The sequence below is a fragment of the Microtus oregoni genome, unplaced genomic scaffold (assembly GCF_018167655.1).
Source record: "Microtus oregoni isolate MIOR12 unplaced genomic scaffold, Mior012 000000F_ref0000247, whole genome shotgun sequence".
NCBI lineage: Eukaryota > Metazoa > Chordata > Mammalia > Rodentia > Cricetidae > Microtus > Microtus oregoni.
The window spans coordinates 83,125,823-83,258,945 of record NW_024543059.1 but is presented as its reverse complement, the minus strand read 5'-3'; the positions used below and the strand labels follow the sequence as shown (position 1 = coordinate 83,258,945).

The following is a 133,123-nucleotide window of genomic DNA, read 5'->3' as shown; positions in this document are numbered from 1 at the left end:
GTGTGTGTGTGTGTGTGTGTGTGTGTGTGCACCCAGAAGGAGATGTTGGTTCCCCTGGAGTGGAGCTGGAGTTGCAGTCTTTGTGAGCCATGCGTGGATGCTGGAAATCAAACTCTAATCCTCTGCAAGAAGAGTGAGCTTTCTTAACAACCCAGCAACCTTTTTAGCCCCACATCTCTCTTACCCAGTCTTTTGAGGTTAGTTAGTGTTGCTTGCGCATAGGCATGTGATTATTTACTGAAGTATGGTCAACTAGCTAATGACTACACTACAGAAGTGAATAACCCCCTTCTGAGGTAGCCATTAAGCACCAGTGGCTACTTTGCTACTGGCGGGGGGGGGGGGGGGGGGGGGGTGCCCCTCCCCCGTCTGTGTTGGAATGCTAATTGGCTTAATCTTGTAGAGGGCCATGAGTGCCATGGCACATCCAGAAGACAGCATTTTACAACAGTCCTCTTTACTCTCCAGCTGGTACGCTCTTTCTGCCCCCTCTTCCGTGATGCTTTCTGAGCCTTGGTTTTGTTTTGTTTTGTTTTGTTTTTTTGACATTTGGTTACATTTTCCAATTTATAAAATTCTTATCAGAAATCTAGAGCTTGTGTCTACAAAAATAACCTGTGGAATATGCTAGGCCTGTAGGCCAAAGATGAATGCCCCAGTGTTACAGAAGAACTTTGGGTTACTGTCCAGGCAGTAAGATGTCCTTGTTATTAGGAAACATATCACCCTTCTGGGGTCTTTGATGGAGCTGAAACTACTTACAGTTCTCCTGAGTTATAATAGAAGATAAATTAGCTACAAAACTTTGGACTCACAAAGATAAGATAGATGATAGTGTATTTTCTTTAATTTTCCCAAATACATATAAACCAGATACTGTAATTGTAATTCTTCCTTGATAGCTGTTTTGTTATACATAGTTTTACTATGTTAAGATTAAAAACAAGAGTAGAAATACACATACAGTAAAACAAAATTAACTTTAAATTTGTATCAATAAACCAAAATCCATAGCAATGTAAAATGTTTAAGATTTATAGTTGTGTTCTGGATTAAGGAAGATTCAATGATCTACCCTTTTATCCTATCATTTCTATATCCCTCCTTATTAAAATGAGATCCCTGAATTTAAAAAAAAATAACCTGTGAAAATGAACTATATCCAATGATTTTTAGAAAGAAGGACAATTCTGAAGCTTGGTGAAGTTGGTCTTTTCCTGCTCCAGTAGGGCAAGGAGTTGCTAATGTCAGCTTGCAAACTCTTCCAGCTCCCAGCAGAGGAGGCAGGGAGCCCACACGGCCTCCCTGTCGAGGGTCTTGCTCTGCCGCCAGGTTTCACTATCAAACTGTCTGGTTCTAAAGCAGGTTCTTAAAAATCACATCCATAGCTACAAACACTTCCTATTCAACAGCTGAAATAAGACCAAAAACAATGCAAATGACATACCTCCCATGGACACGCAAGGAACGTGAACTTAAACATGACTATAGGACTAAAGATTGATTCCAGATCTATCAATTACTGTAGATTTTGATAGAAAAAAAGGAAAGGTCTCCTTAAGGATTTAGGTAGCATGGCAGTCTCATGATAAAAGAGAAAGAGAGTCACAACATTGGATGCTCAAAGTAGGCAAAGTCTAGCCAAAGACCATTTGTGTGTGCATGTGTGTGCTTGCATGTGTGCATGTGTTCGAGTGTGTGTGTATGTGCTGTGCACACGCACACACGTATGTGTGTTTTTAAACTGATAAATAACTAACTGCAACATGGAAAACAAAGACTGACCTATCTGGAAATTTCTCAGTTTTTAGAAACACAGAGAGCTTTACAGACAATAGTTTTCTTCAAGCTAATAATCCGTGCTGAAGGGTCAAGACTTCGGCTCATCTGTCTCATCCAGGCTAGATCCTGGTATGAACATTTCAATCCACTGACTCTGCCTTCGGTTATGAAATGCTGTAAGTAACTTGTCCCCTGCTCTTAATGCCAGGCTATGGCGACACACAGTTTTCGGTAAACACTGGACCAAAATCCAGATGAAGCCACTGTGATGACAGGAATCTTACTCACAGTTCAGCATGTGCTCCTCAGTAAAAATGGAAAAGGGACTTAGAGCCAGGCCACCAGAAATTGCTTCTAAACTGAGCTCAGTACAATCTTGGGCACACTCTCTAACCTGGGTGTAACTGTGAACTGCGCTGCACTTATGAGCATCGTCCGTAATACGAGTTGCGGCAGAAATAAACCCGAGAAACTGGATCTAATACCTGCAAGATCAGGAACAATCGACAGTCGCGTCCACTGTTGTTTCCTCCAAGCAGCAGGCCCTACGTCAAGGTCAAACAGAGACCTTCAGGGACCCACGTTGGCTTTTTGACCTAATCAGTAAACATGGGGGGAAGCAAAAATTGCATTCAACTTGAAAGGAGAGACTGCTTGCCTTTTCCCCTGGCTTTGATGAATGGTATGGATAGTTTCCTTAATCAAGTCCCCGGGTAGAGAAAAGCAACCTAAAGCAAACAACATCTAAAGAGAGGCTAACAGATTAATGGGACGGTTAAGGAGTTGAGAAGGGGGTAGCATGAGATGAACTGAGTAAAGAACTAAAATCCAAGTGTCGCGTTCTCTTTACGCGCCTCCTGGACTGGGTGAAGGCTCTCAGCGGACGGGACAGCCGAACGAGGCAAACACACGGCCATCAAAGTACACCTGGTGCATGGGAACGGCTGAATTCGGAGAATTTTTAATGTTCTCACAATGCCTTTGAAACCACGGCCCTCAAACCACATGTGTTCTACCCAAATAATTTGAATACATAATGTCAGCTGTATTTTCAGGCCCCTTCATTGCACTGAAGTATCTCAGCAGTGTCTATGTGGGGCATTTCACCTTCAAAGCACAACAGAGTCCAAGTTTGGCCTCTCTTGCTGCTTTCTTAAACATGTTGGGTTTTTTTTTTTTTAAAAGATTTAAATTTTTTAAGGAAATATTAATTTTAGAGAGAGGGGGAGGGAGAGAGAGACAGAGAGAGAGGGAGGGAGAGAGACAGAGACAGAGAGAGAGAGACAGAGAGAGACAGAGAGACAGAGAGACAGAGAATCACAGGTGCGGGTGCTCACAGAAGCCAGAAGAGAGCATCAGATTCGCTGGAATTGCAGTTAGAACTGGTGTGAGCCACTCTTCGCAGACAATCCCCAGTCTTCTGTGCATGAGCAGCAAGTGCTCTTAACTGCTGAGCCATCTTTTCAGCACTTATTTTTTTTTAGTTTACTTTACATATCTGGCATGTATGCATGCAAGTGTACGTGTGTGTGTGATTGTGTGTGTGTGATTGTGTGTGTGATTGTGTGTGTGGTTGTGTGTGTGGTTGTGTGTGTGTGATTGTGTGTGTGTGATTGTGTGTGTGATTGTGTGTGTGATTGTGTGTGTGAGATTGTGTGTGTGTGTCGAGGAGCAGGTGAAATGTCAGAGGACAACTTGTGAGTTGCAAGGGTCTAACTCAGGTCCTCAGCTATCAGAAGTTCCTTCACCTTGCCAATCTATACCACTCTTACCTAAATTTTTGAGAAAAAAAAAATGTCAAAAGAACAAGTGAGGAACTGGTAGGGTAAAAAGGACAGCCAAAGAAACTAACCAATCCCTGAGCACGAAATCTAGCACCCTGACCCTGAGCCAAGGCCAGTGAAAGAAACACACCCTGGATCTGAGACCTGAGTCAGGGAGAGAAACACTTTATTCCTAAACCCAGAACCAAAGAAACATGCCCTGACTCTGAAACCAGTGCAGAGGAAACACACTTTGTCCCTAGAATCAGAACCAGTGAAAGAAACATGCCCTGGCCCTAAGATTAGAGCCAAAAGGCTAAAAAGGACTAGTAGGGGAAAAAAAAAAACCAGTTTGGCCCTGAAATCAGAGCCATCTCTACTCCTGACCAACTAAAGTAACCAATCTCTGATCAGGAAAACTAACCAATCCCTGAGCAGAAATTCCTCCCCAGGAAAACTCAACCCCTAAGAAGCCCTATATAAGCCCCTTTGCCTGTTCAGTTGGGGTCTGTCCTTCACCACCATGGCAGAGGCAGTCACTCTCCTTGACTCCTCCTTCCCAAAGAAATCTCTTTCTTAAACCAGTCTTGGGTGAAGATCTTCATTCACCAGTTTAGAATAGAAGAACCCTGCTGAGGCATCCCTTATGGGACTGAGCAGAAAAACCATGCTGAGATATTCCCTTAGAAGGGCGGAGCAAGGCTGAGCAGAAAAAGTAACAACTTTTCAGCAGAGGCAGGGGAGATTGCTACACTTCTGCAGGGGCTTTTCCTTTAGCAGAGCATCTCAGAAGAAGTAGCATCTCGGACTGCCGAAGAAGCAGATAGTTCTGCTAGGACATTCCTTTAGGGGAACAGAGCAGAGCTCACTCAGCTGCAGAGGCTTTCTCAAGAAGAAGAGCAGGATCGCTATGTCCTGCGGGGAGACCAACCCCCACCACACTCCAGCTTCAGGTATCCCGGCTTCCCAACAAGTCAGAACACCCCTCCCTCCCAGGCTGAGCTGTCCTACTGCAGCTCCAGCTTCTCTCTATCCTCCAGAGCTGTCCTACTGTGGCTCTAGATATAGCCTTGTTTCCCGATAAGTCAAGCTGTCTTTGCAGCTCCAGACTTGTAACACTCACACTCGCTCACAGAACTAATGTTGCAATGCTTCATTTACAAATGTGTTTATTTTGCGGGTTTGCACAGTCTGAAGATGGAGTTCACATCTTAACTCTTCTTTCTGTCTCCAGTTCATGGTACTCAGCAACGCATTATAAAATTCAACAAATATTAGATTATCCTGCTTTATAACGTGAAGTGTGAGGGGGGGAAATAGCAAGGTAGAATGATCTTGTCATTCAGATTCTGACTCCAACTCTCTGTCAGACAAATCTTGTTCTAGGTTTTTGGAGGACCTGTGACTCAAGAGTTCTGTATGGAGAGAAGAATCTCTTTTGCTTGGATGAGGTTATCTAACTGCAACATGGTTCAGTACATACCTATTTTCAGGTTTCTTCTTCACGCCAAACAACGTAGGCTTAGTACGTTGCAGAGAAGGGCTTCCTCGTTCCCCATGGTTCTGTGTGAGAAAAGATAACTCCCTGGGTCATTCATCCTCCTTGCAACAGCCAACAGCAATACATTTCTTCCATTGATGTCCACGGCTTGTGGTAATGGTTAGACCGGTGTTCAACACACAGCCAGTTCTGCCGGGCGGTGGTGGCGCACGCCTTTAATACCAGCACTTGGGAGGCAGAGGCAGGCGGATCTCTGGGAGTTCGAGGACAGCCTGGTCTACAAGAGCTAGTTCCAGGACAGGAACCAAAAGGCTACAGAGAAACCTTGTCTTGAAAAAAAACAAAAACAAAACAAAAAACCACACAGCCACTTCTGTCCTCTAAGGGAGCTTCTGGTCCTAAGTCTATGCATCCATAAAGAACTTACAAAAGGTTTCTGCTGCTTAAAAAATGGTGACTCCTTGCTAGTTGGGACTTGCTCTACTAGGGTCTGACAAAACATTTGTTTGGTTTGTGCCTACAGATGACACTGTGAAACAAGAGAAAGTAGAATGCCATCTTCACTTGGTCGGGCTGCAAGCAGCTCAAAGAAAACACCCAAAACAAGCATGTCTTCTCTTACAGTCCTATCCCATCCCTGTCCTCCCGTCACAGGGGGCAGCAGTCTACCTAGGAAGGCACTCAAAAGAAACCCGAGGTGGGAGGAGAGCTCAGTGGTAGGGTCAAAGCTTTGGCATGATGCTTACAACATGTGAGGTAAGTCTTGGCATCGATACCGGAGGTTGTCTGTCTGGAGTGGCAGAAACTAGGTCAAGAAGAGGGGGTGCTAATTGTAAAGAAAAAAAGGAAAGAAAGAAGTAAAACTTAAAAGTGTGTGTGTGTGTGTGTGTGTGTGTGTGTGTGTGTGTACCAGCCCCCGATTTAGTAAGGAAAGAGTTCTCTAGATGAGGAGACAAGCATGCTTCCTGACACACACACTCTCCAGGCTTACAGTACCTGGGGTGAGAGAGGACTCTCCTTGCAGCTGTCAGAACCTCTTGTGTCAGAGTAACAAGCAGGGACATCCTTTTGTTAAAGAAACGGCTAAAGCCGGTAACAGCAGGCGCTGGGTAGTGTTGGTTCAAGCCTGGCCCCCAGAAAGTAACTCTTTTTAATGACAAATCCTTGTTAAGGGGCAGGCTGCCATTTCCAGCCGCCCTCAGATAAACACCCACTCCCCACCAGCCATGTGCTAGCACAGCTTTTCAAAGTTTATTCCCCCCTGAGAAAAATCTCTTTGATCAAAAAAAAAAAACTGGTTTTGTTTCAGCTCATGGAGACATCACAGTGAGACATCTGAGTCAATAGGAAATGTTAATAGATTTACACTTGCTGGGGAGGCCGGTGCCAGTGTGAGCATCGGCTTCTGCCTGCTTAATTAACATTTGTTGGCATTATATCTGCTACTGTTAGCAAAATGTAAATATTTAAATGGCATGTATTTTTCATGGAGCAAGGGAAGTCTGTGAGCGCAGAACCTCAGGCAAAGATCTGGCTTCATCTTAATCTCAGCTTTTGCAAAATACCTCCTTAGCTCTTTGGAAATCTCTTAACTTCCTGACTTTCCTACCTCAGCTTCTGCATTTCTAGGAGACAGATGATGAAGTTCCAGAGAGGGCTGCAAAGAAGGAATCGCCAGATGTCTGGATTGGGTGTCGAACAAAGGCCAGGGTGTCAAAGGCTCAGTCTGTCCTGCTTTTGAGGGAGGTTGTGGACCTTTAAAAGGTGGGACCTAAAGGAAGGAAATTTTTAAAGCTGGGGGTGTGGCTTTTCAAGAGATATTGAAAGCCTGGCCCATCGCTCATCTGTCTCAGGTTCTCCCTAGTTATCCATCCATCACTCTCTCTGTTGCTGTTTCTCTTCCCCCTCCCTCTGCCTTGTTCCCTTTCCAGGTATCAGGTACTTCCTGCTCTCCACCATGATGCTCTGCCCTACCCCAGGCTCCCAAACAATACAGTCAGCCTGACAGGGACAGGCACCCCTGAAACCCTGAGCCAAAACAAGCCTTGCTTCCTTAACTGTCCTCCTTGATTCCCTCTGAAAAAGCCCAAGTACACTATCAAAGTGACAGAAAGCCGACTAACAGACCAACCGTTGGTAAAAAGAAAAACAAAACAAAGCAGCAACAACCAAAAATTTTTTCTGCGGATGAAAATGGTCAAAGATGATAGAAAATGTGTGCTGTGGGACTCAGCAGATTGGGAACAAGAAAAGGTGTGGAGCTGCATGGGAAACCTTTCTGTATACTTTGCATCCGTTCTGTTTCACTGAGGAGGTGCTGCCTATGACATATACACACGCAAGAGACTGTGGCAAGCAGCACGGTGTTTATGGGAACAAACTGGAATACTCTAACGATTCCAAGCAGCTGCTTTGTCTCTCTTGAGCTGCAGCTGATTCCCAGAAGAAACTCTTTCCCATCTCCAGTCTGGATCTTCCTCGGCATTAACTTAGAGCAGCCATTGCGTTCAAGTCAGGATGTTAGGGTTTGTTGGTATTGTCTGCTGTATGTGTGTGTGTGTAGTGGCCGGGGGTGTATGCGTGTTCATGTGGGTTGTGCAAGTGTATCTGTAGTTAGGTATGCATGCATGTGGAGGTCAGAGGTTGGTTTTGTGTATTTTCCTAGATTCCATCTCAATTTTTCAGACCTGGCCTTCCATTGTTCCTGGAGTTCATGTATTTGTTGGATGGCCAAGAAGCTCCAGAAACCTCACTGCCTTTGTTTCTCATGCCAGACCCTCCAGTGCTGGGGTTACAGAAGTACGCTGTCAAACCTGGCTGTCTTGCAGCAGCTGCAGATCTGAACTCAGTTCCTCACGCATGCATAGCAGGCACTCTGAGCCCCCTCCCCACCCACCCATCCGTTATCATGGAATAAACAGTCTGAGGGAGGGAACATGGCTGTTCATGTTGAGTATATAATAAGACTTCATGAAGAATGCTTTTCTCAAGAGAATTTCAGTTTGTATGTTAGCCTACGACCAAGTACTCATTACTTAGCTTATGGGGGGATGAAAGGGGTAGATCAATCCTGAGGCCTGAATATTCCTTATTGAGATTAACACTAAGTGACTGTTATCCTCCCCTAGCCAGTAGAGGAAGACCAGGAATCCCATGAGATTTTGTGATAGTGAAATGCTAATGTATAGAAATCTTCTAGAACTGATAGGGACCCATGGATAGGGTGTGGTAAAGGTAAGTTACTGTCATTGTCATTGTGGGTTGCTTAGAATACATTAGAGAACTTAATGTCAATAGTCAATGAACGTAGAGACATGGAAGCAAATGTTGGGTAAGTGTAGCATGGAGGATAAGTATGTTAAATAAGTTTGCTTCTAAGAGTCTGAGCTATGCCAGGTAAGGTAAAAACTAGCACACTCCTTCCAGATGCAGACAGCACATTCTATGCAGTGCATGAGAGAACTGGACTTGGTCAGCAGATCAGAGCAAGGAATCAGGAGAGCACCAAGCCACTTACATCTCCAGTGCTGTCTGCTAGGGAAATCCTTTCACAAGGAAGGATTTCTGTGCCTCAGCTTCCTCCCAGTAAAAGTTTCAAGAGTACCCTGGCTTCTCCAGCTCCCTTAGTTGGTGCTCAGAATGTTCTGTTTCCTGCACACTGGTGTGTGTGTGTGTGTGTGTGTGTGTGTGTCTGTCTGTCTGTCTGTGTGTGTGCGTGTATATGTGCATTGTCTGATCCACAAAGCCCATTGAATATGCAGAAAAAAAGACAATTGGGTGCGGTGAGCCAAGAGAACTTCGGGACAAAGCTGTTGTCCCAGGGCAGACATCTGGGAGGTTTAACAGGCACCCGGAAATTATCAACAGATGACACAGGGCAATGGAGATTGAAGCAGGAAGGACAAGGAGAGAGAAAAGTGGCGGCTGCCTATTTTATTAGTGCACAGGTAATAAATTTCAGTCTCAGGTGAGAAAGAAAAGGGACTCCATTTTTCTCAGACTGAACTAATTACAGATCCCTAATTTCTAAAGTGGTGGAGTACCCCTCAGGCTGTTCTGAGACCACTCTTTGAAGATCTCACACACCCTGCAGGACACTCAAATGTCTCTCAATCAATAAAGCTTTCCTAATCGCATTCTTTAAGCATACCCCTCCATTCTAATCTACTTCTTCCTTGTTTAGCTTGCTTGTTTTTCTCCATAGCATCTGTTGCCATGTGAAATGATGGATGACAGGTGGTTAAACATGATAGAGAGATAGATGGATAGATAGATAGATAGATAGATAGATAGATAGATAGATAGAAGATAGATAGGATGAATGACAGGTGGTTAAAGATGATAGAGAGATAGATGGATGGATGAATAGATAGATGATAGATAGATAGATACATACATACATACATACATACATACATGGATAGATACATAGAAGATAGTAGATAGATAGGATGGATGACAGGTGGTTAAAGATGATAGAGAGATGGATGGATAGATGATAGATAGATAGATACATACATACATACATACATAGAAGATAGTAGATAGATAGGGTGGATGACAGGTGGTTAAAGATGATAGAGAGATGGATGGATAGATGATAGATAGATAGATAGATACATACATACATACATACAGAAGATAGTAGATAGGGTGGATGACAGGTGGTTAAAGATGATAAGAGATAGAGAGAGATGGATAGATGGATGAATAGATAGATGATAGATAGATAGATAGATAGATAGATGATAGTAGATAGGATGGATGGATGAATGGATGGATAGATGGACGGATTGATTGATGATAGATGGTAGTTAAGGTTTCTATTGCTGTGAGAGACACCATGATCATGGCAACTCTTAGAAAGAAAACATTTAATTGAGGTGGCGGCTTAGAGTTTCAGAGGTTTAGTCCATTACCATCATGGTTGAACATGGAGGTATGCAAGCATACATGGTGCTGTAGATGAGAGTCTTGATTGGCAGGCAACAGGAAATGAACTGAAACACTGGGTGTAACCTGATCATATATGAGACCTCAAAGCCCACCTCCGCAGTGACAAACTTCTTCCAAAAAGTCATACCTGCTCCAACAAAGCCATATCTCCTAATAATGCCACTGTTATGAGCTTATGGGGGCAATTACATTCAAACTACCATAGATGGATAGATAGATAGATAGATAGATAGATAGATAGATAGATGATACATAGATAGATGATACCTGTCTGGTATCTACTATCTGTCATATTTTGGTGCTGTGGCCATTGGATCATAGAATACTGACCATGTTGATCATGCCTTTTTTGTTATCTGTGCTGGCTTCTCCAGTAGCTGTTGGCTTTCTTGCTCATACTTGCACACTTACCATTCTGCTGACTCCATGTCCACAGCACTACTGAAAACTCCCCAGACAGTCTTAGTGTCTCTATCTTGTCATGTTGAGTGCATTGGAATCTTTGGCCTTCATGTGCTATGCTTATTTCAAGTGTAATAGCCATTTCTCCTACTCCCACACAATGATAAGCTTAGGGTACTAGAATTTGCCAGCATCTTGGGCTAAGGCTTAACAGTTTTTTCTGTATGGGCTTCTGAAGGTCACAAGGTGCTTGTCCCAACTGCATGAACTCTTGCCATTGTGACCTAACAGTGGGCATGGATTTCAGAGAGTAGGTGTCTAGGCTATGGACCAGCCAAGGTTTGTATCCTCCCTTGGTTTTTCCCTGGTAATAAAATACAGAATTCTCTATTCTTGGCTCCACAAATTTATCGAAGATCAATTCTCAAGACATAGCCCAATATGGGCACAGAATATATAACCTCTCCTCAATCATTCCAACATTCTAATCTTTACTTTTTCTGCAATCATTTATTTCTTTCTAGATAAAATCTTGGGTCCAAGAAATTCTGACTTTGACTAATGACTTTAGGACATGCACCAAAACAGAATCTGTCTTCTACTAAAGGGCAATTAACTTTCTGCTCTTACAAGACATAACACATAGAGATAGACAGATAGAAAGATAGAAAGAACGATAGATGATAGATAGATAGATAGATAGATAGATAGATAGATAGATAGATAGACAGAGTCCTAAGAACCTATAGAATTCTGGGTAAAGGTTATGTCTAATCAAAGTCACTCTAACAGCCACCTGTGGGTGAATTCCGTGAGTTTTCTGAATCCCTTGCAGCTCTGTGAAAGAGGAAGGACAAACTGTGAAGCCAGTCCCTTAGTTTATAAGGGGTTTAACTAGAGCGATGAGACGCAAACATGGCTGGGAATAGCTGCAGTAGGCCAAGACATTTCAAGGGAGGTGAGCACATGGCCTTAAAAAAAAAAAATCAACCTCCAGATCGTCAGCTTCCACAGCATTTTTAAAACTCCATTCATGACAACCTGCCTGGGATCACAGTAGCCTTCTTCCCTTTTATCAGTTAAGGCATACTACCTGTTCCACAAATCCTTATTTGAAAGGTTCCCAGGGAGACACAACCAAAACGAAAACTGGCGAGAGAAAGTGAAGTGCAGATGTGGAAGATGCATCCGTTTTCTTCCTTCTACTATCATACCATTATATTATCCTCAACTCTGAACCAAGAACGGAGACAAGGCCAACGGATGGCACGTTCCTCCTGCAGTTTCCCGATATGATTATGGCTCCTCAGCAGACTGCAAACATCAGTCCCACAGAGACCTGAAAGGATTGCCACAATAAGGGAGTTAGTACTAAGTCAGAGCTAGTCTAGGGATCCAGTTCTTATAATCTAGATCCATGTTTGTTCCAGCTACCATGACTGTTTTGCTCCCTGTACTAAATTTGTTTAATGATTTGTCTTCCTAGAGATCAAGTCTCCAATCACTTTGCAGTGGGGAGTATCCTTCCTCAGTACTTTCAAAATGGCACCATGACTTATGAAAATGGATAGGTGGAAATGTATTTTTTCTAGATGGAAAGATACTTCAGTTTCTCTGAAATTGCAATCATTAATCAAATTAAATCTATTTATGAGAAAAAGTATCTACTAAATGGATAAATGATTTATTTAAGGTCAGATTTAAATTAATCAGAGCCAAGACTGGATCACAATCTAAGAGTTTTTAATGTGTTCTTTTATATATTGTTTTAATTGTAAAAAAAATTTATGCTAGAATACAAATTTTCCAGATTAAAAGATATAATTGAACTAAATATATGTATAATCTGATGTTATCAGGTTCTAGGTTGTACAAGTGGGCTTCACCACATTACAAACAAGTATTTTATTTTTATTTTAATACTTAAAACTTCAACTAAGTATTTTGAACTCTCTCTTGTTTGGGGAACAAAAAGAAATATTTAATAAAATTAGCTGGGAAATAAATGTACTACAAATATGTTAACTTTTTAAAATTGTTGCTAATTTGTATATGTTTTATGTGTACACAAAAGCATACACATCATAAGTATGGATGTATGAGGACAACTTCCAGGATACAGTTCTCTCCTTCCACCATATGGACTCCATAGATCAAACTCAGATGTCAGCTTGGTAGCAAGTATCCTTACCTGAGGAGCCATCTCAATGGTCCAGAAATCTTTTGTTATTTGCATACATTAATGTTATAAAATAATAGGTTTCATTTTGACATGTCTTGGTCACTATTCTATTACTGTGAAGAGACACCATGACCACAGAAACTCTTTTAAAATTTAATTGGGGGCTTTTTTTTTTTTTACAGTTTCAGAGGCTTAGTTCATGATCACAATGGCAGACAGCATGGCAACAGGAATAGCAAGTATGGTGGTGATAAAATAGTTGATAGTTATATCCAGATCTGCAGGCTAAGAGGGAGATTGGGCCTGACATGCACTTTTGAAACCCCAACAAGACCATACCTCCTTATAATACCTAATCCTTATAATCTTTTCAAATAGTGACATTATCTGATTCAAATACATGAGGCTATAGGGGCCATTCTTTGCAATCAAAGATGACATTAAAACCAAGAGATTATATATTTTATTTTCACACAAATATATCATACACTTTGATCATATGCACCACTACCATTATTCTATCTTGTCACCCTTTCCCCTTATATTGATCCCTCCCTCTTTTTATCTTAAATAATGTTTTATGCTCTACATGCACACACGCGCACACACACACACACATTATGAGAGAGAGAGAGGGAGAGAGAGAGAGAGAGAGAGAGAGAGAGAGAATTCTGTACGAAAGGATGCGTGCATGCAGTATTTGTCTTCCTGAGTCTTACTTGCCTAACATGATGATCTCCAGATCCTTTCATTTTCTTGAAAATGATCTAATTGCATTCTATTAAATGATTCAATAAAATTTCATTATATGCCTCTGAGCACATGTGTGCAAGCATATTTTACATATTCACTTGTTAGACATCTAGACTCATTTCATAACTTTGTTCTTGTGACTAGTGCAGCAATAAATACAGATATCCAGATATCTCTGTTGCATGTGTTGATTCTTTGGGTTTTCAGCCAGAAGCATTATCCCTAGATTATAGAGTTCTATTCTTGGGTTTTGAGAAAATTACACATTGATTATTTTTTAGAGGCTACACTGACATTCGCACAAGCATTACTTGCCTATGCTGCTCCTTTGTCTTTTGTATACTAACCACCTGTTGTTTGCTTTCTGGAGGATGGCCATTCTGGTTGAGGTGAGATGGAATCTCGAGGTAGTTTTGATTTGCATTTCCTTCGTTAAGGATAGTGAACATTTCCCTGTATATTTATTGGCCATTTCTACTTCTCACTTAGGGAACTGACAGTTCAATTCATTTCCTCATCTACTGATCAGGAGCTTTTTGTAAATTCTGGATATTAATACCATCAGATGAATAGTTTTGCAAAAACTTTTCTTCCATTCTGTGAGCTGTCTCTTCACTCTATTGCTACCTTTGCTATGCAGAAGCTTTTCCATTTCCTGCGGTGTCATTTTTAATTACATTATTATTATTATTATTTATTACTTGTCCTAGACTGGAGTCCTGAAGCCCCTATCCATACTTTTATCTTCTTATAGGCTTTTCCCTGTATTTTCTTGTAGTGGTTTCTAGTTCAGATCTTACACTAAGGTCTTTGCTAGGCTCCTTCTAGCTTGTCAGTCATCCACTAACCTCATAAATAGTATGGTTCTTGTAAATTCTAGCAGTATATGGCTTCTAACAAGTGGCCTATTTACCCCTCACAAATTCCTGACTATCCAAACATAAAAAGAATTGAATTGGCCTATATTTCATAAAAAAGGGCATAGAACTTATGAAACACATAGATATCCCAGCTGCCCAAATTAGTTAACATTTAGATAAACACACAAAGAGAAATGATATTTTATTTGTAGATCATAGTTTTATGATCTTTGAAACATTGCCTTACTTGCATTAATAATAAGCACTGTAAAGTAATAAATACTGGCCCATCATTTATATAACTGTTGCTTTTAATTCGTTTTAATAAAATTTGAGAATTTGCGTCCTGTTAGAACATGATTCAAGAATGGCATGTGAGGAGATTTCTGAGTGCTTATGGGTGACTAATGACTTCAGTTTCTTCAAAAACAGGGAATTATTTTTGGATTATGCTTCTGTGCCCCTCCAAACTAAAGCAGATAAGCAGATAGAGTTTACTTTAGATTATTCATTAAAATTGGCTGCTGTTATTCATTTATGTGCCTCTATGGAAAAACATGCTTTTGCCGTGTGTGGTTTGTCCACTATGTGGGCTTGCCCCTCTGACTGTGCACTGTACTCATTTGCCTCCTCTTACCCATGCGAGTACAAATTGTCTAATCTCTGAATAAAGTTGACTATTGTTTAAGACTTCAGTCTACCTACCTCATTTATGAGTTCCATTCTGCCACCCAGGTCCCACCACCTCTAGAGCAGTAAACAATATCCTGGCTGGTTTTTTGTCAACTTGAGATAAACTAGAATTGTGTAGGGAGAAGAACCTCAATAGAGAAAATGCTTCTACCAGATTGCCCTGTGGGCAAGTTTGTAGGGCATTTTCTTGAATAATGAATTATTAAAATGGAAGGGTCCATCTTACTGTGGGTGGTGCTACTCCTGTGAAGGAAGTCCTGGGTGATTTAAGAAAGCAGACTGAGCAAGATATGGAGAGGAAGTCCATAAAAGCACCCCTCCATAGGTTCTGTATCAGCTTCTGCCTCCAGGTTCCTGCCCTGACTTCTCTTCATGATAGAGTATATGCTGTAGGACTGAATAAACTAACCATTTCCTCTACTAGTTGCATTCTGTCATGATGTTTATCACACCAATAGAAAACCACAAGAAGAGCATGAGTGAGCAGCGTATGTATGCACGTATGTATGCACGCATGTATGCACGTATGCATGCACGTATGCATGCACGTATATATGCACATATGTATGCCATTGATACCTCTGGAACTGGAGCTGCAGGTGGGTGTCAACTGCCCTGTAATTGTGTTGGGAGCTGAAACTATGTCCTCTGCAAGAACACATGTCCTTAGCCCGGGAACCATCTCTTTAGCTCCAAGATTTACGTTTTTCATAGGAGAATATTTTTGGAAAAAACAGTGCTAGTATATTAAGTATTTGGGTACTGGTGAACAAATAAAAGAGGTATGAACTTGCTTTTATGATAGTAAATGATTTGTCCTCATTTTCAGGGATATAATAAATGTAGATGTGCCTTAGGTTTATTTTGACTTTTATGATCATCACAACCATCAAAACAACTTCACAACAATCTTCATTCCAAACTGTCAGACATTCTTATAGTCTAGTCTCTCTCTCTCTCTCTCTCTCTCTCTCTCTCTCTCTCTCTCACTCACTCCAGTTGCCACCCATGTACTGCAGTTGTTTGTCTTTGAGATAGGGTCTTTATGTATGCCAGGCTGGACTCAAACCTGCCATTCATCTTGCCTCGGGCTCCTAAGCCCTGGGATTATAAGGCATGTGAACTACTCACCACAACTTTTTAAAAGCTATATTATTTATTTATTTATTTATTTATTTGGATGTGTATCTGTGGAGGTCATTGAGCTAACACTAAGGTCACCAGGTTAGTGGCAAATGCCTTTATCTGCTTAGCCATATTGCCAGCCCAAGTAATGGTGTGCACTCTGTCTTTTATTTCTTTTAACTAGAACACAGAGAATTTGTCATAATCATAGAATTTAAAATGAACATGTATTTCACTCAGTCCAGCTCTCACAATACCACCAAAGTCAATGACATGAAGACTTTGGCAAACTTCCCAACATACCTATAGTTAAATGAAGGGCGATGCACCCATGATAAAGTAGCAATACACAGAGTACTTACCATCAGAGAATGCTAAATTGAAATTTATATTAAAAATAAATATGATAGGCAATAAAATACCTGTGATTGACTGATAGGCATTTCTCAGGAGTTCTACAAATAAATTTGAACTCCAGAGTCAAAGCAGTATTTTAGCTCTGGCTGATTTTCTGTGATGAGATAGCTTTCTTAAGATTTAACTTGAGAATAAATGAAAACTCCTGGCAGCTTCATTACAGAACTAAGGCAACTCTAAGACACTGCTGCATAAAATCATAATCAAGTTTGTGACTTTTCAGCGAGGCTCAAGTTCAAATGTCTCAAGGTCATGATTATACTTTTTTTTCTCTTTTAGAGTAATTTTGAGGAACAAGTGAAAATCCAAAAGTTCATTCATAACCTGAATGTTCTTTCGCTTTAAAAGTAGACAAGTCTGGAAAAAAAACAGTGCTGAGGAGGACCAGTGTAGGGTTCTTACATATTTATAAATCATATCATTAATATGACCAGGCGGGCACTAAGGGTGTGCAGTCAATAGCTAGAAGGGACAGTTTCTGACCTTGACCACTGGCTGGAAATGCAGGGAGAACTAACACTGCAAAAGGCTTATTGCAGACTTGATAGTTACACAGTTATATATTAAGAGCTGACACTAGAATGAGAAACTGAACCACAGAAAAGAGATTTTGAAGCAATTACTAATCAGGAAAAGATTCTAATAAATCAATCAGCATTAAGGTTGTTCTTCATCAGCTGGATTCATGGTATTGCAAGCTATTTACATTTTTAAATGGCTCACCTGGCTTAGCAATGATATTCAAATAATTTCCATAATGTCGCTTGACAAGGACATCTCGGGAAATTGCTTATTTAACTCGGGTCTTAATGGAACAAGGAGAGTGTGAGTGTGGAGAGAGAAAAAGAGAATGAGAGCAAGGGAGAACACTCATCTAACCAAAATAGAGGAAAATATAAAGAAAAAAGCAAAAAATTTAATGTGTCTATAAATTTAGATTCAGCCTATTTGCTAATAGTATCTCCACAATTTTTGTCACAGAATAAACAGTAACGGCCGATATATATTTTCATATATGTGATAAAAGGCACTCAGTACTCAAACTGATTTGTATGTTGTAGTTTTCCAGATTAGCATCAAACTTAAACTTCAAAGTTAAACTACAAGTTAAGATATAATGTCAACATCATTTTGCCAAACAACAGCAACAAAAACTTTTCCATGTTCTTGAAAAGTTGTCGACAGTTACGTAGTGAGTCTATAGAGTACCCAAGTCCTTTCCTAGGGTGGTTATTTCTTTACACTGTACACTTCACCAGAAACTACTTTCTAAATTACCCTGTGTTGAATTGAGCAGGGTGCAGAAGCAAAGAACAAGACAACACAAAAGAGCATATTGCTTAACCAGATACCTTTCATTGGGAAGTATCATTCTGTGATGTTCAATTTTTAGTGGGATAGGCTGTATGGTTGAGCTCATCTGCCCTCGGTGAACTCAATCTAATTTCAGCAGAAAGCATTGATAATAAAGTAATCAGATAAATATGCCACCATCTATTCCTTTCTATAGCAGTCTTCTCCATTCTATTAAAGTGATTATTCCTATGGTGGAGTCCAAAGACCCTGCAGGTATTGGACTCTGCTCCTGCCTCCTTTCTGTGATTCATGTATACTTTTCTAAAGGAGATGTTCTAACAAAAGTCCTCAAACTAACATGTAGTCATCCTCTCCTCTTTTGTACCATACAGCAAGAACTACTTTTCCTAACACAGATAGCAGCTTAACCCTCTGGCCAACTCTTTCCTCTTCACATCTTCTCAGTCCATCCCCAGCTCATCTGTGATATTTTCCTCAAAACGACATTGCTGTAGCTTATAGCATCATCTTTGCTTTGCAATGGTCCATAAACTTCTCCATTTTTCAGTCAATTAAGTCACTGAAATCCATCCTCATCTCCATCAGTCATCTTTCTTATAACTTTTGGAAATGTGACCATACAGAACCCCTGTCTAAATATCTGCTATTCCTATCTATAGGGAAGGCAAACTCTTCCGTCTGCATATAGATGAGATGACCCACTTTTGCAGTCTTTCCTCTGCCATGTTTCACCTGTTAGATTCAACTGCTTACTTCAAGAATCTTTCACTGTACCCAAGATGGCATTCTCCTGGCTGTCTTCACCTCCTGGTAAATGTCTTGTGACTCTTCAAAAGTTAATATCACTTCCTCTTATGAGTTATCTTCTTGTCTGTTCTAATAACTCATACACACGCATATAGTGCATGCATCAATGTGTGTATGTGTTGTGACCATGTGCAATATGGATTTTTTTTAACTTTGTTCAACTTTGCTATGGAATACTTTTATTTAATTCATTATTATTATTATCTTTACAATTTCTGTTTATTGATGCATGCCATGATACAATTCTGCTGCGGAATATTAGTTTTAAATATGTTGTATTTATTTATGCTGTAGAATTTTGCTTAATGATGCAAAGATGTGCTACATTCTCTTATGTTGCATTTGTTTAACTCTGTAAAGCTGTGTTACTTTGTCTGCCTAAAACACCTATAAAGAGCAGAAAGGCCAATAGCTAGGCAGGAGAGAGGAACAGGCGAGGCTGCTGGGTAGAGTGAATAAATAGGAAAGGAAATCTAGGCTTGAAGAAGAGTGAAGAGCAAGGGGGAAGAAAAGGAGAAGAGGATGCCAGGGGCCAACTGCCCAACCACATAACCAGCCACAGAGCAAGAAGGGAAGAAAGACATATAAAGAAAGGTTAAAAAGCCCAGAGGCAAAAAAGAAAAATGGGTTAATTTAAGTTAGAAAAACTAGCTAGAAACCAACCAAGTTAAGGCCGGGCATTCGTAAGTAAGAATAAGTCTCTGTATGTCTCCATGTATCTATTGGATAGCAGGGTGGTGGGCCACCAAGGATGGGGAAAAAGAAAAAAAAGGAAACAACTTCACAATTCAATTCTGGAGAAAAGTGCAAATGAGACAGCTGGAAACAAGGGAGCATTCCAGGCAGAATGACAGGCGCTCGCTTCTGTGATGTCAAAGCATCTACTAGAGGTAAAGTTGGAAATATGCTACATAGGGCAACAGAAGTGAAGATTTTATTGAGTGTGGGTTAAGTGGCTTTTTTGGCTCCAGATTACGTAGGGCCAGGAAAATAAACTATTTTCAAAAGGCAGATCTACTAGAATTGAGATACTGTATGTTTCAATTCATGGATGCAGTACGTAGAAAACAACTTCCATGGGTCAAATAACCTTTACGTTCTGGAGATTCAGTGGAGAGGGGAAAATGACAAGATGAAATTCATGTTTCTAGAAGTAAAGCAGTTTTGGAAATACATGATCTTACTTACACTATCATGAGAAGAGAGGAAAACTGTAGTGGGGATCTGAATCCTCTGAGTTAAGGAGAACAAGAAACTCCAAGGCTAAAATCGATTGTTTACAAATCAAAAAGATGAAAGAAGTTAATGGGATGGCAAGAGTTGGCTAGGAAAAAAAAAACGGTGCAAATGGCTTCAGTGCATACAAAGGAATTAACAAGGTTGATGAAATGATAATGGTAGAAAAGGGGGCATGGTTAGGATGTGGCCAGATTTAGTAAATACTTCACTGTAGCCATTGTTTTGGTTTTGTTGTTCTGTTTTTCCAAAAGTAGACTTTTATGGAATCCATGAAGAGAAAAGGGGGCTCACCTTTAGAATGCATGTGAAATGAGAACTCCTGGGTGGTAGTATTACTGGGGTGGGAAAGCCAGTAGAGCACACTACGGTCATTCAGGGATCTGTTTATGGAGCAAGGGAGCTACAGAACCATGGAGAAAATGGCAGTAGAGAGTTGGCTCACAGAAGCACAATGGCATACAGCAATAAGAGTAAAGTGATGTTAAGGCCGTGAGCTAGCCCTGTGAACAGCAGTCTAAGAATGAGCTAGCTGACTTGCAAGTTTTAAGGGTCACAATACTGCAAATGAGGGCAGGTTCTTCTGAAGGTAAAACTGCAGCTTTACCTAGACTTGGGAAACACTACAAGTATTCTGTGTCCAGTTAGTACACAGGAATTCCTAAATAATATCTAGTATTAATAAGCTGAGGTTCAAGGGTAAACAGAAGTCTGATGCATACTCATGGAAGTTAGTACTAAGAATAGATTCCCCCCAAAACAGAGACCTACAGCCAGATATTACACATTGGAACACACAACTCTAAATGAGATCTCAGGGAAACCCTCAGAAGAGGAAATGGAGAGCATGGGAGCCAGAGGGCATGGAGGACACCAGAAAAAGGGCCTCTAAATCAACTAAGCAAAGCTCATATGAACTCACAGAGACTGAAATAGCAAGCACAGGGCTTACACAGGTCGGCAACAGGTTTCCTGCATATATACGATAGCTTTCAGCTTAGTATTTTTTTAAAGACTTAATTATTATATATACAGTGTTCTGCCTGCATGTATACCTGCAGGCCAGAAGAGGGAACCAGATCTCATTACAGATGGGTGTGAGACACTGTGTGGTTGCTGGGAATTGAACTCAGGATCTCTAGAAGAGCAGTCAGTGCTCTTAATCACTGAGCCACCTCTCCAGCTCCAGCTTAGTACTTTTTTTTTTTTTCCAGCTTAGTACTTTTATGGGACTCTTGAGTGTGTGAACAAGTGGGTCTCTAATTCTTGCCTCCTCTTAAGATTTTTTTCCTCCTGTTGGTTTCCCTTGTCCAACTTTGGTGTGATGTGATAGTTTATATTTTATACCATATTTTGTTAAAAAAGTTAAAAAGAATGTATGAATTATAGAATGTGGAATTAAAAATATCATTGAGGTAATTGTGAGAAAAATTTCCGTCAACACAGGGGTGAGTAGGTGACAGAACTTTTGGAAGTCAAAGAATTGGTTTGGGAAGCAGTCGGGATGGAATTAGTCCATCTGTGCTGTTTAGCTGACACGAGTGGTTATTTTCTTACTCTGAACAGCAAGACTTAATGGAATTTCCTCAATTTTTACCAGAATATGTAAAGGAAAATTAAAGACAAAAAATAAAAGCCATGACTCTGTAGCAAGGTTTTCAATACTCTTTCCTCATAGTTACTACATTTGTACAAATTTGCTGTCATCTCAGAATTCTAATAAAACATTACTTTATATAGTTTTTTTAAGGGTAGGTTCCTATGAAAATGGCAACTAGGGCATTAAGAAACTCGGAATGAATGGAGGCCTCCCCTGAAGTCCTTAAAAATCAGAACACAGCAAGTGAGCAGGTCTGGCAGGCTGCATAGCTATGGATGCTGGGGTAATGGCCTGGTGTTTAGGCCAATGTAACTTGAACATTAGTTTTCATCAGACATCTAGAGAGCTTGGTAAGAAAAACAAAACAAAAAACAGATCCTGAATCCTTTGGGATTCTTAGTCAGTGAACAGACGGTAGAGCTAATGCTGTCCTAGAGAGGCTACAATGAAGAGTACCACAAGGATACATCTGAATGCAGATGCATTCCTGGCAATTAGACATGTGCAATAAAAGGTCTATTTTGAATGAAGGAGACGATCAAATAAATATTATGAAGAGAAAAGTGTGTGGTTAGACATCAGAGATGATTTTGGAAAGGCTACAGTTGGTAAGCTAGAGAAAGCAAGCTTTGGAGAGAAAAAAATGGAACTCAAAAGAAAAAAAAATGCACACAGAGATAGCAACTAGTCTGAAGTGGACCGTGATTAGTTTGTGCACACAGCACATCCCTACTAGACAGCAAGGTTGCACTTTTGATGTATTTACCCAACTTGTAGGTTCAACAGTAATTGAAACTCAGATCCACTAGGAAGCAAGCCTGGCACAGTTATTTGTCCTATTGCCTGACTCTGAACACCAGAGCATCAGGTAAACCCTGAAATAAAACTAGGTTTTCAAAAAGGTGTCAAAAGGTATTTCTATAAACATGACAAAGTATTACCATTAAAGGTCTGGGTTAGGGTGATGGGAGAAATCTTGTTAAAAACATAGCCAGGCTTTGCCATTTGCTGTTTACTGAGCCTCATTCTGCCCCAAGATGTCCCTCACACTTGTCACAGGTTTCAAGTGAGCTAATGCAGATAGAGGGCAGCCTATGATAATAAAAGTACGTTATCTATTTCTCCCATTAAACATGTCACAGAACAGATAGATCAATCCATACCTACTGGACATCAAGTATTTTTCCTGTTGTCACTGCTTCAACATGTTATTTCCTGTAGCTTTATTAAAAAGGGAATATTGATATTTTTCCTGTTTGATTCTGTAACACAGATAGGAGACAGCTGAGAAAAAGTCTGACTTTTACTCAAAAATATTCAGTTATATACTGGTTGTATAATCCATATGTATACTGTATACCTACCCATGAATAAAATGTACAGGATTTATATACAAAGGACAGAAGAAATGTCAGTATTGAGGGGAGGAGGGAGATAGTTAATTCCTAAATAGGTAGAGGTCTAGGAAGAGGGGTCCTACCTAAGTCCAATCAGATTGACCTCTGAGCATTTTACTCCTGGGCTCTTGTCCAACCAAACCTTCCAGATTACCGAGCCTTTTCCCCCTGTGGTAGCTCGCTGGACTCTTCTCAGCCAGTGAGCCAACTTCCTTCCCTACACCTCTGAGGGCCACAGATGACCCACAGGGTAAACTAATTAGGCTCCCTTCCAGCTGTCCTGTGGGCCGGTGATATGGACAACAGTTATGCTCCATGGGCTTGCTTCCCTCAGTTTCAAAGGTCCCTAGTTGACTGTGCATCATACAGTCATATCAGTTTCAGGATAGCCAGGGCTGTTACACACAGAAACCCTATCTTGAAAAATCAAAGAAGTATATAAGGCCAGGTGGTGGTGTTGCATTCCTTAATACCAGCACGCCAGAGGTAGAGTTAGGTGGATGGATCTCTGTGAATTCAAGGCCAGCCTGGTCGACAAAGCCAAGTTCCAGGACAGTCAGAGGTAGAGAGACACCCTGCCTCAAAATAACAACAAAAAAAGCATATAAATCCAGACAGTGCTCTATCTGGGCCCCTCCCCACATTATGCAGGGGGCTCTGGCTTTGTACTTATGTGTAATACTGACTACAATTGATCTTAGACATGGTGAACTGCAGACTTCTTGTTCTGGAATTCTTTCCTTCAAGGAGAGCTAGCAGACAACAGTATTAAATAATGGCAGAGATGACACAGTAGAGAACCAAGGCTAAGATCGAGGGAGTTCATCTTTTACTCAAGGAACCAATCAAATGCTTTACTTTCAGTACTGGGTTGAATATACAACCTAAAGGGGTTTGTTCTTTTGTAGTGAAAATCTATCAAAGCATAGATCCCTGGACAGACACCAAATTGATTTTGTGTCTTCATCATAGCAAGTAAAAGTTTAGTATCTAATACAGATACTGTAATTTCTACAAGTTGTCAACAGCTGCTATAAGCTCCTGAAAAAAAAAAGTTTTATTCTTTGGGGACAGATAAGGAGTCACTGTAACTCTAGACCCTAATGCACGAGGAGTTGATTGTTGGATAGAGTAGGCCCACAAGAAAAAGGCTCATCTGGTACCTTTCAGAAATATCAACACATTATGTGATACTCTCTAGTGTCTTGTTTTTCATTTGTCTCAAATAATTAAATAATAAATAATTCATGCATCTACTCCCCCCAAGACAACATCAATTTTTTTTTTTTTAAAGTTGAGGTCAGGTTTGGTGGCTCTTATCTTGTGCTGGCTACATATATATATATATATATATATATATATATATATATATATATATGTCAACCTGGTACAGGCTAGTCACTAGAAAGGAAAGAATCTCAACTGAGAAAACACCTTTGTAAGATTGGCTGGTAGGCAAATCTGTGGCGCATTTTCTTGATTGATGTTTGATGTGGTACTGAGAAGCCTCTAAGTATTTCTCCATGGTTTCTGCTTCTGTTTCTTCCTCCAGGTCTTGAGTTCCTTCTCTTCATGATGGGCCAGACTGGGACATGTGGACCGAAATAACCACTTTCCTCCCACTTTTGGTGATGGGGTTTTATCTCAGCAATAGAAATCCTAAGGCATATCTCTAATTGTGCCACTCAAGTGACAGAGGCAGAACACTACTGAGTTTGAGCCAATTATCAAGACTCTTTGTCTATGAACAAAGCAAACACTCCCTGGCTTGTACATAGGTCATCCTCAGCTACATAATCAGGGTTAAGTTCAAGACCAGTTTGGGCTACACACACTCTGCTTCAAAAAATTAAAATAAAATATAAAAGACGAAAGCCAAGTCAAAAACTTGAACTAGATGAACAGCACACGTGCTCAGAGGCAAATGTTAAAATCTCTAGTATGACCACTGGTCTTAGAACAGCAAGCATTTCAGTAGTGCCCATAACCTGACCATTTCGTCTCTCTTCATTTTGTCTCATGTAAAACTATTTCTGTTCACTTTTTTGGTCTTTATCATAGTAAGAACATGGAAGCAGCCCAAACTTCCATCAGTCTACGATAGAAAAGGAAATGTGGCACAGATACACAATGGCACTTTGCTGTAAAGACAATAAAACTATGTGAACCAGGAATGGTTCAGTGGCAAATTACATGCACAGTTCTTGTGTAGTTTGGTTTCAGTTTCAACTAATTAACTTCAGGTCCAAGGAGCCCATACGGTTTTCTGCTCTCAGGAGGAACCTGCAATCTTTCACACACCCCCACTCCCACCACATATTACATCTTTTATAAAAATGGAAATTAGGAAATTATGAATGGATCTGGAAAGCGTTATTGAGCAGGTGATCCAAACCGAGCAAAACCCATTCTTGAATATGCAGATTCAAGTCTGCAATTTATGCATATAATGTACTATATGCAGGTGCTGAGTGTGGAAAAGTCTAAAAAACTACAAGAGACCACGAGAGAAGAGACTAACTGAGAAACTATAGAGGGAGGGTGAGGGTAGTGGGGCGAAATGACTTCCGGGATATAAAGACAGACTGGCTGGGGATTCTAGTCGGCAGAACCACTGGGTAAAACACCGCTGGGAAATGCCACAATTCGAATACTTTGAATGTTAGTTTAAATAATTATCCAATTTTGTTGGGATAAATGTTTAGTTTCTAAAAGATGTCACTATCTTGTTTTATTTTTTTCCTTAATTAGTCTATCTACATTTGTGCCCATTTCCAAAACCTGGATAATTCACTCCAAGAATCCTAATTTCTGAAAGCTGAGCATATGCCAGCAAAGTCTAGTTCTTTCTCCACAAATTGTTACTAAGCTATACTACTTTACACTGGGCTGAAGGCCCCATTATAGGACAACAATGTATCTGTGTATCCACCACCAGTTGTCTATGCAGACATGTTACTAGGTAGTAATGTTGAAGGGATAATCATCAAGTGGCTAAAACATGTTAGCAAAGGATTTCTACTATTTTTAAAATGATGACATGGGAGACAGGAAGAGTACCCGTACAGAAGTCAGGTATTCGTGGCAATTATGCCTGTGATCTCAGCAGAAGGTATGCAGAGATGGAATTTCCAGAGCAAGCTAGATAAGCAAACTAGTGTATAGGGCAATAGCCTCAGGTCCACACGAAGTCAAACATGAACACCTGTTTGGGCATGTGCATGCACGTGTGTACCCGCTCTCTCACCGAAACAAAACACTATGACGTTTGTGGTGGCAGAAATTCTGATTTTTAAAAGGGGCTATTTGACTTGAAAACATATCACCGGATTACATGACATACAATCCTTAAGGCTAAATTTTGCCTCTTCTGCTCTTGTAATTAAGTTATTCATCTACAATATAGAAAGAAAATAGCAGGTGTTTTGATGAAAATCTGCTCACTTAGAAAATTGTAATATCATCTAAAAGTTAGTGCAAAAAACATTACTAAACTTTTATTTCCACAGCACTTGATAATTTATAATGGATTTACTAAGGCTTCCCTTTAAAAACTTCACCTAGTAAAGACAGATTAGCATCAGCTTCATCTCATTGATGAGGAAGGGGCTTGGGTGGCTGACCTGTTTGGTTTGAGCTACACTGGAAACATTCAATCTTGTTTTCCAACATCCAACTTAACAGCTTTTTGCTATATGCCACAACACCTTGAATGGTCACTTTTAAAACAAAACAAAACAAAACAGTATCCCTGCTTCTTATCACAACAGGCAAAAATACAACATAAGGAAAAATGGTAAGGTTGCAATAAAACACTCAAAATCTTCAATGACACAAAGACTTAAACACCAGCATAATTTTCCATGTTAAGTGGCCTAACAAAAGTTTACTGCTATTGACACTCTATTCTGAAAAGGCCTAGGGATGTATTTGATGGAGAGGGCACAGGAGGGCTGTAGCCTGATGTGAAGTGTTGGAAGGAGGATTGCCTGAAATAAGAAGTTAGCACCAAAGACGAGTGCATCTTAACCCAGGCAGAATTCAGAAGCTGCCCACACATGATAAAGTATACATGGCATCTTTATATTCCTACCCAGCTTAGTTCAATTGGGTGGCTTCCTGTGTCCATTCATAGCATCTCAAGACTCACATATAAGCAAACATGAAATTCACATCTATTTAAGCTGTTCCCAGATAGGTCAAACATTTTTATTTTCAAGATGTCCTAAGAAACTCATTATACTGGGACTTTTTTTTGTCTTTGTATTCCCGACAATTGAGAACATACATCAAGTATCTCTTGAAGATTTAAGATAAGCCAAAAATCAGTGGAGGTGGAGCAGGGCCTCCTTCCTAAATGGAATGTCAAAAGTCCATAACATGGGAAAAATAAAACTGACAATGAAATGTAACTATTTTACATAACCTTCACAGGCAACCAGTGGTTATCTCTATGTTGCAGATTAAGAAAACACAAGCTCATGAAGGTCCTGCAGTGGCAGTAACATTTAGTGTCATCAGTGCTTATACTTTAGAAGATGCCACTATAATTAAGTATACTTTCACATTAGAACATTCCAGATTTAGAAAGGGGCTAAAACCACATCAGTATTATGTATTCTCCCTGAGGCAACTTCTACTGATGTTACAAACTTGAGGCTTCATAGAACTGTGACTTCTTTAGCCAACTTGACCAACTTCTCTCCATGAAGACTGAATACATTAGGGACAAAACACCTTGAAATTTAAAGTTTCAGGAGGCGTGAACCATCGCCATCTTGTGTGTGTGTGTCTGTACACAAGAAAACTATTGAGTCAAACAAGACCAAGTAAAACACCTTATTACAAATATACAATGTATTGTCACTTGTTAGAAACTTTTTATAATCTAATTGATTACAGTTTTAAATTATAAACCAGAGAAGCAAGAAAAAAGTTCACTTCAAAGAGGATGGTGACACAAATGGAAAAATAAGAGGGCAGGGATGGGCGGCTGAAGCAGTACCAGGCTGACACAGCAATGAGGAAGGTTAACAGGCAATGGCAAAGCAGGACAGAACAGACACCTGCTGTACTGTAGGTGTGGGGGAGCGGCCCCTGCTGGCACAGTACTCACCAGCTAAGGCCTTAGCTATCTGTGCTTCCAAGGAAAGTGAAAGGGGCATTTAAAAGGTGCAAAGTGAAAAGAAAATGATTAATTATTAAAAAGACCCAAGGCTGCCTTCCCTCTTAATACACTGACCAAGCTAGGGCTAGAGTTAATTTACACTAATATTTAAGTCAGTTCTAGTGGAAATTTCCCTCCCTTCTATGCTAACACTTAAGTATTAAATACAGATTTAAATAAGTATTAAATACACAACGATTTCAATCATACTGACCTATCAACTCAAATATTGTTTATTAATACTAACAGCAACTCTGCATTTCCTTTAATCGGTACAATGCAAGTCAAATGTGGACTAAAAGCCCAGAACCTGAATTTTCATTACAATTAAGTCATTACTAACATATGTGGCTTGCTATTTATTCTTCTCGTCTCACCAGAATTGTCTATTCTAACTTAAAATTCCTATGAAATGTAAAATATCCTGAGGGAAGAAAACCAGAAACAAAACCAGATCCACTCCTGTTTTACAGTGTGCCTTATGTTTTTATGTCCAGAAATCCTGCCCACATGCTGTCTCTCAGCTGGTGAGAGGTTCCTTATAACAGGTACTAACTGTCTGTCCTTGGTTTTATGTTAGGTAGCAAGGGAGAAATGCAAGGCTGCCAAGTTAAATGAGTTTAGATATAAAAGGAGAGACATCTGAAACAAGGAAGAAAATACTGTGAAGTACAGTCTTGAAAAAGGTTCTTGGGCTATGCATTAAAATGGAGGAAGGCTGGGGGAAGTAAAACCAAGGTTATATAAGGCTGTTGTATTTCTTTCAATTTCTTTTAATAAAAAATTCTAATTTTCTTGATTTAAGAACACAAATGCTATACAACACTAATACCAGATAACGGGGACAAGCTGAAACAGAAAAGGAGAAAGAGAAAAAGCAGTGTCCTAAAGGAATGAGGTTGCAAGACACCTTTGTGCAGCTGATTGCTAAGTTTATATGCAGACTTTAAATATAGCAGTTCTTCATTAGTCATGACCACTTATTTATTTTCAGATATATACATGTATCTTCAGAAACACTTGAGAGTCAAGAAAACTATTATTCACTGAAAAGAATAAAACTTCCTTAGAAAAGTATCAGTGTCTTAATATTGCAATCATCACAATTATGAACTTACTGTAAAGCACAAAGAGATTACACCGAATAGCTTGGCTGTTACAGTACTTTTGTTTACTAAGAAGGAAAGGCTCATACACAATGACAGAATATGGAACAAACTCCTTGAAAAAGAACTATTAAATAAAATATTAAATTCATGGGAATGATTGTCTTCAGTGGCAAAATGAGGTAGGTACTAAGAAAAGAGGTACATAAAAGAGCAGGCAAGTCAGTCTGCAAGGTTCAACAGAGCTGAGTGGACAGGTTTCTATCCATTGTTTTTTCTCTTCATCTTTACAGACTTGTTTTCACTCTGAGTAATTGATAATCTATAAAATATATATTACTTATAAAACCAAACTAAGAAGATAATTTAAGGGAAATAAAATCAGATTAAGTGTTAACTATTCAAGATTCTGAAATGATTATGTAATGAAGACTGACAATAAATATTCTAATACCAGTTTAATAATTTTTCTCATTTCTTTTCAGACTTTCTAGAAACGAGTGTTCAGTTAAAATAGAATCCTACATGTGCTCAATTTCATCAAACAATTCTATATTCTCATCTTCTAAATGAAGACTGATGCTCCCGTTAAATCTCCTGGGTTACTCACAAAAATACGCTGTTTCTTCCATCTTACACTGAAAAACCTTTATTAAGTAATGTTAGCATTACCTTCAAGTTTCATGGCAAATTTTAAAGGATTATAAACAATCTCCTTTTTTTGGGTAGTCTTGTAATGAGAAATAGCTATATTTTATTACTCAACTATCAAATAGTAGAAATGGAAATCTGAAGCTATATCCAAAGAGTCCTTTTCTTGGGCAGTGAAATGTATTCTGTGAATGCATGCTATACCCTTTCCTTACACAAGTAACACTTAAACGATTAAAACATTAACAAACATTTCTTTACAATAGTAAGAAAGACACTGGGATGATGTGGATTGATGGTAACCAGGTTTACTTCAGGCAAACCTGGCAGGCTGGGAATTTTAATATTTTTGTTTGTTTTAGAGACAGTGTCTCACTTATCCCAGGCTAGCAATCCTTTGTTTCAGCCTCCTGAGTGCTAGGATGTAACCTTATAAAATAAACTTAAGAATTGACCAAAAGCATAGCATGTCGGCACATATCCTACCTGAACTTCACAAAAACCGTTGGAAGGAAGCAACAAATGTACAGACTCAATTTTACTTACAGGCTTAGGAAAATTACTCCTTTCTTGAAAACTATATACCTGGTGGTCCAAATAGATCTACATGAACTAATTAAGTTAATTAATACTTTTCTACTCTAACCTTAAATCTTCAATACCGTTAGTATTAGTATAACTTTTAATAATTTACAGATGTTTTTTACAATCTTCCTGGCAAAAGTCTTTAGCTATTTTCACACACAAAACTAGGTTTCCAACACTTAATGTAAGCAATATGAACCCCCTACTTGAGGAGGTGATTTGAAACACATTTTCAAATGAAATCTCATCTAATATGAAAAGAAACAGTTTTTCTCAACTACATATTTAAAAAGTCAAGTTATTTGTTTCTAAATTCCCAAGGTAAATCTTCTAACAGAACAGTTATCCCTAACATTATTTTAACGTTAGCTACTGGAAAAGGGAAGGTTGAGGCAGTGATAATATAAAATTGATAGTACTTTTATTTAAAATTTTCTTGACAAAGTGGGCTATTTTAATCTAATGCACTGAACTTAAAGAATTCTAGAGTATCAAAATTCCCACTTCAGTGTCTTGATACTTTAAAAATAAGACTGTGTTAGCAGAACTATTAAAAAAGGGTAAAAACTAGTCATCATATCCTTGAGTGGGAAAACTTGGTCTCGGGTTATCCTCTTTAAGAGATCAGCAAATTCTTCAAGGTCATCAACTGGAATGGAGGTAAAAACCCCTTTCGAGTCCTGGAACCATCATGCAATACTGAGGAAAACACTGGTTGTAAAATAACAGAATTAAGGCACGGGTGATCTCCCATACCATGTCACTGTATTGCCACACCACTTCAGGAAAAAACATGAATGATCACTCACAGCTTCCAAGCAACACTCAAATTCTTAACTCTAAAACAGAATCATTTTTTACTTACTGTTATTTATTTCTTGGGGCTGAGTGAACTCTTGCATTAGAACAGTACTTTTAAACATGCTCTTCATTTTAAAAAATCATCTTAATGTCTACATTGTGTGACTTTGAGGTATACATGTGTAACTCCCAAGTGAGTCAATCCCAATATTTGTATATAAAAGGTAACCAAAGAAATAATTTAACTAGCACCCGACAGCATCAGTAGGAAGAGTGAACACTGCTATGCCAGCACTTAAATACCGTCTGCCCAAATAATGTAAATGTATGTATCCCCCACCCAACTAAAGGCAGGTGACACACTCCTTTCTTTCCAGTCACACCAGAGCCCTTTGTTGTAGCTCAGAAGGTAGTCTAAAATTAGTAGGAAATCTTGAGCAGACACAAAGATGAAAGATGAAACTGCAGCAAGAGAGCATGACAAATCCAGAAGATCTATTAGTGCATAAATCTACAGGAAAACAACAACAACAACAAAAGAGATAGAGAGAATTAACGAGCTACAATAGAAGTTATGTCTTTAAAGCAGATTATAAACAGGGTGGGAAATGTTTAATATGTGTCCTCCTGAAAAAGCAGTTACCGTCTTTTGCATTAAAAAAAGGAACAGCTGGTGCATTTTCACAGCATCTAGATTTATTTATGGTATAAAGCCATAGGATTGTAATATTATTACTCCTTTCCCACCCTGGCAGAGAGTAAACATGAATTCAGAAGCACAGTGGAGTGAAAACAAAGAAGAGAGAGAAAAGGCAGCAGAGAAAGACAGAAAGGTGAATACAGAGCTACAGAAGTGTTTATTGAGCATGCTACAGAGGTAAGCAGAGTACACACAAAATGAAATTAAACAACCATCAAACCTCCCAACTTTGTTAGAAAATTAATTTTTAATTGTGCCGCTTTCAAACTATACTGAATTTTACATTTCTAAGGATGTAAAAACTCAACTAATAGAAAATATACATGACCATTCTGTCTACATAGATAACAGAATCTATGAATCTTGAAACTAAGTACATCAATTTCAAAAAGTATTGGTCATTTAACAGAATCAACAATTCAGATTGACAAACTGTTCAAATAAATTTGACCTGTAGATTCTGAGCCATGTTTTTATTAAAGTCAGATCTATTCCTAAATACAAAATATTTTGAAGATTTATTAAAACTGAATATTACAATGCAAGGTAAATTAAGACTAAAGGCACATAAACTTTGGTCCCACCTGGTTGTCAGTTTTAGAAAACTGCCACAAAATTAATCTTCCTGCAAGTTTTCGCAGTACACTTTCTTTGTCTTTGAAAAATACATGCACCAGTTCCTGAACTAGCTAGACCAGTCTGCACATGCTCAGAAATCCACAACCATTTTCCAAATCTTAATTACAAACTAAGGATGGCAATATATATTTAAATGCACATAAGTCATGTCAACTTCAAAAACATCTACGAAAAATATTCAGCCACAAACAAGACATTACTTAGTGCTGACATTTATATGATACGTCCCACAAGAGTGTGTACAAAAAGGTTAAGGTTCCACAACGTTTTCCACATAGGGCTCAAACTTACAGAAATCACTTGCTGTCTTAAGAAATTAATACTCTGCATCTTGTTAATTTTAACTAATGCCTACATTCATAACTGAATCTAGACCAGATTTGTGAGATACAAAAGGCCAATGTTTTCAAAAGCAATAAAGCCTAAGATAGTAGAAACTAAAAATGCTGCTTTATTTTTTCAGTATCAAGTATCTTATTAGAGTAAATAGAAAGAAATGTGATAAGCCAATAATTCAAAATAAGTTCCAAGCAGGAGAAACAAAAACTTAACCTTTTGACACACCCCTGCCTAAACATATTTTAATTCCCATATAACGATGTGCCCTAAACAACCAATTCTTCTTTCCTAGTAAATGCACAACAGCAACACTAGTTTTCCTTTGTAAGGCACGTATGTCAACTAAGTAGAAAAAAGAAAAAAAAAGCAAACTTAAACTAAAAATTTAAACAGACAAGAAAAATGGCTTCCCTATAGAACAGATGAAACACAGCAGTTAGTAACTCTGCCTTTACATACGCCATTTCATTTTATAACCAAGGAATGGTAACAGCATGAAAAAAAAACAAACTCTGGTCCCCACTTTTCTGAACAGTCAATAGGTGATGACACCAAACAATGTGATTTGCCCACAATCTTCAGCTTCCCTTCCTTAAATTGTTGACTTGGAGAAAGACACTCTCAGATGATGGTTTTCACCAAGGTTATAATTATGAAGGTCGATCAAAGCCTGAATAGCTTCCTCCACTGTTGCCATCTGAAGAAGAGCCATTTTGTGATCTCTTCTGAAACAAAATTATGAAATTAGATACTTCATAAGAGTTTAAACATTTGATTTTTACTCATCTGAGGTTAAACAAAGACTACAAAAATGTTTGAAGAAAATCTTAATTTCTATCAAGTCATGAATTTAAAGACAAAGAAGCATGCTTACTGAAAAAACTTAAATGCTTTCACAGTGCCCCCGGTGTTAGCAAACAGAGTCCGCAGATCCTCTTCTGCTACAGAAGGACTAAAAAAGATAGGCAGAAAGAGCAAAAATTAATAGACTCTAATAATAAGAATCATGCTTTGCTAAACAAGATGAATATCCTCAGTAAGCAGTTGAAATACTCACGGGATATTAGACAGGTGGAGGGTGGCAGAAGGAGGAAAAATGTTTTGAAAGTTTTTGGATCCAGGTTTTTTAAAACGGTGCAGTGGGGAATTACCAAAATCTTTTGTTAGCCCTTGATCATCAAGTCCCTCTCGAGGTAGCTGCACAGTCTGATGTTTAGAGAGAGTAACACGAATAATTTTTCCATACATTTTCTGCCCATTAAGATGATTCATGGCTAGAAAATAAAGACTATCTATTAAAATATGAAAGTAATATTTCTAATTTGAAAAATTTGAATTTCCTTACAATTTAAAAATAAATCATGAATTTTACATAAGAACTGGTAGTTAAAACTTAAATTTCATTTTCAATTTCTACTAGACAAGGTACTGTAGCAAAGAGCTTCTTTCACAAAAAAGAAATTCTACAAACCGGTCTTCTGCGATAACACTAATGAAAACTGGGCTAGGTCACTGCTAATGCTCCCACCCTTCTGCTGCTCACTTCCTACTGTGCTCTATCTCCTGGTCAGCAGGGTTTTACAATGATTCCTCTCAGTTCCCTATCAAATTTATGTTCCCTCTATTTCTCATTGGCCACTAGCATTTTTTTTTTTAAAGATCTGGATAACTCAATTCTTTATCTGCCTTTCTGTTGAATCTTCTTCTATCCACCCCACCCACCCATTGTATACACAGAGCAGGAAAAGACTTTCACAGGTTATGAACCTGATCTTGTTAATACTTAGTACAAATACCTAGGAACAATATCTAAACTTACTTTTTAACATAGTTATACTTCTAGTCTGAGCCTTATTTACTTTCTGGCTTCTTTGCAGATATTTATTGATGGTATGTAATACCAACTACTGTATCAGTGCTGGGAAGCAGTGAAGTAGTTAAGACACGATCCAAGCCACTATGGAGTGGCATCTCGGACTGTATTTCTTATATTATGTAGGGCCATATTATACAGGCCCATATTTCTACATGGTATGGCAGCCAAAATTTCAGGCCACAGTTTGAGACTGTCACACTGGAGGTGGTCACCTAGTGTTTCTAGACAAACTGATGTCATTCTAAACAAAGGGCCAGGATGGGCTAATGTTGCTCTGCTCCTTCTTTGAAATTTGGGAGGTCCATATGGGAAAGAGGCATTAATTCAGTCCATGACAGAGCAGGCATGGGTAGGAAGACATGACAAAAATGGGCATAGATAGGTGTGGACATGGCCACAGTCAATCTCCTGGCTACCTAGGAAACAGAATGCTAATGAATTTCGCCCTCAGTTTGCATTTGGGTATAAAAGCTGTCTGGAGAATAAACAACTGGTGAAATTTTCAGGATGCGAACTCAGGATTTCTTGAGGGATTCCCTAAAAACCCCCTCCTGATAAAGTCATGTGAGTTGTGTACTTCTTCCCACGCCTCCACTTTGGTCAGAGAAATAATTTATGGTACGAGCTGGTCCTGAACTACGATAATATTACATGCTCTCTACTTAGAAAGCATTGAGATTTTTATCATATCATTTTTTAAAAGTCCCTTCTACAAAAAGGCTTTTTAAATCGTATGTTGTAAAAGTTCAGATCTCACGAAATATCCTTTATGGATATCCTATACCTTTAAATTCACCAAAATTTATTAAAATCATTATTTTCTCCCTTCAATTTGTGATACACATAAAGACAAAACAATTGTGCCTACACAGTAGTGTAAAAATAGGACATCACAGGGCTTCTTGATGTACCTGTCAGGTTGTCATTCAAAGAAGAGAGCTTGCCTAATATTAGAAGTGGGGTTGTTTTTAGTAGGTTTCTTCACTTTGTAAACAACACAATAGTTAATACTAATAGTAAATATGACAGGAGCTATAATATCTAGGGGACAAGCTTCTGAAGGATTATCTAGATCAGGGGTTCTCAACCTGTAGGTTGTGACCCTTTTTAGGAGTCAAATGACCACTTCACAGGGGCCACATAACAGACAACATACATATCAACTATTTACTTTATGACTCATAAAGGTAGCAAATTAAGTTATAAAGTAGTAACAAAAAGAATTTTATGGTGGGAGTCCCCAAGACATGAAGTGTATTAAAGGGTCATAACATTGATCAAGATGAACTCAGATGGGAAGACCCACAGTAACTATGGACAGCAACATGGGCTTGCATCCTGGACTAGACAAGGTTATATAAAGCAAGCTGAACTCCATTCTGAATTCATCATTCTCTGCTTTCTGGCTAAGAATTCAATGTTGTCAGCTGCCTCAAGCTCTTACTGATTTAAGTACCTCACCATGATAAATAAGTACCTTTAAACTGTAAACCAAAATAAACCCTATCTCCCCTTAAGTTTCTCTGGTCAGATATTCTGTTGACACAAAGAAAGAAGTGGATATATTCAATATGCTCATAATGGGTAAAAACATTAATACTACAAGTAAGGGTGGCTCTATCCAAACTCAACAAGACAGCCTTCCATGTATGTTAGCACCTTGGTCTAGAACTCAATCATTCATACTTTGAGCACTGTGTTATGGCAACCAAGCACAATAAAAACTAAATATCACTTGTTTAAAGTAAGTCTTAGTAGTTACTGTAGCTGGGCAGTGCTGGCATATGCCTTTAATCCCAGTACTTGGAAGGCAAAGGAAGGTGGATCTCTCAGTTTGAGGTCAGACTGGTCTACAGAATGAGTTCCAGGACAGCCAGGACTGTTTCACAGAGAAACCCTGTTCTGAACCCGTCCCCCCAAAAGCTACTGTACAAAAACAACAGTGAGACGGGTCTATAGCTCAGAGGACCTGCCTAGTATATGCAAGATCTCTGGATTTCTTGATTTCCAGAACCAAAAAACACAAAAACTACTCAGTGATAACAAAATAATGTCAATGAGTCACCTCAAAAAGAGACACGCACACAAACCAAGGAGAAAGCAGTAGCCCAAACACCTATGCTAAAAGATAGCACATTTAACATGGGTATTGTCATTTTAAATCAGAAACTCAGTTTTCTATTTTAACTGAGCTAAGTTAACAGTTTCAGATAGTTATAACATCAAAACACATTAATTCCATTAAAAAAGTAAATTTCAAAGTTTAAAAAAATGTGAATACAAGCAGAATAAGGTAGCATCACTTAAATCTTAATGAATTAAATTGTTAATTAATTTAATTAGCTTGGTGATGCAATACAGATTACAGACTATTATGTGCTAAGTATACAGGTGTATTCTAGATTGAAGCATGTAGAAAACAATATATATGTAACTTGACTGATTACATTTTACCATTAACCACTGGCAAAGGTTTTTCATTTTGTAAAACTTAGCATCTCTAAGGAATTTTCCTTTTCATTGCTAAGTTGAATCGATATTTATAAATGATCTTGGAATACAAGGACATTAACCAGGGTTTTATGACCTATCTGAACAAGGAATAGAAATCTTAAAATGAATTCAGAATATTCCTCTTACCAAGCTGTGACTGGTTCCCATCAGCCATCTGTATCAGAGCACTGTCTTTCTTATTGTACAAAATCTTCACGCGCTGCACATCTCCATAAACACCTTTTTGTGGAGCCACAAAGAGGTAATCCAGAAATGGAATTAATTTTATATGCAAGCCAGCTAAAGATTATCTGACACATCAATGAAACACTCAGACATCAACATGATCACTCACTCAATCTCACCATTTGCACAAATGAATAAAGAAGGACAAGATTTTGAACAGTGAATTTTGAAAAGAATAATTTTGATAAACCCTCAAAGCTATGTGAATGATATTAAATTAAAAACCATGCAAAATAAATCAGCATGCATTAAAACAAACTTTGTGTCTATGGAGAGTTTTAAATAGCAAAGAAAAATAGCAAAAGATTTACTATTCAACTTTAAGCCAAAGTGCTAGCTACAAATAAGAATTAAGGTGAAACAAAAAAATCAAATCAATAATAAAAGTATAGTGCTAACAATAACATACCGAAGAGGGTAAACAGACTTTGGGGCGTAACCATCTTTAGAAGGAGAGAAGAGCAAGCAGCGTAAGACAAGAAGAGAGAAGAGTCGAGGAAGAGCGGAGATGAACAGATCATCCATAACGAAGGGTGGTTCCCGCAGAATGGTGAGGTGGTCATGGATCATGGTTCAAGGCGGTTAATTGGGGCAAGTTGGTCCGAGGAACATTTGTTCAAGCACAGAAGCATGAACATAGGGAATGGAGACAGGGAATGAAGACAAGGACAAGGAAAATAAAGGATAAGACAGGGAAGGGAATGGGCATTTGGGGAAAGACAAGGAAAGGGGAGGTGAACACACAGGGAAAAGGATGAAATGGGGAAGGGAAACAGCAATGCAGAAGAAAAAAATAAGGAATCGGGGAACAAAAAAAAAATAAAATATAGGTCAGTACATAGGAAATGCAGGAATTTGGTCAGAAAATGGTTGGTTTATGTACTGTACAAGAAAAACTGAGCAAAATGTAGTCATCCAAGACAAATATGGGTAAAGTACATCTATATCAAAGAGTAAATTACAGCATTTCATCTCAACATAGGGAAGGAATGCATGCACAGGAATTTTAAACTTTGAACTTTAACTGCATAAGCATGGCTGGTTATGAAATGCAGGCAAAAGTCTTAAAACAAAGTCACTCTGATTCAAACACTTTAGCATGCAGAACTGTGAATAGTAACAGTATTAAATGATAAAATTAGTTATATCCATTATTAACAGAGGCCAATCATAAATGAGACAAATACTCAAATTAGACACCATAAACTGATACATTTGAGGGTCCCACATTTCATACCAGCTTTCATAGCAATCAAAATAAAATATACCAGACATAAAATGTACAACTGAAGAAAATAACAGCAACTTTATTTAACAAGAAGGGAGCAGGGTAAAGTTGAAATATATTGTAGAAGACAATGACTAAAAACTGCAAAGAAAAAATTACTAAGAAAGACTGGAAGAGTGCCTCGTCAAGATCTTTGGAAGAACCTTCAAAGAAAAATGTATTAGAGTAGTTCACACAAAATAAGATTAAAAAAAATGCAATGACACATAAGCATGAAATGAACAAGCAAATCATTAGAAAAGGCAAAGGGCAAAATTGTTTTTGAGTTACATTTGCAAAATTAGATCACATCTGCCTTTGAGAACAACAGAAAAATAAAAAGCCAAACTACGGTACTTCACCATATTTTTCTTAGGAAAAATAGGTAGCTATATTAAAATATATAAACATATATAAAGATATATGACTGTCTAAAAAAACAGTACTACCTAAACAAGTATGTAAATTTTATTCAGAAGCAGAAATACAAAAGATATTTTGGCTAATGAATATACATAAAAGGAAAGGCAAGTGCAAAATGAAATAAATATGAAAACTTTCACAAATGAAATGGAGATGAAAAGGCATTAAAAATTATTTCACTAACCTCTTCATTTAAATTGCTAACCAACAGGACTGTATTGCCACCAGCTGAGACTCCAGGCATACCCACTCGGCCAGCGGCAGCTGCAGCAGCTGCTGCAGCAGCATTTGGAATAGCCAAAGGACTGAGAGCTCCTGGAACAGCTGCAACAGGAAGCCCTAATTTTAAAATAAAGCATATTTTACGAAACACACACAAGTCGTTTACAAAACCAATTTAAGCACGATGGCTGCATGGCTTATGGTTGGCCGGTCCAAATGGTTCCTGTAAGTTAATTTTTAAGATGTTTAGAAAAATGTTTTGTTGGTGTGGAGCAGTTATAGAAAAATAACTGATTTCAACAGTCATTTATTATTTGAACTAAGGTACATACCTGTAAAATGTTAGCATATTACAGACATGATAGTTCTGTATCTTCCCTATGGAAAAACTAACAAAGTATGAAGAGTCAATTTTCACTTCCATGATTTCCATTGAGAGGTAAATATAAGAAAACCTTCAAGACAAGGGTACTCATCATCCCATTTCTACAAGTGTTGTCTCTTTTAGAACCTAATTTTAAAACCATTCTGCACTTAACAAATATGTACTTCAGTTCCTATAAATAATTGTTTTCCTATAAAATTCAGCTACTGCAGACAAATCCTCTTAAACAATTCACACAGAAATCCTAAAGAAAATCATGGGACAATTTGCCTTAATTTCTACTCAAGTAAACACACAATGAAGCCCATCCACTTCAACTCTTAAATTCTTATTCACCTATTTCTCGTTAAGTACAATGCTAACAACACAGAATTCACACTTTCCCATGAAAATGGCACAGATCTCATAACATACTTGCTTAGAAAGAGCCCTTTGCTGTGGCTGTGCAAATTCTTTCTCTCTTTGCAGCGTTCTTATGTGCTCCTGTGAGGCTGCAGCTACCTTCAGGGCCAGAGACTTATACTTTCTTAGCAAGGTTGAGGGTGGGCTTTACATAGACTGCTCTGACCTTCCACTGAAAGTCTCTAGAGTTAAGGACAAAATTCCCAAGTTTCTGGCATGGTCACCTCCTCCAATTCATTCAGCTTTTCCTCGTTTCCTGTGAGTACTCGATCACTAGAATAAAGATTCTCATTTATGAAGTTGTTCTGGGTGGGGGTATTTTGCAGCTTTTTGCCCACTTTCCTTGGTTGTTACGTTTTATTTCAGAATGTTCCAGCTTAAAGAAAAATAAGAATAAAGTAACAAACCACCAAGTACCATCCTATGTGTCCAGTAATCCCGGCCCAACATTTTACTGGCTACTAAGCCATTTTATTCATTCTTGTATGTGGTATGTGGACTTGATAATGGAAGTGTGTGGCCCCAATGTTTTGTGTTGCTCTTAGGCTTCATGTTTTAAGCTAGTTTCTCTCGGAACCTGAGGCTCACTACCTCAGCTAGCTAAGCTGGCTGGCAGATAAGCTTCCACAGCCCCTGACCCCTAGCACTAGGGTTACAGGAGTACTGCCACTCCAGGCTTTTTCTGAGGGTTCTGTTCTTTGGGCTTGGCATGGCAGGAACTTTACCCACTAAGCCATCTCCTTGTCCCTGACTTATTAAATATACTTCTCATGACATCTCACAGGTTATGTCCATTTAACAAAATATAATTGTATTTTTTGTCAAGGTATGTATATACACTTATTAACTATAGATACTGTACTCAGTAATTTTTTTCTTACATTCTTGTGCTAAGTGACCTTTGCATGATTAGGGAAAAAAGTAACAACGTTAGGAAAACACCCAGTATTTTCAGGCAGTTTGGCTGAATGTACAAAGCATTCAACTTAGGTTGACAATACAATTATTTAATAATAGTGGAAATACCAGATGTAGTAATTATATTGTCAAATCATTTCTTTGTTTTAGTGGCTTTAATTGACTACCTCTTGGAAGAAAAGCTAATTTAAAATGCTGTTAAATTCCATGGTCTTTATGAGACTCAGAATTAGTCGTGGCAAAATTAAACAAACAAAAACAAAGCCACCAACTGCAATATACTGAATGCAATAGAAAAACAAGTGCTCCATGTTAAGCATCACATTTTAATACAAGGATTTCAAAATTCAAAAACAATTGTTTGATAAGTTCTTTTCCACAATAATACATACAGTCAACTTCATTTATAGGCTACTTTCAATTCTAACAAGCAAGGAAAAGCTCTCAAAGCCATTAACCCAGAAAAATTTTCCCTGAAACACCAACTATAACACAAAAATAAAATAACATCAAGAATCCCCAACGCCCTAGTATTTTCTCTGTACATCTGGCCTCTTAACTAAGCATCTTCTGTTTACATACTAGAGTTTTCCTGAGCTTTATACCTAAGTTAAAGAAATTTTGAAACCTTTTGGTTTCATGTCCCCCTTTACACTTAAAAATTACTGAGAAAAGCAAGCTTTTGTTTACCTAAAGTATTTACCTGAATTATATCTACTGACATTTACTACAATAAAATTAAAAATAACATACAATTATGCACTCTATTAGACTTAAGGGTGATATAAAAAACAAAACCCCTAAATACACCAGTAAGAAAATCAAAGTCAAAAAGGCAAAACTTATTTTAGTATTAATGTCAGAAATTTTGACTTTGTGGACCCCAACAAACATTAGGAAACTGCCCACAATCTTCAGTAACACTTTGTAAACATTATGCTTTATATAAAATATACAAAGGAATTTAAAAGACAAATAACTCATTGCAAAGATAAGAAAACGCTGTAGTGACATCTGCAAAAGAATACCAGGGTATATGGTTAAAATTACTACTAAGACAGTTCTAAATCATTTCTTACTATTTACCTGTTGAGTTCTCAAAAATATTATTCTTAAAATATAAACAAAATCTATTTAAATTTTCTGAATAGATTTCCTACTTTACTTTTGGCAGAAAGAAAAAAACTTCTTTTAAGATACATTTCTACCATGACAGAGATTCAATAATCTAACAAAATTATCAAAAATTTAAAACTAATTAAAATTTATTCAAACCTCTAACTACTTAAGCATAATAGTTTTAAAAAATACTTCAGGCTTTTAAATTTGCATTTTTGGGTTTTATAAGGAAGCAAACTTAATGGTAAAATATTTAGATAAAGCTTTAGAACAAGAAATGCCATAAAACTAAAAAAATTACCTAAATGAACCTAAAATAATTGAGAATTACAAGGCAAATGTTAATTGTTATAGACTCAAGAGACAGTTTAAACAGTCTCAGCTGATTTCAATACATATGCTTTAATAAAAAGAAAGCTTACATGAAAGAAAAGTTTGAGTTCAAAACAGAAGCACCTTACCTCCCTCTTAGTAAGAAAGGAGGTAATAAAAATATTACCAAAATGTAAAATTTAAGTTTTGAAGACCCCAACACTATTTTTATCTATTTAAATGATAATTCACTATCTATTTATTATCACTACACCTTGGTTATCAAGCTACAAAGTAGGTTAATCAAATTATGTCAAAGGACGTGGACAGTTACGTCATACGCAACCTGCTGTATGGACCCAGTGGTTTAAGACCTGTGGCAACCACTACCTTTTCTTAATAACATGTTACGCTTTTCTCTTCTATAGTTTCTTCCCCTAGGTTGGCAACAGGAAAACTACCTCCACTTCCAAACCATAGGCATAGCTTAAGCACTTATCAAACATTAAAGCCTCTGTGGACAAACTTCAGCTTTTCTTCCCAAATAATTTTCTCTGGGAAATTATCTTTGATCAACACAGACATTTTTTAGATTTTACCTAAGTACTTGTGGCTATAAGAAAACTTAAAAAATGTTTCACGGTGCATTATTTTTACCAATAAAATTGCAACTTCTATATAAATGCCAACTGAATTATTTTACAAGATAACTGCTCCTTTGTAAAACTTAAACACGTCATATACACTATAATTTTAATGATTTAGAAACTCTTTAAGCTAAATACATTAACATATCTTCCATTACTCTAACAAGCTACTTGAAACCAGGTACTGTGAAAAGAAGTTTATTTGGCTTTTAGGCAGTCACATATGGTATGAGCGCCTTTAGGTACTGGTGTTAGGAAAGAAGTATCTGTGAAAAGAGATGGCAAGGGGAGGTATAACAGAGGGGCCTGTCCCATTGTTTTTCAGAAACCTTATCTCAAGAGAACCACTAAAACAATTCTTTTACAGGACATCCCCCAAGAATCTCCTACCATATTCCACTTAAAAGTGTCATCACCTCTTAATACTGCCACAAAGGCTTTGATCAAGTCTCTAAACCACAAACCTTTGTAGAAACAATATCTAAACTATCATTAGCTATTGTTTTGGCCCTAACTTTCAGTACGAACATGATAAAAATTCCTTCTCGGTCTCATAATGGTCCTATCTAAAAGGTGTATTTTCTAAGCCTTAATATCTTATTTCTTGATCCAATATACAACCAATTCTGTTAATTTTAGCCTGAAAAAACAAGTACCTGCCATTTTAACCTGGAAATCAAATACCTGCCAACATGTAACAGACATCTGCTACATGCTAAACACTGAGTAAAACCCTTCATATGCATCACTGTATTTAATTATGGATTATCGCCATTATGTCCATTGCAAATGTGTAAGCCAGACAGTAAAGCTAAGTCAGATTTTCAATGTAGGAATGCTGGAGTTCAACTCCCAAGTGAATTCTGCCACACTGCAAATATTCTCCCTTGGGTAATGCTTTACTTTATTAGGCCATTTCTCCTTGCTTTGACACACATCTTCTGGGTATTAATTTATTGTTGTCTTTTAACACCATCTACTTCTTCCTAATACACATTTAATTTTTTGTGAATACTCTTATGGCACATACTGCATTGAAGAGCTACTTTTAATTTTAACCCTAACTATTACAGCCTCAATTTCATTTTGAGTACTGGAAATTGAAACCACGGCCTTGAACTTGGTAAGGAAGAAATTTTACCACTATTTTCCCAGCCTCAATCTTATTTTGATACACAATATGATGTATATTTCCAAAATTTGATTTCAACATTTATCTTGTTCTCCTATATTTGGAAAATTGTAAATGGAGTTTTTGTATTAATCTCTGGCTTCTAAACTCACAAACCTTGCCAAAATTTACACTAAAACTCAAAATTCTACATTAAACTAGGCATGGTGGTACATGCTTTTAATCCCAGCACTAGAGGACAGAGGTAGATGGATTTTTGTACATTGGAAGCCAGCCTGGTCTATATAGTAAGTTCTAAATCAGCCAGGGTAACACAGTGAGACCCTGCTTCAAAACAAAATTCTACACTAAATATCCTATTGTCTGATAAAGATCTTCATATTTCATTCTTGTAAGTAATCATCATTAAGATATAATACGTTAGCACTTATTTTCCCACATTTCTTCATCTCATGCTACTATTTTACTCTATTAAAAGACTTTAATACTCTTGTTTTTAGCTCCTAAATATACCCAGCAACCAGTTTAAACCTAAATAATCATCCTTATTCAATCGCTCTGACTACTAACAGATCCTTCCTTCACAGAAAGGTTCTTAACCAATTATTTTGATTAACTGTATCTTATCTTAATGAGATAGTTACAGAATACTTGTAAACTTATCTCTTTTGATGCTAAGAGGCTAATAATTCCAATATAAAATAACAACAGATAACATCATTCCTAAGATCTTGCTCTGTAAAAATTTCTGTGGCACCATTTCATTCATATTTTCCCAGTTATTACATATGCCATTCAAAATATTTGCCTCTCATAAAATACAACAGAAGCTTTATAGTGTATTTGTTTATCTCCCAAAGGAAGATCACTCATTTCACTGTACTCAAAACCACAATATGTGTATTTGTTTACCTTCAATTACAACCAGTCTTGTTAACCTCTTTCCACTTGAATACAAAAGCTGTGAGATCAGAAACCTTCACAATAACATTAAGAAAAAAAATATGCTTAAAATCAAGAATCTAATTGGAATGTTCTGTTGCATCTTCTGATTTCTAGTTTGTGAAACTCTCCTGCATAATCTTCACCTCAAGCCACAAACAGACTTTATACCATGTCATCTTCAACTGTATAGAGAGCATGCACATCTTTAGAAACATTTCTCTATTTACTCATTATTATCAGTAGCTGTCCATTTTTAAAAATACAAATTTCTGTTTTATTATTCTGGGGAGATAAGGTCTCACTAGGTGGTCCCGATAGTTCTTCAAGACCCCAACACTCTTGCTTCAGCCTCCAGGTAAAAGACTGCATGTGTTTATGACTATGGTGGGTTTCATCTTAACAAATCTGTTCTAACCTTAGAGTGCACTATCATGGAATTCAGGCTACTACTCAGTCTTTAAAATACTAACTCTTTTGAGTACTGGGATTATAGACTTGAGTCACCAGTTGTTCCCCAACTTAAAACTCAACTACAGTAAAATAGAAGACTGGTTAATAAATCAACACTCTACATCACTGTCTAATATCATCTTTGTTCAAATATCACACTCACAAACAGGAGATGCATTAAGATTGCTGCTGAAATAACATGGCATATTAACTTATAATAAGTTTTAGAAGTAATTGGTGTTCCTAAAATAATGTTTAAAAGGTATGGTAACTATATAAGCCAGCAAGTCACTGAAGAACATTATCAAGTATTGCGCACTGTACATTTACTATATGCACTGCACATTATACATTGGGCAGCACAACTGTTTTATAACGCACTGCGATGTAATATTACTAGACAGTAGAATTTCTTAGCTACATAATAATCTTACAGGAACATGCTCATGAGATGATCCCATTGCTGAAGGAAACACTCAGTGGTTCTATTTCATGTTTCTGTCACAACACATAACATGAAGAAATTTAAATAGAGGTGGAATCTTAAATCATTATTTTTAAATTGGTATTTTTCTAGTCATTCTGCAGGTAAAAACTATTCCCAAAAGGATCTGTCTAGGTATTTAACAGTAGGGCCAAAACTTTAAATAGCAATGAGATGAGAGATGAGAGGAGAGAGATGAGAGGAGAGAGGGAGAGAGAGAGTTTTTACCTGCAGAATGACTAGAAAAATACCAGTTTAAAAATAATGATTTAAGATTCCACCTCTATTTAAATTTCTTCATGTTATGTGTTGTGACAGAAACATGAAATAGAATCACTGAGTGTTTCCTTCAGCAATGGGCTCATCTCATGAGCATGTTCCTGTAAGAGAGGGAGAGAGAGAGGGAGAGGGAGAGGGAGAGGGAAGGAGAGGGAGAGGGAGGGAGGGAGGGAGGGAGGGAGGGAGGGAGAGAGAGAGAGAGAGAGAGAGAGCGCTAATCCTTGTATCTAAGATTCATGTGCCTACAACTGTTTTCATTGGCACTTCTTTTTAGAAAGGTACTTAATTCCACCATTGTTTTAATTAATTGATAGGAAGGAGCCTTGCTTACTCACAAAACTAACAAGCAGCATTTGTGTATTTCTAAGCAACAGTTCTACTAATGGTTCAGTAAGACACTTTAGAAGTAGCAATCACTTTGGAGTGATTTCACTTCTGAAACCCTGAACAAATTAGAAAAAAATTAATATCTAAAAATAACAATCTTTGTTTTTCTAACACACATAGTGGAAAGCACAGGTACTAGTACAAATACTTGAAACAATGAGACCAGTGCTATTCCTCACTGCTCCAGTGCCCATTTGCTACTGTCTGCATTTGCAGTTTTTCTCCTGTGACTGTTAAAATAAATATAACACATATAATGTCTCATAAAAGTTGTTTAAGCTTTTCTGTGTATGTCATAGAAAAACAAAAAAGCAGGCCAGTAGGCGAATGTAATTTCAGGAAATGCTTTGTAAAAAAGAGAAAACTGACAGTAAGGCACTAACACATCCAAAGTAATCCTGAAAATGAAAATGACAAAATGATGGAAACCTTTTTATATTAATACTTAATATGGAGCTAAAACAGCCAAAGCAATCTGGTACTGACAAAAACATGGAAGCATAAATTGATCATACACACATACACAAACATACAACCAAAACTAAATCCAAACCATATTTCTAATTATTATTTGAAAAAGTAAAAATGTAATTCAACAAACATTTAGTCTTGGTTGGTCTAGGAGAATCTCCTAGTTTAAAAACAACACAAAAAACAACAAACTGTCCCAAGCCTCATTCCTCATACAAAAATAATTCAAAATGGATAATGAAATTAAACTATGTAACTGAAGAAACACCTTCACAATCTAGCACAAGTCAATGAGACAAAAGCCAGTAAATTAAGACTTCATCAAAACGATTAACATGCTCTATGAAAGATTCTGTGGAAAATGAAAAGGCCCAACCCAAATGTTCTGTCATATATGGATTTAGACTCTAAAAAGATACATGAAAGTAGGGATGGGGAAGTGAAAGAGGAATGGGGAAGGAGGGGCAAACAAGGAAAATAGAGGGTCAAATCAACTATAATTAAATGACATTACAAACTTTTTATCATTTTACTAGCTCACAGTCACATCTGTGTCTTTTGTTCCCACAATTCATGGTAAAAGAGATGTGATATAAATTCCTCTGCTATTTATTAAAAACCAATACATAAACTTGGCAAGAAATAATACGTGTACCCATCCATTCATAAATTATTGTAAAAATACAATTATTTACAGCAAATGCTATGTCCAGCAACTATTTTCTTTAGCAAAGAGAGTGAGGAATTTATTGCTCTATAGACATCTAGGGATACAGCTGAGAGATGCAGCAATCTCTAAAAAGAACTGAGGGGGCTGGAGAGATGGCTCAGTGGTTAAGAGCATTGCCTGCTCTTCCAAAGGTCATGAGTTCAATTCCCAGCAACCACATGGTGGCTCACAACCATCTGTAAGGAGGTCTGGTGCCCTCTTTTGGTCTGCAGACACACACACAGACAGAATATTGTATACTGTACACATAATAAATAAATATTAAAAAATAAATAAAAAAATAAAAATGACTAAGGTCTTCGGTTTAATTTCCAGTACCACCTTCAGCCTTGAAAGTCAGTGAAAGGAAAACCAGAAATGTTCTGCACACACTTTATTATATAAAATATAGGTCTAGTTTATTAAGGAAAAAAAATCTAGATTTTACTAACTAAAGGAAAAAAAGTATGTGAAGGGAGGCAATCTTTATAACTGCTTGCTCACTCTTATGAAAGACACTAAGGCAGGACTCCTTACTAAAACCATTAGCTGAAGAAGAGAATGAAGGCTTCATGTTAACACATGGAGCCACAATCAATCTCCAGCATAACTAAGTTAGTAAACATGGAAAAACCAGATGTTATAGGTCTTTTTCCAAGATAAGCCCAATGCAGAGAACAGAGGAACAAATTATGATACACAAGGAAATAATCAGAGCAACATAAAACTAGCAACATCTTAAAGTTTAAGGCTTATCAAGCCAAAGAAAGTGATGTTGGGGCAAAGGGAAGAAGGGACTGTCACATGATGAAAAGGAATTAGGGAGATAGAAACAACCAACACCAAGATCTTTTTTTAGGATCCTGCTCTACACAAAGCTACCTTTAAAAAAAAAAAACATTTTTTTTAATGCAGGGACTGGCAGAGCAATTCAGCCTGAGCTACATAAAACTCTGCCTAAAATATCAAACATAAATACTTTAAAAAAAAATAAAATTTAATGCAGGCTAGACATTTGGTCATATTACAAAACTGCTGCCTGGCATATGTGAACAGAGACCTACAGTCAGACAATATGCAGAGTGAGAGACCTTGGAACATTCCATCATAAAAGGTGTGTTCCAATCAAATCCCATCCCACTCAGGGGTCAGGAAACTCAGCAGAAGACAGGTACAAAGAATTTAAGAGCTGGAGGGGAAAGGTGGTACCAAGGAAACAAGGCCTTCTAAATAAAGAGGATCAGCACACATAGTAAAAGGCAGCAAGCACAGTGTCACCATGTGTCTGCACCAGATGGGGTCCTAGAACTAAAAGTCAAAGTGGACACATGCCCTGTACATGTCCCTATTCCTAACCCAGAAGCAATCTTCAATAGATACCTTCTTGCAAATGAAAATTAAATTTTCTCCTAGGGAGCCTTACTGGGGAAACAAACTGCTCATAAGGGTAGGCCTCGTGCTCAGCAGTAGATGGCCAAAATGAACTCCACAGTATCTCTATAGGTTCTTTGTTTTATAATATCACTTCAAGGCCTTTTGTTTTCCTCTTCTTTATTTTTGTCTTTTATAACACTACATGTTCTGTTGCGGCTTCCAGTTTTGTGTTTTCATGGGATTTCTGAATGTGTGAACAAGTGAGTTTCTGTGCTTCTGTTATTTATGGCCTTTTTTTTTGGGGGGGGGGTTCTTTGTTTGCTTTGTCGTCTACTTTATTTTATTATTACTCTTTAAACCTGTGTACATTCTACGAGAGACAGAAAGGGAATGGATCCAGATTGGGGGAGAGGAACTGAAATAAGTAGAAGGAGGGGAAACCATAATCAAGATATATTATGTAATAAAAACAAATCGATTTTCAATAAATGAAAAAATAATTTAAAAAAGAACAAAAATCCACTGCCTGTCTGGGTTATGTAAGCATGCAGGAGGCTGACAAACAAAACATTTTAAGACTGAGGGCAGTCTGTACTACTAAGATTTAAAAGGCCAAACTGTAGACACGGTGAGACCCCTGTTTCTATTAAACTAACCAGATGTTTCTTGATGTGGTAGAGATATATTAGGTTTTGGAAAGAAAATCTGGGAATATTGTGGTGATAGTTGAGATGTAACACGTGGGATCAATGCTTTGATTCAAAACCCCAAGTAAACCCATGGCTATCATTACTAATGTGGTTACAAAAATGCAGGATTCATTCTAAGACAGACAGTGATTGAAACATAAATGCAAACTGTAAAGCATTAAAATGTGAATGACCCAATAAAAAGCAACAGATAAAAACTTTAGAGTTTTGAAATAAGCTTACTTGAGAATTTTAAGGTTAGGCATATAAAAGAAGAAACACAGTAAGTCAATTTTAACAATAAAGTAATATCAGAATTGTGCCAAGGTAAATTATGACAAATAAAAAATATTAAAATACTGTGCAATGGTTATGAAGCATGCCATGAGAATATCATTCATAAATACTAAAATCCCAAAATTTAGTGTATAAAAATTCCAATAGCAGTTAATTTTCAACTCTTGCTTTATTAAAATATTTTGGGATATTAAAAACTCTATGAATGCCTTGAACCCACTTCCACTGATTTTCAGTGGGGATTTGAATAGCTAACAAGTTTGGAAAGCGTCAGCACACAAGAAATACAAATTAACTCTATAAAAATGTTTAATCTCTTCATAAAAATCAACTGTTTATTCCGCCTCTGATAACTGTTATTCTAAGAATGGATGTTATTTTATTCATCTTGAAATATATCAAAAAGTTCTATTCTTTTAATGAATTAGTTGCTCTAATATTTTTAAGTGGCAACATGATCATGAAAAATTAACTCTAGCAATTTTCTAAAGCTGTCCACCTCTTAATACACTAACATTTACCTTGACAAAAATGATTATGTCTTAATTTATAATCAGTAATTTTTTACCACCTCCTCCTCAGAAAGAGTATGTGAGTAAATAAATGGAGTGGCAAGCTAATAAGAATGCATTCAGATGTTACATTTTCAACTACAAAGCACTGTGTCTCCCTTCTCTGAATAAACTAATTTCCAAAACAGTCTGATTCCTAGAAAAAGATGCAGGGAGACCAGGTATAAGCAATAGTTTAGAAGTAATTACTGCTTAAAATGAAACTTCTAATACAGATTTTAAAAAGCAATGACATTCATTGAAGCAACTAAACGTAAAAATGAAAGTGAAAAGCAAACACCCCAAAATATTTGATGGAATAGTTCGAAGTACTGTAGCAATTGTTTTGGAAGTGCTCAGAAAGACTAAGAAAGGAATCTTGTCACTATTACTTTGGTTATATTCTGAAGTCACCTGATTAAATACTTTAATGTCCACTTTCAAAGATTTAATGTACTGCAGCAGTAAAAAAAAAAAGTAATGACGATATATATCCAGTATAATAAACTACCAAAATTATCATTTTTATTTAAAAGTTCTTAGTTAAATGGCAACTACAGTAAAATTCAAAATCTAAAAATGGTTTTAATTTCGTACCAAAATGTACTAATAGAAGAGAGATAGAACAAAAACATACGAATGTTATCTCTTATGAATAACACAACTTACAGAATTAGTGGAGTTTTGAAAGTTAAACTCACCTACTTTTAAAACCGTTTGAGGATGGTTAAAGTAAAAGCCCACTTACAGATGTAGAACAATTAAAACAAATAAAAGATGACAGAATTTAGGAAAGCAAGTGCAAGTCCCCACATTTAACCTGGAGCTCACTAATAATGCCTACTAATAAGCATCAGGAATCTCCATCTCCTCCTGCCCTTACCCTACACCTAGTTAAAAATGGCCATCATTGTGCTTCTTATAAGGCTATTTGGGATTCAAACGTAGGAACTCACACCAACAGAGAAAGCACTTTACCAACTGAGTCATCTCCTAGATTCAATTTATGAAAGATTTGTGTGTGTAAAAAATGTTTTTCACCAAAGCCTTGAAATCACCACAAAAATATATACAAGCTACACATTCCCCAGCAAAGTCCAAATGACTTCAAAATAGGCCTCTACTCAGGATCTAAGCACACACATAGCTACTTAGAATCCTATGTTATATATAAACAATGTTTTAATGGATTTTTTTGTATTTTACCCTCAATTTTTTTTTAAAGAAATGGTACAAGATTGTAATATCTTCATGCCACTGCCTACTTTATTTGGCTATTTCAGTTTCACCAATATACCTATCAAGTATTTAGAGAATGCCTAAGACCCACAAGCTACTCAATTACAAATCTTTATTCTTCTTTTGTACAAGTTCTGACAAAAATTAAAAGCAAAAGCTATCACTTGTTATGGCCTCAATCTTGACTGTGTCATTAAACTATGAATTCATAAGGCTTCAACAAGACCCATAGCAAATAAGATTCTGTCAAGAACACTCCTAGTAACCTAAAACATGTACTATTTCAGTCACAATAAGATGTAGTAGTGGTTGTACTAGAGATAGCAAATACTACTATAAGGGGTCAGTTTTTGTGTTCATTAGAACAGACTTCAAATAACAACAAACATTAAACTCATTATCACATACATATACCAACCATTTTACCTATTTGCAAGTAGATGTGATAGTTATATATTTACCGTATTTTCAACATCTGTCTGGTTTTTAAAATGATGGGCATAAACTTAAACTAAAATTTTAAGAGCTACTTTCTTCTTTCTCAACCATAAATCTTGAATTCTGTTTAGATAATAATCTGAAATTAAAAGTAGCATTAGTTGGGGATGGAGACTGTCCAGTGGTTAAGAGCACCTGTTGCTCTTGCAGAGGTCCTGGGTTTAGAATCTGGAGTTCACATGGCAGCTAATAACTGCCTGTAAACTCCAGTTCCGCAGGATTTGATGCCCTTTATATAGGCATTGCACACACATGGTATACAGACATATACACAGAGAAAACACACATAAATAAAAATGAAAATACTACAAATACCAAAATAAAAATTCCCAGAACACATTAAATTCATGAAAACTATTAATTCTGACACTATAAATCAGGTTGCTTATTCTAACAAATTTTTCTCCAATCTTCAGTCCATCAACAATCAGTTGCTTATTTTACACTGTATTTTACATAATTAGCACAAATGCACTGCAGGGCAAGGTAAGAGTCCAAAGGAAGAGCAATACACATTTTATGAAAAAATCTTCAATGATAAATTTTCAAGATTTATGGTACATTATACTTTTAAATACTCCATGTACCCACACTCCTACTTTTAACTGTGTTAATACTTTTGTTATTTCTGCACACTGCTAAAGCAATCAGATTAATCCTAAGAAGTAGGCATAAAGGCCTTAGGCTTAAATATCAAATCTGAAGCATACATATTTGGATAAACTTAACATTCTTTTTCATTCCAATTTTTATAAGGACAAAATGAGGTGACAAAAAGGGGATAAATTAATATACTTTTAGTTATACTTAGCAAGCTAAAGCTTTCCTTATAATGGAATTCATATACTCTTCTGAACAGACAAAACAAAAACTCATAAAATATGAACATAATTTTTTAAGGTTTAATATGTAAAATTAATCATACTTACAGGAGTTTAACAGGTACTTTTCCACCGAACAATGGAAGAAAGGTGGTATAGACAGTAAAAATCATACCTAAAAGGGATGTCTCCTTGGCAAATGCTGCAGCAATAGCTGGGTCTAATGCAGGCTGGCCATCTCCAGATGGAAGATCGGGTCGTGTATAATCCCTACTTTTATCATTGTTGTATTTTACATTCAAATTCACAAGTTTGGAAAAATCAATCCTTAGGGTACAGCAAGCATTATAAATATTTTGACCATCTAGGGCCTGTGAAAGTGAATAAAATGAATCAGCCATTTTAAATTTGAAAATCAGCAAAAACAGGAAAGGGATTACAATTTCATACATCAAGCCAGGCTACTTCCATTCTAAGTGTGTTAGTTTTTACCATTTACTGCCTTCATTAAATAGGAAATGCTATGTAATTCTAAAATACAACATTTCATCATCGATGCTAACAGTGCTAAGAGCTTAAAAAAAAAAACACGTAATAGTTACACATACAGTCAGCCCTAATAACATTTATTCATTTGAACAATATATTTACACACGTTTTATTAAGGGTAACACTAAAATGAGTTGATATGACTACTACCGGATGCCACACCGTATAAAGTTGTCTCATACCAAATAAATGCAGCCCCAAGATTTGTAACGAATCTCATGAAATGAAATAAAAACAAACATTTAAGATGAATTGTTTGACCTGAATCAGAATATCCTGATGAAATTAGAAAGATCAATGTCATTCCAGGAAATTCTGGAATAAAAGAGCGTCAAGTCTAGAGTTAAAAACCTAGACTTAAACCACTATTTAACCCTGAGTACCAATATAGTAATACAGAAAATAAAAATGGTAAGGGCCACTAAGTTTCCTTACAGGGCTATTGTTAAGAATAAATTAAGGATGCCACATATGAAAGTTTATCATGAATTATTTACTATGTTACTATTATCATGACTTGCTGCTGTTGTATATCAATCATTTCTAGTCTACCAAGATATACTATAGAAACAAACTATAAATGGGAATAATGAGTTAATTTTAATGAGAAGAGAGAAAATGTCTATTAATAAAAAGGTAAACTTCTATAGTTGGTTAGGTGTTTAAAGTACATAAAGTTTGGAATTCATTCAAAACATTAAAATATTCGTACTCTCTGGAACAATAATCCTTTCCCCTCGATCTACAAAAATGTTAGGACTATTTACTAAAGAGCAGGAAAAAAATTCATAATCAGAAGATGACAGGGATGGTGAAAACTAAAGGCATTTTATACACATTATGACAAATGACATTTGGATCAAGCAAATCATCACATAAAATAATCTATCATGTAACAGTAGTCACCAAATGTATCAACTTCATCAACAATTTAAGGTAAGATAATCCAACATCCTCCTATGGAGGCAAATAACGCACCAAAAATAGGTGTCTCTTTACAAAAAGTAAAGGCATTCCTGTAGGGAGAAGGCGAGCCAGGAGACAGAATCTGCAATTTCTATGCAGTCTGAATGGCACTGTTAGTATCAGTGTTGCAAATGTCTACCAGTGGGTGAGTAGACAAATTTTTACTCCTAGGTAAACATTTAAATATTATCTGGGAGCATACTAATTATTTGATTATTATTAAAGAGAAAATAACATCTGAGAAGAACTGGCTTGGATCACCATCCCTAGGTTAATGCTAATAGTACTGACAGATATTACCCAACCTACAACAGATTTCTGAAAGCATTATTTTAAATTAAAGCAATAGAAAGGTAGAGTTCCAAATTATCCACAGTCAATGTAGCAATTGTTACAACCCCCTTTGATATTTTCAATTTTAACTTTTAGAAAATATCTGCATGCAGATGAAAGATACACAGTTACACACAGACTGGTACGAGCTGGAGAAACACCGAGACGAAATTGAAATTATAATCAGGTGGAACAAAGGAGAGCAAAGCAGAAATCCAGACATTTTTCAAAAGGATTCTGAAGAAAGGGAGAAGGAAAATTAATGCCTAAAAAAATTTATGCAAGCTTCATTTCAAGCTGTGCTTGTAACTCTAAAGAGGAAGTGATACACAAACCCGTCCTGTGGTGGAACCATTAGCAATGCAATGATCTGACTTGAACAAAGATTTCTGGCAATTAAAGCTCAAGATAATGTGTAGCAAGCAGACTTCTCAAATGTTCCTACTTTCAATAAAAGTTTAGACACTAAGCAAAAATAACTGGGAAAAATTAGCCACAAAAAATTAATGTTTATATACCAAAATAGTTAAAATGTTAAAATAGAGTATACAATAAGTGTACAGTGAAATCTGCAGATACTCCCATGTGCACTAATTGTATGTGATTGTTATATTGAGAGACTGTTGGACATAAGACTTAGCTGATGTTTTAGGGAGCTCTAAGTTAAGTCCAAGTTCTCTGAAAATCTTACTATCCTGTTCAGTACTTAGCCAAGTGAGAAAAAAAAATACTCATCAAAAATATAAAATAGGGCTTTTAACAGTAATAAAGTAGTTCAAGTCAACTAACTGCAACAAAACTCTACACTTGATTATGTACAATTCTTTAAAACTGAACCATTATAAATTCTTATGACGGTGGAAAGTTAAAAACTAAAAGGTAGTATTAAGCAAGTTTAAGTAAACTATCTACAAAGCATGATCTCATGTCTCTCAAAAACATCTGCATAAAATTGTGAGTTCTTTGTAAGAAGGACTGAGGGACATGATCTTAGTGCTACAACCATCTCAGTTTTACTGTTGCTGTCTTAATAAAAGCTGAAGAGTAACCCACAAGTATGCAAAAGACTCTAGAAGATGCAGCATCAACATCTAGTATCTATAAGGAAGACATTCATGAGAAACTGTGGAAAAATATTGGGAATGCCAAGATCTTGAACTGGCAGATTTCAAAAGAATACCACAGATGCTAAAGCAGAGATTTGCAAAAGGATGATGTCTTGATGACTTAGACCAATGCTACTCACACTTTTGGTAAGGGACCAGCAGCTCAGGTCATTCTGCATAAAATGACTTTATATCAAAAATTTTGATATTCTCTAACTGCCTTTTAGGTATTTTTTTTAATGACCATATAAGTATTATTGTTACCTATGGCTTAGAGAAGCTTATTTTGGCAGTAAGTAGCAGTTACTGCACACACAAGTGCTCAGCACTAAATAACAAAACTGTATCATTCCCTCGAAGGCACAGAATATAAGAGCTAGTTGAAGGGGTGGAGTTTTATGAAAACTGTCTTCTGGGCATGACATGGACTTGCAATATTGAGCCCTCAGCATCTGCCATTATTTGTACAAGATGTGTGTAAGACTGCACCTTCCAGTATCCTATCAAAGAGAAATTAAGGCGGTGAGAATCTGCAGGCATTTATGATTACTAGGAACAGGCATTTTCTTCAGTAGTGTAGGCAATGGTAAGTTGTTCCTGGTGGTGATTTGAGTGAGAATGGCCCTCATAGGCTCATGTTTGAATACTTGGTTCCTAGTTGATGGAAAGTGTAAAAAAGGATTAGGGGGTGTGTCACTGGGAGTAGGGTTTCTTTCAAAAGCATAAGTCATTCCCAGTTAACTGTCTCTGCTTTGTGTTTATGAATCAAACGGAAACTTCAGCTACTGCCCCAGGACCATGCCTGCCTTCTTTGTTGCATGCTCCCTGCCATGATGATAGTCATGGACTCTATTCCAATCCTCTGGAATTCTAAGTCTTCAATAAAGTCTTCTCTAAGTTGCCCTGGTCACGGTGTCTGTTCACAACAGAAACGCAACTAAGACCCCTGTTCCTGTAAATAATCCTTGACACACACACTCCTGTAAGTGATCCTAATGATACTCATACATGGTGCGTAAGTGTACACACAGACATGCACACAAGCAGTTGACATGAAATAGAAAGGGAACTAGTATGGAAGAGGAAAGAGATCAATAGGAATGGTAGGAGAACAAAAAAGGTAATAATAGGTGAGTTTGATTAAAATATATTCTATATAGGTATGCATGTTATAAAGGTTATATGCATTATTAAAACAAGACAAAATATACAGCATTACTTGTTTTTAAACACTCAAAAAAAGTTCTATCAGCATAAGCACTAAGTAAACTACAGCTACAAATATGTGATTTTGCACACTGGCATAAGTTTAAAATTAAAAAAAAAGAAGAAAGCATTTTGAGCAACACCTGTTCAAACTAGGATGAAAACAGTGTTGAGGAACACACAAAAAGGAATTCAGGAATCAGAATGAGTATCTTGAAATAGGATGGCAAGAAGGAATAATAGCTCCATGTTTTCTGGCTTGTTAATGAGAACAATCTTGTGCTGAGATAGGGAAAAACGAGAAACCAGAAGTTGCAGTGAACATTCTATGTTTGAAAGTGTACAATGATTGCCTAGAATCCTAGTCTGGGTCTTTTAGTAAAGTTCTGAGCGAGACAAGTTAGCATAAGCACTATTCTAACTAAGCTGTATGAATAGAAGTCTACCCAACAGAAGCAAGCTGTGGAAGGGGAAAAGAACCACTGCAGAGGAAGGAGAAGTCTAGGTAAAAAGTGTGAGAGACCAGAAGGGAAAATACAAGGCAAAAACAAAAAACAAAACAAAAAGGTGGGATTCTCAAACTGGGCAGTGGTGGCACACGCCTTTAATCCCAGCACTCAGGAGGCAGAAGCTGGTAGATCTCTCTGTGAGTTTGAGGTCAGCCTGGTTTACAAGAGCTAGTTCCAGGACAGACTCTAAAACTACAGCGAAACCCTGTCTTGAAAGATCAATCAATCAATAGATGTGGGATTCTCAGTGTCAAATATTATCTACAGATTAAGCAAGATAAAGACTGAAAACTACTAATTAAACTGAACTACTCTAATGACCACGGCTAACTGTTAGTTGAAGGGGAGTTTTGGTAGACAGAGAAATGAGGAGGATATAAAAGATGAGCAGCAAACAGCTTTCTTAAGAAGTCTGATTATAAATAAAAACGAAGAAAGGATGGGGGATTGAGAAACATGTAGGGCAGTAGAATCAGCAAGATCTGCAGTAAATTCACCAGAGCTGAGCATATTTGAGATCCTGGAGATAAGCAGTTGAAAGTGGAAGATAAAAATCGAAGTAGACGAGATAATTATTACTAACAGAGCCCAAGGCAGAAAAGAATGAGGTCTGAGTCTGTTCTTTATGATTTTAAACAGGTGATGAAATATGCCTTTTATTAGAAAGTCAGGTATAAGTATCAGATTTTGTTAGAAACTACTAGAATTCTCATCGGATATTTTAAAAATCAGACAAATTAAAAGTGAGGAGAGACACAGCAAAGTGTAATCTGGCACTGTGTATAATAGTGCTACCGACTAAAAGATTGTGCAAAGATTGCCCCAAGAACGAATACTTTCTTACCACACTAACAAAACAGAAAGCATTTTAAGTACCAGATAATATTATTGTATGTAATAATCATCAAAGGGTTTCCCATATCATTTATATGGCAAAAAAAAAAACAGGGCAAGTTAAGTGTGGAAAGTAAACACCCCTTTGCTTCTATAATAGGCTGAGCTGCCAGAATGTGTACTTAAGAAAGTGTATTACTGAGCTGTGTGGTGGTGGTGCACATCTTTCATCTCAGCACTTGGGAGGCAGAGGCAGGTGGATATCTGTGAGTTCAAGGTGAGTCTGCTCTACGGAGTGAGTTCCACAGTATCTAGGGCTACACAGAGACACCTTGTCTCCGCAAAAGTGTTATTACTCTTAAAATTATCACTTTTCTAGACTTCTATCATAAAGAATGTTAGTGAGTATATATAAATAATCATAAATGTGTATGGTTGGATGATTATCTGTACAAAAGAATATATATAACAATTCTGGTTCTTTACCAACGTTAACTATAGATTATTTCAGACAAGATACACAGAACAGCTATTTTCTCTGCAACAAATGTAGCATAAATTCTAATCACTCTGGTTTACTGATCCTCTGTCAGTATTTTCCTCTGAATTAGGCAGATAAGAGATACACAGACACAAACAAACAAATATATAATACATATCAAGAAAATGTATACGATTTACAAATATGTCTGACATTGTGGAAAATGCTATAAACTCACAGTGTCTAGTCATTTCCAATAGTATAATTTCATACCACATTAATTTTGGCAACTCGATAAATATAAAAACTGTCCATAGTTGGGAGGCAAGGCATGTGAAGAATAATTATTTTGGGCAAGAAAGAATTTTAATAGTTAACCGGTATCTGAAAAGAAAAGCATAGTGAAATAAGATTATATAACCTGAGAATAAGCAGTTTAAGACTGAAATCCCTGAAAAGTTTAAAAATAATAAAGCTCTTTAAATCTTAATACTGTTTTATATTAAGAAAGTGAAAAGTGCTATATTACAATTATGCCATTGTTACTATAGCCTTTTGCCATCTGAAGCATTTTTTACTAGCCAAATATGACACTGTAAGTGAAAGCAAATGAAAACAAGAAAAAATTGGTCCAACTTTCACATGGATAATTTTGATCTGAAGAAATCAATGAAGTAGTAAAGAACATGATTAGTACAAAAATAAAATAAAAAGTAAAAAAAATTAGGTTGAGACTAGATAAAGAGCTGACTTAATAGTTTCAAAACATTTACGTTAATATGAATTTTTAAGGGTTTAATAATTAAATGAGATGGTATGACAAAAGAAGTTAAACAGTAAAAACATCATTGAATAAATTACACAGAAAGATTTAGGCATTCAGAAAGAATCTGAGTTTCCAATGGCATCATGACAAGTGGTAATTTTATTTCTCTACAGTCTAACCTTCCATATCTAAAAATAAAAAAATGATATGACTATAACACAGACTAAGAATCTAAAAATAAACTCTTAAGAACTCTTTAAAAACCGCTTAAGGAACAATGTAACTACAGCTGATCAGAATATCTGCACTATATATTGAAGTATCTGAACCAAATTACCTTGAAAAGTTACTCTCAAACACCTATCAAAAACTACATAAAACTGTTTGCACATACAATGCAATCCCACCATCTTACCAAGATCAGAAAGTTTTGTACCAAATGAACAAATTTATAACACAAGCCTATGTTACAAATGACCATAACAGCTACAGTTATTTCTAAAAATAAACTCTATATTAAATTAATACCAGAAGTCAATGAAAAACACATTACTATCCCAAGAGGCTCAAACTTACTAGTTTTGCTTGTTGAGCATTTACTGGATCACCATACTGGAGCAAAGCCTGAAACTGGTTATTTTTTGTAAATGTGATTATCTTCAATACAGCACCAAACTTAGAAAATATCTGTGAAAACATTTAAATCAAGGCATTATTACCTACTATATTATTTCTTCAAGTTATAAACAAGTATGCAAATTACATTACACTTACTTGGTGAAGGACATCAAGTGTTACAGGGTAGTACATATTGTCAATAATTATTCTAAGTACTGGACTCTGGGCTGGAGTCACTGCACTCTCACTGACTGTGGTGCCACTAAGAGGTGTATTTGCTGTCTGGACAGCTGTCACAGCTTGAAGAACTGCTTGAGCACGCTGAAATTTGACAAGACAAGAAGCTTAGTAGTTCAGCCATTATTTACACTTATATTTTGTTGCATATTATACTACTGTCTCTTTATAGTTCAAATATTCTACTATATTTGTTTCAAAACAGTTACCTAAGTACTATGGTACCGATGCTGACACAGATAGGCAATGCCTTTTATTTAAAAACAAACAAACAAAAAATGTACCTGGGCAGATATTTACACCCAGAAACCATTCAAAGAGAAACTCACTGAATTACAAAACCTTAACTTCATATTATTCACTTGATGAAACAGGTATACTGCAGGAAGGGACTATAAGTGTGGTCTTTCACTAAAATTACCATTAACATTATTTCTAATGCAATCTTAGCAACTGGACACTGGACTAAAAACAAGTATATAATATGCAAAATTATTTCAATGAGGACCTAGTCACCCTGATACCCAAACCACAAAAAGACTTAACAAAGAAAGAGAATTACAGACCAATTTCACTCGGGAACATTAAATACAGAAATACTCAATAAAACACCTTTAGTCAAATAGCTGGATAAAAGATTAACTCTAACCAAGCAAGTGAAAGAATTTATGACGTGAATTTCAATATTTTGGAGAAAAAAATTAAAGGAAGTATCAGAAGATGGAAAGATCTCCCATGCTCCTGGATCATAGGATTAACATAGTAAAAATGGCTACTTACCAAAAGCAATCAACAAATTCAATCCAATCATCAATATCTCAACACAATTCTCACAGACCTTAGAAGAACAACACTCAATTTCATAGAAAAAAATAAAAGTCCAGGATAGATAAAATAATCCTGTGCAATAGAAGAACTTCAGGAGGTATTGCCATCCATAGTTATTATAGTATTAATAGTAATAAAAACCACATGGTATTGGCATAAAAAGACAGGCAAATCAATGGAACTGAATCAAAGACCCTGACATAAATCCACACACCTAATGGACACCTGATTTTACAAGGAAGCCAAAATTGTACAATAGAAAAAAAGAAAACATCTTAAACAGATGGTGCTGATCTAACTGGATATCAGCATGCTGAAGCATTCAAATCGAACCATGTTCATCATCCCATACAAAACTAAGTGGATCAAAGACCTCAACATAAATCCAGTTACACTGAAACCAATACAAAAGTGGGAAATAATCCCCAACATATTGGCACAGGAGACAGCTTTCTGAACAGAACACCAAGAGCAAAGGCACTAAGATTGATAATTAATAAATGGGACCTCATGAAATTGGAGTTTCTGTAAGGCAAAAGATACTGTCAATAAGACAAAAATGACAGGCTACAGAATGGGAAAAGATCTTCACCAATCTCACATCTGACAGAAGACTGATTTCCAAAATAGATAATAAACTCAAGAAACTAGGTATCAATAAACCAAATAATCTGACTATAAAATAGGATATTAATCTAAACAGAATTCTCAACTGAAGAATCTCAAATGGTCAAGAAACACTTGAGAAGTACAACATCCTTAGCCATCAAAAAAGTGCAAATCAACATGAATCTGAGAAACCACCTTACACTGTCAGAATGGCTAAGATCAAAAACACAAGCAACAGCTCATGCTAGAGAGGATGTGGAGTAAGGGAACACCCCTCCATTGCTGGTTGAAGTGCAAACTGGTACAGTCACTTTGGAAGTCAGTGTTGTGGTTTCTCAGAAAACTGGGAATCAACCTACCTCAAGACCTGGCTCCATCACTCTTGGGCATAAACCCAAAAGATGCCCATTCATACCACAAGGACAACTGCTCAAGTATGTTCATAGCAGCTTTATTTGTAATAGCCAGAACCTGAAAATAATCTAGATTTTCCTCAATCTAGGAATGGTTTTAAAGACACCAGGAAAACAGCAAATGGACAGAACTAGAAAAAATTATCCTGAGAGAGGTAACCCAGACCGATAGAGACAAACATGGTACGTAATCACTCATCAAGTGGATATTAGCTGTAAAATAAAGGCTAACTATACTACAGTTCACAGAGCCAGAGAGACTAGGAAAGGAGGACGACCCAGATCTCCCTAGGAAGGGAAATAGAAGAGATTTCATGAGTGGACTGAGGGTAAGTGGGGATGAGAACATGAGTGATCAGGATGGAGGGAATGAGCGGAGAGGGAGAGTGCTGGGGGGGGGGGACTGTTGGGGGCATTTCGGAGTCAGGTAGAAGTCTGGCACAGGAATATCCCAGGAGACTTAAGTGGAGAACTCCAGCTTAGATACCTTGCAATAGCAGTAGCCTGAATTGGCCATCTCCTGTGACCAGAATGGAGCCTAGCCCAACTGTCATCAAAAAGGCACCATCTAGCAACTGATGGAGGTAGATGCACAGAACCACAGCCAAACAGGCAGCAGAGTGCAGAATCCAGAGGAGGAGAATGGAGTGTAGCAACCAGAGGAGACAAGGGACAAGAACACCACACGAAGGGTCACATAATCAACCAACCTGAGCTTATAGAGACTTGAACGGACAACTAGGAGGCCTGGGACTAACCTACACTCTGCATATATGTTACAGTTGTGTAGCTTGGTCTTCTTGTGGGACTCCTAACAGCTACAACAGGGGCTGCCCCCAACTCTTTTATTGGCTTTGGGATCCTATTATCCAGCCTTAATAAATGGGGAGGTGCTTAGCAACTTGATAAGCCATGTTTTATTGATACTCATGGGAGAACAGCCCTTTCCTGGATGCAGACTGAAGAGGAGGGGACTAGGGAATGGGGGAGAGAAGGGGAGGTGGTGGAAAAAGACTGGGGGGATGGGGAGAGGCTAAAGCTCAGATATAAAAAAAATAGATGAATTTAAAAATTAAAAGTAAAAATAAATTAAGGTGGTTTCTAGTATAACTGTTGAAAAAATTTCCAGATATATTCTGAAGGATATTTTTAGAGTATTTTATGGTAACACATATTTACTTGCCTCTCTTCTATTATGAAATATCAAAATGCCTATAAGTGAATACAATGCATCAAATACTAACAACAGGCTGAGAATGATTTTTATCAACTTTCCAGAACAAAGAAAATGAATGGAAACAGACTAAGAAAACAGTGAACACACAGCAAGCTGGGAACTGAACTGGCAACAACAACAAAAGAAAGGTATCAGAGCAACAACTGGCAGGATGACAAGATAGGGAGCAAAAACACAGATTAATAGAAAGTCTAGAAGATGAATAAGCAACACAATTCTTGCTTCTGACTCATCACCTCAACACTAAAAACAAAATATCCCTCAAAAGAATCAAAGGTCCTAAAAGGCATGTTTGCTAGTTCAAAATAAATGGCTCTGTGACAGTGATGGTGGGGCAGAACGGTCTACCATGACATCCAATTCCTCATTACTTTAGTCTGGAGAAAATCATATAGTCTCAGAAAATTCTAATTTTGCATTCTAACTTGAATAAAAATGAAGAGCAAGAAAGGAAAATAAGAACAAGATAAACTAAAAGGTAAAACTGAAGGAGATACCACTCAAACTCTGGAAAACTATTTTAAAAATAAACTGTACTTAGACTCTTCAAAGAACTGAAATGTATTCTCTGTGCTCAACCACAATGTAAAAACACACAAAACAAACAAAAACACTAAAGGGCTTTTGAAAATTAAAAACTTGACTTAATTTGAACATTCCTTCCGTATGTAATCAAATAGACTAGATAAGTGATTTATTCCCTAATCACTTTGAACTTCATTATGCTAAAGTCCCCTCTATTTGGAGCTTTAAGTAGCCATTACTATTTAAAATTATCTATCTAGGGATTCCCTATTATTGTTCCCTTTCTTGTATATTTCTTTCTTTTCAATCTTCTCAACTGATGATGGAAGGCACAGCCCAGTGAGAGTATTCAACTACCAGGTTCAAGACATTGGATTTAATTTATCCATAATAATACACAGAATGATGTGTTCAAAATATCAAAAATTAAAACAATAAATAAAACTGGGATAAGTTTCTTTTTAAGGAGACAGTTTACTAAGTGTAATAAAAAGCATATAGAGGTCATGCTGTACATGACCTCACATCAAGAACCTCACATAATCAAGCTCATAAAAGTAGCAAGAAGACTGGCTTCAAGGGCAAAAAGGACCCTTGAAGGATGATCTTTGATCAGGATAGGTCTAAGTGGTCTATGACAAATCATGAAAATTACAGCTACTTCTAAATTTCAAAATATTTTAAACATTCTCACCATTGAGAAATTAGGTATTTCAGGTAGTAGAGAAGCTAATATCTGATTACCCACAAAGGACAAATATAAAAATATCACCACTGTACTCCTTAAATACGTGCATTCACGATTTGCCAATAGATATTAAATAAATGCAAAAAAAAACATGAATAAGAGGTACAGAACAGATAACTTCTTTTGGCATACTTTCTGACTTCTTTGATTCAAAGTGAATGAAATTCTTATTACAAATTAAAACAATAAAAGCACATGGCATGTTAACCCTATCCCTTAAGAAAGTTTTACAGCTTATTTTTTCGTATGTTAGTAAAAATAATTTCAAGTCACTTTCACAAAGTGAGGAAAATCTACAAGAAATGAAGTTTTTGATATAACAAATAGCCAGATACATCTCTATCTTACAGAAGCAAATACATATAGTAAGCATTAAAAGCACTAAATTAAAGAAAATGAAAGTTCTTAGACCATTATGGCAATTCAACATGTTTGGGTCTAAAATTATCCTTATCTATTTTAACATTAATTTAAAATATCTTTTGTACTATATTTTCAAAAGACAAATTCATACAATCTTGATTAGTTTTTTTCCTAGAAAATATATCTTCAGGGTAAAAAATAAAAGCAAAAAACTTTGATAATGAAAAGAATACTAAGAATCAATCGCAGACACTGCATTTCCTAACTTACGTTTAAGCAACAGAATAGTACAATTTATAGTAACAAGTTCAATCTCTCAACGGTCTCTCCAGCCTCTCCGGCTTCCCCTCCTACATCTAACTCTAGCTCCAGCTGTGACTACAGATACTTGTCAGTGTTTGTTCGTTTTGCTGTTTGGTACTAGGAACTAAATAAACCCAGGACCTCAAACATGTTCAACCAACTCTCAGTTCTAGTTTCCATATTAAAAACTTTAAAATGTAACAAGAAATAGAAATTTCTGACAAAGTACTTAAATAGTAAAACTAATCTAATATTAATTTAGACCATGAAAATGAGTATCAGAAAGTCCCATATTTTTATAAATACTCAATATGTACATATATAAACTAAAATATTCTAAAGATAACAAGAAAATGCATATAGAAGCAATTTATTTTCTATTCATATATACTATTTATGAGATTCGTAAGATGCTATCAGCTCTATTATTTAGGTACCTATGTACACTCACTTGGTTTAGTGTATTATCTGTCTTTAGTTCTTTGTGATTGGAGTACTGGATGTAAATTGGTTGGTTACGAAGATGAGGTGTCACAGCAGAATAGTAATTAACCATAGTAATAGCTGCTTCCTCTGTTGCCAGTTCCAAAAATGCCTGAAAATGAGTTTTTAAAAAAAGCACAAAAACCAAAAAACTATGAATTAAATCTTTAAATAAGAATTACAAATTTTAACCCAAACTCAAGTATCTGTGTAATCTAGTTTGCTAATTAAACATTGCCTAGACTACAACCCTCAATTTACAACAACATTTTAATGAAGAGAATTTAGCATCTTATTGAAGGACTGGAAGAGGTGGGTTTTAAGAGCTTGTTGCTTTGGACTCAAGTTTACATCCCAACATCCATGTATACAGTGCCTCACAAGTGCCTTAAACTACAATTCTCTTTGGCTTCTTTAGGTACTTCCACTCACATGCATATACCCACACACATAAATAGTTTGAAAATAATACATCTCAGAAATATTTTAATTTTAAATATACAATTAGAGCTAATTCAAGCAATACCCTTGGAGAACAAACTACATCTGTGTTCCATCTATGACTTACATGACATTCTCTACCCCATAAATCCGTTTCTTTCTAACAAAAACTAGAAAAAAAATGAAACATTTTCTAGTACCAGAATTTTACTATTGCTACCCTAGAGGTCTAATTTAAAAAATATAAAGGGAAAAATTTTAAATGGTCGCCATAATTTTAACATTAGCTATATTTTAGAGAATGTTAAGTTTCATAAATTCTTCTAAATAGAATCATTAAATATTTTTAAACAAAATTTCATGTTTAATATATCTGGACCTTACTGCTACTGTTACATTTACTGAACGAGTATCTAAAATTTAAGACTGATTTCTACTAATGCTACCAATAAGCAAGAGGTGCTACTAGTGTCCCTCGTTTCTGCTATTTAAAAAACAAAAAGAAGACTTCTTTTTAATGAGGTAACAGACAATTCTCATTCTGGTGAGGTTTAGCATGTTAGCAATGTTTGAAGAACTGTACCTGGTTTTTTCCTTTCAGCATAAGGATGTTAGTCACCTTACCAAAAGGTAAACCTAAAGCAATGACTTCTGTTTCAGTCACTTCACCAGGTAATTTTCGAATATGAAGTACACGAGAGGGCGCCCCATCCATTTTATCTTCTCCTTTAAACTTCTTATTATCATTACCGTTGGCTGAAAGATATTCAAAAACACTCTTTATATTTTAGTAAGACAAAAGTACACAGATTTTCCTTATTTTTATGAAAAGCCAAAAATAATCTTAGAACATAGGTGAGTAAGTATGAATTTTTGAAAAACTAAAATTAGGCTTTTAAAAGAATGGAGAAATTTTAGCCATGTGCACAGTCTATGTAGAGAGAATAAGTAATCAGCAAAAAAATTAAAATTCAATTTCTTTCTTTCTTTTTTTTTTTTTTAAAGACAGGGTTTCTCTGAAGCTTCGCAGCTTGTCCTGGAACTAGCTCTTGCAGACCAGGATGGCCTTGAACTTAGATTCCCCCAGCCTCTGCCTCCAGAGTGCTGGGATTAAAGGCGTGAGCCACTATTGCCTGGCTAAGATTCAATTTCATATAAAAACTGTCCAAGTACATAAGTATATCACCATTTAATTTGTTTTCCAGACTAACAGATAACAGCAAACTCCCTTAACCCAAAGAGATACATTGCAAAGCCCCATTCTATATCTATGAACAGCTACAGATGGTTTTTCTATGTTCCAAGCATATGGCAAGGTTTAATTTACATTGGGCACAGTAAGAGCTTACTAAGAACAAATAATAAAACAGAATGAAACAACAACATAATGAAGTAAAAGTACATACTTTTGAATCATTAAAGTACTGGCAATATCCATTTCAATAAATAAATCTGCATTCATTATAAAGTTTCACCAAAAAAAGAAAAACTCTCTGTAATGACAGATGCCTATAGATTCGATAATATTCCATATGGAACTGTGTGTAAGGCATCTCCATATCTAATCAGTTGGTCGTAATTTACTAAATACTTAAGTGTATTTCTAAGACGTCTCTTGACATGAAAAATTCTTGTACATGCTAATATATTCACAGATACTTTTTAAAATAAAATTTAAATACTTTATGATGCCACAGTGTACACATGAAGGTTACTAAGGTTGGCAGCCAATGCCTGCTGAGGCTTCCAGGAGCCCGGAAGCCTCTAAGCGTACCGTTTATCATATAGTACTCAGTTCTGAAGCACTTTAAGGACAGTTTCTACTCTTAAAATCCAAACAAATGAAACTTTAAAAACTATTTCTACTCTTAAGTCAAATCCTGTTTCCTATTTCAATCTAATATCAACGTCTTTTTTTTTAGAATTATTTATTTATTATGTATACAGTATTCTCAGTATTCTGTCTGCATGTATGCCTGCAGGCCAGAAGACAGAAAAGGGCTCCAGATTTCATTACAGATGGTCGTGAGCCACCATGTGGTTGCTGGGAATTGAACTCAGGACCTTTGGAAGAGGAGGCAGTGCTCTTAACCGCTGAGCCATCTCCCCAGCCCCTAATATCAACGTCTTAATGAGTAAAGAGAGCAATCTCATACTGGACCCTGTGAAAGAATCATGTTGCTCTGGCTTCTTTTCTAATTATTTTCCTCACAACTGCCTATCTTATATTGTTGTTTGTTCAAAATATTCTTAAGATCTCCTATAATTCATTACAAACTACCTTTGCATTAAGATAGTACTCTGGTTAAAAACAATGTTAAAAAAATGAAATAAGCACGCACATTCATCTTTAAGTCTATCACTTTTCTGGACCAGCCTTTAAGGACCATCATTGACTGAGGACTATTTCTCTTTTATTTAATTAATTTATTTTATATCCTGACTACAATTTCCCCTCACTCCTCTTCTCCCACCCCACCCCCGACTCCCACCCCAATCTCTGTTTCTGTTCAGAAAGGGGCAGGCCTCCCATGAGTATCAACAAAGCATGACAGTATCAAGTTGTAGTAAGACTAAAACAACTCCCCTTGTTTTTAGGCTGGGCAAGGCACCCAGTATGAAGAATATATTTCAAAAGCCAACCAAAGCATTAAGGATAGCCCCTCCTCCCATCATTAGGAATTCCGCAAGTAGACCAAGCTACACAACTGTCACTATATGTAGAGGGCCTATGTCAGTCCCAGGCAGGCTCCCTGGTTGTTGGTTCAGACTCTGTGTGTTTCTATGAGCCAGGTTAGTTATTTCTGTGGATTTTCTTGTGATGTACTTGACCCCTCTGGCTCTCTTCAGCAGGATTCCGAGCTGAGCCTAATGTTTGGCTGTGGGTCTCTGCATCTGTCTCCACCAGCTCCTGGATGAAGACTCTCTCATGACAACTGGGGTGGTCTTCAGAGATGACTGACAACAAACAGATCAGTCAGCAATCTGATCACAGGAGATAGCCAGCTCAGGATATGTATCCACTATTGCTAGGAGACTTAGCTAGGGTCATCCTTTGAGATTTGTGGAAGTTTCCCCTTGCACCAGATTTCTACCTGACCCTGAAATTTCTAGTCGTCTCTTTCAGTACTCTTCTTCTCTATTCAACCCTCCAGCGGATCCCTCGTGTTCCCATCACTACCTGCCCCCAGTCGCCATCCAGGAGATCCATTCTCCTTGAGCCAAACGGAGGACTATTAACCTTCCCTTACTGGATCTCTTTCAATCACTTGAAATTTAAATATATATATATAAATACATATTGTTCTGTATTTACACAATATAGTTTTACACATATGGGTCAAACCAAAGTGACAGAGCCATTGTTCTAATTCTCTATCGTAGCCTTTTATTTACAGTGTAATGGTTAAGCTTGTATATCTGACTGGATTTAGAATTATCATGGAAACACATATGGTATATATACTAGGGTATATTCTGGATTAGTGAATATGATTTAGTGAATATGAACTTGATTTATTGTGAGTAAACAATTTCTAGGAGAGAAAACAGCAGAATCCTATAGTTAAGTGAACTGCTTTGAGTTCAAATCCTGCCAAATAGAGAAACCAACCTTGATTGATCAGAATTGTTTCCCTACTTACAAAGTGCTAGAAGGAACTATGCAGGCTGCTGGCAGAGAAAAGATCAATGGTCTCATCTAGCAATAGACCCACATGCTACAATACCAGCCTGTTTAGAAAGATGTGGCTGCCCACTGACGCAATAGTCGCTAAACAGCTATAGCAATAACCACCCACTTTCTGCTTCTCTGAAGCCTGCTCTACTGTAGAAATTCCATGTCTGTTACACAAACCTGTTCAAAAGTCTGTAACTGGGGAGACCATAGGCCCTGGGGAAAACTCACTACTATTGTTTTCTAAATAGTCATGTTGTCAAACTACCTTCTAAATATCTATTCATATGCACAGATCTGGATTACTCTCAAGTCTGGTCAGAGGCTTCTTTTGGCAGTGTGTAGCAGACTCACAGCTGATCAAAGTAATAAGCACATTAATGCCTTCTTGTGGATAAATCATCTTATTAACCTTCCCCTATCCAAGGCTCAGTATATGTAGAAACACGGCAGAAATATAAGAGCTGATGAAAAGGAGTGAAAGTTGTGAAATACAGATTTCTGGATATGACCAAGGCTGTTGGACACATTAATTCATAGCAACTATGGTTACCTATGTAAGATTAAGCCAAGTAAAATTCCAACATGGCATGTGGAGGAGCCACAAACTGCTCATGCTGATGATGAATGGCTAATGAAGGTCTCTTTTGTAGACATGTCTGCTGGCAAATTACCAGTGCCCCAGAAGATGGCCACACAGTCAAGCTAATATGGACAGCACTAACTAAAGGAGTTATTAGTAACAATAACAAAAGGAATCACTAAGCTGGAAGAGGACAGGATAACGGGCAATAAACAGGAGGGAGGTAATGGTGGATAGATATCATCAACATATAATATATATATGGACTTTATGAGTAAATTAAATATATTTGAAAGAGAAACTGCCAAATTTCTAAAGTAGTTTTAGAATTTTACATTACAACTGAAAAATTATCAAAACTCTTTCCAATACTTTATGTGATTATCTTCTTTGCCTAATATTTGTTCAAGTATTTTGATCAATTTCTAAAACTGGGTTGTTCATAATCTATAATCTTACTGTTAACATGAGTTTGCCCATTTATAAGTTTATATACAATCTTGTTATTAGTTTTTTGTTTTGGTTTTTAGACACAGGGTTTCTCTACAAAAAAGTCCTGGAACTCCCTTTGTAGACCAGCAAGGCCTCAAACTCACTGAGAGCCACCTCCCTCCCCCTCCCAAGTTCTAGGAGGCATGTGCCACCACCTCCCAGCTTTTAATATTACCTTTTATAGCTATACTCTTTGTAAAAAAAAAATATTTGGCTACACATGGCTTGCCTTTGTCTCTGAAGGGCAGACATAGTTAATTCTTTTTTTCAATGACTTTTGAGTCACTATCTACAAAATTTGTTTTCTTCTAAAAATGTTAAAACTTTCAGATTTACATTTACAACACAGAGTTCATTTCCACCTATATTGGAAGACACAAATCCAAAAATCACTTGCAATGGGATAGGAAGGCAAAATGCTACATAGTATTCCTTTAAATCTCTTTTCTCCTCACAAGACTTTGTACCTCCCATAAACCTACTGCCCATAAATCTGAGGACTTACTTTTGAATTCTCTCTATTGTGGTCAACTGACCAACCCATTTATCTTTAACCCAAAACAGTATGCTACATACCGCAGAATTATATAGTAAGAGTTTAGAGTATACTTAGTGGTCAACCTATCAGAGATGCATACCTTGTTTAGTCATTATCAAAAATCAAACAATCTTCCAGCTTTTTCACCATTATGTACTAGCTACATTTTTATCTTTTCTTAGAGGTATCACTAAGATTTTAGTATATAAGCTCAATTTCAGAATATTTTTATGTTAAAGTCAACATTATATTACTTAATGTAAAATATTAAGAACTTTGTCAAAAGTAATCCCATTTGTTTTTACTTTTGGGCTGTTGTCATAATCTCATGTACATAATAAAGCCTGTAATACAAATGTAACCTAGCTAGTATCAAAATTCTGATTATGACCCCTACACCAATTCTGTCTACCTAAATTTGTACAATTTCCTTTTCTTCAGGACCCATGCCCCCAAGTCCCACATGTTTATAATTCCAATGAGTTTCTTGGTTCAGGGAAGCTTTTTTGCAGAGAAGTAGAAGGAGTAGGAGGCTCACTGCAGGGGTTTCCATTCAGTTAAGCTTATACTTTCTGTTCATCAACTCCAACAACCAATTTTGATTTGAAAGGTGACTGGAAAAGGGGTCAAGGCAGTAGCTCATGTATACATGGATACAGTTACTCATGTATAGCTGTAGATTTTAATTTTTAAAATATTCCTAGTACCAATTACTATTATAAATAAAAAAACTTAAAGCAGAACTGCAGATATGTGAACTTGTGTGTTCATTCTCAGAATATGGCACTACGATAGTTTCATAACTGCTATACAGAAAAATATTAATATATACTAGAAATTCATCTTTACATCAGCATACTGCAGTTAGCAAATATAATCTTACCATTTTTAGTTAATTGAAACAATAGGATTGTTTATGTGTACATCAAAGTGTATCAAAACAGAAACAATTAACTGAAAGATAATTGTTTATTTTATCCTTTTTGTTTATAGAAAAAGGAAAACTAGCTTCAGGAATATAGGTGCAAAATGTAGAGTTTTAAGGTAAATTAATCAAATAATATGATGTGGGAGTCCCCTCTGTATGCTGTGGATACCATTGGTTAATAAAGAACCTGCTAGCCGGGTGGTGGTGGCGCACGCCTTTAATCCCAGCACTTGGGAGGCAGAGGCAGGCGGATCTCTGTGAGTTCGAGACCAGCCTGGTCTACAAGAGCTAGTTCCAGGACAGGCTCCAAAACCACAGAGAAACCCTGTCTCGAAAAAAACCAAAAAAAAAAATAAATAAATAAAAAAATAAAGAACCTGCTTTGGGCCTTCAGCGCAGAATAGGGCAAGACAGAAATTCCAAGCAGAAAGAGGAGAGAGTAGGAAGAGTCAAAGAGAAGTCATGTAGCTGCTGAAGGAGAAGGACTCTTGCGCTTGCGGGAACTTTAGCAGGCCACAACTTCATGAGGATGCACAGATTAATAGAAATGGGTTAATTTAAGATGTAAGAGCCAGCTAAAAATATGCATAAGCTAAAAGGCCAAACAGTATGGTAATTAACAGTTTCTGTGTGATTATTTCGAGTCTGGATGGCCTGGAAACAAATAGCCTCCGCCTACAATAACAATAATGATAAAGATATTAAAATATTATTTCAGATTTACCAAAGAAGAGTTCTGTGCAGATTAAATAAAACCTCTTAGATTTATAAGTAGACAACAAAATGGAAATTCATTAAAATATTATTAGCGCAAAGAAGATGAAACTACATAGAAAATAATTGTGTTGGTCAATTTTGGTTTTTTATTTACAGTATAGGCAACAAGGTTTTGAGTATAAAATAATAAAAGAAAATATTGTCTACCACCAGATTTGATCATTACAGTGTATGTGTTTAATGTCAAACTGTAAACAAATATATAGAATCTATGTCACTTAACAAAAATAAATCTTTAACAACAGTATGATAACGGGAAAGTTTCAAGACTGGGTATGACCCAGTGGTAGAGTATTTCCCTGGCAGGTGTAAGCACTTGTGCAACATTCTTTGTGCACTGTAAAGACATATTATTCTCATTGGTTACTAAAGAACTGACTGGTCAACAGCTAGACAGAATAAGGTTAGGTGGAAGAATCAGACTAAGAAAATGTTGGGAAGGAGAAGGAGGAGTCTGAGAAGACACTATGAGCTGCAAAGTGAGCGGGATGGGAAGTAAGGATATAAGGTAAAGGAGTCTTGGGGCAGCACACAGGTTAATAGAAATGGGTTCATTTAAGTTAGAAGAGCTAGCTAAAAACAAGTCTAAGCTATTGGCCGTGGTTATTTGGGGAGTGACTGACGGGACAGAAAAGTCCACCTACAAGTGCTTGATTCAGTCCCTAGCATCACAATAACAAATAAATTGAATCAGATTTAAACTCTGCTTCCTCAGAAAATTATCAATTTCAGGTTTCAAAACAAAAGCTGTTCTGACCCAAGTTTTAACGTTCTGCCCTGGAAAACAGTAAATGAGGGCTGCTAAGACAGCAACACTTACCTGTAACTACCATGCCGCTCATATTAGAGTTGGGACTACTGAGAACACTGCCTGAGAGTAGCTCGTCAGATCCTCTCTATAAAAAAAAAAAAACAAAACAAAAACAAACCATATTACCATAAGACACTGCACTAAAAAAACAATACAAAAGCTTATCTTTAATTTCTAACTTTTCAACTACTGAACATGACAAATCCCTAAGACAATGGTTCTCAACCTTCCTGATGCTGCAGTCCTTTACAGTTACTCATGGTGTGGTGATCATCAACCATAAAATTATTTCACTGCTACTTCATACCTAATATTGCTACTATTATGGATCATAATATAAATACCTAATATACAGGCTATCTGATATGTGACCCCTGTCAAGATTGTGACCCACAGATTCGAACTGATGCCCTAAAATAAAGGATAACTTCATCCTTTTTCTTATTTTCCTTTCCCACCTGTATCAAGAGAAAGTGTTCATTTCCTTCTTTATACCCAAAATTCAAGAAAGGAAAAGTTAAAGTTTCAGAATTTTTTCAAAGGCTACACCTCAACTGCTTGCCAAAAAGGAAAGAATAGGACAGAGGAGATGGCCTTTCTCAAAAGCATTATTTGGATCTTTCATTCTACTAATTTTACACAATCAGATAAATCAGGTCTTTAGGAAATTCAAAATTCAAAACGGGGAGCTATTAGTTACCATAATCCAAAAAAATAGGAAAAAAAATAGGTATAAATATCATCAACGAGAACACTGAAGACAAAAGTAACATCTAAAGAATGAGAAAGTTCACTGCACAAAATAAAAGAAATTGACTCATCTTTAAATTCTTTAGGGAAAGGTTATGCTTTGTATGTTCAAATTACTCAATGTTTGAGGTATTTGAAAATATCTGGATTTTGTAAAAAAAATATACTTTACTAGACTAATATTGAAAATAAATCAACTGTTTTGTCTATTTTTAAAATGTATGTATTTACTAGATGGACATTAATATTTAAGATAACTAAATAATAGTGATTGACTTAAAGAATTTATCAGAATAAGTTGAACAAAAAAAAATCAAGATGAAGTATAAAATAATTTTACATTACAAAATATAAAAAGACAAAATCAAATTATTATATACACAAAGTTGGCTTCCAATTATAGGATGGGGGTTTCCTACAGTGAATAAAATCAGCTCTTATCTAAATCATTCCATATTTGATTCTAAAAGTTAAAGGTGGGAGGAAATAAAAGGGGCAAGTCTTAGTGCTTTACTTAGCCAAAGAAGCCATACAACCCTTTAGAAGGGTCAGAGTGTAATGTCTAAGCATTCACCACCATCCTTACAAATAATACCCTAGTTTCCAAAAGAAAACACAACATCCTTTCAGATGTGTGGTATCACTGTATCCATTCTTTCCACTCTATGAGATGGTAACTAACTACAAAGTGATGGGTAGGAAATCCCTGTTCTGAGTTAACGCAAATCCCTAACTGACTCACTTCCTTCTCCCTAGCACAAACCTTCACAAGGTATGGTAAAGTTGAGTTTTTAAATTTTTTTATATGGTGGAAACTTTTCTACAATATTGATGTTAAATTTACTACATTAGCTAATAGAATTTTACATGAACTCTTATGCAACCTAGTCATTTAACTTTGATACTATAAAAAAAAATCACACAATGATAATAAGTGATGGCTGTTTCATTGTAGTACCTGCTAAAAACAAATCAAACTTGTAATATTTAAATTCAGAATCAAAACCTATCCTAATAGGTAATCTGTAATCTCCAAAACACAAAAACATCTAAAATGTCAACCTGTTTTACACTCCACTAAAAAATTTACATATCAAAATGAGTTTGAATGTCTCCTGGTAAATAAGTATGATTAGAAAAACTAAGACATCTATTATAGTACAAATGATCATTTCAAAAAATTATTTTATTGAATTAAGAAAGTTTCTGTCAGATGAATGAATATGATTTTTTTTTAAAATGCAAGTCATTTGTCATTAATTTAAAAGGTATAAATAGGTTTTTCTTCTGTTATTAAATCGTCTTCTGCTTATCATAATTGAACCTAACTACCATCTACTGCTTCCTGCAGAGAGTTCTGAGGGCTGCCAATTGTAACAAGCAGAAGCTGAGGAAGTTGGGAAGTTGATGGGCCCTGCTAGGTAGAAGACTGACCTCTAGCCAAGCACTTTCTACTCTAAAGATGCCAGCCTAAGAAATCATGACCCACAAAAATTAAAAATTATCAAGTTCCAGAGAAAAACTAGACTTTCAGAAAATGATGTTACTTATCCTTGACAGAAAAAACTGAACAGGTATGAGTATTAACCTCTCATTAAATGCTGGAAAAGCACATCACACTACCCATAAAAATACACAGAACAATGACACACCAAACAGAACTATCACAACCAAAAGTTACATGTGAAGAACTATTAACAATACAGATAAACCTACAGGAATAATAGCAAGAAAAAAGAAAAATTAGCAGTTACACAGTATCAGACCAATTAGCCAAGAACAAAAAGCATACGGATCATAAATGCAAGATGGAAGAAATCTGGCTTGTTGAAATCATTTACTTACACCATCAGAAACTCATTTAAACAATTATTTTTATTTCAAGAATCCCTACAAAGAAATTAAATCTGAAAGGAAACACTAGTAAAGACTAGAACTATGTAGTCACAAAATCCCCGCTAGGAAAAACTATTAAAGAAATTAAAAATGATTAAAGTCCATATAAAATTGCAAATACATGTATATGCACATCATATACATATATGGTCTTTATTTTCATTTTCTGGCATAAAACTCTGAAAAGTCCTTATAAAAATAATACTAATGAGATTACTGATGGCTGCAAGGCTCAAGGCAGGTTCAGGATAGCAGCTGGTCACTGGAGGAAGACCAAGGATGAAGAGAGGAGGAGGTAAAGGTTAAGTTGATCACCAACAGTCAATGGTTTGATCAAACATGCCTATATAATGAAGCCTCCAGAAAACACTAAAAGGACTAGTCCGGTTTCCAAGGTTAGCATGTAGAGAATCCCAGACACAGGAAACCTAAAAAAGTTCTATAGCCCTTCTCCCTCAAATTGAGCACCTCTTCATCTTACCATTAATAAAGCTTTAAGTCCTTTTCTTTAGTAAATTAAGTGAACACAAGAAGGTAACTGTGGAAACTACACATTCCAAGCAATGGCACACAACCAGGGGCTTCTGACAGGCATACCAAAATGGAGAAAAACTTGAAGACTTGATTATTGCTTTTGCATACAGAACTAGCAGCCCACAAAATAGGAGAAAATCTTTACCAACTATACATCAAACAAGTGTCTATATATAGAATTTACAAAGTGCAGAAATTATATACCAATGAAATAAAAAACAACCAATCAACAAATAACAAAGAATAAACAGTGTTAAAAATAAATATCAATATTCAATATCGCTAGCAACCAAAGAAACACAAATAATAGCTACTTTGAATACCACCTCACACCAGTAAAAAAGACCACCATCACCAAATCTCTCTTTTCCCTTTCACTTTTGGTAGGGGTGCAAACTAATACAGCTATAGTGTGGAAAACAGTTTGATTTCTCCAACAGTTAACAAAGAACTACCACATGACCCAACTCTCTCACTTCTCATCATATACCCAGAGAATCTGTACCCCCTGGTTACTGCTGCTTTGTTCACTATAACAAATAGGGATTAAGCTAGCTACCTATCAACAGACGAATGAATAATGAAAACAAATATTTACAAGTAAGATAAAATACTGTTATAAAGAAAAAAAACTAAAAAAATCTGTAGAAAAAAAGTGGACCTGAAATGTACAATATTAATTAGGATCACACAATCTCAGTAGGGGAAAAAAAACCTGCATGTTCTCTCCCATATGTGAAATGTAGTTAATACATGCTTATGTGTAAATAAATGTACATGTGGTTAAAGTAACATGCTATAGAGAAGAAAGGCTAACCAGGCCTGAAAGCAGTCAATGAAATATGAGTTATGAAAGAAGATAAATATAAAACAATTGTATTTCTAGTTCTAATTCTGTCATGATTTTTTTGTTCTTAGTAGTAGGTAAGTGTATGAAATATATTTGACACTGAAAGTGAAAAGTTAATGTGAAGCTCCACATTAAAAATAAAAACCAAAAACAATGTACACTCCATTAATCAGGAGAAAACAGTAACAAACAAACAAAAAATCACAACACACCAGACTAGCAGAAATTAACAAACTACATACTTAAAGTACCAGTAAGAACTTGATATGTAACTCTTCTATGTTAATCTGAGACATAAATCAGAATGAAACACTGGAAATAGTCTACTACTACTGGGCAAAGTTAACATACTCAAGTCTCAGGGCACTTTTCAAAAAACGGTCATACATATACCAGCACTGTTCAACTTCCCAAATATCTATCAAATGAGATAATTTGAACATTTTCACAGAAGAGCTCTCCACAGTATTATGCAACTGCACATATAATTTAGCTAATTACTGAAATCATCACTGAATGAAAACAGAAGTCACAGCCACAGTCAGGTGTAATGGCTCATATTGGGAATCTCAGCACCAGGGGCTGTTGCAGAAGGACAGCCACAGGTTGGGGGCCAACCTGGGCTACATAGTGACTTCTAAGCCAGCCTAGACTACAGAGTAAGACCCTGCTCCCCACCCCCGCAAAAAAAACAAATTATAGAAAACATATGGGCACATTATTTTCATAAAATGATTACATTTTGTGCACTTGTGGTCCTAAGATCGTAAGAATCTGGGAGAATTAGCTTTTGGATCCTTAGGGGGGCTCAAACAGGTGAATGCTCATAGCCTGTACACATCTCCAGATATACATTAAGTCTCTAAAATACTTAAAATATGTAATATAAATAAAAATACATAAGACAATGTCAACAGCACTGTTTACATTAAGATAATGCATTGTTTACATTAAGAAAGTCTATCACATAAACAATTTGGAGGTAGTATTTTCAATCCAAGGTTACCTGCAGGCAGAACATAAGCCAATGAACATGGAAGACCATGTTAACCTTTCGCATTTACATGACAAACATCAAATTGGAAAGAGTAAAAAAAAATCTTCACAGCACATCTATGTTAAGATACAGAGGGAAATAAAAGCTGATACAGGCATACACACCTATATGGTAACATTCATATTTTTAAGTGGCAGATAAGGGTCTAATTATATTCTCACAAATTAATTATATTAAAGGTTCCAGGAAGAAAACAATGAATAAAATCAATGCATTTTAATAACCCCAAAAAGTCACTTCTGTGAAATAATCAAATGAGGAAAAAAAAATCAGAACAAACTACAACCAATATTATAGATTAAGACATCATACCATATAAGGCCAGGTATAGGGATCACAGGTAAAATGGCTAATAGCACAAGCCTGATGACCTGAGTTCAGATCCCCAGAACCCATAATTAAAGGCGGATGTGTGGAGCCCCTAATCTGCAATCCCAATGCTACTACAGCAAGACGGAAGCTCTAGACTGAAGTGATCCTCAAACTCCCAGGCCAGTTAGGCTGAAATAAAATAGAAATAAGAGAGACATTGCTTCAACAAAGTGGAAGGTAAGAAATTCCCAGAATCTGTCCACTGAACTCCACGTGCACAACCTGATATGTGCCCCCCATAAATAAATAATTATTTTTAAAGCTGTCACAAAATTATTTCATAAGCAACAGATACAACTTGACACTACATAAAATTTGCCTCTGGTCATTTCTCCTACCCACCAAGTAAGACTTATTTATAAATTCATTTTTACTATTTTATGGGTGTCTACATGCATTTATAGCACATAAGTACACAGGTGCCCACGGGTTATAGAAAAGAAAATGTTGAATCTTGTCTTAGTTCCTCAAACGGAAGGAAGAACCTGCAGGCAGAAGGTGATGGATGGCCATGGAGGGGTGCTGCTTACTGGCTTACTCATCATGGCTTGCTCTGCCTGCTTCCTTATAGAGCCCAAGACAGAAAGCTCAGGTTTGGAACCACTGCCATGGGCTGAGTGAGTCCTCCCCCATCAGTAAGTCCTTTCCCCCATCAGTAACTAAAAAAATGTCCTACAACTGGATCTTATAGAGGCATTTATCTCAATTAAGGTTCCCTCTTTTAGGATAACTATAGGCATCCTAAAGTAATACTAGCAGGACACATCCCTGGAGCTGGAGTTATAGCCTGACAAGAGTCTTGGGAAGTTGACTTGAGTACTCTGAAGAGAAGCAAGTGTTCTTAACTTCATCAATCCAGGTCTAAGATTTTTTTTCTAAAGACAATATATACACAATATTTTTAAAACAGGAATATGCAAAGGAGGAAAACATGAGACCATACTCTTTCTGGCCAAAGGAAAACTTCAAAACAGTAGACTGAAAACCTGTTTCATTCCTTCAACATCATCCTAATACTGACAAATGCCCATGAAATCCACTGTAATATGAATTCTAAAATACATCCCGTTTAGCCAAACACAGTAAGATATTTTTAATGAAAAGCATAGTGAAAAAGAAAAATGCAGTCAAGTTCAACTGGTTTAACCAGATAAAACTTTGAAATAGATTTTAAATAAATCATAAAGGAAATCTAAACTTCAAACACAAACTTAAAAACTTGGAAGTTTTTGGCATAGGAAGTAGAAATCACAAGCTGAAAATCTGTTTAATCTTCCTCACAGTAAAACAAATCCAAATTAATTCTGTATTTGAATACTTTCTCACCCACGAGACTAGCAATACTTCTAACTTTTTCTTTCCTGAGACTGGGACCTGGGGTTCACCTATTTTCCACATGGGTTAACCAGCAAGCAAGCCCTTGGGATCCTACTGCCTCCCCAACCACCCACTTGAAGCTACAGGCACAGACTACAAGATCTGTTCTTGCTATGAGACACTGGCATTCATATTTATGGATAGTAAACAAACCCCCAGACAAAAACATTTAGGAATATCTAGTAAAACTGTATTTGTATTACACATTGATCAAACAATTCTTGTTTAGGAGCTAAAGAAATACAGCAATTTTTCATACTAGCAATTGTAGAAACAGTGAATGACTACAGAAGGCAATGAGAATGTTTCTTTATTAGACATGTCCTCTAAGGAGATATATGAGATATATACATCATTTAGTAAAATGTCAAGATATAAACATTATGCACACTGTGCTACTTTCTACATATTGTGGGAAGGAAAATGAATGCATAACCTCAAATATAATAGATGAGTTGAATAAAACAATCAATTAATGAAAATATATGTAAGAAGGAATACAACACAGTAGGCTAGCTAACCTTCTCTGAATGTAGGTTGCTGCAGAGGTCATTTCTTTACAGCTTGTTTCAGAGAAAATTTAAAATTTTTTACAAATAAAAACAAATCTACCATTAATTTAGTGGTAGAACAAAGAGTAATTTCAATAAACTTTAAAATTCAATGATTATACTATGCTTTTTTGTATCATAGAGACAAAACATGACTACAAAAATAAATTATATTAAATGTGTAGTACAATATAATACTACTTTTAAAAAAAGTGTTTTAAAAAGCTATTGTTTTTTAAAGTGCTACGTGTGGTATGCCAAGGTTAGTATTAGCAAACAAAGTTTTTCAGGGACAAGAGATACAACCCTAAATCAGAGGGCTGGAGTAATGGCACAGTGTTTAAGAACACATTTTTTGGTAGAGGTCTGGGGTTTGATTTCCAGCACAAGGGTCAGATCACAACTGTCCATAATTCCAGCTGGAGGATGCGTGCACACGATACACAGAAAGACATGTGAGTAAAACACTGACACGCATAAATAACCCTAAAAAAATCAAACAAGAAAAAACTATAACTTTAAATACAAACGAGAAAATAAGAGATCATAATATATTTCTATCAAAAAGTGCTAATGTTCACTGAAGAAGTAACAATCTTAGAGCAAATATCCTCTTGTCCCCCCATTATTGCAGTTTCTAAAGAACATTTTCCACATCTTGGACACAGAGACTTTTTAAAAGCATGGTAAATTTTAAAACAAATTTTCAACCACATTATCAAAGTTACTGGTATTTGAAGCTCCACCTGCTCAAGATGCAACAGCATTTCTTTCTTTCTTTCCTTTCCTTTCTTTTTTTTTTTTTTTTTTTGATTTTTCGAGGCAGGGTTTCTCTGTGTTAACAGTCCCTAGCTATCCTGGCTAGCTCTTGTAGACCAGGCTGGCCTCAAACTCCCAGAGATCCACCTGCCTCTGCCTCCCGAGTGTTGCGATTAAAGGCACACGCCACCAACACACCATTTACGATAGCATTTTAAAAATAGTCGCCACAATGGTCTAGAAGATTAACATTTAAATGCCTGATTTCATAATGGTAGTAACAATTAAAAAGAAGGAACTCACACTAACTATACTGGAGGTCAATCATCAGAAAACTGGAATGGGGGAGAAGCTTATGAGACCCAATCTCTCCTTCCTCAGGGAGTATTGGAAGTTAGTGGTTGCTGGGAGAGGGCTCAGTTCTACAGTGGTATAGGCACTGAAAAATTGTCCATACTCCAGTAAATAACCTCCCATCCAGGCTCATTCAAGAAATCCCAGGAAAACCAGTGGGTTACACACACACAAAGACACACACACACACACACACACACACACACCCAAAAAAATAAAAAGAGGGTGGGCTACAGCAGAAGAGGGAAGGGAAGAGGGAATGAGAAGAAAATGGGAATGAGAACAACTATGATGCATTTTATACATCCCTGAGATTATCCAAGAATTCAATCCAGCCTACTTCCAGTTTTAAAATGGTGTGTGGCTAAAAATTCATGGGCAAAGTTCTTAAAGGAATTTTTACTGCTGTGAGACAATGGTCTGTACCCTGTCACTTATATTTTAAATAAACACTGACGGACAGTAGCCAGGCAGGAAGCAAAGGCGGGGCAACGAGAATTCTGGGATGAGAGAAGTTTCTGACTGTAATTGTCACCTAGTCACAGAGGAAGCCAGACACAGAGCAAGCAAGATGTGACTGCCTCACTGAAAAAGGTACCAAGTCATGTGGCTAGCACAGACAAGAATTATGGGCTAATATAAGTTAAAATAGTTAATAAGGAGCCTGAGCTAATAGGCCAATAAGTTTATAATTAATGTAGACCTCTGTGTGATTCTTTGGGACTTAATGGCTACAGGACTAGGTGAGACAGAAACCTCAGTCAACATTTTATAAATGAAGAGGAAAAATATATTATTTTCACTATACCAATAAAATTATATATTATTGCTAAATGTGAAATGATAGGAGCATTCTGTAACAAGTATATAACACCTTACCCTATTGATAAATGTTGATGATAGAAATGATAAGGATCATATATTTTAATGATAACATCAGAAACTATAGGAATCTTCAACCCTGCGCTACAGTATGAGACTCAGCACAACCAACTTTCCTCCAGTTACTGTGACAACTTCCATATACTTATGATATTTCCTAAGAAAATGTTTCAGTGTTTTCCTTTCAAAACATGAACTCTCAAAAACCAACCAATAGCTATAAAACCTTTTGGGACATCCAAAAGTTTGGAATTGCCTTGTATTGTCAAAGTTAAATCTGTGTTACAATTTGTAACTTTTCTTAAATGTTATCCTACTTCATAGGGTTTATTAAGTGGGAAGAAGAATCAGAAAGTAACAAAAGTCACAGTGACCAAGTTGATATTACCTCTTAAAACATCTTTTTACCCAGTTCTCCATCCTTTTTTAATTATTACATCTCATCTGCTACAGAGAACTGATGCGCACTTACAGAATTTACAGAACTGCACAGAGCCTGCATTCAATTGCTGTATTCTGTTCTCTGCACTTTCAGTTAACTGGGTAGTAGTGTACACAGAGACTGACAGAGTTTGGGGGTCGTGGGATGACTAAGTACCACGATTTTTTTCTATTAAAATAAGGTGCATTTAACAAATGTGTGTATGCTTATCACCAAGAATATTCTTTTATGTTTTGATTCACTTTGTTTTCCTAGGCTGAGAGGAACGTCTATTGATCAGTAAGTACTTTTACAGTAAAATAAAAAAAAAAAACCACTAAAACTATTAAACTTAGTGCTAAAACTGAATTTCTGCCCATCGACACATGGATTTGTCACTGCTTCAATGTGTACTGCTGTGCTCTTCCTGTCTCTCAACCCATCTACTACAAGGAACAGCTTACGATTTCCTGGGAGCATACTGTGATCCTATCAGTATGGCACTTACTTAAAACCATCAACAGTTTCCCAGGAGATGTGATCCATCTAAAGACTAATCTTTAGGATCTCCTACAAATAGGAATGTAGTGAAATAAAATAAGTATTTATCTTTTTAATGATAAATCGTTCATGGATTATAAACAAATTAAAGCTCAAGACACTTCCACAATCATTAAGTATTAACCGAGTTATCTACTACTTAATATGCACACTTAATAACGGAAGAACAATCAAACTATTTTAAAAGCCTATACTCAACAGAGCTGTCATTTAATAGAGATTATGCAATAAATTGAAATTTTAAGAAAAAAATTCTAGTACAAAGTATACACATTAAAAGAACAATCAAAATCTAAAAAAAAAGCAAACAACTTTTAACAACACTTTATCAGCACTAGCACTCCAGTTAATAATTACATCATGATTTTTAGTTAACTCACTAAAAAAAACAACTTCTAAGAATCTGGCCATACAAGTCTGCATTCAAAGTTGCTGTATTAAGTAGCTACAAACAAATGAAAAACTTAAGACAAGTCAATGAAAATCAACAATGAAAACTTAAGAGGACACCATAAAAGGTTTGTGTGTGCTAAGATTTTGTCAATTTGACACACAAACCAGAGACACCAAGGAGGGGGAGCTTTAACTGAAGAACTGCTCTATCTGACTGGCCTATGAGCAAATCAATCAGGCTTTTTCTTTGATGATTGACATCGAAGGGCCCAGCCCACTATGGGTGGTGGCACATCTAAAAAGGTGGTCACAGAATGTAACAGAAAGCTGACAGAGCAAGCAATGGAAAACCAGACAGTGAGCAGTATTTCTGCATGGCCTCCGCTTCAGTTCCTGTCTTGAGCTCCTGCCCTGGCAGAGATTAAAATTTGTAAACATCCCCAAGATGCTTTTTTCAGTCACAGAAATGAACAAGCAAATAAAACCACCTGGTAGAAAAAGCATATGCCTTTAATCCCAGGATTTGATGAACAAAAAGGGGGGGGGGGGCATAACTGTGAGTTCTAGGCCAGCCTGGTCTACATAGTGAATTCTGAGACAGCCAGGGCTACACAGAACCTCTTTCAATAAAAAAGAAGGAAAAGTGTAAGTTAATATGAGACAAAGGCAGAAGGGAAAAAATAATCAATGAAAAAGACAAAAACGTGATGAAAACTTCATGAAGTTGACCACTTTGAGAACATTAATAATTGACAATCAAAACAAAGTAGAATAAAACATGAATAACGAGTATTAGAAACCAGAGAGTTCAAGTGATTACAGGTTCTAAACCAGTGGTTCTCAACCTTCCTATTAATGCACTTTAATACACTTCATCATATTGTGGTGACCACCCCAACCATAAAAATATTTCATTGCTACTTCATAAGTAATTTTGCTACTTATCAACCATAATGTAAATATCTGTTTTCCAATGGTCTTAGGTGACCTCTGTGAAAACTCCCCAAAGGGGCCCTAACTCCCGGGCTGAGAACCACTGTACTAAACTATCAAAGTACAAAAGGGACTGGAGCACAGTGGACCACAACTTTAACCCAGCCTCATTAGCTGGCAGCTCTGTGACCTTAAGACAGATCTGGTCTACACAGGATTTTAGGCCAACCAAAATAACAGTGAGACCTTACCTCAAAAAGAAGGAAACAATATAAAGTGTAATGGAGTCCAATGAACAACTCCATCCAAACATATTCACCAAGTCTACAGAAGATCAAACTATAACAGTTACCCAAGAAGAAATAGCCTAAATAGCCCTACTCTATTAAATTATGCAGCTTAAAACTTCTTCATAGAGAAAACAAACCCGAGACCTACAGAGCTTCACTTTGCACTTCCTTCCACTATTTGTTCCGTACAACTTACAATTCATAATTTGGGAAGAACACGGAAAAACTGACAACTCTAACCAACTTAATACTTACTGGCTGTCATAGGCAAGGAAAGAAAAAATGGTGCCCAAACAGCCAAGAGGGAAAACTGTCTAAGTACAACAAACGTAAACGTAAAAATTCTGTTAGAATCTAAAACAAACGCATAAGATTTACAATGTGGATTAAATTATTAAAACTATTTTCATTGCTACTTCATAATTTTGCTGTCATGAATCCTAATATAAATATCTGTTTCGAATAATCTTAGGTGACCCCTGGAGTCACGGCCCACAGATTTAGAACCAATCATTTATAACAACAGAAGCTGTGAATACTTAGGGATGAATCCAATCTCCCCCCCCCGAAATTAATAATGTATAAAACTTTACAGTGAAATAATAAAGAACAATGCAAAAAAATTAAAGGCCCCTGTGAATGAAAAAATAAACTGTATTTTGTCACTAACAGGAAAATTCAGTATTAAATTGTCAGTTTTCCTCAAATCACTTAACACATTCAAGTTAAAATTCTAGCATGCTTTCTTTGAGTCAGGGGCAAGAACAACTTTGAAAAAGAACGAAGTTGGCAAATCAAGGCAACTTGATTTTAAGAGTCAGTATGTATGTAACTAGTAATTACAACAGTATGCTTTTGGCAACTAGATAGATAAAAACCGGTCAACAGGAAAGAGTATAGAAATAAAACCATATATAGGCAAATATTTTGTTGTTGCTGTTGTTTTGTTTTTCAAGACAGGGTTTCTCTGGGTCCTGGCTGTCCTGGAACTCATTTTACAGACAAGGATGGCCTTAAGAGTCAGTGAGATCCGCCTGCCTCCGCCTCCCAAGTACTGGGATTAAAGGCGTGTGCCAGCATACAGGCAACTTTTTGTAAGACAACTTGTTTCTGACAAAGCAACAAGGTTAATTAATAAAGAAAACATTATTTTTAGCAAATGTGCTGGAAAAACTGAGGTCTACATATAAATCTAAATTTTCAATCCATGCTTTGTATACTTTTTAAAAAGTTTTAACTTCTGATTTGTGGGGCTCTTGACTTTTTCTCCCTTCTTCCTGATTCTCATGTTGTAGTCTATATTTTCTTCACCATCTTTTCCCCTACTTTCTTCTAGGGTTTTGTTTTGTTTTTATTCTAACAAATATGGAAAGGCACTTAAAAACAACAATTTCATCTTAAATGCAGACAAGATTTAAGTATTAAACTAAAATGAGAACTCTTAGAAAACAAGGAAGTCATTTTACTTTAGGTTATAAAAGGCTTAGATAGGACAAACTGCACCATCCATAAATGAAAAAGTTGGGGAACTATAATGGAGTTCACCATAGCTACTACTTTTCAAAGCATTGTGCAAAGACTGCAACAAGATGAAAAAAATTGTACAGGCTATTAATAAAGAACACGTCCAGAGTGAAGCCTGTCAAAATCCAAAAGTAAAATATGAACAAAAACTTCAAACAGATACAAGTCAGGTGTGATAGCTATTAGTTGTCAACTTGACTACACCTGAAAATAACCAACACCCAAGCTGCTGGCCATACTCTAAGGGATTTTTCTTGGTTAGTTCATTGGAGGTGAAAGACCACTTTCTGGTGGCAGCCTATCTGAAGGACATGGAGGAAAGCAGCTTTTGCTTTTTGTCTGCTTGCCCTCAATCCCAATGGCAAGTTCATATATCCTGGAGGCATTCCTTCACTGATATTAGAGACTGCTTCTTCAGGATTCACACATTTACACAAGACCAGCTGGGAAAGCCAGCCTGGTGAACTCAACAACCATTGGTTTCTTGGATTTTCCACTGGGACACTGCCACTGTTAGATTAGCTGAACCACAACTGTGGTAGTTTGAATGAAAATTGTCCCCACAGGCTGATAATGAGTGGCATTATTTGTTGAGAAGGACTGGCCCTGATGGAGGACTGTGCCACTGGGGGCAGGCTTTAAGGTTTCAGGCACTCAAGCAAGGCCCAGTGTGTATCTCTCTCTTTCTGATGCCTGCCAATCCAGATGTAGAACTCTCAGTTCTTTCTCTAGCACCACGACTGCCTGCAGGCCACACTGTTCCTCCCTGATGATAAAGAACATCTTAACCTGTAAGCCAGCCCCAATTAAATACTTTCTTTTGTAAGAGTTGCCATGGTCATGGTGTCTCTTCACAGCAATAGAAACACCAAGACAACAACCTATAAACTATCCTAATAAATTACATGTGTGTGAGTCTGTGTACACACACACGGATGAAAGAAAAAGAGAGACTGATTCATTCTATCAGTTCTTTCCTCTAGACTAGAACCCTAACTACAATACTTCAGTCACGGTAATGCAAGCCTTTTAATCTCAGCACTCAGGAGACAAGGAAGCAGAGTCAGGCAGATCTCTAGTCTAGTTGGAAGGCCACCCTGGTGCACATAGTAAAACCTTATCTAGAAAAACCAAGAGGAGGAAGAGGAGGAATCAACAACAGCTGGCAAAAGGCACACTGAAAATGCTCATAGAGATTCCACACAGAAGTACAAATTAAAACCACAATTAAATTATCACTCCACACCCACTAAACACTAAAAAGCATTGAGAAGTCTCTGGAGGAACTGAAATTTTCATACCCTGTTGATGGCAAGATGGTACAACCACTGTGGAAAAGACTGCAGTTTCTCAATTAGTTAAGCATATGCCAAACATATGATTCAGCCATTCTTAACAATGGGCCCCAAGAGAAATAAAAGCGTATGTCTACACAAAAATGTGCAGAAATGTTCACAGCAACCTTTTAATACCTCCAAACACAAATGCCCACCAGAGTTTTTAATTACCAGGTAGTATAATACTACTAAGGAAGGAGTGGGGGAAGGAACAATCAATACACGCGTGTAAATAACTTAAAATTTTCTGTTCAGTGTAATAGGCCAGAAGACCTCCCCTTTGGATCCCATTTGTTTAAAGTTCTAAAAATGCAAATAACTCAGTAATGCCAGCAGATCCCTGGCTTCTGTGGGAGAGTAGAGAGGACTACACAGGGGCAGGATGGCATTTCTAGGAGTAACACGAGTTTCTACCTTGATTGGAGTGGTGGCTTCACACGTCTATATAAGCAAAACATCGCATACTTTAAATACTGGCAATTAGATCATATACTGAAATATTTATTTAACCAATGTTATAGAAAGTATATAAAATTTTATCTTTGCAATCTTTTATATAAAACAACCTTTTAAATGGGTAGTATATTTATTGAAGTTTCTAATAGTTTCTCCTTAAACTCGAATACTAAAAACTGGTAAAGCTAACATATCCTATCTAGGCAGTCTAGCCTAAATCTGCTCCCTTTTTTCCTGACTAATAATGAGGTTTTGTGTGTAAACTTAACTGCTAATAACAGACCACAAACTTATAGGCACTTGTACAAAATACCTTGTATCATTTATTCTTTTACGAAGTTCACAGAAGCCATCTATTTGGATAAAAACTACAACATCAACACATTTTGTACTCTTGAGCTATTACTGACTGCAAAGCTCTTAACTATCTCAGCTTGGAAAATGACAATAAAACTAAATGTTCTACACAACGTGAACTCAAGAAAGAAAACACAGTAACATCTACTAGTCTGTTATAAAAATTAAGCCATCACAAACTCAATTTTTTTAAGATCCAAGAAAAATATTGAGGATCAACCTCAGTAAACCAGGAATATTAACAATTTTCCTACAGGTACTTATATATGAGGGGTTTTATATTTATGTTTATAATATGGTTGAGGGGGAGGAGAAATGTCCTTATTTCAGGCTTGGGCCAAAGCTAAAAGACAAGGAATATGTCCTAACAGGGCAGACAGACTTGCAAACAAGTCTGTAATACACCCAGACAAAATCTCTGTCATCCAGGAAGGGCCAGATGGAGTCAACTGTAAGGGTTGAGCATTTTTCCTACCCAAGAAGCAAGTACAAACCTACTACAGACAAGACAGCTGAAAGTACCTGTGCAACTCTTCTTTTTTGGCGTCAGGGCAACCAATTTCCAATGGGCTTCATCCCTAACATGCACATTTCACTTTAATCAGAGTCAAACTATTTTAAACTAACAAAGTTAACACTACTAAAAGAGTTAAAAAAAAACTTACTAAGAAAGCCTACAGTCATTTACACTATCCAACTATAGACCGACTTTACAAATTAAAGGAAACGATTTTAACTGGGTTTTGTTGTCAAAGCTAACTGAAATTCTCAATTCTTTGTAACGATAGTATATTCAACATGTCTAGTTTCCACTTCACTTCCAAACACCATCTCCTACCTTCACACCAACAGCAACCTCAGTGACAATTCTGTAAAGGAAAAAAGAACAGGGTCAACCTCTTATTCTTCTCACGGCCGCTGCTTAACTTTAAAAAACTTTCAAGGTCTTTCAGAAATCCTCCAGATACTGGCAATAAAGTTAGAAAACAAATACAGAGATGCTCAGTGATATGTTTTAAAGCTATTATCTACCTGGAGTTTCAGAAACACCTTGAAACATGAGCTGTTTCAGTCAGTTTAGGCTAATTTTTCAGAACCTTTAGCAGCAAGACAAACATCCAGCACACTGCGCCATTCCTACAGTGCTTGAATACGGACGTAAGCAGCATAACTCAAGTTCTCTGGTAATCTTGATAGAAGCTGGGAATTGGAAAAGACGATTTCTGCTCAAGTTTTCCCACCAATTGTTTGGAGGGAATTCAGACCATGTCTGAATCTTCATTTCACGTGGAAAATGATATCCCATTAAGGTAATCTGTGGCACGATTTCTACTCTCTGTTGTTACTTTTCATTAACTCTTTTTAAAAAAAGATCAGAAAATGCTAGAACTGGTAACGAACTTAAAAAACTCAGATTTGACTTTAGATTCTTCAGTTCCTGACACTCATTTTACTAACTATTCATGTTACCTGAGTCTCTTTTAAACCCCCTTCCCCTCAATGAGCCGTGAGTAGTATCATATTTTTACCCAAACCTATGCCCTCTTCTCTTAACAATGAGCTGAACTGAGTCCTCAGAGATGTGGTGTTAGCAGGGGCGCGACTCTGGTCCTCATCTTTTCTCACAGCTCTCTCCTCACTCTGCATCCTATCTTCACGCCCAGGCTCGCAAAGATGCATCACGACTCTTCCATATTTGACTGGGTTTTCGTTTAAGTTTTTTCCCCCCCAGAAACTAACCAAAGTAGCTTTAAAGGGAAGAAGGAAAAAAAAAAAAAAAGCCCTGTGTGGAATATCTGTTCTTGTCTCCGCCACGGCTCGGTGGCCTTTGCCCATTGTGATTGCTGCTACCTCAAACACTTCAAGGGGTTTTGTTTTGTTTATGGTTTAATTTCTGGGCCCTGTGGGCCGAGCCTTCCCATTTTTTTGTTGCTGTTGTAAAGGCATCTCGATGGCCTCCCGCCCCCGCTCCCAGACTCGGATGAAAACAAAGGAGTGTGACATGTGCCCTCCTCCCTCCCGCCGCCACGCGCCCTCCCTTTCCCCGCGGCTCCCATTCGGCTCTCCCGCCGCGGTGGTTCGGGCGAGGCCGGGGATGGCGGGCCTCGGGCTACGGGCTTCCGCACAGGCCTCCCCGGCATTCCCAAGTCGCGCTCGCGCGGCCGCCGCCACCGCCGCCACCCCAGGGTTCGGGTCCCCCCGCGGCGTCGACATGGCTCCCGAGGGGGCAGGGCCGCGCCGGGCTTCCCGCCCCATCCCCCGCCGCCCGGCCCCCACCGCGTCCCCGCAGAAGCCCCGAGGCCTCCCCGGCCTCCCGGGCCCGGCTGCGGTTCACGCTCGCCGCCCGAGCCGCTGAGGGAAGCCCGGGGAGGGGTGTGTGTGATGGGGCGGGGGTTGGGTAACGGCGGCGCGGCCTGGGAGGGGCCGCCCGAGCCCCGCTCCCAGACCCGACCGGGATCCCAGCCGCGGCCCGGACACCCTCGTCTCCCTCCCCCATCTCCTCACGGGCCCCGGTACCTACCCGTCCATTGCCGAACCGGACAAAGCTTCGCTCCCAAGAACCGAGCCACGCAGCCAGCGAGCCACACAAGCGGCGAGAAAATGGCGGCCAGGGCCCGACGGAAATTGCCGAAGGTGCCAGAGCGCACGGGGCAGCGCGCGGCGGCGGAAAGAGCCGAGCGCTCGGGCGCCCGGCGGCGGGAGACGAGCGGCGGGGCACAGGGACCGGGGGGAGTGGGCGCCTCCGCCGTTGGCTGCCTCCGCCTGCCCGCGCGCCTGCTCCCGCCCTCTGCGACGTACCTGCTGCAGTGGCTGGCTGGGCGTCCTGGGTTCCCTTCTGTGGGCGGTGTGAGTAGGACAGCCTCCAGCCTGCATGCACCCTTATGCCTCAGGCTGGTCCTGGCTGCAGGATTGCTCCCAGGCAGCCTCCACTTTACCCTACCCGAGCTGGGTTCCTTCCACCCGCACAGGTCAAAGCCAGCCCCAGCCTGGTGACCCTCTTCACCCTCTCAGCCCCAGGGAAAATACTTAACAATTGCATCCTCTACGGCTTGTGTAGAGTGTCCTTCCTCCAAAGTCTTACCCTACTGAACAAGAACCATTGCTTAGTAAAAAACAATACTTCTAAACGAGGAGAGCTCATCAGATTGGCGTTTGCTTCCAAACCTGGAGTCAATCCGGCCAAGTGGATGAAAACGTGATCCTCATTTCGGTTCGTAATTACTGTGCATCTGTTAAAAATCAATAAATACAAAAAACCGTATCTCCCAGTTCCCTAAATGAGAATGGTCGCACGCTGAGTGAGGTGTACTTTCCAGGACTTTTGGGGATATGGGAAAAATGAGAATGGGGGTGAAAACAATTGAGTTAGCCTTGGTCAGAGAGGGTGAAAATGTTAAAATGGCCTAGACAAAGTCTCTCTTTTTCCCATAGGACTCAAGACCTTAAATTTAATAGTATAGTGCACGTTTTCCGTTTTTCTTTAATGTATCTGTAGCATAGCATCAACAAGGTTTGGGTTTTGGAAAATGCTCTCTGGGTGACACTAATGCCAGCACCCTTTTTCGTTCATTCGTCACTACCTACTTCTCAACACTCAACCAACCTTGTTTCTCCAATTGTTCTCAATGACCCCTCTAGATCTGCCCATGTCTCCTTCAGGAAAACCGCTTACCCTTACCTGCTGGAATTGCACTTCACTAAAGGGTAGGTTGTGGATAGACTTTTTAAAATAATACTTCAGAACCAGGCCCCATCTACTCCAGAGGATGAGGCAACTTAGTGAAAGCCTATTTCAAAAGCAAAAACAACACACACACACACACACACACACACTCCGTTGCTATAATAACTTTTCAAAGTTACCACATGGTCAAATATTCTTGATTTGCCTCAGGGACTGACAATGTTTTTACAAATCTAATTTCCTATAATGCCTTTGTTTTGACTACACTATTGACTTATGATACATAAAGGATGCATCATAATTTCCATTAATAATAGTTTTTCATGTGTTGTGGCTTTGATCACGTGGTTTCGCTCAACAATTAAATTTCTATACTCTCAAGGAGGGGAAGGAATACGGCATTCATACTCTATATATCTCACATTGGTTCAATCAATATTGATTAATTAGTTCTTGCTTTATCTTGGGAAAGACAGACTGTGTCATGAGGGACAGAATTTCTCTGTCAAGTGTCAAGTATTCGTTGAAATACATTCTTTGTTTTTCTTCCTAGTAAAGTATAGGAGAGCAAACATTCAACATAATCAATGTGCTGGCTTATTTAAATCAGTACTTCGTAGAAAATATTTGAGGTAGTTCACAAGTTAACATACGTCAAGTACTAGATTTTAAAGTGTAGTAAAGAAATAAAAGTGTAGACAGGCCGTGGTAGTGTGCGCCTTTGATCCCAGCACTTGGGAGGCAGAAGCAAGCGGATCTCAGTGAGTTTGAGGACAGCCTGGTCTACAAAGTGAGTTCCAGGACAGCTAGGACTGTTAAACAGAGGAACCCTGTCTTGAAAAACCAAAAAACAAACAAACAAAAACAGAAAGGGAAAAGGAAATAAGAGTGTTTTTTAAATATATTGTAAGTTGGAGATGATAGTAATGCATCAACACACAGCAGTAGGCTCCCTGGACACCTGCCTGAGGTTTCGGTTTCAGCCATTTGTTCAGTGGTAAACCATGGTTGGAAATATTCAGTGCAAATTCTAGGAAGAAACAATTTAGAAGTTGTAAATTATACACCATTCAAGTAAAGCATAATGAAATCTCGTCTCTGTCCAGTCGGGACCTGAATCATCTCCAGGTCCAGTGTATCAAGGCTGTGTATGCTATCTTCCAGTTAGTCAGTCAGTGGACAGGAATCTCTCATCAGTTTAACTGTCCTAGTACCTCAGGGTTTATGTGTGCAAGACCTTCTTATTTTAGTCAACAGTGGTCCGAAAACACAAGGCTAGTCATCCTGGCAGTCCACAGATGCCCAGAAGTTGGGAAATGCTTCCTTGCAGGTGGAAATGCAGCAAGATATTCTAAGACACCCTCAAAAAACCACATTCCCTTGGCTTTCATTGGTATGTTCTTACATTCCTCTGCTTTTATTAGTTATTGTTAATCTCTGGTTGTGTCTAATTTATTAGCAGCGTGAAGTTAACTTATCATAAGTTGTGTAAAGAAGATGGATGTACAGAAAGAAATAACAGATGCCGAGTTTGGTGCCAGCTGCAATTATAGGCTCCTGGTGGTGGGATAAGATTATATTCACTATGTGCTATATATACCGCAGGAACATACCCATGAGAGCCTGGCTTCACAGTTGAGATGTTCCATTTATTAGCTATGTGACATTAGACATGTTCATTATAACTCAGGGACGAAGAATTCTTTCGAGGACATGATAGTAAAGATGATGCCATCGTCCTCAGGGGCTGTGAAGCCCAAAGGGTTTGACTGGCTGCAGTAAATGCTCCTGTCACCCTGATTACTGTTCTTAATGTTCTTACTGGTCTATTCTCTGGAGAAGGAACAGGCCTTCTAAAAAATTTTTAGAATTTTTGCATCAGCCCATGTCTATATAGATATATCTGTATGGACAATCTTCACAAAGGTTAAATGTGTCACTAATAAAACTAGTGTGCAAATGCATAAACTAAGGGAAATGTCACGGGTGAATTTGTAAAGTCCCACCCAAATCTCAATCTGTTTGATTTTTATGGGTTAACTATGGCCTGGATTATTAATCTCAACAGTAGAGGGTGGCCAACCTTTGTAATGTCTGACAAGATTCTCTTCATTTTATGGACTCTGAACAGAATAAGGCTATAAAAAGATGAAGTGTCTGGACAGTATTATTTTCATACCCATATCTTCTTTCAGTATAATGATTTGTTCTTTCCCATCTGAATGGTAAATGTTTTGACCTTTTACAGAGATTTTCACTTATGTGAACAATGATTAAATCTAAATTTCAGCACAGGCTAAGCCAAAATGAGGTCCAATATTGATGCAATAAAAATAGGAAATGGGACCGTATTCACAACATGAGGATTTGATTCTTAGCCCCACTATGGTCTGCTTAGAGTACAGAAGAGAATCTTTAACTTTTCACAAGAGAAAGAATAATAATGCCGATTAGATAATGTTTTATTTTTAAATAGCTAATATAAATTCAAAGCAGAGGAAAGGAAATTCAAAAGCTCTAAAAATGTATGCAAACGCCCTGAAAATGGAAAACAATTAGAAACAGAAGGCAGATACTAGGTTACTCCACACTGGGAATGGGGGTGTAAAATAGATGTAAATAGGCACAAAGTTTTTCTTTAAGATGAGAGATTTCCTTCGCTCTCTGCTTTGACTGTGGATTTAACTAGCGGCTTCAGATTTCTGTTGCCTTGACTTCCCACCAATGATGGACTGCAGTGGTCTGAATGAGAATACCCCTGTCCCCAGGCTTACATATCTGAATACCTCTCCCTCAACTGTTAGAGCTATAGGGATTAGGAAGTGTGGACTTGTGGGAGGAGGTGTGTCCCTGGAGGTGGCTTTGGGGTCCAGTCTTACTCTCTGCCTCCTGTTTGTGGATCAGCTACTGCTCCAGTGCTATGCCTACCTGACTGCCTGCCTTCACCCTCCCCGCCTTCACCCTCCCCGCCTTCACCCTCCCCATCAGGATGGCTATGGACTCATCCTCTTGAAACTGTAAACAATTAAATGCTTTCTTTTATAAGTCGGCCGTGGTGTCTCTTCACAGCAATAGAACAGTGACTCAGTATCACCTGAACTGTAAGAGGAAGACGGCCCTTCCTCTCTTCAAGTCACATCTGTAGGTTATGTTATCACGGTAATCGGAACCTAAAGTAGGACAAAAATATTTGTTCTCTTACTCAAAGGTGATAATCATTATGTGTCTGGTATTATTTTGTAAATTAAAGATATGTATCCTTGAGCTCTAAGAGATAAAAATACATTATGGAGTTTAGAAGTATCTTGTTCTTTCTGCACAGCTATGTATTCTACAAGTAAGTGATTCTTTATTTAACTAGTCATCAATGAAGCCTTAGGTGGCCTTTATATTCATTTTTGTAAACAATATAATACAATAATTAATACAATTAATTCCATTGTTCCTTAGTCACTTTTCATACCTGAATACATCTAACTGTTAGGTGACTACCATAAATAAAAACTAAAAGGTAAAGTGTTGGTTGTTTTTTTTTTTCTTAATTGTGAAAGACGCTAGTAAATTGCCCTACATGGGACTTGAGACCCTTGGGCAAGATTAGAATTTGCTAATGTAATTAAGTAATTGTCAAAAGCCAAGAGGAGATGTCTCAGCAGGAAAAAGGAGTGTGCCATCAAGTCTGAGAGCCCACATATGTGGCAGGTCCATACCGAGGAAGGAGAGAACCAATTCCTACAGGTTGTCAGATGGTCATGGCATGTTTACATCCACATACATACATACATACATACATACCAAACACACAGTAAAGAAATAAAAATGCAGTCTAAAGGTAAACAAATTAAACCAGCAATCAAACAGGAAAATGAGCAAAGCACTTGAATATTATATTTAAAGTTTACACAGAAATGAGAACCAATATCCTTGGCGTTACTTAACCAAGTCCTGGGAATACTGTACTAGATTGCTTTATTTTAATCCCTCAAAACAGACAAACACAAAACTGAATCCTGGGGAAGAAGAGTCTCTTCTGTGCCTTCATCGACATGTGAAGACAGAATGAAATTGCTTCAGGGCTGGAAAGATGGCCCAGCAGTTAAAAGCCCAGCCTGTACCACTCCTTTGGAGCACCTCAGTTTGGGTCCCAGCACCATGTCCAATGGCTCCTAATGACTGTAACTCCTGCTTCTGAGAAGCTGACACCTCTGGCCTCCAGGGGCACCTGCACTCACCTGCCCATTCCCACACACATTCACATAGATTAAAATAAAATAATTTTTTTTTAAAAAAATACTTCTTCTCAATGCCTTAAAGTAAAACAAACCAGAACTAACAACCACAAAGCTCTTGCACACACCCAAACTCTTTTGTTGTGATGGGTCTTTCAGTGCTCAGGAAAGAAGGAAATGCAGCTTCCAGAAAAGCTGACATCCATATGTGACCCAAGAGGACATCAGATGTGGGCGAGAGAAGCCCCAGGCCCTAGCTATAAACTTCCCCTATGTTCCTGTGGAAGGAACAGAGAGTAAACGCTGTAGGAAAGTCTCCAGGAAAGACATGGAGTGCACAGGCACTAAATATATAGATCCATTAAAAAGAGACTTGTGGTTCTTGACATAGGAAAAGAAGCAAAAATACATGTATTTATCCTGTGTTGCCTCTGTCCAAGCATGGGAGCGAGTGCACAGCAGCTTCTAAGAGGCAGGTTCTCTACCTTCGCCATGTAGGTTCTGGGGATCCACTCAGGTCATCAGGTTGAGAGGCAAGTGCCTCTACTGGATGAGCCATCTTCCCCACACCAGATTTTAAAAACATAAAATTCCAGAATAACTAAAAAGCAATGAAATAGCATCATAGTACACTCAAAATTAAGACTGTGAAGCAATTTTGCAGACAATAGTAGAGAGTGTGGGGGTGCGCATGCGTGCATGCGTGTGTTTACATATGTGTGCACATGTGTAACTCCAACGTGTTGGGGTTAAAATATTTCCTCTTCTGAAGCAGGAAATCAGCAGATAGTTTGTATACAATCCACAGCTGAGAAATGGCAGATAAGCAAGTACACCAGAGCTGAGGAATAGGAGGTCACTAGGTCAGGGAAACGTGGGAAACTTGAAAGTGGTCACTCCTACCTGAGTCACTAAAGTGTAGTTTTGGTTCAGTTTATCTCCTCATGGATCATGCAGAACTATTTGTTTTAAAAGCTATGTGAATGTTTTACTTTGATAGAAACTAAGTTTTAGGTTGAAAAAGGGAAGCATACGGGGTTGAGGTAGGGACTGGAGAGATGGCTCCGTGGTTAAGGGTCCTGACTGCTCTACCCGGTAGACATGGGTCCCATACCTAGCACCCACATGGCAGCTCATGACTGTCTGTAACTCCAGTTCCAGGGGACCTGACATCCTCACACAGACATACACGCAGGCAAAACACCAATGCATATAAAATAAATAAGTAAATAGTTTTAAAAAAAAGAAAGAAAGGAAACGGGATTAGGTCATAGGGAGCAACGTATGGTTTTAATGCACTGCTGCCTTCTTTGTATTCAGCAGCAGTACTGCTTGTCAGCATGTTTACTGAAGGAAAGTTCAGCAGAGATGGTTGCCCTTCCCATATTGTGCACATGATAAAGATTATTCCTAGAATAGCATACAATACCTTTGATTGGATCAGCATTTTTCAGAATGATACCACATAAAGACTCAACCTAAGGGTGAGACAGAAAATAAAGAACACAGAGAAAAGTGAAAGAGACGTGGGGAAATGAGATACAAAGGAAACAACATCACCTCACTTTGGAATACTATAAACCATCAAATGAAATCTGAAATCCATATCATAATATATGTGGCTGTGTGCAAACACCCTCATAAATGGAAGCTAAGCGTAGTGATTTGTGAATATACAGATTTTAGGTCATACCAGGAAAGAGTAAGGCTTACACATTAAATTATTTTATAACTGTACAAAGAAAGGAACCAGATTTCATCACTATGTAAGCTACCCAGCAGGAAAGTTTTCATGGTTAGTTGAGCTTGCTTTTTTTTTTTTATGTCCTGCATCCAAAGTAAAGGATGTCTTCAGCAATAGATTTTTATCACTTAGTAAGAGGTCCTTCTGTCTATGTGCTGCTTTCATTGGTTAATAAAGAAACTGCCTTGGCCTGTTGATAGGGCAAAACTTAGGTAGGCAAGGAGGAATGAACTGAATGAAGGAGGAATGAAAGGACGGAGTCAGACACTATGGATCCGCGAGAGACAGATGCTGGGAATTTTACCTGGTAAGCCACTGCCACATGGTGATACACAGATTAATAGAAATGAGTTAAATTAATATAAGAAGTAGCCAATAAGAAGCTAGAGCTAATGGGCCAAGCAGTGATTTAATTAATACAGTTTCTGTGTCATTATTTCGGGTCTAAGATAGCTGGGTGGCCAGGACGAACAAGCTGGCTCCCTACAATAGGCAATCAAGAGTAATGGCAGTAGCCTATGTTATTTTGTATGATTCTGGCTTCTGGAGGAAAAAAAGACATCAATGGTTTCACCCAGCACTGGACTCAGCATGAGACCGTGCTGACTTGCATGACAAGATGATCCTATGGGTGCCATAGTGTCATGAATGATGTGGTTGTTACCAACTACTTTCTGATGGGTTATAGCCTGTTTCACAAGAGGGATGTCATTCCCAGGACTGTAAGCATAGTCAAACATTATGGGAAAGATTATGGGCTCTAACAGGAAACTTGCTATTGTTTTGCTAACTGGTCGTGCTCTCAAACAGCTTTTAAATATTTAAGTTTATACCCATAGATTTGTGTTCTCTCAACTTGGCTCAGGGAACCTTCCTTTTGTCATGGATAACAGTTACTGTAGAGGCTAGTAACTGGTCAAAGTGTCAAAATACTTAACTGAGTATGCTTAGCTATAATTAAATCATCTATAGCAACCTCTGGTAATCCAAGGCTCAGCGAGCATCACACAATGCAGGATAGAAAGAATGTAGGAGCTGACAAATGAGGAGAGCTGTGAAATCCAAATTTCTGGCTATGACCAAGGCTATTATACATACTAACTCACAGCAGTTGTTATTACCTACATAAGACCAATATTAGGTCAAAAGCAGTCAGAACTCCAGCATGGCTTGGGAAAGGACCCTCAAGATTCCACTCTAGAAATGAGGAACTATTGAAAGGTGATGACTGATGGTAAGAGTCACTTTTGTTTGGGACGTGACCCCCACATTCATTCTCATATGGGTATCACTAATTGAATTCAGAAAGCTGTTAATAACAGCAACAACAAGGGAAGATATGAAATTGGGAGTAACAAAAGATGGCACCTTAGTGGGAGTTGGATGGAGATAGTGTAGGATGGATATGATCAAAATATCTTGACTACATGGAAGAAATTTTCATAGACTAAGTAACAAATATTACCCAAAAAAGGAACATTGCAAACAGAAGTAGTTAGCTTCTTAAAAATCTCTCACTATTTCTAGCTTGCAAAGTAGTTTGACTCTTTAGTGATAGAAAGGATGAAATGAGAAATGAGGGTTGAAAATATTTCCAATGTGGTTGTCCTTAATTGATTCGTAATTAATGTCTCTGATGAAGCACTGTTCCTCCAGTCTATGTTTTTCTCACCCCATGCCTATTTTTAACTATAGGAATTTTAAAAAGTTAAGAAAAGAAAGGGAATGCAATTTTGTTCTTATTGAATATTTCCAATAAATAATTGTAACTGGATTTTCAAGTGATAGATGACTTATACTACAAAAGTAAAATAAGTGACACAAAACATTGAAAGGACCGCACCGTGAGCATACACACAAAATCTTTCATTTAGATTAAAACAATACTTCAGTTACCTGTTTTCAATTCCTGTACTGATATTTTGTTTGTGTTTTAACAAATAAAGCTTGCCTGAAAATCAAAGTGCCCAGCTAAACCACTAGAGGCTAGGGAGTGGTGGCACACACCTTTAATCCCAGACTTTGGAGACAGAGGCAGGGTGATCTTTGTTAGTTCAAGACCACCCTGGGCTATACAAGTTTGACTCTGTCTAAAGGAGAAACAGAGGTCACACAAAGGTGATCCCAGCACTCGGGATCCCACACCTTTAATCCCAGCACTAGGGAGGTGGGGACAGGAGTGTTATGGCTGCACAGAGAGAAGAATATAAGGCCAGAGGAGTCAGGAGCTCAGCACAGCCTGAGGTTTGGTGGAGTCAGATGGAGTCTGGAGATGCAGTCTGAGGACAAGATCACCCCTTTGGTTTGAGCATTGGTAGAGGTAAAAGAACTCTCTAGTGGCTGGCCTCTCTGCTTCTCTGTTCTTCCGCATTAACCCCTATATCTGAATATGGGTTTTTATTATTCAGACCAACTAGAATTCATGATACAAATTCCCCAGACACATCATGGAAGAAGAGAATAGATTTCTACAAGTTGTCCTCTGACTTCTACATGTGTTCTGTGACATCTCCCAAATAAATAAATACATGTAAAAACAGAACTACATAAAATATTAGGGCAGCAAGACAGCAAAGTAGAAAAAGATGCTTGTCAGCACGCCTAATACATTACTTTTCTGTTGCTGTGATAAAAATAGCACAAACAAAAGGAGATACTTTAGATATTATAGGAAAAGTTTATTTTGCCTTCCAGTTCCAGAGAGGCATCCATAATGGTGTGGGAGGCAAGACAGTAGGCAGTTGAAACAGGAAGGTGAGAGATCACATCTTCAACAGCAAGCACAAAGTAAAAAGGGTGAATTATATAAGTGGTGAAGACTATAAACTTTTCATCCCCAGCCCTGAAAAAATGGAGGGAGACAATTGACTCCTTCGAGTTGTCCTCTGAAACCACACATGTGCTATACTATGCACATTCACATGTGTACAAACACACATACACACACGCACACACACACACACACACACATAAATACATTTCATTAAAAAATAAAATAACTGCTATGTTAAGTGCTTGACATACCAGGAGATTCGTGCCTTTATAACAATTCCCATAAAGAAAACATGAGACACTGACCTTAAGCAATTAAAGTGTTAGATCTTGTTAATGAAATTAATGTACTCAACTAAGGGCACCATAGTCCCATTGGCATCTACTCAGATTTTGCTAACTGTTTGTCTTGAATTAGAATAAGCATTAAGAAAGCGAATACTATTTATGTAAAGATGAATGTGGAAAGTATTGTGATGGGCAGATTTACTTTCATTCTCTCCTTCCCTTAAGGAGTAGCCAACAATTTGGATGCATTTGACCTTCTTTTCTAGCTCTGGGATAAGCTAATCAAGGTAATGTTTCCCAGCTACCATGATAGCTCCGGCAAGACCCAAAGTCAAACTAAGCTGAAGCAGAGATCGCTTCAGAGGAAAATCAGTAACCCTGAAATTTATGCTTGATGATGGTGCAAATGCATTCATTGGGAACTTGGGCTCTGATGGACACCAGTAACCACAGAGAACACGGGAAACTTACCTAAGTGTAAAGCCTGCAGAAAGGAAGAAAACAGTGCTATGCCTTAGGCACCTGTTCTTCCTAAGAACTGAGGGGATCATTTTAGGATGCATGGCCTTCTCACTTCTCTGCTTAGACTCCTCCGAGGTGAAACCTTCCTTCCTGTGGGTACAAACTAATATCCTAACAGAGGTTTAGAAGCCAGTATGCACTGCTCCGCTGTCCTCTCTCTGACCTCATTCCTCTCTTGTTTGTTCATTCCTGACCAGAGCATCAGCCTCCTCTATGGTCCCTGATGTGGTTGGCATGCAAGAGCCCATCTCCTTTTACGGTTTTAGTATAAGCTGTTCTGTTCTTCTTCAGTATTTCTTGTCTCCCTGACAGATAATGCCTTCATTTCTCAGTCTTTATTCACCCCCCAACCCCTGCCATCTGAGAGGGTTACCCAAATCATGTTATCAGGATCCCATGCTGGCCTTTGTTCAACTCCCTTGTCCTCCTTATGTTTCTATCAAAAGAATTCAGATGAGACACAGAGCATAGAGTAAAAGATAGAGGTTATTTTTAGTAAAGTGGGGCATGAGAGTGGGCAAAGGCCCAAGAGACCATTGCATCAACCTACATTTTTAGGGTAGGCTTTAAACGTTTTCCTCAAGTCTCCAGCACATAGAGCTTTCCTGAAACTGTTTTCCTGCCCAGGTGATTGACAGGACCTTGTGAATTAACTCTTAAGGGGAGGGACAAATGGTATGGGTTTTTTGTTGTTGTTCATTACCAGAAAGCATCGAGCTAGATAGAAATTTTATATTCTTTGGGGGTAATTTAGAACTTGCCATGTTTCTGAGAAACATGAGATGTTATTCAGAATCTCTTCTTTGACTAGTAATCAAAGTCCTGCAATTTCAGTTTCAGGTTTTATCAGCTGCTAATGACGATGGACCTTTTAACCTGTAATATCTGATTAGCTACCTAATAGCCACCTGTAAATATACTGCCCTTGTAGTATTGACTTTCTCAAAGCGCATGTTAATATTAGAGCATGCTATATAGTAATTTTTTAAAAAATATCCATTGCTTGGTTTCTGCCTCCCTCCCCAGGAATGTAAGACACCTGGTGAATGGTAGCTGTTTCCTACACCTTGAGAGAGGCACGAAGGAATAATGCCACTGCTAGCTCACGTATTCTCTGAACACTGAATCTGGTGGGAGTCAAAATAATTCTTTTACACCTCACGTGTTTGCGTCAGAATATGTTTTTAGACATTTGAAAGTCAACTCTGTATTAAAATAATGAAGAATGAACCATCCACGACCTCCGGAGAAGGTTGGAAGGAGTTAGAGATGTTTACCCTGGGGAAAACCAGAGAAGAACACAACACTTATCTTCAAACAAAGGGCGGCAATATACAAAAGGGGGAATTGGGCATATCATAGCTTTTGTTCGACAGAGCAGAGTGGATTAAAGTTATAGAAAGGCAAATTTCAGCTCAGCATAAAAACTAACTTCTAACAATGAAGCTGCCTCACACTGGAATGAACTGCCTCCCGCTTTAGTCAACTCTGCTGTCGTGGTGCACAAGCAGGAGCTGAGTGTGTCTGTCATTGAGGGCAGAAGGCACCCCTACGCTGGGCAAAGGCTTGGCCGGACCTGGTGATTTCTACTCTAGAATGTGTCATAATGCGTTTCAGTGTGGACTCTGTGGGCTCTCCATAAACAAAACCTTTCTCTATGCCGTATCCTTCCTAGATCCTAAACCCTCTTCGCACAGAGTGGCTTCCAGTGCTTGCACTCTGTGAGCAGAATCCTCTTAGCCATAGCTGACTCGATCATGAAACAGGCAGCTTGTCTAGTCATAGATTACAGCTTACAAATTCAGAGAGAAAGACTCCAGTGCTCTGGCTGTAGGCATCCTAACACAGGAGTAGTGAACAGCCATTTTCTAATTTATGCTGAGAGGCAGATACTTCTTCAGAAGCAAAAGAATGAAGCCAGTGTAGAGAGATGAGAACACGGTAGAAGGGACCTGAGGGACAGAGGATACTTGGGCTCTGGATTGTCACACCTTAATTCTGGGACTAGCCAAGGCCCATCTAATACTGGTACCTTGAGTTTTTGTTTTCTTCTTCCTTCCCTGCCTCTCTGCACCCAGCATTTTTCTCGCTCTCGGTTCACCTCCTTCTATTTTTTTTTTAAAAAAAGCTAACCAATTACTTCTGTTAGGTACAGTGTAAGAGTCTTAAGCCATAAACATTTTATTTTGATTTTCACCTCTCCTCATTTGTATTTAATTGACTGAATCCACAAAAATCTTCCATCATTTACATAAAAATAGAAAAACTATGGTCCTTTCTCTGCACTAATTGGAATGAGAGACTATAAATTGTAAAATAAGTTACATAACATCTCTCAAAATGTATCACTGGCTTGCCCATCATCACCGTGTACCCAAATGCAAAGTCCTACAATTACATGTTTTGGGATATCATCAATGTGCCATGCACTCTCATTTTTCCTAAGGCAGTTGTTACATCCTACTCACTTGGAGGGGTGGCATTTGTTCATTGTTGTTGGTCCTCCCCGTTCCCTGGCCCTTTCCTCTTTCCGGGTTTAGGTGCTGGTAGTAGTGGTGTGGTTGTGGTCAAACAGGTGTTAGGGATCAGAGACTTTTTAAGTCACCTGTGGTATTGCGAGTCTTTAGCCTCAGCGTTTGGGTGGGGCTCTGTGAGCCTGATTGACATTCCAAGTTCCAAGACTGTCAGGGCTTCATAGTGAGGCCCAGTCAGCAACACAACTGGACTTCTCAATTAGTGTCCAAAGTAATGGGTTTCATCGTGGCATTTTCACGTATGCTTCCTTCTCGTCATTAGTTCACCTCCCCACTCCCTTCTCTCTGACCTCGCTAACTGCTTTCTGCTAATCCCTCTCCCCCCTCACACAGCCCCTCTTCTGAGCTCATCCAGTCACATGGACTTTATCCCCACTCTCACCCACATAGGAGTTTTTCTTCTGCCCATCGTCCCCTTTCTAGCTGTCTCTAAAGAAAGATTTACTATCTATTTACCTTTTCTTATGCGTGTCCGTGTAAGAGTATTTGTACATACGTGCAGGAGCCCATGGAGACCAGAAGAGGACATTTACTTCCCTGGAACTGAAGTTACAGACAACTGTGGCTCCATTCCATCCAGTAGGGACTTGTTCTGAACAAAAAAGTGAACCCAGCACAAGCATGCATGTATGGTGAATTCTAATTGGTCTTAATAATAATAATAATAAAATCCAGAGTCAGACATCAGGGTGAAAGATCAGGGAAATGAAAGATCCAGCCACTAGAGAGACTTTTTACCTCTGCCGAATCCTCAGACCCAAAGGGGTCAAGACCCTGTCTCAACGAATCTTTCTCAGACTGAAACCTCAGACTGAGTGCTTTGAGCTCCTCTCTCCTCCTGCCTTATATTCCTCTCTCTGCCCAGCCATATCACTCCTGTCTTCACCTCCCTAGTGCTGGGATTAAAGGTTGTGGTTCCCAAGTACTTTAATCCTAGAACTAAAGCTACCACCTATCACCGACTGGATCAATCTCCTGGCCTTGAACTCACAGAGACCCGCCTGCCTCTGTCTCCTGAGTGCTGGGATTAAAGGTGTGTGTTACCACTGCCTGGCCTCTATGGCTAACTAGTGGCTTAGCTCAGCACTCTGATCTTCAGACAAGCTTTATTTGTTAGATGACAAACGAAATATCACTATGCATATATGCATTCTTTCTTCTTTCTTTCTGATTTTGGGTGTAATGTGATCAGCTCCTTCATGCTATGCCCATGGTGAGTTCCCACTCTGGCGGACAGTAACACATACCAGCGAGCCAAAATAAACCCTTTCTCCACTAAGAAGCTTCTGTCAGGCTGTGTCCTCATAACAACAAGATATGAAACTCTTCACTCTGGTGATTTTTTTCTTTTGCTTCCTGTGCTAAGTATCTGATTTAATGTAATACCACTTACTGCTATTTGAGGTTATTTCTACCCTTGAAAGGAAGTTTTTGCCTACGCCTATATCTTAAAGATTTTTTTACCTGGCAATTTTTTTTTCTCCAGCAATTTCAACATTGCTGTTCTTATATTAATGTCTTTGAATCACTTTGAATCGATTTTCGTGCACATTGAGAAACGTGCATCTGTGAGTATATCCAATTTCCCCAGCTCTACTTTATCAAACAGGCTGACTTGTTTCTAATGTGTGTTCTTGACACCTTGGTCACAAAATAGATGGCTGTAGCTGTGTGGGTTTATTTCCTCTATTCTATTCCATTGGTCTAGTCATCTGTGTTTGTTCTGGAAGTATGCTGGATTTGTCAATATAACTCTGGAGTATAGTCCGATATTATGATAGCTCTAGCGGTCTTCTTTTTGCTTAGCCCTGTTTTGGATATTTGGAGTCCTGTGTGTTTGCCCACAAATTTTATCACTTTTTCCTAATTCTGTGAGGAATTAATTGGAATGTGTGTATGAGGGGTTGCATTTAATCTGTACACATCTTTCAATAACATAGCCATTTCCATGATATTAATCTTTCCAACCCCTGAGCTTGGGAGACCTTTTTGTTTTCTAGTATCTTCATCAATTTATTTTTTCAGTGTCTTCAAATTGTCATTGATAGAGTTCTTTCACTTTGCACGTTAGTTAGGCTTATTTCAAGGTATTTTTTAAAAGCTACTGTTAGTGGAGTGCTTTTTTCTGCTTTCGTAACAAGTTCAATATTGATATGTAGCAGAGTTATTGTCTTATACATTGGTTTTGTAGACATTATAAGAATTTAGAGTTTTATAATGGAGTGATTAGGACCTTTCAGGTATAGAAAGAATTATGTCATCTACATAGGGATATTTTCCTGTCCCTATTTGTATTTCTTTAATTCGTTTATTATTTCAGCTAAGACATTGGGCATTATGCCAACTAAAAGTGAAGAGAGGAGGCATCCAAATATTGTTCTAAATTTGAAAAAAAAATGCTCTTAGTTTTCCTGCATTTAGTATAGTGTTGCCTATTATATGGCTTGTTGTGTGTAGCCTTTATTCTGTTGAGGTTTATTCTTTCTAACCCGAACTTCTTTAGGCTATTTTTCATGATGGGATTTTGAGTTCTGTCAAATGCCTGTCTGAGTCTATTGAAGTGACTATATGATTTCTGTCCTTCAGCCTATTTATATGTTGCATAATATTTAATGATTTGTGTATGCTGAAGCAAACTTGCATCCTTGGGGTTATACCTGCAAGGTCATGTTGCATGATCGTCTGTGTTCTTAACTTCAGTTGCAAGAATTTTGTTGAGAACATTCTCATTTGTGTTCACTGAGGGAATTGGCACGTTGTTTGCTTTTTGTTGTTGTGTCTACGTCAGCTTTGTTATCTGACTATTGCTGGCTTTACAGAATGAGTTTGTAAGTGTTTCATCCCTTTCTATTTGTTAGAACAGTTGGAGGAAGTATTGGCATTACTCCTTCAAAATTTGATTTTTCCTTAAAAGTTTGCTAGAATTCAGTAGTGAATCCATCCAGCCTTCAGATTGTCTTTACAGAGACTTTTAATCACTTAAGATTGCTGGCTATGGGTCTGGTTGTGTTGCGGCTGTTTTCTTTTTTTTTTTTTTTTTTTTTTTTTGGTTTTTCGAGACAGGGTTTCTCTGTGGCTTTGGAGCCTGTCCTGGAACTAGCTCTCTAGACCAGGTTGGTCTCGAACTCACAGAGATCCGCCTACCTCTGCCTCCCGAGTGCTGGGATTAAAGGCGTGCGCCACCATCGCCCGGCCATGTGTAGCCCAGGCTGCCCTCGAACTCGTGATCCTCCTGCCTCTGCCTCCTTCAGCAAATCCTACCGGCTTGCGCCACCACACTTCTGTAGACCGCATGGAGTTAGAATGGTAAGTGGTGCTGCCCTCAGGAAGTGGAGCCTCACCGGAAGAAGTGGGCCGCTGCCCCCAGGCTTTGAAGCTTTATAGCTGAATTCCACCTTCTGACTCTTCTTTGAGTGTGGATGTAGAGTGACTAGCCAGCTTCCTGCTCCTGCCACCCGCCAAGCTTTCTCTACCTGTTTATCTATGCCTTCCCATCCATGCTTGGCATAGCCCTAGGAACTGCGAGCCAAAATAAACCCTTTCCTGTTAAGTTGCTTAGGTCAGGGTATTTTATCACAACTAGAAAAGAGGTGAGGATATTTTATCACAACTAGAAGAGAGGAGCTAAAACACATTTCACACACAAACCATGATGCCCATTTAAAAAAAAAAGTTAAAATCAAATTACCTTTAAAATTCCACAACATTTAGATTTTATAATAATTTAGGATTTCTGAGGCAGAACTGGACTTAAATAAAATTTAATTTTTGCCACATTGCTTACAGTTATTACAATTTATTTCTAAACAGTGTATTCAGCACAGCGCAGAACAGAAACTGTTTCTAAGTACTTTCAACAACTTCAAGTACTTCACAAGTAGGGAATTTAAATACAATTGATATACTAATTATGATTAATTTATGAATAATTATTATCTATCCATTAAATCATCCCCCTAAGAATTTGTATTCATTAATATGTTGTTTGTTAGCTATAAGAGTTTAAGTTACTTAAGACTTAACTGATGAAGCTGAAATTATGAACTATTTTCTGCCTTTTATCTTTGTCAAATGCACTCGGGCATTTTTCTTTTTTCTTCTCAATGATGGGTGGATATTGGATCCAGAGTGTCTCTGAAAGGTTGGAAGTTTGGTCTCCAGGGTGCAGCACTTGGGAGGTGATTGAAGTAGGGTCTCAGGCAAGGTCATTAAGTCCTCGGGCGTGCCCTTCACGGGCTAGGAAGAATGGGGTCCTTTCTTCCTTCTCTCCTCTCTAGCCATCACGAGCTAAACATGTTTGTATCACCACATATCTCTTTTTTTTTCTTTTTTTTTTATTGAGAAAAGGAGAAAAAAAAAAACAAGTTTCCACCTCCTCCCAGCCTCCCATTTCCCTCCCCCTCCTCCCCCCCTACGCCCCCTCCTCCCACCCTTCTCCCCCTCCCCCCACTCCTTTCCCCCTACCTCTCCAGTCCAAAGAGCAGTCAGGGTTTTCTGCCCTGTGGTAAGACCTAGGACCTCCCACCTCCGTCCATATGTAGGAAGGTGAACATCCAAACTGGCTGGGCTCCCACAAAGCCATCACATTATGTAGGATCAAACCCCCGTGCCATTGTCCTTTGCGTCTCATCAGCCCTCATAGTTCGCCATGTTCAGAGAGTCCAGTTTTATCCCATGCTTTTTCAGTCACAGTCCAGCTGGTCTTGGTGAGCTCTCAATAGATCAGCTCCACTGTCTCAGTGGGTGATGGATGGAGATAGAGACAGAGACCCACACTGGAGCACTGGACTGAGCTCCCAAAATCCCAATGAGGAGCAGAAGGAGGGAGAACATGAGCAAAGAAGTCGGGACCACGAGGGATGCACCACATATCTCTTAAATGTTTTGCCTTTCCATTGCCCCAAAGCTGCCGAACCAAGCAATCCTGCATCAAAGCAAGCATTTCTTCCACCTAATTTGTTTAGTTTGGGTACTTATCAGAGTAACAGAAATTTGAATCACATTGCAGTTACCTTAACCTGTTCAGTTAATCCACTCTTTCATCACCCAATGCCACCAAGTGTGCTGATAACACCCATTCACAGATACAAGTGATAAGTCTTGAAGTTATAATTGCTCACAAAAGCACAGCTGAGTTCCTCTGTAACCTCTCATAGGTTCCCAGATCCCCAAAACTCTAAACTATGCCCAACACATTTTTCCTTCAGTCACAGTTTGGAACTGTTTCTTTAAAAGAGAAAAATATGGTGGCCCTGCTTTGTTGACATCCTGAGCACACATTTAGCTTAATTCCTGGTTAGTCCAGCCTTCCTATAATAGCGACAGACTTGATGAGCCTTCTCCAGACAATGTCCTGGGCCCACCAACAGAGACCTGACAGCCAGCCTGTGCCTGTAAGGGCTAATGCCTGGATCTGTGAACAGAGGGTCGTTATGAGTGTGGCTTTCTCGCCTAGTCCAGTGCCAACAGTCTGTAGTGGCTCAAAACGCACGAATCGTTCTGCTCATACAGCTTTCTCAGAAAGTGCTCAAATGCACTCGCAGTGCTCTGCCGTTTGAAAATGTCATGGCCGTGTTATATGAAAATGAAAGTACTGAGCTGTGCTTCAAGTTGTTTATTTAGAAGCAATAGAAGGTCAGGGATCCAGTCACTTTCTCTTCAGCTGCTCTTAGAAAAGGTAGCGGATGCCCTTGAGAAAGATGACTCGAAATGGTGTCTATCAAGTAAGCATCCTTGGGGGTATGAGGCCTATGTAAGGAGGTCAGGAGACACAGAGCGGAATCTTTGAATTGTGTCAACACAAAGCTGCAGGGGGCAGGGCATCATCCTAATTTTGAAGTACACTGCATGTGAAGCATCACTGCCTGGGCCTGGGGGCTCTTTTCCATCTGATCAACCCTGGCTACAGTTTGTGGGTCTGTCTCCTGCATCTTTACACTTGGTCCTGATGTACAAGTGAAGTTCAGTCTCTTGTCTATTTACACAAATAAAGCAATATTCTCTAGGTATTTGTGAGGCTGTCTTCTGTGTGTGTGTGTGTGTGTGTGTGTGTGTGTGTGTGTGTGTGTGTGTGTATGTATGTATGTGTGTGTGTGTGTGTGCAGGTGCCTGTGCTTGCATGCACACCCAAAGAGACCAGAGGAGAAGGATGTTGGGTGTCACGATCTGTCACTCTTCCTTTTGTCCTTTGTAGACAGGACATTGATCCTGGAGCTTGCTGATATTTCAGCAAGGCTGGCTGGCCATCGAGTCCTGGTGATCTTTTTTTTTCTTTCAAAATTCATTTCATTGCTATTTATTTCATAATAACATGAGGTACTTCAAAGGGCACATGTTTTGTAGAAATTGAGCACACAACTTCGCATTTACTCGTTTGTACGCATCACACATGAACACTAACAGAAAGACATAGGCTTGGAAAAAAGGGAATATGCATGTACATATATAATTTCCTTAAAAAGTTTCTCAATTAAAAAGTGATAAAGTCATATCTACTAAAAACCTTCACTCTTCATTTCCATACGTAAATATAAATATCAAATTTAGTTACATATCAGCATCAGATTAAAGTACACCACAGACAGTGTAAGAATTAGTACAGTATGTAACAGAGATTGACAATATATCTGTATACAAAACATGCTCCTCTAACATCGAGCTATTATTATGATACTAAGGTGTGAACTTCCAGTGTAACACGGACCTCTTGGTGGGCGAGTCTATGGAATTTACAGAAATATTCCCCCAGGGAGATCAAAAGAGGATTCCCTTTCTGTGGCATCTATTAGAATGTAATTACTCCTGTAAAAAGGAGAAGTGACTCTGGAAACTTGGAGTAAACATGACTTCAATCGCCTTCCAAGGTTCCCAACTCTCCTGAACCTTCATGGTCATCACTGCGGTTGGAAAGAAAGAAGTCACCACTAGAACTCCATGACTTGCCCCTATCCAACTCCAAACTTGACAAGGGACTAATATGAAGGCATACCAGCATTCTTAATTGTCAACACAATAGTTTTTTTCAAGTCAACATGTGCAAAGTAGCGGTGACTGTCCATTTAAAAAACATTTAGTACATCTCAGAGTGTTTGATTTTCCTCAGCAACTGCTGTCTCTCCTTTCCATCAGGAGCTTGTACTTATCTGTCTGCAGCGTGCGAATGTACTTGGTGGCCTTTTTCAGGATGACCATTTTCTCATTGTGCACCAGCTCAGGCACAAGGTCCCTGAGGATCAGGAAGCTGGAGCACATACTGTCGTGGCGTTGGCGCTCCATCATGTTGTGGATGCGGCGACGCTCAATGTTTTCCAAGTCTGAGTTGTGGGGACCCAGTCTTGTAGGCTTCAGCGGGAGAACACACTTGAGGGGCCCTAGTGAAGCCTCACTCTTGAGCTTCTTGTGATGCGGCAAGTCCTCGCTGTGCACAGGGGGTTACGGTGGCTCAGCGGAGTTGTGCAGCTCATGAATCAGCTCGCTGGACTGTGCGCGCCTGGTGGTCCTATTATCTATGCATCTTTCGTTCAGTGCTGGAGGTGCCAAGCCACACACTGTGTTTTTATATGAATGCAAAGGATCTGAACTCAGGTCTTGCTTGCACTGCAAGCACTATTATCCACTGAAGTCTCTTTGTGACACCCTGGCCTCATACTCTTAAAGATGACAATGAAGAGGTCTTTGGAGCAGTGTTTGACTTCTGCAGTCTTTTTCTCCCCTCTGTCTTCCTGATTTGTACGCCCTCTCCTTTCCCAATTGAACAAAATAGAATTTCTCACCTTTCTTTTGCAAATCATTTTAGTGAGACATGGTTTGGGGAGCTTTTAGAATCCACTCCAAGAAATAATACTTTCAAATAATACTGTACCTTGCTTCTTTTGTGAGGACCTCTCATAGGTAACATTCCTTTACATTATGGTAATATTACAAACAAGCTTTTTGAAAAAAAAAAGTTTTCTTTTTTCTTTTTTGATATGACGAAAATATTGATTTTGATAACCTCAAGAAGCTTTGACTGCTGCCCACGGAAACTCTGAAACTCCGTGCTCCCACCTCGATCAGCACAAACCCCAACCAGGCTTCTCCTGGTAGTCTTCCTTCCTACGCTTAGACACGTGTGTGTCACTAGTGAAAAGTATCCCAGCCTAGGGCTGCTCCACCAGAACATTATATTTCCAAACCTTCAACTAGATAATAACACTTGTCGTAATCGTTTCTCTTACTAACACTTTGATCTGCACTGAGCCCCCCCCCCCAAACCTGCTTACATCTTAGTAATGTATCTGCTCCCACGCAGAGCACTCAGATCGAATATATAACTGTGAGGTGAACCTTTCTCAGCTAGCAGACCTCATGCTGATCAGTGCACACAAGCCTTTGGCTCTCGTCTTGAGGGTGAAGAGCTTTTATTTCCTTGATGATGTGCCCATCTGTGCTGTGTTCTCCTTTTCATCAATACCCCTCATTATACACTGCCCCTTGTTGGGGGGGCAGACATGATCACCTATTTATTTATTTGCTATAGTAACTTTTGGATCGTTAAAGTCATCATTATCTAAATGAGCTCCATCTTCCATTCTATGTAAAATCTAGAACTCTTTATAGGATGACGTGTTTTAGAATCCTTTGATGGCTCTCTTTGACTAGAGATGAAGTCTAATCTTGTTAGCACGGGATGAAACCTTCATAACGGTAAGTCTCATTCCCAGGTACTCCAGCCTTCCACTTTATGGCACTGATACTAGCACCATCCACACCATCTCTTGCTTCAGTGCCCTTATCTAACATCTTCTAGCTTTCCCATGCTCAACTATGCCACATCATGTTACACTACCCTTCACCTAACTAATATCTGCCTGCTTCACTTCTACACAAAAGCCTTTCCCTTTGGGCTATGGTAGTATCCCTTGGCTCTCCACCATCCATTCTCATCGACAATGTTCTAATTACCTCCCTAAGTCTGTGTTTCAGGTCCTTCACTGATACACACTTTGTAGTATCTCAAGGGTGGAAACTTTATTGCATTCACCTTGATAAACCAATCCCTTTACTTGTACTATAGTGCTGAAATATATTTAACCAAGTTACACAAAACAATTCATCATTTCCTCTGTATACCTTATCTTTAAATTTGATGATCCATTGGAAAGAAGATTGTTACCTCCCCTGCCCCAACCTATGTTTGCTTTGCTTGTTGTTTATTTGGTAACAAAGTATTTATAGGAGCAGCCAACTCAAAAAAATTAAAATGGAAATTATGAATTTCATATTTACAAAGTTTATCTCACTATAAGTATGTGTTTTATGAAATATTTCATAACATTTAATGTAAGTACATAACATAGCATGTAAGTATTTACAGTACTAAAAGTTTAAAAATATTAATTACATTGCACCAGCTGGATAAAAAATAATGGCCAAGAGCTTGCGTGAATCTCTGGCAGCAATAAGGTTCACCACAGTCTGGGCATTTGGCCTAATTGGAATGGGGACAAGGTTCGTGAGCCAGAGTGATGATGGCTGCAGGGAGCAGTACTCCTTCCCTTTCTCCCCACCCAAGATCACTGTCTTCAGTCTATGACTCCCAAACTGAACACATTTTCATATGAGAATATCTGGGTTCTCAGCTAACCCCCTAACCCAGCTTCAGTGGCTGGAATGGAAAATAGAAAATTTATTGCTGAATAAAACAAATTGACCACAAAGAAAAGGCACTGAGCTGGTGTCTCTGAGTGCTAGGTCTCCTTTCATGTTCAAGCCCGCCTATCTCTTACGTATCATTTCAGCGACACATGGTGTTGGGAGCCTTTAGCATTAACTCCAAGAAATAATGCTCTCGAATAATGCTGCACTTCCCTGAGGAGCTCTGATAGACATGGTTCCCTTCTTATATAAGAATATCACAAAGAATTTTTTCTTCTTTAAAAAAATAGGGTTTTTTTTTTTCCATTAGAGAATAATGGCTGATTCTTTAGCACACCTTAAGATTTAAAATCGGAAGCAGTGGGGGAACTTTGTAAAATGCAAAGAACAGTGTTTTCATATATTGGACAAATAGTGCAGAAGTGAGAAAAGGGAAACATTGAGGCAAGCCCTGGGAACCCTCCAGCTTGAACCATAAAGCGGTTATGGGGCTGTCGCGAGGTGACAGTCAGGCAAAGCAGAGACAGTATCGCGGCATTCAGATCTGGGCAAAGCTAAGGCACCTCAGGAATGAAGTGCTGAGGACGGGACGCTAAAAAAGCATAGAGAAGGTCCAGCCATCAGAAAGAGTGATCTCCAATTCTGCTGGAGCTCAGTGAGCTGCACCTTTACAAGACCAGTAGATGGGAACGAGTACAGAGACCCACAACCAGGCATTATATAGAGAGAGACATTGGAACACACATCAAATCCCTCCCCTAAGAGCTCAGGGAACCCCTTGGAAGAGAAGGCAGAAAGAGTGTAAAAGCCAGAGGGGATGAAGCATACCAAGAGAACAAGGCCCTCTGAATCAACTGAGCAAAGCTTGTAAGAACTCAAGAGACTCAAAAGAACAGAGATGGAAGCAACTACACAGGTCTGCCCCAGGCCCTCTGTACATGTATGATAACTTTCAGCTTAGTATTTGTATGGGGCTCTTGAGTGTGTGAACAAAAGGGTCTTTGATTCTTGTGTCTTCCCTTGGGCTCTTTTCCTTCTGTTGGTTTGCCTTGTCCAACTTCTACATGGTGGTTTTGTTTTATCTTACTGTGTTTTATTTTGTTATTGTGTCGTTGTCTCTTAGAAGCCTGTTCTTTTCTAATGAGAGACAGAAAGGGAGTGGATCCAGTTGGGATGGGAGATGGGAAGGAAATAGAGGGAGAGGAAACTGTAGTCAAGATACATGGTATGAGAAAATAATGTATTTTCAATAAAGAGAGAAAATCAGAGCAGTAAGAGTGACTGAGGAGGTGTCAGCTGAGACACCCCAGTGCCACATAAGGTGGAGAGAGATTAGAATCCCTGCAAACTGGAGTCCGTCCCCCTGGGTATTCAGAAGAGATCCATGAAAGGCCACAGATGAGCTATGAGCCTGAATTGGTGTTAAGATTCTTCACGATCATCCCTACCCATGCTATAAAAAGAATCTTGAAAGTTTCAGTCTCATCCAAAAAGACCTTAAATGTCTGCCAAACAAATGTCAACATCCACCAAAAAACACGAGAGCTGGGGGTGTGGCTCTGCGGTAGAGCAAGTGCTTAACATGATGAGGTTCTTGATTAACCCCTCAGCACTGACAAAAGAGGACACGAGGAAGAAAGAGAAAAGAGAGAGGGAGAAAGAATACAAACATACGCAATGTAAAAACTGCCGTGTCCAGAATACAATATAAAACTGAAAGCCATCCAAACAAGCAGAAAAAAATGAGTCTCCTATCAGAGAGCTATCAATCAATAGAATTAGATGCATAAATTATTGAGGCGATGGTTTTTGTTTATTTTTGAACCAGGATCTCATAGTCCAAACTGGCCTCAAACTCACTATGAAGCCAGGGATGACCTTAAACTTCTGACCCTCCTGCCTCCAAGCTCTTTGGGCTGAAATTACAGACTTACACCACCACAACCAGGTGTGTGCTGCTGAACCCACAATTCTGTGCACGCCAGGCTAGCGCTGCCCCAGCTGAGCTCTAACCCAAGCCTGAGATGACGGAGCTTAGCAGATACTTTAGATATTATAATAGGCTCAAAACTTTTAAAGAAAAAAGCAGCATAAAGATCATGAAGCATTAACAAGTCTGAGATCAGGAACAGAAAACACAAAGCGTTATTACAGGCCTGATGATGTCCTCTAGTGGGAGAGCTTTTGCCTAGAATGCATGAAGCCCTGGATTAGAAACCTACCTCTGTGAAAAGAAGGTAATTTTCTTTTACCATTTTATTACATAAGATCCAATATACAGTTGGGTTTGCTTTTTAAATAACATGGCGCTTCCAGAGTTTAAAATTTTAAATTCACCTGAATTGTAAAAGTTGCTAGGTGGGCATTTTGGAATGTAGACGTGTTAAAAATAATCTATTAAAAATTATAATCGGGTGACAACTCAGCGGATAAGAGCTCAGGTTCTGCGAGCTTCAAGGACTGGACTTTGAATATTTTGCACCCACGTGAAAGCTGTACATTGTTGTGTACGCCTGCGACCCCAGCACTGGAGGGATGGAGACAAGCATATCCTGCTCCTGGAGGAAAAAGCAGAACCAACTCCACAACATCCACTTAGAAACACCACTGAAACACAATGGAAGTAAAAGGGCATGTAGCTGTTTGAATTGGCAGCAAAATGATAGTATTTTATTTATTTGGTTATTTTGTGATGTAGGATTCAATGAAAGGGCCTTGCACATGCTCAGCAGGCACTCCACCCCTGAGCCCATCTCTAGACCTTAAAATAATAGTGCCATCTTTTAAAAATCTATCTTATTTTCCAAGCGCTATGAAACTGTAAAGCATCATCAGTAATAAGTCGCAGTTCAATCACCTTCTCACGTGTAAGCAAATTATTATTCACAGAAATAAGAACTTTTTCCATTTTTCTAGAATTAAAGTGATAGTAAACATTCCCATATGCCACTGCTAATTTTAATAATACGAGACGCTGTTCTGACCTTTCCTTTGACTGGCAAAATGCACAGGTCTGTTTTCAACCTGCAATTTTCAAGAGATGCGTTTGTGTAGTACCTAATATTGAGTGCATTGTTATTCAGTGTCTTTCAAAGGTCTGGCTCGGGGGAAAGGCATTTTTGAAGAACTGGCTGAAAGCAATCTAAAGCGTCATGATTTTGTCCGTTTGTCCAAATTCTATGGCCATCCCAGTTATAAATGAGTTTCTCTTCCCTACATGTTTTTCTGCTTACCTACACCATCACCTCTCTCGCGTGTTCCGCGTTAACCAGTCGAGGTTTATATATCGAAACCCCACAGGTTCAGGTTCTGAGAAACAGCAGCAGTCTACTTGGAAGACCAAGGCGTTGCTACATTCAGTGTGTGAGAACCTGCTTCCAGATTCCGGGATGGTGCCCTCTAATTTTGTCTTCTCACGGGTGCAGGGTAAAGGAACCTTGACATTTCTCTGGAAGAACTGCTTGTTCTGTACTGGAAAGTTCCAGCTAGGATGGTGAGGGAGACTCCAGAAATGAAGGCAGGAAGCAAAACATCACATGTTTGGGGAAGGAGAGACTGGGAAGATTCTCTAAGCTCTTCCTGAGCGTCAATGGGAGTAAACAACTGATTGGGAGGATTCTGGCCAGCCAACCAGCAGAGAGGAAATTCTTGGACCTGTGGAGCTGTCTGAAAGCTGTGTAGGGTGCTCCAGGGTTGTAGCTTTCTTGAGTCCTAACCCTTGTTGAGGTAGGCTTTTCAGTAACTGATAACATGCTGGTGTATGTCCTCATGCATACTCCTGATGGTAACCCCCATAAAAACTCATTGTTTCACCAGGTTGTAACTTGGCTTGTCATGGATTCTCTTTCTGAAGTAAATGGACTCTGTCCCTCTGTCTCCCCCAGCTCTGTCTCTCTGTCTCTCTGTCTCTCTGTCTCTCTCTCTGTCTCTCTCTGTCTCTCTCTGTCTCTCTCTGTCTCTCTCTCTCTGTCTGTCTCTCTGTCTCTCTGTTTCTCTCTCTCTCTCTCTCTCTCTCTCTCTCTCTCTCTCTCTCTCTCTCTGTGTGTGTGTGTGCACGCACACCCAGGAAAGCCTCTCACAAAGTCTCTAAAGGTAACTTTAGAATGTGATTTACGAAGGCTTCGTGATCATGGCTTCCTAACGTACCACCAGCCAAAGTTTTGACTACTATCATGTTGGGAGTTAAGATCAACATAGTAATCTGGGGGTGGGGAGGTATATTCAACATATAGTGTGCTCTCTACTCAGAAGTCAGAAAAAATTACTATAAATGTTACTTTAAAAAAGAATATAGAAACTTTCATACCATCTGGACAGCCTTACAAAATATCAAACTTCCTACAAAATTTACTAAATTTGTAGCAAAAACTACCGGACAGCTTGAAATGATTTAAGGGTTGGAGGATTCTTAGGTACTCTACTTTGTTTTAAAGGCAAGAGACCTGAGACCAAAGTTTCATGAACTTAACCATAATCATTCGGCTAGGAAGGGACAGCAGAGAGATTTTCAGTTCAGAGCTACGCTATTTAGTAGCTTATATGTAGTTATATGTCAGTATTTAAATTTAATTTAAGGTGAATATTATTACTTGTTAGTATGTGTACATCCTAAGCATTGTCTAGTATTGAACAGTCATAGGTAACTAGAAAAAAATGTAACAGGGGCCTAATTACTAGCATGCCCCCCCCACCACACTCCTCAGGGAGAAAACTCTTTCTCTCATTTTGTTCTTAGGGGTCTCAGGAATGCAGTTAAGACCATTGAGGAAAAGCACTGTTTCTTTCGTAGGGTGGATGGCATCCGTTAAGGTCCTGCACTCATTGTCCAGCAAATCATGAGAGCTAAGGTATGTTGTGTGCTTCCACAAAAGAGTGGGGACAGTTGGGAGGTTCCAAGGAGCAGAACAGTGAGAGGTTGTTGCTCACATGTAGTCAATCCACAGAGTAAAACACTGCAGTATTTGCTGTGCAGAACAACGGTGCTCACGAAAGTTAACAACAATGCCTTAACAATTACAGTTACATTGACGTGTTTTACTCATAATTACTACGGATTTTCAAATGTACTATCTACTTTAAAGCTCACTGTTACAATCAGCAAGATCTAATTTGTACACGACAGCAGATTTCCACTAATGTGCTAATAGAAAGGCTATATATTGGCTCGCAGAACTGATAGCACATAGGAAAGTTGAGAAAGACATGGCTTCAGAGATCCTAAATCTGTCTGGGAACCCGAGACATTCCATTTAGCTGCCAGCTCTTTTCTCTTCTGCTTGGCTCTGTTCGGTTCTGAGGTATAGTTTCTTAATTCAGCCACTCTATAAGAAGATTCTCTCCTTTCTCATGAACTCCAAGAAAAACCAAGTATTGATTTTGACCTGGTCAACCTTGAACCCTATTGCTACTCGAGTTAACTGCTGTAGAGTGGAACCTAGAAAGAGGACTTGTATGGTCTTTTCAGTGACCTGCACACCCAGTTGTCACTTCTGTAAGAGAAAGGGAGGCAAAGCTAGGAAAAGAAGAAAGAGTGGATTCCATTGGTCTAGTCAGCCATCTATTCATTTTAAAAGAGATATTTGAGAATCCACAATAGGCCTAAGCTTGTTGTCAGGCTTCAATTTGAATGACAAAATTGAAAGAAACATGAAAAAACACAAGACAGACTTCATGCGGTACCTAGGTGACTGTGGACATTCTCCCCGAGGCCTGATAGCATCCTAAGAGGAATGAGTGCAGTGACAGGCAAGGTATAAGGGCCCCTAACACAGGAACAAAGGAGGCTTCAGGATATCTCTGTGCATTTGCAAGTGGAGAAAAGAGAAAAAGAAAACAAAGCACCATTATCTCTCTCTGATCTCTCAGATTTATCACTTTGCCCTTTGAAGCCCAAATCTGAATTACTTGATATTTACATTGAATAGTTCCTTAGCAACAGGCTCAGGTATATAGAGAATGGTACAAAACTGATTTAATGGAGCTGGAAATTAAATATCTCAGCCATTTCAAAATATTATCATATAAACATTCACAGAGAGGTTTTTTTTTTTGTCACCATGGAATTACATGTGCGATTATCAAGCATTCTTCCAAGTGACCTGCGATGCTTCAGTGACTACAAGTGTTTTAAAATACTAAAGAATTCCAATCCTCTTAGCAAATCTCAACATGTTAATGCTTGGTGAATATATCACAATAGCCGATTACCCCAGAAGTATTGGGAAGGATGCTTTGGGAGCTTGGGAGGAGGAGATAAATGGCCAGGCAATGTGTGAGACATTCAGGAAGGTCCAGGTTCATGAATTCCTCAGTCCAGAAACTGAAGTGTGGCAGCACTGGGAACAGACAAGGGTGTGGGTGTTTGACCTGCTCTTCAGCAGGTGGTGCTGCCAAAGGCTCCCTTTAGCTCCCCCCTCTTTTTTAAATAGGAGATTGGCAACGATTAGCCTGCAGAGAGGCAGCAGGAAGAACCCCACATCTCTGGCCTGCTGAGTGCTACAGTCAGATAAAGCACGAAAGTCTACAAGAGGATTTTAGGGAATCCTTAAGTTAGCATCTAATGAGATGCTGTAATAAAAACACATAGTCATATTAGAGAGGAATGAAATTCTGATGTGTGATACAACATAGGGAATATTGAAAGCATCAAACTAAATGAAATCCTAAAATATGAAATCATATACTGTGTGATTTTACTTATATTGGGGATTCTGCAGAAGGCAAAGATGAGAAAAGCAGAAAGAGCGGTTGCCATAGGCTATCAGAATGGAATGAAGAGTTGCTTTTAAAGGAGTTCATTCCTTTAAATAATATTCATTTATTTCTTCTCATGTGCATACATGGCACATACGTGTGTGTGTGTGCACATGGTAAATGTCAGATTCTTCTATGATTATGCTTTCAACGTATTCTTTTCTATAGTCTCTCGGCCAATCTCAGCTTGGTTTGTGGATCTCTTCTAATTTGTAGGCTGGAATAGCAAGAGGGACTGCAGGCACCCAGTTTTTATGTGAGTTCTGGGATCCGAATTCCAGTTCTCTTGCTTTCATGGAAAGTACCTGTAGTATTAGCGTGTGTGAGAGAGGTTTTCTGACCTCACGGTGGATGGGGAAAGGGTGAGAGACAAACAGCCAGGAATAAGAGTGCTTAACAACTCACTTCCAGTGGCTGCTCCCTCCTAGGAGGTACCAATTCCTGAAGTTTCCGGAATATTCCAGAATCACAGCTGGAGTCAAGCATTTAACACACAAACTTGTGGGAGACAAGTTATGGTTTTATATTTAAACCATAACAAATAGGGAGATGTCTCAAGTTAATATTAAGAGAATCAAAATTAGTTGGATGGAATCTAATTTCTGAGGCTTAGTGTTTATTTATTGTTGCTATGGCATGCTTTTTAATTATTTTTAAAGATTTATTTATTTATTATTTATTTTATGTGTATATGTGTTCACCTGAATGTATGAATATGCACACCATGTGTGTGTCTGATGCCCATAGAGGCCAGAAGAGGGCATCAGAATCTCTGAACTGTAGTGACAGATGGTTGTGGGCAGCCATGTGGTTGCTATAAAGAGAACCCAGGTCCTTTGGAACAGTGGCAAGTACTCTTAACCGCTAAGCCATTGCTCCAGCCCCACTGTAGTTCAAAATTCATACATCCATTTGAAAGAACATAATCAAAGTGAAGATTTTTTTTGAAACCCACTTTTTAAATAAAAAGAAAATCTATTTGGGACGGCAGTGATTATTGTGATTATGGTTTCCTCTACGCTGGTATTCTAAAACTCACAGAGTATTTATGCTTCATATATATTTCATTTTTGAAATAACAAACACTATGCTTGTTCCATTAGTATTGGAATACCTCATAATTGCTCCTTTAATGCTAATATCTTGCTGCAGTCTATCACAATACTTCAATTATCCTGATGCATAGCTCTGCTTCTGTATTGCTTGTCCAGAACCCATCAATGCCTCTTCTGTGCTCAGAATACCCCAAATCTTTGGCTTTGATGTCAAGTACCTCTGTAGTTCACCCCCTTTCCTCCATTTGTTTTATTTCTCCAGTCTTCCCTCTGTTGTTTGGTGAACCCTGTCTTCCAGAAGGTGAGCTTACTGTGCCCTTCAACCTGTCTACATCTTCTGGTCTCTGTCCAATGTGTCTTTTCTCCCATATTAATTTCTTCAAATGTTTCCATCATTAAACATAGTAGCTTTTCACTTTCTGTCAGTTTTGTTTTGCTGAGAGCTACTGTGATAATAGCATTGCAACTCAACACGTACACAAACATAAACTTAAAAAAAAAGAAAAATTCAAGAAAAAAGCACACTTTCTCTCACTTTGGGAGATTGACATGCATATCATCTTTTTATTGCTCTGTATTCTATTTTCTACTATTCTGTCTTGTTAAAATGAGTGCAGAGCTGTATTCTATCAAATTGCCTCCTGGTCCTCTTGTGAATCATGAGTGTCTATGGAAAACCTTGCTGTAGTGCTTACCCAAAGCCAGCTGCTAAATACAGACTTGATCCTATGTCTTGCTTTCTTTAAACTCTGATACAGTCTTTCACTTCCCCTGTGCTTATTAACACAGAACTCTATGTGATTGGCACTTGTGGGCACTTTAGAGTCTTAATCAAACATAACCTCTTTGAGTGCTTTATTTTAAGCACTCTGGCATCCAGAACATATTAGAGTCTTTTAAAAAGTTAGTCTAATGAAAGAAACTTGATATTAATCATCCCAAGTCATCATATATATATATCACAATATATATGTATATATATGTATATGTATGTATATATATATATCACACAATGTATGTTAAGAGATTTTTCCTTCTTGAGTTATATATGACTTCAAAATATGACTAGGATGATATCATTCACTGAAGAATATTGTATTATCTGTAATCAATTTTGAGGTTATTAAGTAATTCCTAAGGCATTCCCCAGTTCCTACGAACTTCTTTAGTTTTGATACCTTTGCCTCTGCCTTACTCCCTTACATCAGAGTAGCAATAGAGATCAGTGAAAATACCTCTTGGCCAAGAGACTAGAATGTCTGGCTATGCTGGAGACATAACATTCAAGTTGGGCCAGGTCAATCGCCTGGCTAAGGGGCCATTCCTAAGAAGATGAACTCTCTTTAAACCATGCTAAAGTGGCAGTGAGATATTTTGTTCTTAGTAAGACACTGTACTTTTTCTTACCCTGCTCAGCCCTCATCACAGTCCCAGTGAGACACCCTAATGTTCAGCCGATCTTCCTGCCTTTCTGAGATCGGGATCAGAAAGATGTGAGTTTCTCCTTTTCTCTTCCCAGTTCTTTCATTTGAATGCTGGCTACAAGTTAAGGATGTTTTCCCCATTTCTTTGGTGAGTCAGCTAGTTTTATGTCAGCTTGACACAGCTAGCGTCACTGGAGAGACGGAGCCTCCGCCGAGAAAATACCTCTGTCAGTTTAGGAAACCTGCAGGGCATTTTCTTAATTGGTGATTGGCGTGGGAGGGCCCAGCCCATCGTGGGTGGTGCCAGCCCTGGGCTGGTGGTCTTGGTTCTATATAACACAGGCTGAGTGAGCCAAGAGGAGCAAGACAGTAAGCAGCACTCCCCCATGGCCTCTACATCAACTCTTGCCCCCAGGTTCCTGCCTTAGCTTCCTTCAGTGGACTGTGCTTCAAAATATGCAAGTCAAATAATAATAAGCCCTTTCCTCCTCAGTTCATCCTGGTCATGGTGTTTTTTTTTTTTTTTTTTTTTTTGGTTTTTTTCGAGACAGGGTTTCTCTGTGGTTTTGGAGCCTCTCCTGGAACTAGCTCTTATAGACCAGGCTGGTCTCGAACTCACAGAGATCCGCCTGCCTCTGCCTCCCGAGTGCTGGGATTAAAGGCGTGTGCCACCACCGCCCGGCTCTGGTCATGGTGTTTTGTCACAGAATAGTAATCCTAACCAGGACACTTGGGCGTCATCACTCTTTCTCTAAACCCATCCCCCCCACCCTGGGACTCTTGTCTGCCACATGGGTGACTTCTGTCATGGCTTTCATAATGTGGCTTACTTTTTCCCTTCTCTCTTCCGTTCTTCTCTTCCAGAAAGCTGATAAGATTTACAGCTTTATTGGCCTGGGAGGTTTTCCTTTAAACTCTAATAAAATTATTTGTGTGCTTCCGTTCTGAGTCCATTCTTAAATTCGTGTATTAATGAGAACAAGAACCCCAAGACAGAACTCCGACTTCCCATGCATGCTGTCTAAATGCTCTACTATCCCACCACATCCTCACTTCTTTCCTATTGTTGAGACATGGCTTGGCTAGGTTGCTCAGGATGGTCCTGAACTTGCTTTGCAGCCCAGACAGGAGTTAAATTTGTAAGCTTCCTACATCTAGAATATCTAGAATTATAGATATATCATGGGACATGGCATTATTTCTACATTGGCTACTTAGGAGTTAGTAATTTTCTAATACTTCTAAATCTGAGATGACACAGGAAGAGTCTGGGAAACCCCATCTTATTTTCATAGTATCTAGAAGTCTTGTTATAGTAGTCTCACCAGAACAAAATAATCAAAGGTAGAGTAATAGAGAGGGGGGAAAGAAAAGCAAATGGCTCTAGCAGAATGAATATATTCCTGGAAAACCAGTCTCTGTATCATGAAAACATTCGAAGGGGGGAAAATCCTTTAAATATTGTTTTTTAAAAAAAAGCTTCAAAGAGGATACCCAAGACATGCAACTGTTTTTTTTAACATGAAAATCTTCAAAGAATATATTTCCCATGCAATACTTAAAATTCTCAAAGGGGGCTCCTTTGGAAAGCAAACCCTTTGAAGGTGAAATCTCTTCAATCATGTGAGTTTTTTCAAAGAGAAAAGCTTTTTCAAATTTTCTTTAAGCCAGGGACATTTTTAAGGAGGAATTATTTCAGAAATGGGGAAGAGAAACCCTGTCTTTTCGGTGGCATATGCTTTATTGGACTTCTCCAAATAGAAGCATAAAAGCAACAGAAACAAATTATCGCCAGTAATTAGGCTATAGGTTGGTCTGGAAACAAAATAGAAAATGTTTACCAGCCCTACCCACATTGTACTTCATTTTAATAACATGTAAGAGCTTTAATATTGTTAGACATTTGTATATTTAATTAAAGTAATGAAAGCAACATTTTGTCTTTCCAGAATCCTCTTTTTGTTTAAAAAAGAAAGCAGGAATGAACTTATTATGTGTGATTCATCTTAACTTCTGGATTTTTTTTCTTAACCTCAGATGAAATCACACTGGCAGTATCCTGCCAACACTCATTATTAAAGTTAATTTTGTCAGGTTACTATGACATCTAAAAAGAAAACTTGCCAGGCATGTTGCATCAGATCCAATGTCCGCAGAGCCTAGTTCTCTTGTTGGCACAAGAAGATGTACTTCCAGGATCTGAATACCCAGTCATCACATAAATGGTCACTTAGCAAACCTTTGTTGCTACTATTGTGTGCTGAACCCAATATCATGCCTCATGACATCAATATAAACATAACGAATATAGGCCACCAAATAGTTTATTTTCTTTCTGGTCTCTAGGTGCTACTACAATTGGAACAAAACAATCCAGACAAGGGCTGTCTTACCCAGACTCCAGGCTCTTCATTTAATCTTTGGCCCCCTCTCTATTGTGGAGGCTCCTAATGGATCTTGTGTATCTAATACTTTCAGTTCTCTCTCTCTCTCTCTCTCTCTCTCTCTCTCTTTCTTTCTCTCTCTCTCTCTCTGGGTGTGTGTATGTGTGTATAACAGAGAGAGAGAGAGAGAGAGAGAGAGAGAGAGGAGAGAGAGAGAGAGAGAGAGAGAGAGCGCGCAATACCTGTGGAGCATAGAAGAGGCAAGAGGGTATCAAATCCCCTATAGCTGGAGCTACAGGGAGAGGGAAACCTCCTGATGGAGGTGCTTTTAAGCACTGGCCCATCTCTCTAGTCCATCATTCAATTTATTTTCTAGTAAATCTTACAGATGTCTAGATAGTGTTCCTTAACAGACCACACTAAAGGACCATTTTTGATGTCCTTGCATTTTTGAAGACAGACAATTGTAATAACTCCAAATAAATGTTCTGTTTTATCAGTCAATTCCCAGCATTTATTCATTGTAGCTTCTGTGTTTTTATACCTAGTATTCTTCCAGGTATTCTTTCAAATACGATGTTCGTGTTTATATTAATAAAATAACAATGAACCAACTTGTGAGACATGTTTGACATACAAAGAAAAATGTGGTATCAGAAAAACACAGCCTATCTGAAGCACTATGCCAGTGTAATGGAGGCGAAACAGAAGGGAACTGCAAAAGACTCACAGACACATAAGCACACCCTTGAGAGCTGCTTAAGCATAAGAAAGTACCATTTCTGACAAAAAAAAAAAATCTTTGGCAAATTTAATTCTCTTTGACCTCTACTAGAAGGCGGTAGTTCATATAAAACCTTTTTATGTAAAACACATTTTTACAAAAACAAGCATGACTTACCATCAAGACAAGTTTAGATCTGATGGAGGAAGGTCATTGGCTAATAAAGGAACTGTGTTGGCCCATTTTATTGGTTAGAGGATAGGTGGGAGGAGAAAACAGGACAGAACGCTGGGAGGAACAGGAAGTGAGGTCAGAGACGCCACAGCTCTCCTCTCTGGAGCAGACGCCTGAGAGAGACGCCATGCCCCGCTCCCGGCATGAAGCTCCGACCCAGGATGGACTAGGCTAGAATCTTCCCGGTAAGACCGGTTCTCACAGATTATTAGAGATGGGTTGATCGGGATGTGAGAATTAGCCTGTAAGTGCTAAAGCTAAAGGGCCAAGCAGTGCTTAAAAGAATACAGTGTCTGTGTAATTATTTTGGGGCATAAGCTAGCAGAGCAGGCGGCCGGGGGTGCTGAGAACGCAGCCCCGCTGCTGCCCCCTAATTACTACATAGATCTGCTAGAAAAGAAATGTAAGTAATTCCTAGCCCCTGAGATGTAACGATGATAACTTCAGATGGGGTTGATTGACCTTCAACAAGCTGGATTCCCTTTCAGAAGCAAGAACCACGTGGGCCAAAAGACAAGTCAGCCATATTTCTCTTGATCTTTTTCTTCTTTCTCTTCAGGTTCTTTCTTTATCTCCAGTCCAGGGGCCCAGCAACATATGGAAACCTAGTCCAAGAGCTACTTTGAGATCACCTTGCTCTGCTACCCTCCCCAGTCCCAATATAATAAAAATTCTAAGATGTTAAACTGAATTCTGTCACTTTCCCTCCTTTCCTTGCTTCCTCCTTTCTGTATGTTTAAATGCACATACAAAGATATTTTTATGTATGAACATGCCATCAGAGCTAATAAATGTATCTATCTTGGTTATTATAAGAATTCTATAAAGGCTTCCATGATCCTCAAATCCTAGACTTTCTCCTGAGTTGAATTATTTATGACCTTGAGGGATGATTTGGTGAGGTGTGGGATTGGTACCTGTGAGGGAGAAGAGGAAAACAGAATCAGAAGGAAGAGTCACAGATTGAAGTTTAGGTAGTTTGGGTCAAGGCAACAGACTCCTTGGGCAAAAGCTATTCACTTAAATATTCATTAAATAGTGCTCTGTCGTGGAACTTAAGTGCTGTGGGAACTCCTTCAGCCCATAGCCTTTAAGATACCCGCCCACTTTGGGCATAGTCTCAGGTCTATAAATGCAGACCAAAAATGTACGAGGGCCTCTTGGCTGCTGGATTCTCTTCCAGTTCCCAGCGCACACAGAGGACTGCAGATCACTACTCTTTCTGTGAGTTTATCCCCAGATAAATAAACCTTTGCTATACTCCATTCCAGGCTATTGCGGAACTCTTTTGTACGCCAACACATAAGCTCATCCACATTTCCATGATCACACGAGCAAAACTCCTTCAACCTCCTTCACAAACCATCTCACAGGCTGCAAGAAGTGCTGTTTCATAATGTTCCCATCTAAAATGTCTTGTACTAACCCCACTTTAAATGTATTCCTGACTCATGAATTAATGACAAATCAATAATTTAAAATACCAATGATAGTGAGGAATGAAATGATTGTTCATGAAATACATCAGGAAAAAAATTCATCTTGCCTTGGCTACATGAATGTGAGGCCAGTTATAGCTACATGAGACATTATCTCAAAAAAGAGAGCAAAACAAAAATAACCTCAAAGCTCAGAAGAAAACCAAAACCAAAAACAAAAAAACAAAACACAACAACAACAGAAACAAAGCAAAACGAAAATAACCTCAAAGCACCAAAACCTGAACCCGAAAAGTAGATTATGACTTTTGGGTAACTGAGATGTACAGTCTAGGCTCATCAAATAAAGTAAATGTGCCACTCTGGTGGGGTAGAAAATAAAAGAGAAATTATACCTATTCAGGGAGGTAAGAATCTCTATGCCTTTTCTTAAATTTTGTTGTAAATCTTACATTCCTAAAAAGCAAAGCCTTAAAACTAAGTAAATAAAATGATGACAGTTTCTCTTTTGGTAGGTGAAAGGAAAGATTAATTGCTGTATGATAATTTGGAGTAGGGTTACATGTTGTATTCTCTATATTTGAAGTTTTCAAATATATACTAAGAAATTCTCTGTATAATCTTGCCTGAGCTGGAACTCTTCTGTAGACCAGGCTGGCCTCAAACTCCCAGAGCTCCATCTGTTTCTGCCTCCCAAGTGCTGGGATTTAAGATGTGTGCCACCACTGACTGGCTGTCACTTTCAGATTATTACTAGATTATTCTTTAACCACACCAGACCCAAATACTGAAGAAGCTGTCCAAGACGAACTTCTGATTCACATGCAAATTGTGATAATGACAGTAAAGCTTGTTATTGAGAAATTTGGTGATTAAAACAAATAAATATTTTAAATACATTTATTATTTTATGTATCTTTGCTTATCTGACATTGTTTATTCTTCAGTTCAATTAAGAAATGGTCACTATTCTGGAATTAATGTCACATAATTTATTGTTTTCACAATATATGCTTTCAATTTGTAAAAACATGTTGTTTTTGAGCCATATGACTTGAAGACTAATTAATTTCTCCATTTACTATTTTAGCCAGGTGTTACCAAGGTGCCAAGATATTTACTAATTTTATAGGAACGCTTGTTTATGTATCATACAGTTTGTTGTTCTAGAAGCTTTCCATTATATCTCTTAATAACATTGTACACCAGTTGCTCTTAAATTTAGATGATATTGACGAAAACAATGCTGCAAATTGAGAGTGACCCCAATTACATTTCTATCCAAATCTCCTTCTCTTTCCCTCCCACTCCGTTTATTATATTAGTTACCCAAGTGTTCATTGCCATCGTCTTAGTTAGGTTTCTATTGCTGTGACAAAACACCGTGTGACCAAAAGCAATTTGGGGAGGAAAGATTATTTTATCTTACGCTTCCAGGTAACAAACAGTCCATTATGAAGGGAAGTGAAAGCAGGAACTCAAGTCAGGAACCTGGAGGCAGGAACAGAAGCAGAAGCCATAGGATGAAAAGGAAGGGGCTGATTACTTCCTTATTCCCCATGGCTTTCTCAGCCTGCTTTTTTTGCACAGTCCAGGATCACCAGCCCAGATGTAGCACCACCCAGAGATAGAGCTGCCCTGTCCCACACCAATCAAGAAAATGCCCCACAAACGTGCCCACAGAACAATCTTGGGCAGGCATTTTCTTAATTAAGATCTCCTCTTCCTAGGTAACTCCAGCATGGGTTAACCTGATACAAGGTCAACTAGAACAGCTGTAATTTTCAATATTAATATTATTTTTTGGTGTATCGTATTTCAGTAGAATCTCTTGAGTTACTTTTACACAATGTGAAGAGTAAAGTCCCTTAACTTGTCCTTCCAGCACTCCTAGTGGTCTTCTAAATTCTGTCATTCTAATATTGTCCATTGTAGGAAATTATTTATTTTGAATCATTTTATAAGTAAAATCAGAACTTTTGTGATTTTGAAAATATTTCAACTCAAAGTTATAAGCTAAAAATAATATTTATAACTAATTATAGAACATGAGACATCAGTACCCAAATTGTGTGATTTACCGGTTAAAAAAAGGAAAACACAATCATATGTGATTAAAATTACACTCCTCAACACTGAACGTTCTAACATTATGTCAAGTGGATTTACAAAGGATCACAGAAAGTCATTCCCCCAACTTCTGACTCGGTTTAGAACCCCGGTTTTCTGGTAGAGCTTTATTCTCTTGAGTTCATTGTTGAATTTTCTTTTCTCTATTGGCAAAATAGATTGACATTCTAGAATCATATTTTTATTGAAACGATACTGCTTTTGTCTATATGATGTGTGTGTGTGTGTGTGTGTGTGTGTGTGTGCAAGCATGTGTATACTACAGTGTAGGTGTGCAGGCCAGAGGGCAATTTCTGGGATGTGCTTCTCTTCATCCACAGTGGATTCCAGGGATCAACTGTAGGAGATCAGGTTTGCAGACAAGCACTTTTATGTGAGAGCCTTCTCACTTGCCTAGATGCTTCTTATTAAATCTGGGGTGTTGTCAGGCATTGTGGCACTTACTTTTAATTTGAGGGAGGCAATTCTTCCATTGAGATTTCTTTTTAGCAGATGGCTCTAGGTTTACAGATGGAGCTAACTATGACACCTTGTCCTAGATCAACTTCTCATATATAAATGGTGTCAATCACATTAAACATTATGTATGCTACTGTTGCTAAATTTTCTGGGATTACTTTACCATGACCAGGTGTTAGCAGTTGGTTTCATGTTGTGTCTCTTTTATTCTTCAAGAGTAATTGTATTCTGAAAATTTCAACAATATTTTAGACTTCCAAGATCTTTTTATTTTCTGATTTTTCATCTTTCAAAACAGCTTGATTATATGAATTGTTATGAAGGTAACAGCCCCTTGAATCTTTTTAAGGGATATTATTAGACATCTACTAAATAATTTCCCTGACTTACTTTGCTTCCCATAGTGTTAATTGTTCTGTTTGATTATGTTAGCTGCTCTACTTGGTGTTACATATCCACCTCAAGTGTCTTGTTTTTCTTCCTTCTTGTTCCATTAATGAATGGAAAGCCAAAGGAATCAACATGAGGAATTTTCTTGGATTTCTTCCACTGAGGCTTTAGTGGTAAAAAATACAGAGGTATGGAACAAAACTTTCTAGTTTCCTATCTTTGCACTTGAGATCTGTGAGGATAGACTGATCACTTCACCATTTTAACCTTTAATCTTATGTCAGATTATAGA

At 38.1% G+C, this 133,123-nt stretch overlaps 1 protein-coding gene and 1 pseudogene across 4 annotated transcripts; both read right to left on the bottom strand.

The window, feature by feature from the left end:
• Positions 1-31,172: 31,172 nt before the first annotated feature.
• Ptbp2 (polypyrimidine tract binding protein 2) lies at positions 31,173-93,080 on the bottom strand. Of its 4 annotated transcripts, none has more exons than XM_041649569.1 (14): positions 92,951-93,080; positions 91,268-91,298; positions 74,785-74,860; positions 67,554-67,726; positions 66,498-66,641; positions 60,940-61,104; positions 60,742-60,852; positions 53,591-53,786; positions 39,269-39,423; positions 37,804-37,837; positions 37,296-37,388; positions 33,837-34,053; positions 33,654-33,731; positions 31,173-33,504 (listed from the first exon to the last, which is right to left on the bottom strand). In XM_041649569.1, the coding sequence occupies exons 1-14, from the start codon at positions 92,956-92,958 to the stop codon at positions 33,372-33,374; spliced, it is 1,614 nt and encodes a 537-aa protein (XP_041505503.1). In that variant the 5' UTR covers positions 92,959-93,080; the 3' UTR covers positions 31,173-33,371. The 4 variants fall into 4 exon arrangements, with proteins under 4 accessions (XP_041505503.1, XP_041505511.1, XP_041505519.1 ...); XM_041649577.1 differs by having other exon boundaries at positions 31,173-33,501; XM_041649585.1 differs by having other exon boundaries at positions 31,174-33,504; positions 39,269-39,408.
• A 20,192-nt stretch (positions 93,081-113,272) lies between these two features.
• On the bottom strand, positions 113,273-114,984 carry LOC121432714 (annotated as a pseudogene).
• Positions 114,985-133,123: the final 18,139 nt, after the last annotated feature.

Coding starts and splice junctions, on each gene's coding strand:
- Ptbp2 (XM_041649569.1), bottom strand. Junction 39,424..53,590: donor CAAGGAGACATCCCTTTTAG/GTATGATTTTTA, acceptor TTTTAAAATTAG/GGCTTCCTGTTGCAGCTGTT. Junction 37,838..39,268: donor TTAGCAATTTAAATGAAGAG/GTTAGTGAAATA, acceptor CTCCTTCTAAAG/ATGGTTACGCCCCAAAGTCT.